The 144,179-nt window shown below is 38.9% G+C and overlaps 1 protein-coding gene and 1 long non-coding RNA gene across 16 annotated transcripts; one reads left to right on the top strand and one right to left on the bottom strand.

The window, feature by feature from the left end:
- Positions 1-49,362: 49,362 nt before the first annotated feature.
- Positions 49,363-57,159, bottom strand: LOC148133018 (uncharacterized). The gene is made up of 5 exons (XR_015745920.1): positions 57,010-57,159; positions 56,230-56,318; positions 55,951-56,117; positions 55,802-55,862; positions 49,363-50,389 (listed from the first exon to the last, which is right to left on the bottom strand). It is a non-coding gene; the product is annotated as an uncharacterized LOC148133018 (long non-coding RNA).
- Positions 57,160-57,172: 13 nt separating this feature from the next.
- CYRIA (CYFIP related Rac1 interactor A) lies at positions 57,173-139,494 on the top strand. 15 transcript variants are annotated; one of them, XM_087946892.1, is made up of 15 exons: positions 57,278-57,516; positions 81,464-81,551; positions 101,564-101,596; positions 104,188-104,223; positions 119,594-119,674; positions 119,850-119,929; positions 125,925-126,046; positions 127,034-127,139; positions 128,934-129,070; positions 129,164-129,241; positions 130,168-130,284; positions 130,383-130,462; positions 134,421-134,547; positions 136,200-136,270; positions 139,161-139,494. In XM_087946892.1, the coding sequence occupies exons 6-15, from the start codon at positions 119,857-119,859 to the stop codon at positions 139,222-139,224; spliced, it is 975 nt and encodes a 324-aa protein (XP_087803018.1). In that variant the 5' UTR covers positions 57,278-57,516; positions 81,464-81,551; positions 101,564-101,596; positions 104,188-104,223; positions 119,594-119,674; positions 119,850-119,856; the 3' UTR covers positions 139,225-139,494. The 15 variants fall into 15 exon arrangements, with proteins under 15 accessions (XP_026530077.1, XP_087803018.1, XP_087803006.1 ...); XM_087946880.1 differs by having other exon boundaries at positions 101,546-101,596; XM_087946888.1 differs by lacking the exon at positions 57,278-57,516 and adding an exon at positions 59,192-59,306 and having other exon boundaries at positions 101,546-101,596.
- Positions 139,495-144,179: the final 4,685 nt, after the last annotated feature.

Genomic DNA, 144,179 nt, shown 5'->3' with positions numbered 1-144,179 from the left:
CTTGAAAGTCTCAAGTGATGGCGCTCTCACAACTTTCAAGGGCAAGCTGTTCCATTGGTTGATTGTTCTCACGGACAGAAAGTTTCTCCTTATTTCCAGGTTAAATCTCAGTTCAGTTTCCATCCATTATTCCTTGTCTGGCCCACAGGCACTTTAGAAAATAGCTTGACCCCTTCCTCCCTGTGGCAGCTCCTCCTATATTGAAAGACCGGTATCATGTCTCCCCTGGTCCTTCTCTTTACTAGACTAGCCAAGCCCAGTTCCTGCAACCGTTCTTCATATGTCTTAGTCTCCAGTCTCCTAATCATCCTGGTTGCTCTTCTCTGTACTTTTTCTAGAGTCTCAACATCTTTTTTATAATGTGGTAAACAAAACTGGATGCAGTATTCTAGGTGTGGTCTTACTAAGGCTTTATAGAATGGTATTAGTACTTCCCTTGATCTTGATTGTATCCCTCTGTTAATACAATTTAGGATTGCATTAGCTTTTTTGGCTGCTGCTGCACACTGCTGGCTCATGTTTAGCTGGTTGTACACTAAGACTCCAAGATCCCTCTCACAGTTGAGCCTGGTTTCACCCAGTCTATATGTGTACTTTTGGTTTTTCTTGCCTAAGTGTAAGACTTTACTTTTCTCTACATTGAATTTCATTTTGTTAGATATGGCCCAGTGTTCTAGTCTGTCAAGATCCATCTGGATCTTGAGCCTATTTTCTTGGGTGTTAGCTATTCCTGCCAGCTTAGTATCATCTGCAAATTTGGTAAGTTCCCCTTCTATTCCCTCATCTAAGTCGTTAATGAAGATATTGAAGAGTACTGGGCCTAAGACGGAACCTTGTGGCACCCCACTGTTTACTTCCCTCCATGTAGACTTAGACCCATTAAGGACTACTCATTGAGTACGGTTTGTCAGCCATTTGTGAGTCCATCTAGTGGTGGTGCTATCCCACTTTTTTCTAGCTTACTAAGAAGTAGGTTGTAGTCTACTTAGTCAAATGCCTTGCTGAAATCTAAATGTATTATGTCCACAGTATTTTGCTGGTCTACTAATTTAGTCACTGTGTTGAAGAATGAAATAAGATTGGTTTGGCATGATCTGTTTTTAACAAACCCATGCTGACTGCTAGTTATTACTTTACTTGTTTCTAGATGTTGGCAGAACTGTTTTTTTATTATCTTTTCCAGTATCTTCCCAGGTATTGATGTTAGGCTGATTGGTCTATAGTTTCCTGGGTCTGTTTTTTTCCCTTTTTTGAAGATGGGAACCACATCAGCTCTTTTCCAGTCTTCTGGTAGTTCCCCAGTGCTGCAGGATTTTTTAAAGATATGGTGCAGTGGTTCTGAGATGACCTCTGCCAGGTCCTTTAAAACTCTGGGATGTAATCCATCAGGCCCTGGTGATTTGTTTTCATCAAGATCAGACAGGTGTTGTCTCAGTATTTTTTTTGCTTATTTTAACTTTTATTTCTGGTCTGTCTTTTACAGTTATGTTTTTGGTGGGTTGAGCTATAGTTTCTTTTTGCGTGAAGACGGATGCAAAGAATGAGTTAAGCAGTTCTGCTTTCTCTCTGTTGCCTGTTACTTCCTTGCCATCTTCTCTCTTTAGTGGACCGACTGTTTCCTTGATTTTTTTCTTGTTATTTATATGTTGGAAGAAACTTTTTTATTATCTTTGATTTTTGTTGCAAGTCTTTGTTCTGAGTCTTTGCTATCCTGACTTCATCTTTGCAGATTCTGGCTATCTGCTGATATTCTGCCTTAGTTGTATGTCCTTCTTTCCATTTTTGTACTTGTCCTTTTTTCTTTCAATTTGCCAGAGAGATCTTTGTGCAGCTATGCTGGTTTCTTCTTGGATTTCTTGTTTTTCTTTCTCAGTGGTATTGTGCTGGTCTGGGCTTCTATGATCATACTTTTTAGAGTTTCCCAAGATTCTTGAGTTGTTTTCCCCTTTAGGATTTTCATCCATGGAATATTTCCCAAGTTCTCTCTGAGTTTATTGAAATCAGCTCTTTTAAAATCCAAGACTCTGGTGTCATTATGTTCTGTTGCTTGTGTTTGTGTTATGTTGAATTCTAGTATGACATGGTCACTCACCCAAGGTTCTGGCAGTTTCAACTCCTCTATCACTTCTTCTCTCTTTGTAAGAATTAAGTCCAGTATGGCTGTCCCTCTAGTTTCACCCTCTACCTTTTGGACAACAAAGTTGTCAGCTAGGTTGGTTAGGAACTTATTTGATTTCTCACTTGGTGCAGAATTAGTTTTCCAATTGATATTAGGATAATTGAAGTCTCCCATTACTATTGTTGCGTGTTTCTGCATATGTTTGTTAGTTAGCTGGCAAAAAGGACATCTATATTTTCTGCTTGATTGGGTGGCCTATAATATACACCTATGGCCATGTCATTCATTTTTTTCTTTTATATTGACCCTTATATGCATTCTAGGAGGTTTTCATCTTTGGTTTCATGCATTTCTGTAGCAATATAGTGGTCTTTTACATACAGTGCAACTCCACCTCATCTTTTATGGGGTCTGGTTTTTTTGCATAGTTTGTATCCTTCTACCAGTATGTTCCAGTCATGGGTTTCATCCCACCAAGTTTCTGTTATTCCAATTATATCATATTTACCTTCATGTATTAGTAGTTCAAGGTCACCCTGTTTGTTCCCCAGACTTTGTGCATTTGTATATAAGCACTTGAAATCTTTATGTCTGACACTGTGTTTACTGTCTGCATAACCTGTGTTGTAGCTGCCTGTCCCTACTTTCTTGCTACCTGTTTGATTAGTGCACATGGTATGGCACTCACTATTAAATGCTTGGTTTTGGTTGGCATCAAGGTTGATAATCTTACCTGCACAAACATCTATTTTGCACACACTGGTATCCTTATTAGTTTTAGGTTGCTGGGGACAGAAATATTCTGAATCCATTAATTCTCTGTCGCTGCTGTTCAGTTTAAATATTTATCCAGGAAATCTGTAAATTTAATGCCAAGTAACTCAGTCCCTTTCTTTGATGGATGCAAACCATCTCTTTTGTACAGTTTTTCATTGGACCAGCTGCAGACATCATGACTAATAAAACCAAAGCCTTCCCTTTTATACCACTCCTTTAGCCACACATTAAACTCTGCTACATGCTGCCCTTTCCCTTTTTGTTCCTTGTATACTGGTGGAACCTCTGAAAAGATAAGCCTACAGCCCATATTACTAAGTTCATACCCCAAGCTCTGGAAGTCTTTCTGAACAGAAAGTACATCCTTCTGGGATAGATCATTTGTACCAAGATGTATAATAGCATCAACATCACAGTCCTTGCTGGCATTCTTGACTATCTTAAGAATACACTTCTTGTCTCTGCTGGCAGTAGCACCTGGTAGACACCTGACCTCTTTCAAAACCTCAGTATCCTTTCCTAAATTTACATCCCTTACAATTGAGTCCCCAACCAGAAGGTGGCTTCTCTTTTTGGATGTCTTGCTCTTCTTGTGTGACTGGTGTGTAATACCTGATTCACACTCCTCCTTTCCAAAGTAAGTTCTTCTTCTAGGACCATGATCCCCAGCTTACTTGAGTTATCCTTATCACAACTACCTTGACCTGTCACTTTAGTGTCCCTATTAAGGTCAGCAAAGGCACTGTATCTGTTATGCTGGGACACAGCAAAAGCTTTGCGTTTATGGTCCACAGGTCTCACCCTGCCAGATCCCACAATTGTCCAAACTGCCCTTTTCCTGTAGGATCTTTGTGGTAGTGGGGGCTGGTAGCATGGCAGCTCAATAGATGGCTGGATTGGGCACCTAATTTCTGCTTGGAGAGCACAGATTAGACATTCTAGATAGGTAATCTGTCCATGTAGCCTGGTAATTTTTTTACAAAGAGGACAGTATCCAAGTTTGAAAAGAGTACTGCAAAAGACAGCTGTAAAACAAGTATTACACTGAACTAAGCCAGTCATTTTGAAATAAAATAAAATCACAATCTCAAGCGCACTTACCCTAAATGTCTTATTGGTATTCTTGGTTTATAATTATATAAACAGCGTGCGGGCCACTATCTTTCTCTTCTACTCACCCTCTGCTTCCTTCACAAGCAGCCAGCAGCTCCTCCCACAACCTCTGGGAATTTGAAATGCAATGGAAGCAATTCAAACTGCCTCTCTCTTTCCTACTCATCCTCTGCTTCCTTCACAAGCAGCCGGCAGCTCCTCCCATAACCTCTGGGAATTTGAAATGCAATCCTGGGTAAAAAGGGAAGAGATGCTGAGAGTGCTTGGGTTTTGTGCCTTCTGTTGGGCTTTGAATTTGAGCTTGTGTTCTGATTGGTTGTCAGACTCCCATGGGGCCATACAGGGGTAATTCTATAGGTTGTCTGTTTTTTTTTTTTTAATTTTAATTGGTTTTTAAAACAAACAATAACAAACAAAACATAAAAACATCAGGCCATCTTCCATATATGTACATACAGCGTGCTGGTTGGTTTACAAATTGTTTTGTGCTTCCATTTCATAGTCTTCAATTACAATTACATAGTATATGATCTCGTATTTTCAATCCAATATTAAATACATTGGTATCATTATTAATCAATCATTTGACTATACTTTTATTCATTCATGCTTTAGGAAATAATCATATTTTACTTAATTTGTTTTGTGACAATTCATATTATCATCCCAAATCTATCCTAAAATCATTTTGTAGATATAATAAGGAAAGAATACATCTTTATATATTTAGTATTTTCTAAAAGTCTACATATTTCATTACTATACTTTATTGTCTAACCATTGATAGAATAGATCCCAAACTTTATAAAATTGTTTATCATCCTGTTCTCTAATTTCAAATGTCAATCTGCTCATTTCAGCACATTCCAATATTTTCTTAATGATTTCCTCCTGTGATGGTGTTTTCTCATTTTTCCAGTTTTTAGCAAATACGATCCTAGCCGCTGTTAATACATTTACAATCAGGTATTTCAAGTCTTTACTATATATTTCAGGTAAAATTCCCAATAAAAATATCTCTGGTTTCAAATCTATATGTTTTTTTGTCATTTTTCCAACCATGTGTGGATTTTAGTCCAGTATTTTTTAGCATCCGCACAAGTCCACCACATATAGTAATAAGAGCCAGGTGTCTGATGACATTTCCAACATTTTTCGGATTTATTCTTGAACATTCTTGCTATTCTTGTTGGGGGGAAATGCCACCTGTAAAACATCTTAGACAAATTTTCTTTATATGCTGTTGACATTGTCATTTTATAATTTTGAGACCACAATTTTTGCCATTTCTCTAGATCAATCCCATATCCAAAATTCTTCCCCCCCAAGCAATCATAGTTTCTTTAACTTGTTCTTCTTCTAGTTTAATTTCTAATAAATATCCATACAATTTTTTAATCACCTTTTCATCAGTACCTGTCAAAATCTTATCTAAATCAGTCAGTTTATCATAGAAAACTTCTGTTTTAGAATCTTTATCATACCTTGAATGTATTTGCGCATATGAAAACCAATCCATCTTTATACCTTGTTCGTCTAGTTTTTGTATAGATTTAAGTTCACCCTTTTCATTCAATATTTCACCATATCTAACTGTTTGTTCCTTTTTGTATATTATAGGATAAGAAAATGCTTCAATAGTCGATAACCAGACTGGAATTTTCAAATAACATTGTCTTTTAATCTTCTCTCAGTTTAACCACAGAGACTCCCGTATATGATGTCTTCTAAAATACCCCTGTGTTTTAGTTGCTTTATACCATAAAAAAGCATGCCACCCCAACAACAGATCATGTCCTTCTAATGTCAACAATCTAGTATTTCTTAATGTTATCCATTCCTTAACCCACATCAAATTTGTAGCTTGGTAATACAACTCCCAATTAGGCAAACCAAATCCTCCTCTTATTCTAGCATCTTGCAAAAGTTTTAACTTTATTCTCGCTTTCTTACCTTGCCATATATATTTCAACACAATACTTAATTCTTCAAAATAGTCTTTTCCAAGCCTAATTGGAATTGTTTGAAACAAATATAAAATTCTGGGTAATACATTCATCTTGATTGTTGATATTCTCCCTATTAATGACAGTTGTAAATTTTCCCATTTCGCCAAATCTAGCGCTATCTGCTGTTTAAGTTTGATATAATTATTCTCTTTTAGTGTACTACATCTTGCTGTCAAGTATGTCCCCAAGTACTTGATCTTATTCATGACCTGAATTTTCAATAGGTCTGCCAGTTCTTCCTTTTATCTTGATAGCATATTAAAAAGAAAAGGAAGGGAATCATTAATCCTAAAACTTTTCTTTTAAAATAAAAAGCAAACGTAAAAATTTAACTTCCAAAGACAAGCAAAAAAAAAAAAAAAGCAAAGACAAGTTCCAAAGAACTAAAAATCCAAATAGCTATTTCAAAAAATAAACTGTTGAGGAGGGGTAGTACAGCTTAGGAAAAATCAAGAGAACACACTTGTTTAGTTATCCAAGGCTCTTGTTATAACACTCTTCTCCAGAAACTTATCACCTTTTCTTTTCCTATAAACTTCAACACCAGACTCCAGCTGTTGATAGAAACCCAGAAGAGCACCTGCAATAATATTCTCCCGTGCTCTTCCCTCTATCTTATCAAATAGCAATGTCCTTGAAAGAAAGTCTCAGTTCTTTCTTTCTCAGCTTTGTCTAGTCACAAGAGAAATAGAATATTTCCAAGCCTCTAGTTGGCAGTGTTACAAAGTTTCTTTGCTTTCACTTTCCCCCCCCTTTTCCAAGCAAAATATAATAAGAATTAATAAAAAAAGATATTTAAAAAAAAAGAAATAACTAAAAGGGAGTCTCTAGCCTAAAATGTTACAAAATCAAAAAGGAGAAAAAAAAATAGATGGAAAAGAAAAAACCAGTCCAGTTTCAAAATATAAGATCATGTATAGAAAATCCAGCAATGAGAAAAAAAAACATTACTTTGACATTCTTGTTTAAAATCGCTGCTTAATCACTTCTGTCAAAACTTTTACAGATTCTTTCTTTTCCTTAGGGTGTCATTTCAGGTCTTAGAATAAAGAAAAAGTTCTCACCAAACCGGCACACTCTCTCTTTCTGTTCTCTTTCATTTCGGAACTGTCCCAAGTTCAGCAGCTTTAATGGCTGCCTCTTTGCCGCTGGCAAGAAAAGCTTCTCCTGGATCTACCAGGGACTTTGCGGTATCCCTGGGATCGACAGGATGCGCTCTTCACTTTCACTGTCTCTTTGGGACGGTTTAGATCCGATAGGACCGTCCAGGAGCAAATATATCGGCAGTGATCTCAGACCTCCAAGATCGCATGCCGTATCGTTGCGACGCCAGCTCCGCCCCAGACATAGGTTGTCTGTTGAGTTCCAGGCTAGGTTGACTCTTGCTGGGTGATGATGTAATGAAAGGGTTTTGGGCAATTCCTATTATGGCTCTCTGCCTGAAGGATCTTTGTTATGTAGAATAGACTGGCCCAGGCCTTAATGGCTCATTAACAAAGGTGGAGAGGGCTGAGTTTCTGCCTCTCTGAGTTTCTATTTCTCTTTTAGGGGAAATATTCTGCCTTTTTAGTAAATTCTAAAATATTTCATTTTCCTAGGAGCGGGGTGAGTTTTAACTTCCAACACCATTAAACTGGCTGTATCAGTTTGGACTTCACCTTGATCCTCCAAAGACTATGCTCGTTAGGCTTTACAGAATTGAAATCCAACAGGACTTTAAGGGCCCAGAGCTAAGCCACAATTATCCAGCTGACTACCTGTATTCACACATAAACATAAATTGTACATGCATTTGGAGAGGCCTCAAATTTGCAATCACTTTAGCCCCCCCCCCCTCAAATGTCTTCAAAAGGCCCTGCTAGATGTTGCAGAAAACTCTTGAACCCAATGCTGCCATCTAGTGGTTGTCTGGCATTCAGCAGCCCAGATAGCATCAAACTTGCCAAAATGTGCTTAACCCTAACCCTGTGAACAAATACTGTATAATCAGCAGAGTCAGACATTCACAAAGGCTAAATTTGCTAGAACGCTGCCTCCTGGGTTTTCTTGTTTTTTGTTTTTGCTAAGTTCTTTAAAAAATATGAGACTATGTTTCATGAGCTGTTTTAAGGTGTTCCTTGGGAAAGTTAATAAAGCTGTCAAAATAACTTCTAGAAATGCTGAAACAAAGCAGAATACCAACGTTAACACTTTGAAGTCCTTTGCACCAAATGAATCTTGTAACGTTTCATAGGATTTATGTCCCAAATCTGCAGGGGGAAAATGCTTCTAATGCTTGGTCCTGTTAAGTGTTGGGAAGTTTAAAGTGAGTGGCTTGCCTTGTGCAGGGTGTAATATTCAAGGACAAAGGAAACCAATAGTTCTGGTATTTAATTGTCTAAAAGTTTCACTATGGTTCACTGACTCTACAGGGTTGCTTTATTGTTTTTTTCATTGTTGGGATAGGGATGGTGGAAAGCCAGATTTCCCAGCATACATTTGAATCCCTGCCACTTTTATCATTGGCATTCATCACATTCTCTGTTGGGGGGAAATCCCAGAATCCCAGCTCTAATTGAGAAATTTATTGCAAATTGATTGCTCTCTTTATAAAGCTATAAATGCCAGTGTAATATTGTGGATTTAAAACCTGGCCTCTGAAGCTCCTTCAGTTGACAGATTTTCCCCCCTCCCCCCCCCCTTTCTTGATAGAGCCCTATTCATTGTATTCCAAAGCAATAGAAATGGGATTAGATTTCTTAGTATTTCTGATTACCTAATCCTCAGACTAACAACCTTTTCTCTGACTTTGAGGTACGATGTGATTATATAACAAAGCCCAGTCTGTCCTTTGCAAGGATTTGACTCCTACTTAGTGTAACTTTTTTTTTAATATTAAATGACCTATTAAACAAGCTGGGAATTTAGAGTTTGCTGCAGATTGTATATAAATTATAAAGCTCTTGGATATAAATTGTGTAAATATTTATGTAGGCTCCTCAAATTCTGATCTATCAAAAAAAAAAAAAAAGATAGTAGAAGAGTGAGAGATTAGATTCTCTTCATATGAGAATGATGAAGAGAAAGATGAAGAAGAATTACATATTTTGTGATTAACCGTCCAGTCATTTACAGGTAATCCTCACTGAACTACGTCAGTTGGGACTGGCAACTCCATTGCTAAGCAATATGGCTCTTAAGCAAAGATTAAAACAAGGATTTAAGCAAAATATTCCATGACTGTGCCAGACAGATGACATCAGTTCCAGTGCTGATGTTGAGCAAATCACCCACAATTGTTAAATGAGCTCGCAAATGGCAATCATGTGACAGTGATAAATGCTAGTTGGCTGTAAAACACCCAAATGGCAATCCTGTGACCTCAGGGAGCTGTGACAATTGTAAATTTGAGGACTGGCAACAAAGTTACTTTTTAGCATTGTTGTTAGCATCAAACTAAACAGGACAGCTGTCAATCAAACATTTGTTCAGCACATGAGCTTGCATCTGCACGTGGAGAAACTCCTAAAATGGAGTTCATCTCTCCTAAAATGGAGAGATGAAGCAGGAATCTTCATGATCCCCATCTCATCTTCCCAGTTCAGGGCACAATTTCTCATCCATGCATGGAGGGGAGCTGCCTGCCTTCCTTTGGCAGGAATCACTTTTGGTCTGTCCACTTAACGACCACAACTGGGAGATAGATTGCAGTTATTGAGGCAGTCACATGGTCGTCTTGTTTAATGACCCTTTTGCTCAACCACCAAGATTCTGGCTCCAATTGTGGTCATAAGCCAAAGTTTACCTGCATAGATAATCAAAGATAATTATTAGAATTATATAATTTGTCCAGAAATTAATTGGCAGTCACTGCAATTCATAAGAGCAATATGAATCTTGGAATTTTTGCCTTGTGTCGTTGCATCCACTTCCAAATGGGGCATCCTTTATGGACCTGCTGAATTCTGTACCAATTGAAGCCTCCAGGCTAATTTATTTATTTATCATATTTATATGGCTTTCCATCTCACAAAATGTGACCCTCGATGGTGTATAATAAAACTATATACAAAAGCAGCCCTTAATAGAGTGGCTTGCCATAATCAAGTTGGAAAGTGACCAAATGTTTAGGTCATTTTCTTTTCAAGGCCTACGTTAATTTATGAGGTAGAACAGTGTTTTTCAACTTGGCAACTTTATATTATGTGGATTTCAACTCCCAGAATTCCTTTGCCAGCTGATGTTGACATTAGAAGGAATAAAAACCTTATGATAACATATTATGATTCAGGTCATACCAGTGGTATGGCAGGCAAAAATTAGGTCAGGAAAGGTCCCAAGTATTAATCCATACAGCCATTTTATAAATCTCATGTAAGATTAAAAACTATGTCCATAGCAGTGATTGAGTATATATTTCAGCAAATCCCTGTTGAATAAAAACTCTTGTGGTTATTCTCAGATTGAGGATTTACTGCTTTATTTTTATGTTGCCCATTATATCTGTAGTCTATGAGAAACATATGGAAAAAAGCAGAACAATCTCAGTTCAGTTGAAGAAAATATACCTTTAACTGACTATAATGAAGTCATGCCTGTTGGTACTTGCTGCATAAAATATTAAATATTAAAGAGAGAACCACTTTGACATAGTGATGAAAGTACTGGCCCAGAGACCAGGGGACTGGGAGTTCTAGTTCCAGTCATGAAAGCCAGCTGGATTACTTTGGGCCAGTTTCTCCCTCTCTCAACCTAACCCACGTCACAGGGTGATTGTTGGAAGGGAAATAGGAGGAAGAAGGAATATTACGTATGCTTTCTGCTTGAATTATATCTAAAACAGGACCCAAATGTAATAATAAAAAGAGTAATGTAGAAATGGGAGAAGATGTGGGTCCACTGTTGAATTAAGGCCTCTATATTTATTGTATTCTGATTTAGGTTATTTTTTAAAAAATGTGAATTATTTTATTTTTTGTAATGTTTTGGCAGCCAATGATAGACATTTTTAATAAATAACTTTGGTAACCTAGCTTCACTCTCTAATTACATGTAAAAGTGCTACACAGAAAGAAGCTCTTGGAAATTACTCTATATTGACTCCCAAAGACACAGTGTATTCTATTCAGGATTCATTTGAGCAAAGAAATGCTATGTGAGGATAAAACAAAGAAACTTTCTTTTCAAATGCTAGTTTTATGGAGGCATTTCAGGGCCTGAGATAATTCTCTGAAGCTGATTGCTGTGTCACTGTGTCCACTTCCAAATGGGTCATCCTTTATAGGCTATTATAAAGGATGAATAGAAAATAGTACGGCCAATCTTCTTCCTTGGTTTTTAAATTTCTTCCTAATTTTGGTTTATGCATTGTAAAATGTCAGAATGTCTCCTCTTTGCTACCCTGATATAACAAAAAGAAAAAAGCATTCAAAATTGTTGTTCTGATGTATAAAGTAAACAATTTCTCCTCCTCCTCCTCCTCCCTTCTTCTTCTTCTTCTTCTTCTTCTTCTTCTTCTTCTTCTTCTTCTTCTTCTTCTTCTTCTTCTTCTTCTTCTTCTTCTTCTTCTTCTTCTTCTTCTTCTTCTTCTTCTTCTTCTTCTTCTTGTTTTATCTCTCCCCCTCTCCCTCCCCCCCCACTCTCTCTCTCAGAGAGAGAAAGACAGAGAGTCACAAACAAAGACACAGAGAGTTTGGAATTATACACTAAGTTATCTTTCCATTTGTATTGACTTTAATCTGCTCCTAATCCACAAGATGATTCTGGAAAACTACAAGAGAAGGAAGACTAACTTGAATGCAGCTTGGATTGACTACAAGATGGTGTTCGACTCCCTGCAACACGATTGGATAATCAAGTGCCCAGAAATAACAGGAGTCAGTAGAAACATCAGAAGATGCAAAAATCAATGGCAAAATGGAAGATACGATTGCTGGGTCAGAGGTTAATAACAAGAGAAAACTCTTTCCAGGACACTCACTATCACTACTACTGTTTATCATTGTACTGATTCCTCCACTTTCACCATCACCATATTTTTCCAAGGGGAAAAAATAGTGAAAACTGAAGAAATCAAGATGCTTTATGGAAATAATATCTGAAGTCTGGAAGAAGAGATTGCCACAAATGCCTGGGCATCCTTCAGTCTGATAACATCAAGCACCCTGAAATAAAAAAGGTTAGAAGTAAATTCATCATGAAAGTGAAGATTTAAAAGTCCAAACAGTGGAGGAAATACCACCAAGGCAATGAACACTTGGGCAATTCCAGTCATTAAATACACAGCTTGAAAAGTGCAATGGACTCAAGCAGAACTACAGTAAAAACCCTGGATGGGAAGACCAGAAAATCAGAAGACATTTTCTTCACTGTCCTTTGATATCCATCCAATGTTCTTTTTACTTCCTCAACTGTCTGGTGTACTTGCAAGATTCCATACTCACCTATTTTCCTTCGTAAGTAGAGTCTGTCAACATTGCTGCACTGATGAAGGACATGATTCATTGCAGCGTACCTCATTAAATCCAGCTCACAAAAGCTTAATAACATTTGTTAGGCAGAAAAAGTGCTACCAGACCCCCTCTCCCGCCTTTTTTTTGCTACTATAGACGGACACACAGCTCTCCTCTTATAAACACTTACCCTGAAGGTGCTTTTTCTAAAGGCAACTGGACTTTGCTTTTCCTCAAAGACGTTTCGCTTCTCATCCAATAAGCTTTTTCAGAACTGAAGAAGCTTCTTGGATGAGAAGTGAAATTTCTTCAAGGAAAAAAAAAAGTCCAGTTGCCTTTAGAAAATGCACTTTTGGGACAACAATGACCTGGACTGAGAATCTCCACAGATATATAAACACTTACCTTCCCTGGCTTTTCATCCTCAGGGAAAAGTTGTTTTGCACTGCACTTCAATGAATGGGAAAATTTTCTCCAATCACATAAATAGGAGGGAGAGGGAGAGGGAGAGGGAGAGGGAGGGGGGCTTTTTTTTTCTTTCCTATGTTCTATGTGTTCTTTTTCCTCAAAGGAATCAGGGGAGGAGGGAGGCATGCCATAATTTTTGACTTGGGACCAATAATATCAATAATGCCCCTCTCCTTTAGAAAAATCTACCCTTGGGTCTCTGAGACCTTTTCCCTCTTACATTTGAGAACAACCCTAAAGACTTGGTTCTCCAGAAAAATATTTGGGGACAATTGAAGCTTTGGCCCACTGATCAACTGATTATTTGTTTATTGGCATTTGGCTAAGAGCCTCTTGTAAACCACTGAGAGTCCCCAGAATAGAGTGGCATTTAAGTTTAAATAATGACATTAATGAAACACTCTCTTGAGTTGAATAGGACTCCTGGTGACAAAGCTAATGTAGTTTGCTATTGCCCCTTTCCAAGAGGCTTTTTAAACTTTCCAATCTTGTCTGTATCTTATCTGGAAACTATCCAGGTCTACCTCTGCTTAGCTTGTCAAGATTAGCTTGATGCTGCAACGTTTTGTGGCTATGCCCCCTCTGTAGCCAGCATACAACCAGATCAAGCTACTTCAATTTTACATTTCACTGCTTCTCTCACTGTGTTCTTTGTATTGGGTGTAACATGGAACAAGTCTTTCATTTTTGTTGTTGACTATGCTGACATACTGTATGTGTGGTTCTCTGAAATTTTACACATCTACTCCCCTGAGTGAGTCTGTATCTCTTCCTGCTAATAACATAATTCTAGCATATTGTTTCTCAATGAATATAAAAACAGTTGTAGTTGTTGCCTTCCCAGAAGAGGTAGAGTTAAAAAAAAAAAAAAAGCAGAGTGGTGGCTGGCAGTTGTTTATACTGCCTATGTGCACTTGTGAGTCCTTTTGACACAAATCAACCGTGTGCACTCATAGTTTGCAAACAGGAACATTTGGAGAATCTGTATCCAATTCTAATTTTTATTCAAGGCTGTGCTATATAACAATACTAACACACCTCTGTTTTTGCATCACTTCGGAATCTGCTATGATTGAACCTGTTTGACGTCTCAATGTATTCTGCTTTGCAGAGCTGAGTCAATTTGCTCCTGATTATGTTGTAGTTTACTGGAAACAACAAAACTTGTGGGTGATCTGCTTTTCCATTGACAGGATGCTGCCTTGCCTTCCAGCCTGACTCAGGCCAACCCACCCCTCTTTCTCTAAACCCTAGTGAACATGGAGAGGAAATGGAAAACCAAGATTAAAAGCTGATCAGTGAAGCCAGACAGCTGAGGACTAAGGATATTTTCTCCCTCCTCTTCTAGAAGTCTATTCCTGAAGGTTTTCTCTTCCTATACACTTTGTTTACCATGTATTACCCTTCCCCAATCCAGCTGCCATGGCAACCTATAACCATGGTCACAGCAGAGCTCTTGGGGTATTTGAGTGATTTTGCTTATTTCTGTATTAGAATCAGGTTTCCTGTGCATTACTTTCCATCGCAGCAGCTTTGCAGAATTTTGGTTTTGCAAACCACCAGCAAAGGCACGCCGGCATAATATTTTGGACATAGGTTAGCAATTTCTGTGTGAATTGAGGTGAGGGGGGATTTTTGACATGTGTTAACCTAAAGTACAAGATGCTGATTGGCTGACATTCTGCTGCTGGTCAGCTGGAAGGAAAGAAGCGAGCACTGGGGAGCTCTATGTCCTTACTACATGTTGAGATCAGGTCAAATGAAGAGACTCAACACCAGATTCTAAAGAGCCATGCAAGAGGTTTTTAGAAAAGACTTGTTTTGTGTGTGCCTTCCAATCAGTCTTGACTCCTGGCAACTTTTACATACAGGTAATATTTTATTTTACATACAGGTAATGTATGTTCGAATGTACTTCAAATGTTCGAAGTCTACTGTTTATTTCAAATGTTTACTTCAAATGTTCGATGTCTACTGTTGATCTCACCTCATTGCAAAGAAGTCTGTAAGGGTTGTGCATAAGAGCACCAATGTGCCTACCATCCCTGTCCTAATGTCCCCTTTTTGTACCCATTTCATGTACTCATAATCAGGTTCCTAATTATATCTGTTATCTAAAACATGCTTGACAAAACAAACAAATAAATAAAGTTATGCAATAAGCGCCCCCTAGCATTTACGAACAAGTCCCAAAACTATGAATCTTGCATCACCACGGCAGTTTTTTGCCCTTACGAACAACCACATAGGCTCTGCAACATTTGTCCTGAACGTTGCCAGCCAATATGGAGCTTCTGAGGGGTGCCCCTCAAAAGCTTAATTTTTGCCTGCAACAGGCCTGAGAGAGGCCTGCAGAGGTCTGAACAGAGCATCGGGTGGGGAGGGGGATTCGCCCCTCAGAAGCTCCCTTTTGGCTGGCAACATGCTTGCAAGGCCTGTGGAGGCCTAAATGGAACTGCAGAGGAGCGCATGCGGCTGAGAGGCTGGACAGGAGACAGCTTGCTAGATCTTCACAAGGTAAGTGACTCAGCACAGCAGGTTGGGTAGAGGGGAAAGCAATTGTGAGGAGCATAAGGCATTTCAGTGGGTCAGGGAGGCCTTGAGTGGTCTTAGGCAGGTGGCTTGTTCCATCACTGGGTCCCCCATAGCCTTCCCCACCCTGAAATACCTTGTGCATTTAATGAGCTTTGCATTCAATTAGCAAATGTGTGGGCAAAAGAAGGGAGTGATCCTGTTCAAGGTATGAGATTCACTCCCACAAATCCTCAGGTTACGAATGAAATGGGCAGGCTCCATTCCATTCATAACCCGAGGACTACCTGTATAAATATAAATAGCAATAGCATTAGCAATAGCACTTAGACTTGAAATCTGTGATATTTGCCCAGGTTACATGCAGAGCATTTCACTGCTACTAATTCAGCTGAAGGGCTTTACTAAATTTTGAATCTGCTGTCACTGTCATTCTTCCTCCTTGAGCAGTTAATAATTACTAATAAAGATAACACACTTGTATATTTATGAAACTGAGTGCTTAACATTTAAGGTAGGACCTTATTTTTAAAATGTGATAGGATCTTTGCCACTTAAAAGAAAATAGTGATGAGAAAAATTCAAATCAAGATTGGCTAAACGTTCAGGGCTCCATAAATTAGACTGTAGAAAAACCAAGCTATACACAAACACTGGCTTGGAGTTACCAAGACAGCTTGAAAACACAAACCAGGCTTCTTAAAGCTACAAAGCAAATGAAACGCATCCGTCTTCTATGCCAGTATCCACTAGCAATAGCAATAGCACTTAGACTTATATACCGCTTTACAGTGCTTTTACAGCCTTCTCTAAGCAGTTTACAGAGTCAGCCTATTGTCCCCAATAATCTCGGTCCTCATTTTACCCACCTCAGAAGGATGGAAGGCTGAGACAATCTTGAATCGGTCAGGATCAAACTCCTCGCAGTGGGCAGAGTTAGCCAGCAATACTGCACTCTAACCACTGTGCCACCATGACTCTATATTATTCTAGTATAAGCATAAAAATATTTGGCTCAAATGAAAAGCCATGGTATGCTTCCTCTTAAAATATACACCCAAAGGGACATTACAGCAAGTCCTCAATTTACAACCGGTCACTTAGCAACCATTTGAAATGACAAAGGATCCCCAAAAGCTGCTTAGGATCTGGATTCAAAATTCCAACATTCCTCCATGATCACAGGGATGCATTTGAGATGCTCAACAACTGCTCCACCTTTACAGCTCTTTGCAGCATCCCACGGTCATTGGCCACGATTTAAAACAATTTTGCTGGAAGCTGACATTTACTTCTGGTTTCTAGCAAAAACTTGCCCCATGGTGAACGGTGGGGTTCTTTAATGACTGCTGAATTCATTTAATGACCAATGGAAAAAAGGACATAAAAGCCAGGTCTGATCATATGGTGACCCACTTTATAACTTATTACAGGTAGTTCTCAACTTACAACTATAAATGAGCCCAAAATTTATGTTGCTCAGGAGCCAGTTGAGTGAGTTTTGCCTTATTTTACAACCTTTCTTGCCCACAGTGTATTACTACCGTTGTTAAGTTAATAACATGGTTGTTAAACAAATCTGTCTTCCCCAGTGGCATTGGTTGCCAGAAGGCTGCAAAAAGTAATCACATGATCCTGAAACTGGCATAAATATGAACCAGCTGTCAAGCATCTGAATTTTGATCACATGACTGTGGGGATACTATAATGGCCATAAGTGGAAGAAACAGTCATAAGTCCTTTTTTTCAGTGCCATTGCAACTTCGAACGACCACTAAACGGATGATTGTAAGTCAAGGACTATTTGTACTGTAATGTGGGGCTCAATTACAGTCATAATTTGAGGACCATTTGTATGGATTTTCATATAGACCGGGGTATCAAACTCGATTACATTGAGGGCCACATCAGAGTTGTATTTGACCTCAGAGAGCCAGGGGGACAAGGATGGGGGCATGGCCATGGTGGGCATGATAGAGGACTCATGTTGGGGTCACCTGTGGTGGCCAACTGCTAATGCAGAACTTCACTGAGACCCTCCCTCACTCTCGTTATAATCTCCTTCCTTCCTTCCTTCCTTCCTTCCTTCCTTCCTTCCTTCCTTCCTTCCTCCCTCCCTCCCTCTCCTCTCCTCTTCTCTTTTTTCATTCCCTCTTCATTCTCCTTTCTTCTTCCTTCCCGTCTTTCCTTATTTTTCCTTCCTTGCTCTCTTCCCATCTTCCCATCTTTTTCTTTGTCTTTCCTCTTTCCCTTTCTTCTTTCCTGCCCCTTCTTGCATGCTCAAATGCAAAAACGGAAACATTTCTCCTTTTTTGTTTTGTTTTGAGTTTGTTTTGATAGCTCTCTGCCAGTGAAAACGGAGCCCGGGGAGGCGGGTTTTCGCAGTCAAAGGCACCGTCGGCTAGTCCTTTGCTGTTTCCAGGCTGACTCAGCGGGGTGGATCTAAGTACCCCACAGGCCGGAACCAGCCTGCAGGCCTTGAGTTTGATACCCCTGATTTAGACCATCCTTCAGGTAAAAGTAAAGCCTCTCTTCTTTGATTTGCTTGCCTTCTGTCCTCTGCCCACTGAGCCGTTCTAAAAATACAGCAACTTCATCCTCCACCTTCAAACACTTCACTGCTCCAGCATGGCGTCTTTATGTAAGCCTTTCATACAAAGCTACCTTGGTTCTCCCTCACTGAGTTGCTTGAATGTTGTTATTCAAAACAAGATTCGTTGTCTTGATGGATTGCAGAACCAGCATTCTCCTTTGGGACTCAGAAAATGGAGTTAAAGGCATAGCCTTCTTTTGAGTTGGTGAGCATCAGCTGCATCAATCATGGTTAGCTTCTTTCATGCAGGGGTGGGCCGAGTTCCCTGTGGTGGCAAGGGATGTATCCATTTTGGCATGAGATAAATAGGAGAGCGTTCTACATTCAACATCATATCTGATTTTGTGCATGATGAGCTGGATATCTCTAACTATCAGTAAACACATTATTGATTGATTGGGCAGTCAAATGTATATGATAGCACTGAATGCATAACCATTGATGCTGAAATGAAAATCTCCTACTTAATCATCTATATTCTAGCTCACTAAATTCTGTATGTGTGGTTTTAGAAATGAAGTATGTTTTCCCAAGTAGTTTTATTTTTTACAAATTGGCAGCCAACTTAACATAGCTGCTTAATCTAGAGAAGTTTGATCTGTAAATAACGATTGTCACAAAAGCTTGTTTTAATTTCTAATATAGACACACACAAACACACACACATACACAAAACTTAGTTTTCCTAGGATAAATGCACTAGAGCAGGGCTGTCAAACTTGCAGCCCATGGACCAGATATGTCACGTGCTGGCCATGCTCACACCCAGTTTAGCAAAGGGAGGAAAAGCCCCAATACATCACATGGTGACACCATGATGCCGTGAGTTTGACACCCCTGCACTGTAGTGTGTTTTGTTTTTATTAAAATAAATAAACTGTAGGTGGGTAAAAATTAAGTAAAAGGCAATGTATATGTCATGCAGAAATATAAGCATGCAGAATTAAGGAATATTGAAAATATGAAGAAATTATTTAAAATCCTTGATGGATATTTTAATTTTGAATGACTGCCATTTATCTACCCACACACATACACAAAATTTATTGGGCAAATAAATGGGTAGATTATTTTACAAATGATGGCCTCTTAAATCTTCTTATTCCAAATTATCCTTTTTGCAAAATATTTAATAATCTATGTTCAAATTGAATGAATGCAAATATGCATGTTTGGTCTTTGAATAGTATTCCTGTTGGAGCGAAAATAAATAAGGATCTTTTGTTGCTTATGGTGTGTTTGATTTGGGTTTTATTTCAAGTTGGGAAAAATTAGTGCATAAATTTGTTTCCTAAAATAGTTTTCTATGTATGGTGGATTGACATTTGAAATGAGACACAGGGAACTGTCTCTGAGAAAATGCCAACCCTGAGAGAACTCAGGTAGCAGTATTTATTGAGAAAAAACACAAGCAAAATACAGTCTGCATATTCAGAAAACAATGACCTCAACAGGAGATTACTTCAACAGCATGAGAACACACAATCTTGGAAAGTCCCAGATGTTACCTTGCTAGGATGAGATCATACAGCCACAGAAAGTCTCATGGGAAAGTTTGGAAAGTCCCATGAGAAAGCACAACTGTGTACCTTGAACTTTCACCCATTTTCCTGTTCCTTCTAAACTGGCAGAATCAAAACAGGATGAGGCACTCTGAGCAAAGATACTCCTACCCCCACCAAGAATGCCCACATCTCCCTAGACTTACTGCTAGTATTCAAAGGCCTTACAGAAAATGATAAAATGATTAATAAAATATATTACCACATTCCCTCCTTTTTTATTTATTCAAAGATAGGGGGTGTTTTAGTGGCATAGTACACAGTTCCCTCATGACCTGATCCCACACGCCGGAAGACTGAGGTACACATTTGTAATAGATTAGGAATACATTGAATAAAACAACATAATAAGATACATATAGCAATAATAATAACAACCCCTTGCAATAAGGAGCGAAACCATGATCCATCAGGAAGCCAGGACCACAGACTGTCCCAGAATGATGCATTAAATCCATCGGCTCCAGATTGATGCTGAGCAATACGATCTTCCATGTCCTGAACAGTCTTTGTAATGTTTGGCTCATAATTATGTATAAAAACACAGCAATGCGAATGAATTAAAGCACAAACTCCTCCTTGGGCAGCTAACATAATATCTAAAGCATATCGATTTTGCAAAGTAACTGTACGAATTTCAGACATTTCTACATTAATCATCTTAATATTCTTTATAGTATCATTAAACATAGCAACAGTAAAATTATTTAAAATATGAATATCCCTATAATTCATAGCAATTCCCAAAGGCGGGATAAGACCTCGAGAAATTTGTGTCCATAGATTACCTCCCATGGTTAGACCCGAATCCAATTCCCGACGATTTCGGATCCGAACATCAGGAGGTAATGTATCTAACTTATAGATAACCGGAATGACAAACCCCAAAGTACATGTCCCTGACCAATTTGCAGGGATTTGTCGATATGCCCACAGTCCGCATAAAACCAAAACCCTTCCAGCTGTACATAACCTTGTTGACTTGCCGCTTGCATCAGCTGTTTCATGTCTAGATATTGATACTGGCCAAATGCGTCAGACTCATTTTTCCCATTTATCCAAGTTATGTTGTTCTCTGAACCATTTGTCCACTTAATAGTGTAATTGCAGACACTATGATTCCCAAGAATTGTGAGTTTGTAATGTTTTGGAAACATAAATGTGCTGGAGACTGCAGTGCAGTCTTCACCTTGACCGTGAAGTTCATGGCATATGAAATGTTATGCTTTCCGGTCTGCAAAGTAGACCGATTAAATGGAACTCCATGTAGAGTCAGTCCTTCTCCCACTCTCCCAGGAAGGTGCATACACAACCAACAATTGGTGATGTTCAAGTTTTTGGCAGTTGTGCGCAAATCTTTAATGTAATTATTATCTGTCCACAAATCATCGCCCAAATCTCCGCACGCTGAACATGCTGTCGCTGCTCTCTCCGCACCCGAGCAGCCCAGGACAGATTAGGCAGAATCAGCAGGATCAGGAACCACAGATGCACCATCCTGCTCCTCCGAAACTTCCTTCACAGGTGCCTGCGAATGATCAGGCCGAACACACCGACCAGGAACCCAACGAATTTGACCAAGATGTTCAACTGCTGCATAACCACGTCCCCACGTTATCAGCTCAGCAGGAACCCATGCCGGATCCGGAAGGAACCGCACCAACACCGAGGTCTCACTGCATCTGTAGAAGGAGAAGAAAAATGCCTGCTGGCGCGCCGCAGGGGGTTACCAGACAAATTTAAAAATTTAAAGTATACAAAGCTAGATTTAATTGATCTTGAATCGCCGGAAGCCCCAGGAGCTTCCCTCCTTTTTATTTAATTTAGTCAACATGGTCTTGAGCGTGGCATGTGAGCAACAAAACACACATTCACACGCTGCTCCAAACATCCTTGTAACAGCAAAAGCAATCTTAAAATATCAGGTGATATTCCAGGAGACAAATAAGAACCTGCTACAAAGGGTAACAAATTATACACATACAATGAATCCACTATTAAATTAAAATCCTGATTGTGAAAATTTTGAAAAGCCAAAACTACAGCAGCAAGTTCTGCCTGCTGGGCAGACTTCTGCTCTGAAGTCACTTTTGTATGCCAAATTCCAGATTTATCTTTCCAAACACAAGCACCAAAAACTTTCCCTCCATCAGTAAAAACTGTAGGAGCATCTGATATAGGCTGAGTTACAAAAAGACTTACTAAATTAATTCTGACTGATTTATACAAAGATAGCCTAGGATCAGCTGGAGGATGACAAGAAAACTTCCCTGGCCAAGAATGTACCAAAACCTGCAAAAACTCACTATTACAAATCATCTGTTCCCAGGTAGCTAAAGCAAAAGGAACATAACATGTTACTGGTTCCATACCAGCAATAGCCTTGCAGCGCTGACGAGCACGATTAAAAATATCAGCAAGCTGTTCTGTGATACAATTTATGGATTTCGATGGTGTATGAGACAAATGAATCCATTCCAGAATCCTTAAAGCAGTTTTTTCTTTTACCTGAACTATCAATGCAGTAGCCCTTCGTTCTGAGATTAAAATTACTGATAATGGACAATCTAACAAACATCTATCTGTCCATCTATGGCTTAAAACTTGTTCAATCAATGACAAAATCCCTTTTTGTTCTTCATTTAAGGTTATTATGTCAGATGCTTGTTTAGCACTAGCCAAAGCTTGAAACAAAGGACTTAATTGAAGAGTAGTTAAACCCAAATACGGCCTGATCCAATTTATATGACCCAAAAATTGTTGTAAACCCACTAAGGTTAAAGGATTAGGAAGAACAAATTCCAATTTCAGGGGTGTAATGTGACTCAGGAATAATTTATGACCTAAATAGGCAAAAGGATATTCTTTTTGCAATTTTTCAGGACTAACTATTAGGCCTTTCTCCTTTAGTATAGCAGTTAAAAGAATGACAGCAGAATTCATGGCATCATCAGAAATATTAGCAGCTATCAAAATATCATCCATATAATGATAAACCTTCCAATCCGGGAATTTACTCCGAAAAGGTTGTAAAGCCCAATCCACAAACATTTGACACATTGTAGGACTATTTAACATTCCCTGCGGAAGGACAGTCCATGCGTATCGCTTAGCGGGCTGCCCCTGATTTATACTCAAAATAGTAAAAGCAAACAAATCTACATCTTCAGGGTGCAAAGGAATGGAGAAGAAAGCATCTTGCAAATCTAACACTCTTATATTCCATCCATCAGGTATTAAATTAGGATTAGGCGTTCCACACTGAAGTGGACCCATTGGCTTTAATATAGAATTTATACTCCTCAGATCATGTAAAAATCTGTATTTTCCAGATTTCTTTTTGATAACAAAAACTGGAGAATTATAAGGACTAGTGGTAGGCACTATATGTCCTTTTTCTAATTGTTGTTGAACCAATTCATGTAAATGAACTAATTTCTCACTAGTCAAAGGCCATTGGTCTATCCACACTGGCTCCTGTTGGAGTAATTGTAATTTTAATAACTCCACAGGTGGGTGTTCAGTCATCATGAATGACAACCCTTGTATCAAACTGTTGCATCAAATCTCTGCCCCACAAGTTAACGTGAAGGCGCAGAACAATCGGTTGGACAAATGCAACAGCCCCTCCCTGCTGTGTTTTAACTCTAAGAATCTTCCTACTAACCCGTGCGTCTTGAAGTCCTCCGACTCCTCGAACAGACGGTGTAGGATCTGTCGGCCACTCCCTAGGCCACTCACTTTCGCTGATCACAGAGACATCTGCTCCAGTGTCCAGCACTCCAGTAAACTTTCTGCCTTCAACCAAAAGAGTTAATTTTGGTTTGTCATTTTGCCTAATACCTTGCATAATAGAAAACACACTAGACTCCCTATCCATAGATCCAAATCCACCCTGACAAATTCCATCTGACTCTCCCAAAGACATAGATGGCAAAACTATAAGCTGTGCAAAACAATCCCCTTTTTTCAAAGATTGAGGGACAGGTGAGTGAACCTGAATTTTGATCTGACCCTCATAATTCGAATCAATAACCCCAGGAACCACAAACAATTGACGCCTATGAGCCGATGATCTAGGAAGAAGAAGACCCACAGAAGCCGGAGGCAACGGTCCATAGAAATCCGTTGACCCCAAACAAACTACATGCGGAAACCCCAATTCCAAATCCTCGGCTAATGGAAGATCAATTCCTGCTGAACCTTTAGTAGCTATACCTCTCTCTGGTGGTTCCAACCCTTCGGACATTACTTCACTCTTTAGAGTAGGGAGAATGCCCTGATCCCTGCTTCCTAGTTTTTCCCTCAGAATAAAGTCTGCACTGATTTGCCCAATGGTATCCTTTCTTACATTTTGGGCACACTGATTTAGGACGAACACCCTGTCCCATTGATCTCTTATACTGCTGGCTTTGACCTCCTCCAGGAGCCCGACATTGCGCTTTAAAATGTCCAGGCTTCCCACAATTGAAACAATTCCCCTTTTGAGCATGTCCTGTTTGTAAAGCCAGAGCTAAAGTCTCCATGTTAAAAGACTGACTCCCTACCTTTCTACATGCATTAATCAAATCCGCGATTTCTCGCTCTCCACTTGCTATAAGTGGATTTAAAATCTTTTGCAATCTGTGTTAGCTTGTTCTACTGCTAACTTAAAAAGCAACTCTTTCTGGGCGAATTGATTATCAATTTGTCTTTCTATAGCCAATTTCAGTCTGCTAATGAAATTTTCATAGGGTTCATTGTTCCCTTGTTTGATGTTAGTAAAGGTCTTCTCACCACCTTCGCCGTCAGGGAGAGACCCTATGGCTTGAAAAATTATTTGTGGGAGAAGAATGAACCCTTCCTCAGGCATACCATCTCTCTGTTGTTCCACTGTTGTAAAATTACCAGCTCCGTAAAGCTGATCTGGGGTAACATTTGCTGTTCCCCTCTGGACTGCCAGCTGTCTCCATTTCTGATCTAACACCAAATATTGAGCTGGAGTTAAAATCATATTCAACAGAGCTTTCCAGTCAGCCGGAATCATTTTATTTCCATAACCAACTGCTTCTAACAATGCCTGAGTATATGGCGTTCTAACACCATATTCTTTTGCTGCTTGCTTAACTTCCCTCAAAATTCTGAGCTGTAAAGGCTTCCACTCCCGCTGCGGATTTAATGCAGCATCCATGACAATTTCCACTGGATTAAGTTGAACTTCTACTCCAAACTCCACCAAATCATCTCCTGATAATTCCCCTCTATTCTTTGCTTCTTGAATAGCTGCAGTAACTGCATCCACCTGAACCCTTAAAGGTAAACTCTTATCCTCTGACAAAGTATTTCTAGCGCCGGACAGTCCCCCAGATTTATCTGGAGGTGCCGTCGGTGGCAACAAACGTACCGCATGGTAAAGCGGCAAACCTTCTTCGGGGGTGCTAGGAGCGGTTGTTCATAAGTAGCTAACGCATCCATAATCACCCTCCAGGTTAACAAAATTGAAGAAGGGGCACGAGGTTCCTCGTGCAAAAATTTCCCTATCTTTTTCCAGGACTCTACTTTAATACTACCTCCCTCTGGATATGACTTAATATTTTTCCAAACATACTGTAGTAAGTCCTCAATTTCTTTCTTTCCTACAGCACAACCCCTACTGCCAATTCCAAATCCAAAACTATTCCCAATGATCCCTCTCAATTCCCTGATGTGCTCTTTCTGAGCCTTCGAGAGATCTCCCCCATACTCACGAAAGAATCTATCTTCGTCCAGCGAAGAAGATGAGGGCCAGTCGACGTCCATGACGATGAGTATAGGATGCGGGAACGATAGCTTTCCAAGCTATCACGTCGGGGTCACCATTTATGGTGGATTGACATTTGAAATGAGACACAGGGAACTGTCTCTGAGAAAATGCCAACCCTGAGAGAACTCAGGTAGCAGTATTTATTGAGAAAAACACAAGCAAAATACAGTCTGCATATTCAGAAAACAATGACCTCAACAGGAGATTACTTCAACAGCATGAGAACACACAATCTTGGAAAGTCCCAGATGTTACCTTGCTAGGATGAGATCATACAGCCACAGAAAGTCTCATGGGAAAGTTTGGAAAGTCCCATGAGAAAGCACAACTGTGTACCTTGAACTTTCACCCATTTTCCTGTTCCTTCTAAACTGGCAGAATCAAAACAGGATGAGGCACTCTGAGCAAAGATACTCCTACCCCCATCCCTAGACTTACTGCTAGTATTCAAAGGCCTTACAGAAAATGATAAAATGATTAATAAAATATATTACCACACTATGTGTTCTTTATTTTCAGCTAGCAATGTGGCATCATCTGCACATTAGTGTTATTGTTTTGACCTCCACATTTCATTCAGAAGTTATCTTTTCAATTCTGCCATAAATTAAATAGGGATGGTTATAATCTCCACCTTCATCTTACATCTTTTTCTATGCTGAACCATGCTGTCTCTCTGAATTCAGTTCTTACAATAGGTTCTAGTCCAGAGGTCCCCAAACTTGGCAACTTTAAGACTTGTGGACTTCAACTCCTAGAATTCTATGCTGGCTGGAGAATTCTAGGAGTTGAAGTCCACAAGTCTTAAAGTTGCCAAGTTTGGGGACCCCTGTTCTAGTCCATTCTAAAGCGTCCTTAGAAGAATAGTTATTGTGGCACTTCCATTCTCCTTAAACCATTCTGGCATGATCTGTATAATCCAAGACCTTGCTATAGTTTGGGATGTAAAGGGAAATCAGATCATACAATTTAGATATTTTCCTTTCATATCTTTTAATCATCCAGTATTTTCGGTTGCTTTTCTATCTGTTCATTTGACATTTATCTCATCATGCATGGTGCTAATCCCTTTGCACAATCTTAAGCAATTGAAATGCACAGCAAAATTTAATGTATTTTAGGATTCCACTCATAATCAAAAAGGGTTGCAAAATGTATTAAAATATATATACTGGCCAAGGCTGTAAGTATATTACATCCTTCCCTGATCTCATTTTCTTCACATAGCTTGGGCTGCAAATCCCATCATCCTCTGGCCAGCAGATAAGGAAATTATAGTTCAACATACATTGACTACACCAAATTAGAACCAGCTGTATATAGACTACTTCCTCCCTTACATAAATTGGTTTACTTGTTTGAGATGAAGTGATTGTTGAGATTACTCAAGCAAACAGCATGAACTATTGGTTTTCTCAGTTAATGAATAATTCAGAAGCTAGATTTTCATGAAGAGCAGGAATTACTTATGTAGGCATCTTATGACATTACTTAATATATTCCGATTAGAATGGTGTCAACCACTGAAATTTATAAGAATTATTCAGTAGTGAGAAACAATAAACATGTTTATCATTAGAATGAATGCAAAATAAGAAAAGCCAGATAAATGACATTATATCCTGGAGAGGTTTGTAGAGATTACTAATAACATTTCATATCCTACTTCTTCAAATAAGCTACAGAATAAATTATATGTGGAGTAATATTAATGATGGCACTGCCCTAGTTTCTTGACAAGGAAAAGCTATATTCTCAGAGCGTACACAATCTGCAAAAAAAAAACAAAGTTCTTAAGAAAGGGAAACAACTCTGAATAATATAGTAATTTCCATTGGTTTAAGCACTTTTGTAATCCATGGATCTGTTTGCTTTAAAAAGGAACAAGACCAGAGGTGGTATTCAGCAGGTTCTGACCAATTCTGGAGAACCGGTAGCGGAAATTTTGAGTAGTTCGGAGAACCAGCCAATACTACCTCTGACTGGTCCCGCCTCCATCAATTCTCCGCCTCCCAAGTTCCAGCTGATCGGCTGGGTCTTCTTTTGTTGCCCTGCACAGGAGAATGGAGCTGGAAAGCAGGTTAGTGGAGTGGGGAGGAAATGGGATTTTGCAGTAACCTTCCTCCAGGAGTGGGGAGGGAATGGAGATTTTGCAGTATCTGCCATGCCCACCAAGCCACGCCCACCAAGCCACACCCATAGAACCGGTAGTAAAAAAAATTGAATCCCACCACTGTGGGAGATATAAGGGTAAGCTTTTCTTCTTGATTGTGCAGGTTGGTCTTCTGGACCATGTTTATAAATATGAGAGAGAATGAAAGTCAACTCCTTCAACTTTTGTTAGAACTGTTGAAGCCCTGGCATGGGAATCATTCAGTTAAACCAGAAGAGAATCAGGGTTTTGGATTTCATTGGAGATTTCCAGTTTTCCCTCCCATGAGTGAAGAAGAGGGGGTTAACCTATTTTTCCAAAGTCCCAGAAGGCAAGACAAGAAACAAGGGATGGAAACTAACCAAGGAGAGAAAACACCCTGGAAGCAGAAACTTGCTAACAGTGAGAAAAATTCACCAATGGAATGGCTTTGCCTCCCGAGGTTGTAGGCGCTTCATCACTGGAGTTTTTTAAGAAGAGACAGAACAGCCACTTGTCTGAAATTATACAGGGTCTCCTGCTTGAACAGGAGATCTCCAAGGTCTCTTCCAGCTCTATTCTGATTGATTGAAACAATGATGGGAAGTGAATGCTGCAGCTGATATTCAGGAGTGCTCCTTCACCAATTGTTCCCATCAAATCATGTCTAAGGCAATTGCCTCTGTCTGCAAGTACCAATCACTTCTAAGCCACTGATTGATTCTGCATTTTATTCTGCCAGTAGAAACTCAGGACCAGAGGTGGTATTCAGCAGGTTCTGACCAGATCTGGAGAACTGGTAGCAGAAATTTTGAGTAGTTCAGAGGACCGGCAAATACCACCTCTGACTGCAGATTTTACAGTATCCATTCCCCTGTCATGCACACCAAGCCACGCCCACAGAACTGGTAGTAAAAAAAATGGAATCCCACCACTGCTCAGGACCAATTCTATTTTATGGGATGGCAATAAGAGCAATTCTCTAGCATGTGTGAAACTTGCCTTATTCAAGAACTGTAGGGGGGATTTTTACCGGAGACCTACTGTCTGGTTTTTTTTAGCCAACTCTGCTCTATAAGATGAGGAGTGATGCATAATATGCAAATCCTTAGAAAAGGGTGCTTCATAATTCATGGGAGGTGAACGGAGAACCACTTTTTATTGTTAAAATAACAATTTTCTGCAGTTCTCTCTCATGAGCTGCTTCAGAAGCTATATGAATAGGTCAGGTTAACTTTTTGTTGTTGTCATCTGTTGCCTTAGCCAATCAGCAACCCTACTGATGTTAAATGGCAATTTGTAATCAGCTAATGTCCCACATTCTTTCTAATTGTGCTGCAGTTTTTACTATTTAAATTGAGGGCAAGCAAGTCACCATGGTTCTCAAAGGCCACATTCATTTTGAAAGACAGGATCCTTCCCGCGAAGAGTGTCTCCACTCTCAATTATTGAATTTATGTCAACATACTAAAAGGAGCTGATTGCTTATTTAACAATCACAGCAAAATGACTATAATAAACTCAGATTACGTTTTCTTCAGGGGTGGTATTCTAACGGTTTGGCCCGGTTCTGCCGAGCCAGTAGCAGCGAAGAGCAGCTGAGACTGAACCGGTTCTCTCTGCCGCTCTGCTTTTGGTCCCACCCACTCGCCCAGGCTCCCATACTCACCTTTATACTCTGCTTTTGAAGTGCAACGGCAGCTGCTGAAGCGACCAGGAGAGTGAAGGCTTGCAGGAGGTGAGTTGGAACGCCTCTGTGCCTGCGCAAAGTACCTGTTTGGTGCATGAGCATATACAAAGTGTGTGCACGTGCGCAATGCGTGTCCACCGAGCCACGCTCACTGAACCGGTGGTAAAACTTTTTGAACCCCACCACTGATTTTATTGTAATTAATATTTAAATGCGAGGGCCAGATTGCTAAACAGTTACAGCGACGGGTGACAAAAATGCAAAAGCCAAAAAGTGCACTAGTATATCATGTTTTAGTATTATTTAGTTTATTTCATTTAAAAAAATAAGGAAACATCAAATTTTACACTTCTACTATGTGTGTTCAGAGCGAAGATATTCATGAAGTAAAACTAGGTCCACTAATCAGTCCTCTAAAATACTACCAATATTTTTACATTTGATCTTCAGAGTTAACCTTTTAATTCTGATGCTATGTAAATCATATTTCTAAGATATTAACAAATATTTTCTACGCATAGTTGCTCAATCTGATTTCTGGATCTGATTTTAAAAATATATATATTAAAAATCTAGCTAGAATTTTTTTAGATTAGATCCCAGGGCGGGATGGAGGTTGATTCTTTCTAACAAATGAAACAAGTTGGCATATTTAAAGCAGCAGTTTCCTCTTTTCTTAGTTTCCCTGTATCTCATAATCCTAATTTATTTGAATGCTGTCCCTTCTGTTGCTATCCCAGAAGCCAGGAGTTAGGTGCTATAGAAGCATTCCCCACCATCTCTCAACATCAGGTCATAAGAAAAACTCATCTTTTTTGCAAGGAAAATTAAAGTCTTTAGTGAGTGGGAAACACCATAACGAAGGAAACAATTATCCTTCACCATGGTAGAGCATGGGTCCCCAACCTCCGGTCCGTGGACTGGCACCAGTCTGAAGCATGCCAGAAACTGGGCCACACAAACAAGCGGAGCAGGGATGCAGGCAGCATGTTAAACCATGCCCCCTCTGGTCCGCAGAAAAACCTCTCCCCACAGAACCAGTCCGTGGTGCCCAAAAGGTTGGGGCAGCCATGGGAGAGAGTGGGAAAGGGACAGGAATTTTCCAGACATGCAGACCCTCTCCCAAACTATAGCGATATGGATGGTTACAGGCCTTTCCACGAATTCATTTCTGTTTATTTCTATTACAGGTAGTCCTTGACTTACAACCATTTAGTTAGGCACCATTGGCTACAATGGCACTGAAAAAAGTGACGTATGATCAGTCCCCATATCTACAACAGTTGCAGCATTCCCACACTTGCATGATCAAAATTCAGGCACTTGGCAACTGGCATGTATTTTATGATGATTGCGGTGTCCTGGGGTCATGTGATTGCCAACCAGCTTCTGACATACAAAGTCAGTGAGAGAAACTGGATTTCACTTAACTGTACTGATTGGCTTAACAACCATGCTAAAAAAACAGAGATCCTAAAAATGTAAGGGACTTACTTAACAATCACCACGCCTAGCAATGGAAATTCCAGTTGAGGTCTTATGTCAAGGACACCTGTATGTGCAGCGATCTTGCATCTAGCTACCTGGAGCATTTAACCGTTTCTTAATTGTCTCCCTCTCTGCCTTATTCCCACAAATGTTTCTTACCATTTACTCTGGGATGCTTGCTTTGTTGGGGAGCTTACTATATTAGCACCGTTTTCACCTCTGGGATTGTTCTTGGTTTAGAGAAGGAAAGGGAAAGAGGCCAAAGTCATTCTTTCTTGTGCTTATTGGAATTCTACCACTTTAGTTGAGCCCTCTTTATTTGCCCCTGGCCTGTTCTTTCCATATATCAATGCTGCTCTGATTTTGTTCACTTCTATCATTGCCCTGCCTAGGGTGTCCTTTGCTTCTCCTCCCCAAATCTGATATTGTCCCAGTGGCTAAAAGGTTCCCCCACCACTGGAATTCAATGCCCACTTTTTTGCCCTGAGCAAAACATGCCCTGTCAACTAGGAAAAGAAACTGGGAGTTGTGATGGATGGGTGAAAAATGGTAACCTGGTGTGGCTGCAGCTATAATGAAATTAAATTGGGAGACTGACAGTAGAGCTGCCAAAATAGCAATGTCCATAAATCTATTGTGCAATTGTACCTGTTATACAATGCCCCTGGTACGCTGGCTAATATATCCCAAAATGGTAAGTGTAGAGTCTAAAAAGTGCATAAGAGGATAATAAATAGAGCAGCTCCTCTCGGAGAAAAAGAACAGCATATTTAGAGGTCTTAAAACTTAGCATGAAAGACAGCATGGAAGATATAATAGATATAAAGCCTCATGATATAAAAAAATACCAAGTAACATATACAGGCAATCCCAATGTATGCTGGGAAATCTTGGCCCAATCAAAAGAACAGAGCACTTCAGTTTTTCACTTTCATCAGAGTGAAAGTTTAAAAGAGTCACCCCTATGCTTTTTATTCAGCTAGTTGTTGCCGACTATGCGGACCAGTGCTCAGCTTTGTTTCAAGGCCATTGAGCCAGCATTTTTCCAAACATATTTCCCCAATTATGTATCCAATAGGACATCATGGAGCACTGTTACCTTCCCACCGGAGTGATACCTATTGCATTTCTATTTGCATTTGGATGCTTTCAAACTGCTAGGTTGGCAGGAGCTGTTAATGGGAGCTCAGGCCTCAAACCTGGATTGCTGGCTTTCCAGCTGACAAGCCCAGCATCTTAACTGCTAAGCCACCATATGGCCTGATAAGATTTTAAAGGGACACATAGATAAATCCATGGATAATAGCCCCATCAATGCTATCATCTTACTTTTTTCAGTTACTCTGTAGCTCCTTCAGGATTAAAAGGAGTCAGCCTCAAAGGCCAGTCTCCAATGTCCACCTTTCTCTGTGAGCTTCTTAAGTGCTCCTGGTGGGCTACTCTGTAGCATAAAATACTTGATTCACTGGAGTTCTTCTTACGTTTTCCTGATTTTAATGCTCACTCTTTCCTCCTGGTCCACCTTTTTCAGGAAAACCCAAATGCCACATGATGCACATAGTCCAGTCCAACCCCATCATTTGTTTCACATTTTGTAAACAACGATGAAAAACAGTATTCTGTTGAGATAGACATATTGCCTGATGGTTTATTATAATCCTTTTTTTTTTCTATCCCTGAATATTTGGGCAACTTTCAAAGAGGAGACATAAATGAAACATAATTAATCTTTGTTTAAAATGGTTGATATCCCCCCCGTCTGCTGTAAATTCTTTGCTGTTTAACCTAAGAAGACTCGAGCTGAACAAGATCAGCAAAGCAACATATGCTTTCTCATCTGCCATTTAGGTACCTGAAATTATGAACTTAATTTTCACAGTGCTGTTGTGGCTTCATTGATAGTTAAACATTGTTCTTCCACAGCTTTTATTCATTTCTGTTTGCACAGGAGGTTATGCAGTTAGCTGATATTTTGTTTAATTGTGCATTGAAAAGTCAACAGGGGAACATGAATTTGCCTGAGATGAGAAAGTTGTTACTTTCAAGTACTACCCTCCGGTGACAGCTTATTTTGATATTTTGCTAGGAATGAGCACCATCTTCTGGATCTAAACTGAGAGGAAAAACTGAAAAGATTTTAAGTGTGTATACCTACAACTACTATACCTACTACGTTAATCCAAACTGATGATTCCATCAATCAATTATTGTAAATTGGAGAAGAGGGAAGCCAAAAATTAGATATCCATTTTATTGTTTTTAGGGCTGTTTCATTCTCTTTTTTTCTTTTTCTACTATTTTTTCCAATAATTATGAATAATGGTATAGTAGAGATTTTACAATTAAACTCAACACTTTATGTATTTTTTTGAAAAAATCATGAAAACAACAATGCATTCTGCTTGTTATCTTATTAATGAAACATTGAGCATTAATTGTCTAACCTCAGGAACCATCTGTAGCTATTTCCTTTTTTGGAAATATTTCTCAGTGTTAAATAAAGGAAAACGAAAGACCCAATAACATTGCATTCTTATAAATGCCCACATTGTTTCCATAGTGAATCTTCTCTTGGCAGACTGTCCCTTTTTTTCTCTCTTTTGACTTCTGACCTTCTAGTGAGGTAAATATACATTGTTTTATCACATACACTGTTGTAATGACGAGGCAGTTGAGTTGTTTGATCATGAACAACTGAATCATGATGATCTTTATTGGAGTATAGTCTTGTATTTATATACATTTTTAGTTATCCTCCATCATTGGTTAACTTTGGTTACTGCTTAACTTTTGTTACTGTTTAGTACAGTAATCCATACAATTAATTATCTCTAGTTAAAGTCTAACATATGTTTACTTCCCCCTCTAATCCTCCTTTATCCATAGATTAGTGACTTTGTTTGCCTGAGTTGTATTTGCTTGGAAACATTCTTCATCTGAGGTTTGCCATCCGAGATTGGAATATTCCTGCAATTACAACTCTACAATACACTTTTAAAAATCTACCTTAATTTAATGTCATAGCATTTGTAATGGTGAGATAATTACCGGTAATACTTATGCTGAAGAGATATAGAATATATGGTGACTCTGATTGGATTTCAACAGTAGCATAAAATCTGAATAGCTGAATTGTTTTCTTTCCCATTAAGGAAAATGGGGATGCCCAGACTAAATGCTGCTCTCAATTAATATCAGTTTCTGATGTTCTTGGATAGTTTCCAGGGTTCCTGTATTTGATTGATTGACCTTCCAATGTCCCTAGCTGATGGTACCCACAATATATCTCCTCTGTGAGATCTCATGTAACCAGGAAGACGCGGTCCCTTATAATCAGGGGTGGGATTCAAATTTTGTAACAACTGGTTCTGTGGGTGTGGCTAGGTGGGTGTGGCCATGTGACTGGGTGAGTATGGCTTCTTTTGGGGGGGCAGCACCCCCCTCCACTTTTGGGCCTTCTGAGCAGAGGTGGGATTCTACTAGTTCGCACCTATTCGCTAGAACCAGTTGTTAACATTCTAAGCAGTTCAGAGAACCGGTTGTTAGAAGAAATTACTGGCCTAATCCTGTAAGTAAGGCAGGAAGGAAACATTCTGGTGTTGCTTACAGAAATTGCCTCTCTGTTAACCCTTATTACATTCTTGGCAGGACTAGACTTCCTGTCTCAGGAACTTCTCTAGAGTTTTTTCCCCCTCCTTTGCTGGTACTTTGCTTGTGTGGAGTGACCATTCAAAGTTACAATGGCACTGAAAAAAGTGACTTATGACCATTTTTCACACTTACGACTGTTGCAGCATTCCCACAGTCATTAGAGGCCAGGTAAGGAGATGTGTGCCTTGATGTGAGTGATATTGAGTTGGCCACACCTAGCCTATAACATGGTCACCAAGCCACTCCCACCAACTAAGCCATGCCCACAGAACCAGTTGTTAAAAAATTTGAATCCCACCCTTGCTTCTGGGCCTCAGGGAAGCCTCCTGGGGGGCGTTTTTGCTCCCAGAAGGTTTCCCTGGGGCCCAGGAAGGAAAAAATGGAGCATGGGGGGCACGTAGCAACCCCCCACTCCATTTTGGGGCCTTCTGGGCCTCAGGGAAGCCTCCTGGGGGCATTTTTGCTCCCAGAAGGATTCCTGGGGGCCCAGGAAGGCAAAAAATGGAGGGGGTTGCTGTGCCCCCTCCATTTTTTGCCTTCCTGGGCCTCAGGGAAGCCTCCTGGGTGAAGTAGTAAGTAAGCAAGGGGAATCCCAGCACAGCTGATCTTAGGAACAGCTGATCGTTGGGGGGGTGGGATAAATACCTTAAGGAGTGACTGGGTGGGGAAGAATGCAGTCAGTTATGTCAGGCATGTGCGCAATGCTGCGCATGTGTGATAAGGACTGACTGGATGGAGAGGGGAGGGATGGGTGGAGGGAGCGGGGCCATGGGTTGTGGCACAATTTGCCGGTTCTCCGAACTGCACAGAATCATAACAACTGGTTCTATAGAACCGGTCCAAACCAGTAGAATCCCACTCCTGCTTATAATCCGTTCCTATAGCATGAAGAGCTTTAAGGTTTCGTTGGATGGCAAAGCAGAGAACCACATCAGAACTTAGCTGGATAACAGCATTACAAAACTTAGAGTAACAACAAATAGGAGGAGACAAGGGAGGAGGATTGATGAAAGCATTCTGCTGTTGTGATGCACGACCCATCACTTCTGTACACACAACACGATGTGCACCTATGTACAATAGGGTTAGGACTTGCAGTGCAATGGTGTTACTGTGGTTTTATCACATGATTCTCTTCTGCCTCATAAACTCACCTTCTGATTCCAGGACAGGGAGGATTATGTCCCATCATTAGTGTGGAACAAAACTTCTGTTTCTCATTGGTTACCTTTTAGACATAGAATACTGTAGATTCCATTATTGCTTCAAATAATGACCTTTTGCAGTCTGGCTCTGCCTAAGAGCTAAGTGTGCATTTTACTTAATTTTTATGCCTCTAAAGTGTATATTTTTCCTTGAGCCTCCACATCTCTCCCCTCTCCTTTAGTCACGATTCAGAGTAATAGTAACAAACAGATTCACTTACAGCAGGGGTGTCAAACTGGATTTCTTTGAGAGCCGGATCAGCATTGTAGTTCTCCTCCATGGGCTGGCAGGGGGAAGGAGCGGGGGGAGAGATGGGACAGGCGGCTTTCTTAGCACCCTGCCAGGCAAAATGGAACGTGAGGGGGCATGTGTGGGCCCCCCACACCCCATTTTAGCTGCCAGAGGTACCGGGCCAGTCCTTTGCTATTTCCAGGCTGGCCCTGCAGGGCAGATTTCAGCATCCCGTGGGCTGTATCTGGCTCGTGGGCCTTGAGTTTGACACCCCTGACTTACAGTAAAGAGTTTTAATAATTATAATTATACAATATATCGGTTAAAAATAAGATTGTTCTTCTGGTCATAACCACTTTATTTGAAATAAAGCTGCATTTATGTATGTAAAGTTTCGAAGGAAATGATTTTAGAACCAATTCTTTAAATAAATAAATTCATAATGCTAATCTGTTAAGTCACATTTTAAAATCAAGAACAAAAGCTAAAATTATTCTCAGTGTCTGTATGATAAGGAAGAACATTGTGAAAAGACATTCTCCCCATGCCAGATTTAAACAACTGACTATGTATTTATTCATCACACTTGTCATCTTTTATTTTTATGTTTTATTCATTTTATTGAAATTTCTTTCTTTGCTTGTTGTTAGCCACCCAAAGCTGTTGGGAGGTGGATGGCATATAGGTTTAACCATGGGAAGGACTTGATAGATGGATAAAAATGTCAAACCATCTGGCTGACTATGCAAGCAACCATAATAACACCTTTTATTTCATTTTCCTTCCCCTGAAAGTATGGAATTCTTTTGTCAATGAAACATCTTAACATGAAGCAAAGCCATTTACCAATCTCATACTTTCCACTAGATGGCACCATTTTCCAGTTATCTATACTGAATCCCAATTTTAGATCTAAAAAAAAAAAAGCAGTAGTACATTATTTCCTGTTGATGGTAGATAATATGAACAATTTGCCCATATATGGAAATGAGAACACAGCAACGATAACAGGCTAAATTAAATGAAAAAGACATCAGACAGTCCAACAGCTATCAAGGAAGACGTACGATACTATTTCAAAGCTGGGATGAGCTTTTACAAAGCATCCAGATTTGCAATTTCCATGATGAAGGGTGCTTCAGAGTTCCATACTGGAACTCTGCCTAAACTATCATCAGCGACATCTCTTCGACAGCAATTCTTCCCAGAGTGGCAGTCTGAAATAGGAGAACTTGAAATCCTGGGGTCAGAAGCTGAAGGCCAGATGCTACGAGATATTGGTTGTTGTTGTTTTTTAAAAAAAAAAACGTATACTCCCAAATAGATCTTATCTGCTCACTGCAAAATCAGCCATGTAAAAATGGGGTCAGGGAGCAACTCTTCTAATTTACAGTACAACAAAACGCAAAGCTGAAGATATGGGCTCGTTTCTAGATACAATTTGAAATCCTGACCAGATCAGGTTTGGGATTGGGATGGTGCAGAGCTCATGAATTCAGATTAAGTCAGTTTTGCCTTCTTCCTCTCCTCCCCCATTCCTACTGTTGTCAAAATTACTGTCTTAAGTGATATGTAGGTCTTATTATGTTTGTCTTATAAGCTTGCAGCTTTTTGAGTGATGTCTGAGCCCGTCCAATAAACATATTGCTCTAATGCAGATTTTGAAATAATGGAATGGTCATTAAAAGAGGGATCCACAAAAACAGTAAAAATTACATGACATATTTGAATGCCTTGTTTAAAATAAAGGACTTTGGTAAGCTTCTCTTGGATTTCCAGAGTTCTGGAGCTTCAGCATAACTGCTTGGCAGTCCTATTTATTGCTACAGAGACCATGGCTGATCTCAAAAAGCTACGTAGAGTTAGATCTGATTAATAATTGGGTGTGAAACTTTCAGAAGAATGACTGCAATATATATTATTAAGTAATCTATATTACGATTGCCTTCCTTTTGGATGCTTTCTGACGTGTGTATGTGTGTGTGTTTGCCAAACAAGCTACACGGATGTGTCTTTGCAGTCACTAGGAATAACATTTCACTTGAAGGAGATCTCACATATATAACCACTCTCATGGCAATACTTCATTCCCTCTAACCCGCTAGCTTCCCACTTATGAGGGTGTACACTGGCAGTCTCTTTTTTCTTCCTTTTTCTTCCACTTCACCTTTTTAATATAAAGTTGCCCAGCAGTGAGTGCTATTTTAAGATGCATACTTAATTTATTTTTATCATAAAAAATGTTAACAATTTTTTTTAAAAAGATACAGCCTATCAATGAAAAATCTGCCTGAATCCAATGTTTATGCTAGATTTGAATATGCACATCAAGGAAATTTAAACCTAACACCAACTGCAGATTTTTGCTCATAATGTGTTTAAGTTTTTCCTCAGAAGGAAAACTTACCCAAAAAATGGAAATGTAAAATTTAACACAAATTTTAACCTTAATCTTAATCTGAACCTTGTCTAAATCTGACCCATAGTGCTAAACCTAAAGCTAAGGCCAATCTTACCCATAGACCAACTCTAACTTAAAGTTAATCCTAATCAGAAATCTAACTCTAAGATAAATCTAACCATTAACCTATCCCTTACCTGACTATGGATATAAATTTGGTCCTTATTTTACCACTACACTGAACACAGAATTAAATAATAATAATATCCTTACTGCAGATTTTAATTATAATATTTTCCATAAGTTTTCCTAACTCCAAAAATAATATTTAACAAAAATGGAAATGTAAGGATTAACTCTAACCTCAACCCTAACCTTAACCCTTAATGTTCACACCTATTCACTGCCCATTGGCTCCTTATGGCCCAATGGTGGCACAGGGGTTCTTTCTCCTACTATCTCACCATCTGGGAGTGGGCTACAATCCCATCCCTTTTCTATGACTTGTCAGCCTACCTCCATAGCTCCCCCCCCTCAAAATACATTTGGGGGTGAAGACATTGAGGGGATTGGAGATCTCTTGATGAAGCAACAGGCACCCCACTATGACATATACAAGGAGACCTTGTTCAAGACTATAATTGGCCTGTAGTCAGCCTCCATTTGGTGACAAGCTGAGCTGATGCTTCCTTTTTGTGGGAATGATTCCTCCACCCACCCATTCGCAAGTCTGGTTCAAGAAGTTTTTTGGCAGATTCTGGGACAAACAGGTGCCTTACATCCTCTGAGATGTCCAGTGGCATTCCTTCCTCCTGATTTTACACATGGTCATGTCTCAATTAACCCTAACTTTACCCAAGCTATTTGCTTAGCCCTTACCCCAACAGGGCAGCAAAGGAGAAAGATATTGTTGCAGCACTGCTCCGACTTTAAAACCTCTTTCTTTCTTTTGGAGAAAAAGCTGGGAAAACTTGGTGGAAGAAGACAGCTTTTCCCCAGCTAAAAGCAGAATGAAAGAGGCTAGAGTCAAGATTTAACCCTAGCCCTAAGTGTGGATCTTGTGTCATAATACATTTTCCTGTAATTTTTCCCTAAGACTACAATAAACCAAAAATGGAAACAGATGATTTCCACTATCCGTAGTATATACCGTGTTTTCCCAAAAATAAGACCCTGTCTTATATTTTTTTGCCACAAAAAGGCACCAAGTCTCATTTTCGGGAGATGTCATCCATTGACTAACCTCACTTGAATGTGTCGGCCTCGGCCTCCTTTTCGCTATCAGAGGCCTTCAGGAACCTCTTCTTCTGCAGCTGGCAAAGCTTTCCTGAAGGAAAACCTGGAGATTTGTTATCAACTACAGAGGCCTTCAGGATAGCCTTGCCAGCCTTGCCAGCTGCAGAAGAAGAAGAAATGGGCTGGCAAGGCAGGTGTCGGGGTCTGTGAGGCCTGGCTACAACTGTCCAAAGGTAAGTAGTAGGGCAGCTCCACACACACACACACACACACAGAGCTTAATTTTTACTCGTGCACTGTTGAGTGGGTAGGATCTTATTTAGGGATTATTTTTGGGGGTAGGGCTTATATTAGGCACACATGTAAAAATCAAGCTAGACTTACTTTCAGGGTAGGTCATATTTTCAGGGAAACAGGGTAGTATATCACTCTGGAAACAGCTTGGTGGCCTAGAAGTGAAGATGCTCACCTCCTCTTGGAAGGTTGAGAGTTCAACCACAGGCAGTGACAGATATTTCTCTATCAGGGCGCAAAGAGAAAATATCTGCTGCAAACTTGTGTAAGCATCAGGAAGGGTATCTGACCAGTAAATGATCAGTTCATTTCAGTAGCCCCAAGTCCACCCCAAATCAAGGGATTACAGGGGCATAAAAAGAAAAAAAAAGTATATTATTCTGATTCTAAATGAGATGCATTTTTTTTGCCTTATACTTCAAAGAAACTTAATTCTAACTGTAAGTGAATACATTTGCATATGATATATTTCTGTTGCCCCCTTAAATGTTTCTTCAGGACTAAAAGTTACAAGAACTGGAAATGTATTCCTCTGTTCTTCCCCAAACATCCCATTCTAATCTCCATGGTAAATTTGTTGCATAGATTACAAGGACCCAACTGCAGATTTATTTATTTATCAACTTTCTATACCGCTCATCACACATATTCTCTCTTAATGCATTTTCTAAATTTTTGCTAACCAGAATTAAAAATTGCAAACCTCCAGAAACGTTAGACCACCCCCCCCACTATCCATTAAAAATAATCTCCAAATCTAACAGTTATGCCCAGTTCCCACAAAGACATCAAGAACCCTTATGCTAGATCTGGCTGCTAATGATATATTTTTTCCATCTATCTATGGTGGTGCAGGAAGATCACTTGAATTTTCCAATAATTATAAACATAATATAAGTCATCTCCTATTCTTTCATCTTCTATAACTAACCTCCAGTCTCAAAGGACAGCAATCTTACAATTATTGAAGGACCAAAACTATATTTCTAAATTGGGATTGCTGAAAGGTTAATTTTCTTGTAAGAGGCAGGAAGTGGAGAGAAAAAAATAGGCTGTGGCTCCTTTTGCACAATTGGTGGGTAAACTTGCCTTGACATTTCAGAAAATCCTAGAATTCAGTGACAAAGAGGCCAGAGTTTACTGCAACATTCTCATAGGCTCCGGTGTAGGCTTTAGGAGAGAATAATCTTCACTGTGCAAATAGATTTATAAGTACAAGGCAGGTTTTTATCAAAAGAATAGATAATATCACAAGTATCTCATGAAGACAGACTATCCATTCAAATTAACATTTGAACTGATGCATATTGCAAGAAAGCGATCAGTAAAAATAATCATTACCAGCTTTCTTAAGAGATAATATATCTGAAACAGCAGTGAAGCCAGCTGAAACCATCCTAGCATAAGCGGTTCCTGAACCCATCTTTCCCACACCAGGATCCAGTGATTCCCAGAGCACAAAAATAAATAAATTGAATACAAAATAAACAAACTTTAAAATGTTTTGAAGAAGAATGGTGACTTTGATGGCCATATGAATTGAATTAACCATCTCTGTAATGCTGCCCAGGCTAATAGAAACCATACAGTAACAATGCAAGACCTTCTGTCCTGGTTTCATAAGATCTGCCCAAAAAACCCTGCATTTTCCAAACATGACCAGTTCAGCCCTCTGGCAAACATCAGACACAGTAGAACTTACAATTTTATATTGTGTCTTAAAACTTTTTAAAGCCAGAAAGAATTGTAAGTTAACAGAATAAAAGTTGACTTCTCTCCTACTATGTCAAGAAATATTCCTGTTCATCATGTTCCTGGTTATAAGTAGAGAAAGAATATTTTTTCAGTGACAATAGAATAATAATATAATACTTTGGAAATATATTTTAGGAAAAAATATGTGGATTTGGAAGTTATATTTTTGTAGGTGAATAAGGAGGGAAATATATATTTTAATGATTAAATTGTACTAAGAAAGGGTGGCCAACTTTTGATCTCCAACTTGTGTTCCCTTGAGCCTAATCTTTGGGTTTCTCTCCTAATGTAAACGATAACATCTGACCACCAAAAGTTGCTCATGTCATGTAGTGAAATCCTAAAATATTCTGTAAGAAATGTAATATATTATTTTAGCTCCTGTCATTTTCACAAAATACCAAATATGTATGTCTCATTTTTCATTTCACATAAAATCTTCAAGTAAAATAGTTTAGAGGGAAAGAAAAAAGTATTCCTTCGTGGTAGTATCATTACTATCAGTATTAACTTCTTACTAAACAATTACCTCCAGGTATTAACTTACCAGAATTGACAGCTAATACTAGCAGGACAAAGTCATATAATAATCTGTTTTCTAGTAATACAGTAGTCTTCTTTCTAACAAGAAAGTCAGCAAGCAAGGGTGGCAAAGGAACTCTGACTCAGAAATAGCCTTATCAGAGGGGCTGAAAGTTACTCCAGCAGTTGCCCCAAGCAACAGTGCTACCATCCTACTACAACAACGTACTTTGTCCTAGTTTTGGCACCACTTTGGAGCAGCTTAAAGAGAGCTTTTACTTTAGTGAGTGCATATTAATAACTCTTGTATTTAGCAGAGCTGAAATAAGCCACCGAGTGTTAACAGTGTCAGAAATAGTGAGTCCTCCCACACTATTCTCTATTGGATTTTAAACCGTTTCAAGCCCTTATAAGGGATGGTTAACACAACACAGCCTGCGTCACTCTCCTCTAAAGTCATTTTCTATCTGTTTTCTGGTGGTTGCTGGGAAGCAGGGGATGTGGTGGGAAGTCAGTCTTTCTAACAGAGAGACTAAGGACAGGTGCAATGCACTTGAAAAAAGCACTTTACTTCAACTGTGGAAGCACCCTGGCTGAGCAGCCATTGTTGGCTGCCTGTGGTATCGGAGGGCAGGCAATTGTGAGTGACAGGAGTGCCTTTTGGTTCAAATCAAGTCTTGTTTTATTTCTGAACAACAATAGCAAGCTCTTCCTTTTAGTGGGCACCACGGCAATGATTTGGAAGACTGAGACAAATCTCTGCTAGATTGGAAAGCTACTGGGTCAGATCTGCAGAATAGAACCCATAGATCACTGCAAAAGACCTGATTTAAAAAAAACTTAGCTGGCACTAGAGTAGCATGTAGCTACAGTTTACCTACAGTGCTGCATTACAATTGAGCATTGCTTATCCAAACATGATCTGCAAATGAGGGAGTTGTCTGACTTCATCAGACAAGAAGGTTAGGGAGTTCTCGACTTACATCAGTTCGTTTAGTGACCGTTCAAAGTTACAACGGCAATGAAAAAAGTGACTCATGGCCATTTTTCACAGTTACGATCTTTGCAATATCTCCATGGTCATGTGATCAAATTTCAGATGCTTGGCAACCGGTTCACACTTAGGAACGTTGCAGGGTCCCATGGTCATGGTGATCACCCTTTGGTGATCTTCGGTTGAGCAAAGTCAATAATGGGGAAGCCAGATTCACTTAACAACCAGGTTACCAGCTTATCAACTGCTGTGATTCACTGAACAGCTGTGTCAAGAAAGGGGGAAAATGGGGGCTTAACATATCTCTCATTTAACAACAGAAATTTTGGGCGCAATTGTGGTTGAAAGTAGAGGACTACCTGTATGCAGAAGGAAACCTTGATAAGATTTGAAATAAAGTGCCAATGAAACAAAAATTCAACTCAACAGCCCAGCCAGAGCCACACAAGATACTTCTGGAGAAAATAACACTTGAAGAAAAGAACTTTGCTAATCATTAGGCATGGGTGGTTCTTTTGGGGTAGTATGGCAGCCAATGTTACAGGAAATATTATACAAGAGGAAGGAAGAATAAATGGAATTAAATATGGGTAGTCCTTGCAATGTGACTGTAACAGTGGTTCAAAATTATTTGACTACCAGTTCTGTGGGCATTGCTTGGTGGGCATGGCAGGAGAAGGGTACTGTAAAATCTCCAGTCAGAGGTGGTATTTGCTGGTTCTCCGAACTACTCAAAATTTCCACTACCGGTTCTCCAGAACTGGTCAGAACTTGCTGAATACCACCTCTGCACTGTAATAAAGCCTGCCTGTTATGCTTGTATGTCATAATGGTTGTAAAACAAATCAGTCGCATGACCACCCCAATTTTATAATTTTTGTGGTAGTCATTAAGAAAATGAGCTGGATGTTCAACAAACCAATGTTTCACTATGGTTGCGGTTTTGCTGAAAACTGGAAGTAAGTATCAGGTTTTAGTTAAACCATCATAAAACACAGTCAAGTCACTGTGGAATGGGAGGTTGCAAATGACCATAAATGTGGCTGTGTCACCAAGCACCCAATATTTGGTGACAATAGAGGGGTCCCAACTATCAGAATTTCAGATTGGGGTCATAAATACTTTTTTCGGGGTCAGTTGTAACTTCAAACAGTCGCCAGGTGACCGGATGTAAGTCAAGGACTATTTGCACCAACTTCTTCTTGAAGCTCATGTCCCAAAATCAGTAAAGAATGGAAACCTAAAAGATACAGAATATTTTAAATCGGATAAATGTTGGAAATGTCATCAGATACCTGGTTCATATTACCATATGTGGTGGACATGTTTGGATGCAAAAAGATACTGGACTAAAATCCACACATGGTTGGAAAAAATGACAAAACAACACAGACTTTAAATCAGAGACATTTTTATTGGGAATCATACCGGAAATATGCAACAAAGAATTGAAATATTTGATTGTAAATGTAACAGTGGCTAGAATTGTATTTGCTAAGAATTGGAAAAATGAAAAAATACCGATGCAGGAGGAAGTTATTAAGAAAATTATGGACTGTGCTGAAATGTGTAAATTGACATTTGAAATTAGAGAACAAGAAGATAAACAATTTTATATGATATGGGACTTATTTTATCAATGGTTAGATAAAAAGACATGGCAATGAATTAGACTAGGAAGTTTCATAATAGAAGATCAATAGATTGATATAGAATATAATACAAAATATATAACCATTGGATGAATGTATAATATAAATTTTAACAAAATTTAGAATATCTCGTATAAAATGATGGAATAATAGTTTAGTCAAATAAATGAATAACTGATAAATATATAAGCATATGCTAGATTGACAATTTGAGAATCTATACAACCTGTGAGTAAGGATTATGAAAGGATAGCACAAAAGATTTGTAACCAACTGATACACTGTATGTATATAATTGGAAGATGGTGTTATTTTTTTATGTTTTTCTCTGTATATGTTTGTCTTAAAAAATAAAAATCTTTTCTTAAAAAAGACATAGAATATTTCAACAAGACAGTGATCAGAAACGTAAGTATAAAATCAGCCATGAAGTACTTACAGGAAGGAAAGGTAAATACTCTGGAACCATTTTACAGTCCTTAAACATTCTGAAATATCTCTGAGTAAAATCTCAAGCTTGCAGGGCTTTGTATATATACAAAGATCTAAGGATATTTCACAGCTCAAAGACATCTTCAGGAAAAAGGTGGTAAAAATTCCAAAAGCAGGAACAGAAGAAGATGCTTAGCTGGCTCAGGAAGCATTTGGAAGCTTTTATTTTTGCCAAAGGAAGAGTTACAAAATCCTGATCAAAAAAAGCATCCAAATCTCTGCACCTGCCAAAATCACTTTTTTTTTTTTTTTTTTTTTGCTGAATCGGAAAGCAGCTGTGCCATAAATAGTAAGCAGGCATTCAAATTTGCAAAGCTGTCATGTTTAGCATTGTTATTATATAGAGGATGTGACTTGTTATGGAGAAAATCTATGTGGTGGCTAAGAGTTTAAAACCACTATGTGGTCCCTAAGAGATTGATCAAGGTTAATCAATCGATCAATCAATCAATCAAACAAGTTGTGTCAGCTTTTGTTCAACTTCAGGATTCATCAAAGCATACAAGATGATCTGAATTTTTGCATGCAATTGTAAAAGAGATATATAAATACTACAATTCTGATCCTGGCTGCATTGCTGGTTTAAAGTCCAAAAGGTGTGACTGAGTTCTTTTATTATTGTGTTGTGAAGCCGGACTGAATTTTGGTCAGCAATATTGTACTTTGAGACCTTTTACAACCCTGAGATTGAAAAAAATTACATTAGGAATATGAAGGAGTGATTAGATAAATGTAATGCTTATCGAGTTATTTATAGGCTATGAAGCACAGTTAATTTCAAAATTAATTCTGATTCATAAAATATGCCTGAAAACAAGTGTGCGTATGAAAACAATTATGGGATGGGGATAAAAACAACATTTTTAAAAGCTGGTTCTTTTCTTCTCCTTTTTCGACTGGTAGTCATCTTCTCTTTGTCCTGATACTCAGCTTTTTCTCTCTCTGGATTCTGTCCTTCTCTAGTCCTGCTCAGCCTCTTTGCCACCCAGATCTACCTCCATCTCCAACATATTTTCTTGTTCTTATGCTTAAATGAGTAAGTGACAAAAGCAGGCTGCTGCTTGAAGGAAAAGGAATGCAGAACTGCTTTGTCCTTTTGCTACTGGCCTCAAAAGAAAAACAGAAGCAATGAAGAATCGTCCCGTGCAAACTGTACCGTTCTTCAAAAATTAATTGATCAGGACATTGATCATTTCTTTAGAGCTGAGGGAGAAAGTCTGCCAAATTTCCCACTAAAAATCTCAGGTAAGAAATATAACTTAAGAAATATCCTTGGCTTTGGCACTTTGGACACTGAAAATTCGGAGTTTTTGCAGGGAGGAAAAATATTTTTTCCCTTTTATTTTTATTTGTTTGCAGGGGGGGAAAAAACAAACCTGTCCTTTAAATAGACTTTCCAGCCACTGTGAATGTAGCCTAGCTTTAGTTTTGATCTATGACTTTAGAAGTATAGTTGATCTTATAAGCATCTATAGTAAGCCACAATGAAGCGGCACATACTTCATGTTGTGCAAGGAGCACAATGATGTAAAGACATCAGGGCATCTGATGCAAGTATGTAAGTTAGGTCATTTGAGTCATGATCCATATATTGTAATTTCTTCTCTTTTTTTCATGCCCATTCACAGTTGATTCATATCTATCTATCTATCTATCTATCTATCTATCTATCTATCTATCTATCTATCTATCTATCTATCTATCTATCTATCTATCTATCTAATCTATCTATCTATCTATCTATCTATCTATCTATCTATCTATCTATCTATCTATCTATCTATCTATCTATCTATGGTGTGTGTGTGTGTGTGTGTGTGTACAAAACAATGGAGCTGCACCATCTTACAACAGCAAGTTTTGTATTACCAAACTTCTGTTGCACCAGACCAGATAACCAATCAATGGCAGAAAAGAGCTGAGAAATTTCTAACTTTTTGTTTCCATCTAATGGAGTAGTAGAGGAAATTCAAATGGAAGTCAGCTCTCTTCATGGAAGGCAAAATATTCAGCCTGACCTATCTTGGAGGAGAATATACTGTCTGTGATGCCTTCAACTCCTGGAGGAAAAGCAGAATATAAATGAAATACTAATACTAATAATTGAATGAATGAATAGACTAATGAATGAAGAGATAACAAGGAGGTGGAATGCTGATGCTATGGATGAATCAAAGCCTAGAAGCAGACTTCCTCAAATATCCAGTTGAGCTCAGGTGACTAGCTTGAGGATTGGAGCTTATTGAACACTGTAGTGTATCTTCTCCTACCTTCATCTTTGATCTAAGAATTAACAGCACCTGTCCACTGCTGTTGGCCCAGAGCATATTTTTGGGTGATGTTAGTTGCACTGACCACCAGGAGGCAGGAACTGTGTGATTGGCTTTGTCTTTATTGGGATTCTTCAGATGCAAGTAACCAGTTGTTATGAGTTCTAACCTTCTACCTAGCATTGAACTTGGTGACCTTCACAGTCTGGATTATTATAAACAGTGCATTATCTTTAGAATCTATTTAGCTCCTGGCAATCAAATATTGCAGGGATATCTAGAAGCATTATCAGAATGGTATATCTCATCCTTGAGGGCATGACATAATGTAATGCCTATGTCTTTTTTTCCCCCTGAGAGCGTGAGGGAAAGTGGATATTTGGTACCCTTAGACACAAGCTCCATTTTAAACCATCATGGATTTTGAAGAAGGCATGACTTCATTTTGACATTCCATTTATTTGTATTTACACTTGTCTAACCAGATCCCCTCACACATGGATTGTGACTTTTCAAATAGACAGATAGGAACTATTTGTTTCTGTTTGTTTTAATCAGTTCCCGATCCCAAAGCTTTTGCCCAGTGTAATTTACAATAAATTCAGTTGGCATATAGTCATTCCTTGAAGCTCTGGGGATGAAGGTGGTTCTCTGCAAGCAGCCACATAACACTGTAAAGTATACTGCAGTAGTAATTTCTACCTGTGTGGAAATTAAATGAAGATGGAAGAACCTCTATGCCCATTTTAGAAAACAGGAAGACCCTCCCTTAATTGGAAATATTTCCCCCCTGAGGTGAAAAAATGTTGCATTTGTCTTACCATGAATCCATTGAGAAGAGGGAGACCCAAATTTGCTCTCAGCAGCCACTGTGGCAGAATCATTTTTGATATATACTGTACTTGGGATTACAACTCCTAGAAGTTATTTTCGCAGGGCCAGTTGCTGAAGTGCAGGACATGCTATGCCAGCTTATCCTGAGGATGCAGAGATGCACAAAGCTCATCTACATTGCTACAAAAATAAGAAAAGTGCTTAATTTACAAGAGAATGAATTAGTGCCTCGAAAGCAATGCTCTTAAGAGAATTCTAGAGGTTGCAGAATTTTTCTGTCAAAACATTTCTAGTTCTTTATTGTTTACAAACTGTTTCAAAGCCAATGCTAATGACAATTTTCTGGAAAGGTACCCTCTCAATGTTTCACTGATTTTGTATTATGAACAACTCTGCACCAAGCAATTTTTTGCAATGACTGAGAATGCAAAGACTAAAAAGTGAGTGTTCCTGCAGTATACAATTTATTCAAAGAACTTTTCATACCATCAATCTGCAAATGCAAGTCAGCACCACAAACGCACCATACCTAAGTGATAATTATAAAACCTGTGGTGCTTAACATACCATATCCTATTTCTGATCATTTTAATCTTCTGAAATAACAGGAAAGAAAGTACAGTAGGTTGTGTGTTTTTTTTTGTAATAGTGGTAGCAGTCTCTGGGAGTGGAAGTTTATTCTTTCCTTCCTGTTTTGCATCTTTGTATGTTTATAGATACTGGGCTAAACTGTAATTAAAGCTTTTCCACCCAGAACTTACATAGGCATTTGTTGTCATCTGTATAAATTCTCTGATCCCGGCAAAGTTTCAGAAACAGATCACTTAAGATGGAAAAAGAAACTGCCTTCTGAGTTGATTGTATGCCATTTTGTTGTAAAATGAGCATTGTCATTTTATACAATAATCATCTCTATGCAGTTCTTTTTCCCCAAACTCTTCAGCAAAATCCATGGCAGAGAAATGAATTCAGGCATTGCAGTGTGAGGATTTGCAACAATTACAAAAGGAAAGACTTGCAGGCCAGGTAGAAATTCTGGATTTCCATCTTAAATTGAATTCTAGATCCAACTTAAGTTGAATGCTGGATCCGACTTAAATTGAATTCTGGACCCAACCATGCACTGCAATATACGCAGGCAGTCTAATCTGCACTGAAATGCGTATTCAGCCAGTTATCTTGAATATACTTTAAAATGCAGTTTAAAATAAGTCTGCATTAGTTGGATGGTTAGAAACTTCCATCTCTGTGTTCCTTTTACCAGAGGATTTTCCCCCCAGGGGAGCAGTGTTTTGTCATTACTGTAATGGGTTCTGGGATTTTGGGATATCAACGAGGAAAACATGATATCAACAGAAACAGAGTAGCAATCATTTTCACACAACAAGGGTCAAGATACACCCCTTCTGCTTGTCAGGAACACCAAAGATGATGGCATCATGTGTGATATAGCTCCTTCTCAGAATGCAGGTCTTTTCTGAGATTTATCAGTATCATGATGTCCCACTAACATATGCTTTTGAATGCTCATTCATTATACCTGTGGATGAACTGGTGGTATACTCTTTTATATCAATATATAGTCATGTATGTCCTGTCCATTGAATGTACTGTATGTACATATTGTATGTCTTAATTTCTTGAGCAGCAGCCAGTAGCATTCCAAAGATACCATCCTTGGCTTACATTCCTTTCCTCCATGGAATTATCCTTGAGATATACCTCAGAAGTATGCTTTAATTAAATATCCCTGCCTTGCATAGTTCTAGGTTGTACATAAATTCCAAATATGAACGTGAAGAATGATTACCAAGTTCCTAGTGAAACCTACAGAACCTATAATTTATCCTTTCTATACAGAGAAATTTACAAAACCCCTATACACCCCAGGAAAGAAGAATTACATACTATTAAATTTCCTCATTATTCGTCTTCTGTGCCACCACAGACACAGACGTGTATCAAGTCCTTGTACAGTTTTTTAAAAATTTGATAAGAATCACAAAATTATTATCCTTCTTGGTTGCTGTTCCCCTTTGTGAAACAGTGTTCCTCTGGATATTCAAATAGCCCTCTCTTCCTTGGTTTTCAAGAAGTCCATTAAAATGTTATTATTTCATCAGGTTCGAAAGCTGAAACGGTATGGTATGTTCCCTCTAGAAACAGAAAATATTTTTTGCTTCAAGAATATATTTGCTGGTTGGGTTCAGAACTCTGCATGGATTAACTTTTCACATATTGCTGCAGAATTTTTAAAAGCAAAATATATTCTCCAGAACAATTTTAACCTTTTATCCTGGAACTGAAAACATTGTCATTTTTTAAAAAAAAATACAAATAAAACTAAACAGGGACTTTAAAAAAAAATGCATAAAGCTTGCATAACTCATTTCTATTTCAAAAAGTAGTAAAAGTATATCAAATTAGACACAGATCCATTTGATTTCATGGACTTTTACTATTTTACTTTGAATGGAACATTTGATATTTGATATTTGAACTTTGCTTTTTAGTCTACAACCATAGAGCTACTAATTTTAAAAAGAATCAGATCATTTTTGACAGCTATTTTTAATGGGTTTTTTCAGAAAATATTGCTTTTCACCCTCACATTATTTATTGTACCAGAGTCTGGATCGATATTGCTCTAACTCTAGTCCAAGGGAGTAACAATGCAATCTAGTTGTGGCTGTGTACCATTGGCTGCCAAGTCAAAAAATACACTAGAAATGTTGTTGGGGTAATAAGAATGGCATCTACAATTTTCTTTCTTATGAGGTTTGTTTGAACTTTCTTTATTCGTGTCAGAATACAAACTATCCAAACTATACAAGCAGAATACAAACTATAGACATAACATTCAACACTGAGCAAGTAATATAGGCATAAAATAGGTCATAAAAATATAGCATTTTAAAAATTATGTAAAAATAAATAGGATTAAATGTTCTTTTGTTGAAGGCATTAAAGTGTTTTTCTATCCACAAATTTATTTTCCATCAGACCAAAACCTACAAATATGTGTTGCTTTAATATATAATCTTGGGGAAAAGTGTGGATAAACAGTAAATGTTTAATTTATTTAATTATTTAATTTATATCTCATTGTCAAGTGATTCCAAATGTTCATTTTTTTGCTGCACAACTGAAAAACCTATCAATATAATTTTAATTTTTAATGGATCAAATATATTATGAAAAATTAATAGCATTATCTTGGTCTTTTATTTTTTTTCTTTTCTTTTCTTTTGCTGGGTACTTAAAGCTTTGATTTTGAGGTCCCTGAATTAGCATCTTGCAGTGAGTTGAACACAATAAACAGAAATATAGTCAAAGATCCAAAAATATAATGCTGTTGCCAAGGTTACATTTTCTAAATGCAACTCAAAATGTGTTTTACCAAAGTAAATGAAATCAGTTGATAACATGGTAATATTAACATGATTTAAGTAAATACAACAGTTCTTTTGAATAGCATCTGGCAATATTATTACCAATAATCTTTAATTTATTAGCCAGTTCAAAGGAATTTTCTTTTCTCTGTGACAAAATATAATTTATGCTATTTATAGTCTGGCCAGATCAGCTGTTGCTATGGCACAACCATCATGCTGTATATTTTGCATGCATTTTTCTTATCCAATGAAATATTTACGCATCTTTGGTGATTAATTATTGCTTAATTTGCTCAATTTTTATTCCTATGGGAGGGCAACTATATAAATCTGTCTGTGTACACAGACATTTTGCTTTGTATTGTTCTTTTGCAACTGTGGAGCTTGATATTAAATTTTTGCAAATATTTGCAGTGATGTAATATCTTTTGCGTATGTATGGGACAGGCTAATGGTTCGGTGTGTAGAAGATGAGTTGTTTTTGAAAAAGATGCTGTTGCTGACAGCACAGTGCTATTTCTGACTAGCCTGCAGTTGAGCAGCTTTCTTTAAATTGGCAACCTCCAGTTACAACTGCAACTCTCACAACACTCAGCCACTGCAACTTTCGGACTGATGATAGCTTCTAAGTTCATAGACAATGTAGGCTTTTTATCGGTGTGAACTTATATGAGGATTCTGCAGTTTCAAGGGGAAATAAGACTAGCAAAGCATAGAAGGGGAAGCATTGTGTGTCTGCAAGATGGCAGATTGAGAAACCTGGGGAAACCCAAGTATGGGAAGAAGGAAAAATTGGGCAGACATGTGACAAAATGAGAACATCCTTTCAGTGTGGTTAGGGCACTTGTCAAGAGCAGGAAACTACCTTTCACTTGCTTTGCCTTCCCTTAGGCTCCTGGCTGCTTATGTGCTGACTGTCAATTGTTGCTGTTGCTGAATGCACATTTCCTTCCCTCTAAATAATATTGCTCCTGATCCTATGATCCTGTCTTCTTCTGATTTTGGCCACGTGGAGACAACACTGCATAACTGAGATATATATTCAGCCCAGTTATCTTCCTTGTACCAAACCTAATGATTTCCATTGAGATTGATAATCATCTGTCATTCTTGTTTCAGTAATTGTATAGCCAGAACTGTAACAAAACCTAAGTCTGCCAAAATTGACAATAAATATATTTTCATAAGTTTCCTATATTCAGAGATTTTCATTGAGATTTTGATTTCTGAGGATTCTTATTCAGGAGCATTTGTTAAGTTCAAAGCATAGAAGAGTTTATTATTGCTACCTATATACAAGAATCTAGTCAACTAAAGGTCAAAGCTAAACTGATACTAGATAAAGGGCATTGGAATTCACAGAGCGGGGGAGCAGACTTGGATCTCTTGTGCATCGTACCAGTACTGTTTAACCGCCTCCAGCAGCCCCCTTCCTTTTTCCTAACAACCCTTTTTTATAAAAAGAAAATAAAAGGATGTGACACTAGCCCCTCAGCCCCAGAGTGCAATGCAGTGACTCCAAACTAGATGACATGGTTTAACTACTGCCTTCCAGCGCAGTCATTCCCATCGGTTGAAGTCCTATAACCTTACCTAGCTTACCTTGTGTATTTATAACATACTGACTGTAGTGACTGAACTGATTGTGAATATCCAGCGTTGGTTTCTCGGGAGGTGAAACCGGGGGGGAGAAACGGCTGAGTTTGCAAGGCCCCTTAACTTGGACTATATAGTGAGCTTACTGATAAAACTGGGAATGACTTAATGGACGAATGACAATGCTTAAACTCTAACTGTTAAAACTAAAACACAAACGGTGTGTGTCCGCCTTCTCCTTACACTCTGCAATACTTTTTAGGGTTAATCCCCAACAACCCATCTCTCAAAAGAAGATGCTTTTGGGCCTAATCCTTCACATGGAACAGAAAACCTGATGTTCTCAGACCAACAGGAAATACTCACTGCTAATTTACAGGAACTCTGTTCTTGTAGACGGAAGAGATTATGTTTAATTAGATTTTAGTAGCCTGATTTTAGAACAAATCTATGCCATAAAGAATAAAGTCTGTAATAGACATGTGTTTCTGAGAAATCTTATAATAACAAACCAACCAGTGTTATCTAGATGCTTGATATAGTGAATTGTAAATTGTGATTTATGAAATTGTAACATAGCTTAAATGATTTAAACAAGAACAGATATTCAGTGATATTAATTTGATATTCCAACAACTTAGTAGGATTTCTATTTTTGTGACAGAACTTGGCTCAGGCAGCTGGAATTTAGTATATGAAGTTCTTATTTGGGAAAAAACCTTTATCTATTTTCTTTATTTTTTATTTACGTTTTTAATTTCCATAATGATATATTTTTTAATGTTCAGATTAGAAGATGGTTTAGAACTTTAGACCATATGTGGAAAGATAGATTAGAAATATATAAAAACATATTTTTCTTTCCCTTAGCTTTGTAAGAACAGGAAGCCTACAGCATTTAGCCACATTATATGGTGACTATGAGGAACATGAAAGTCATTCTTTATGCTAGAACCAGAGACTTAATTCTTGATGGGGATAGAGAAGTGCATTTTTCTTCACTAATATTATTGTTTGCAATATATAAACTTCCTTTGAATACAGAAATAATATTTAAATAATCCGGATAACAATTCAAAATCATATCTCTAACATAGAGAAAAGAAATCGATGTTAAGCTGAAATTTAACATTCTGAAAGTTTATGATGACAAATTTTGATTGAATGTCATTTGCGTGAATTATATTGGCAAAGTATGTTAATTTTATAAGCATATACGTATGAAATTCCAATATTTCCTCTACTAGTCTGTAAGTATAGGGGTTTCAATCAGGTGTGTGTGTGCTTATGTGCATGTTATTATCTTAGGTGAAAAATGTAATAATAAAATACAGGATTGGAAATCCAACTCATTTTTTCTCCTATATAACTTATTAACTTATAGAACTTATTACCAAGGTTGCCTTAAGGCTGCAGTGATTTAAAATAACTATGTCATGGCTGTGTTCATCTGAGAAAATTTAATGCGAACAATATATCAAGTCTGGATAATCCTAGAACTGGAGCTGAGCTAACTCTTTTCAACCATTTTAGCACTCTTTCACTTCCTTTGTTCACTGTAGGCCTTTTAAATCCCATCTTCCCATTAGGTTAATGTGACTATTAAAAGGATATATCTTATGCTTACGTTGAGTTGCTTTGCATGATTCATGCTTAGTTGGAAGAAAGAATTACTGAATTCAGTTGGACCTATTACTGAAAAAAGAGAGATACTGTAGATTCTTAGTTTATTATGGTAATGGTCAATTATATGTGTACAGTATATAATCTTTGCTTATGCTTTCAAAATGCAGAAAACAAATTATGTGTTCAGAAATCATATTTAATAAATCCCAAATGTGTTATGGCTTTAACCGCAAAGGAAATATATTCTCTCGCATAGTGTGGTTATTCTTTTTCATTTTTGGGGGAGATAAGGAAATCTTATCTCTAAATAATATTTCGTAGTGTCTGTGATAATTCATGTCTCACCTTTATTTTTATTTTTTTTAAAAACCTTTAAAAAAGGAAACCGCAAAGGAAACCACCAGTCTCCAACACGTATGCGGTTCTAAATTGCTCTCTATAATTGGACAGTATCTCTAGTAGATTCTTTTGTAGGCCAGAAGAGACCCAGGAATAGGTTTAACACAATAACTTTGATTTGTGGGGAGGGGGCCAGTAATTAACCAAGCAAGGATTGTTATTCAGGGAAGCTGGAGAAAAAGTGAACAACAACAAAAAAGTGTTATGGGGGGTGGGGGAAATCAATCAACAAGGAACGAATTTTTGGAATATATGGACTGGTAGGGTAAAGGGGGGAAAAAAAACCTTAAAAAATAATATACATGGGTCATACCCATGGGAATATACCCAGAGAAAGTTTCTCACATATCTTAGTCAGGATTCTATAACTGTTTCTGAAGGTGTAAGTCAGATAGTTGAGGTTATTCAGTGGCCTCAAAGAATGTTAGTGTAGGGGAGAAATACACCCTTCCTTAATAGGAATGGAGACCACAAATGGAAAAGTCACAGAAAGCTTTGGTGTGTCAGAGAAAGAATAACATACAACATAAAGTATGGAAAAGTAACACCTACCAGATCTGGTGTGACATTATGGTGATAGTTCCTCTTGAATCATAGAAACCACATAAGCATCCTTAATTAAAAATAAAATAAAAAGGATGGCTGCTATGTCTATGTGACAAAGAGCTGTGGTAGGAAGTAGCGCTATGCAAAGCACTCACAAAGCTTGTTGTTGCAATGAAAACCCTCAATCTGTTGAGGCAATCTCTGTGATGCTGCTTTGAGGATTTTCTACGGTAGGTTGTTACCACTACGAGTACGAACAGCTGCTTTGTTTTGCTGGCAGTCCGAGGGGAAATGCTGTCTGTGCATCAGATGTGCAGAGATCCTAGGAAAGACCATGAAGCAACTATGCTGAATCTGCCAGAGGAAATGGCTGCCTCAACCCTTTGAGGAAGGGCATTTTACAGAGCCTTGCTTTGAATACTTTGCATACTCACAACAGGGAGCAATCTGAGGGATGGGTGGGAGAGACTTTCTATGACTTGCTTTCTCCTCTCCGGTTGCCTCCATGAAGTGTCCAAAGATGCTAAAAGGTAGCAAGAAACGATCTTATAATTCTATTTAGACAAATGGGTATTTTGCAATCCTCCACAGCTTCTATGGCAGGTGTTTAATAGAAACTCTACAGTGACAGCCACTGTTGACTACCTTCAACACATTCTCAGCATTTCACACAACCCCCTCAAGGCTTCTAACCTTCTTTTCACTTTTCCTCTCCATAGTCACAGATTTCCAGACCTCAAAACCCTTTCTGCTATAAATGTCACCTGTTTTAGGGTTACCTGGCCTATGTAAGTTAGATTTAAGCTTAAGTTTAATAGGAACCCATGGTATTAAAAATCATACTTTTTAAAAATCAAGTTGGAATATCCCAAACCACTCTTAAAAGCTGAAAGATATTTTAGACTAGGAATGGCCTTAAATTTCTCCACGTTGTTTATCTAGAAGTGACATAGGCGATACCACGTTAATAAGTATATCAAGAAGGAACCAAAGAATTTGAACAGTGGGAAGTTTCACATCCCCCCCCCCATGCTATTCCACCATTAATACATTAAGTATGCATGCATAGCACATCAATATGCTTCTCTCTCTCTCTTGCACACCCCCACAGGCTGGCAGGGAACCTGTTACACCAATATCCCGTCAAAGCTAGCTTGGCACCAGCTTGCAGCATTTGTGTTGTGTCCCCACATTCATTTCTTTTTCCACATTACGAGCGAGCCTTCTCACAACTTCTCTTGGAGCGGGGTGGCGTTTCGTTTTCTTGCGCGACACGTTTCACGTGGCAACCGAGGGTGGGTGGGGGACTGAGCCGCGAGGACCACCCCGCGAGTGGCGGGGGGGCGGGCAGGCGAGCGCGCGCCTCAGCTCCAAACGAAGGAGGTGGGTGGGTTTGTTGCCTCGGTGCCCCCCGCATGGCAAGCGAGGGAGGCGGCGTCTGTCTGTGGCGGTGGCCACTCGGGAAGGAAAGAGGGCCGAGCGCGCCCTGACTGACAGCGGCACGGAGCGCCTCCCCGACGCTCAATATCAAGAGAAGGAAAAGAAGAAGCTGCTGCCGGGGAGTGTCTCCCTTGCCCGCCTGTGCCTCCTCCCTCATCATCACCTCCCTTCCCCCTCCTTCGCCCGCGCTTGCTGAGCGAAGTCGGGTCACTCTGGCGAACGTCGCCTGGGCATGGCTCAGCGTTGCCTGGTCTGCTGCGGGGCCGAGGCAAGACGAGCAGGTAAGGGCAGCGGGCGCCGGAGCCAAGCCAAGCGGGCAGTGGGCGAGCAAGGAGACAGACGCGGCTCTTTGCCGGGATGAGGAAGGCGGGAGCGAGAAGGGAAGTAAGGGAGAAAGCAAGCAAGCGAGGAAGGAAGGAAGGGCCTGGCCCTGCGATGCGCAGCTTTGGTCGGAAGACCTCGCTGCAAGCGGACGGCCAGAGAAGAGCGCGCGTCCCGGGGCGCCTGGCAAAGGGGCGCAATGGTGCGGGAGCGGATCGACATCTTGGCGGCTTTGTAAATACTGCGCCGCTTCGTATTTAATTCAGGGTCGCTTTTTTTGCGGGGGGAGCGGGAAGGGGAGGGAGAGTTGCGGATTGCCCTCCTGATCACCATCTTTGATGAGACCCCACCTTCCCCGGGCAGCTTTGGATGCAGTGTTTGGCCATCCTTTCTCGACGTTGGGCAGTCCCGTCCCGTTGCATGTTTTATTCGCGGTGGTGGTGGTGGAGGGAATGTAACCACCTCTCCTCTTTCTCCCTCCGGAGCCTATTTCTAAATAAAGGAGAACGGGCTGAGAGTTGGACACACGTGTGTGTTTGTGTGTGTGTGTGTGTGTGTAAAGGACACCTGTTGCTGATTTGCCTGCTTTCCCTTCCTCCCTGGCTGTGACCTCTGCTTCAACTATGGTTTGGAGGGAAAGGATTCTAGAGATTGCGGTTGCTTTTGTGTTTCCCTCCGCCTCTTTCACAATGAAGGGGTGTGTGTGTGTGTGTGTGTGATGATGATCTTCGGTTGTGTTAGTTACAGGCCTTGGAGGAAGTGCTGGGCTGCCTTCTCTGTTCTCTTCGTCCACCCTCTTGCAGGTGGCACGAATGACGTAGTTCGCGTTTAAAATCCATTTGGGTTGGATCCTGCTTCTTCCTCCTGTCATGTGCGGAGCCGGAAACCTCTTAATGGAAAGCAGCGTTAATTGTTGGTGTTCGTGTGAGCTCCCCCCACCCCCTTCTCATTCTCAAGAAGTCAGGTAGATCTAAGGCTGTGTATAGGGATTTGCTTCGACAGTGTGAGTTAAATGGACTGCATCCAGTTTGTCATGTGAGGGAGCTTGAGAGAGAGAGAGAGAGAGATTGTGTGAGATTCATATGTTTTCATGCTATAGGTACAGCTGACTTGAGATGATTGGAAGGGAGGACTGCGGCTGTCAAAAGCTCTTGTTGCTGTGTGATTTAAAAAAAAAATGTTCCTCGCCATATTTGGATGTGGCAGCTGGACGGACTTTGTTTTGAATGCCCAACTATAATGAAGCTATTGATGCTTTGGGGGAAAGGCAGCCTATCATGGAAAATAGATTTTTGTGTGTTATGGCAAAATTCATGGGGCTTGCAGATGGTTTGAGTTAGCAAATAGTCATTTCAGATGTCCAGAAGGGATTAAGAAGGCAATTCCCCGCCCTCCAAAAGTATCCCATATGGATTTTGATTTTTTTGTACATGTCTGCATTAGGGTTCAACCCCAAAGAAGTATATTTTAAATGTATTAAGGATTAAACTGACATAAATGTCTTGGTTAGCATGCACTGTAAATCCAATTGCATGAAACTATGGTTCCCCCTTTTTAATAAATAGTTTTATGGTTGGGTTTCCTGATCTTTCTGCTTTTACTGCAGACTTCAGATTTGATGGAAGTGGTAATGTAAGAAAGACAACATCAGTGTTGCTGTTTTATTCAGTTTTCTGAGTCCAGATGTTCTGGGTCAAGAGCTGATGTTTGCTATCTCCTTCTCTTCCACCCCAGAAAGCTTTTGTTGGAGGTGAGATTTTAATCAAGGAAAATAACTCTTAAATATTGTTTCACCGACCTCAGTTAAATTCCATATTTTTTTAACAGCAAAAATGTTAAGTTACTAGTTACAGTTATAATTTAGCCTGTTTCTGTTGCTTGGCTGTTGTTGTTTATACCATGTTTATTTTCCCATGTGTATTAAGCGATAGCTGGCCATTGGTGTACAATTTATCCCTTCATTGTATCTTAAGTGGTCTTGCTAATTAGGATTATTTTGGACTTGAAATTTCAATTCAGATAGCTCTTGACTTACAATCATTTGTTTAGTGACAATTTGAAGTTACATCAGCACTGAAAAAAAGTGACTTATGACCATTTTTTACACACATGTTCATTGCAGTGTCCCCATGATCATTTGATCACTTTTTGCGACTTTCTGACAAGCAAACTCAATGGGGAAGCCAGATTCATGCATTACAACCGTGCTCGTAACTTAACAACTGCAGTGATTCACTGAACAACTGTGGCGAGAGGTGTTGTAAAATGGGACAAAATTCATTTAAGCATCTTGCTTAGTAAAGGAAATTTTGGGTTCAATTATGGTTATGAGGACTAGCTGTAATAGTGTTGTGCAGTTTTCTCACCAGTTAATGTTTTGTGCGAGCAAACTACCTAGTACCTTTCTTTCATCTCATGGAATTAAAATAATTGTTGTAGCATCTCAATAATTACATGAATGCCAAATTCATTACTCCTTTTGCTCTTTACATGAAGCAAATAGCTATTAAGAATTATTTTAAGTTATTGTTCTATTTTGGCTCCTTTGATCTGAAATGTTTTTGACAAAGCAGGAGTTGGTACACTTCGTTCTGCCTCCATACAACCTGCATTCCACTCACAGTCATGAATGTTAAAATCTTCTTAAAACTGAAGTTTGGATTCAGGAGTTAAGACTTTTAAGTTACTTATAAATACAATAAAAGTTTTCTTTTGGGAGACATCATGAGTTGATAATGTTGCTGAGATTCTTTCTAGTGGTTATGGTTTATTTGGGTCATAGTAATGCCTCATAGTGGCAACAAGGGTTTCTGTGTTCTCACTTTGTTATTAATACATTAGCCAAGAGATGGAAAAATCCATTTTCCAGACAGTTTGCTATCTTGTGCCAGGCCATTCTGGAGGAACAAGGCCAATAGAAAATGGTACAGGGACGTTAATTGATGAAGAAAGCAAGCAAATGCTGTTCAATTAGTATTATGTTTTATGCTTTAGCATTTGGGTTTTCTCTTTTCTATATCTGCAATGAGCAAATGGGGACCCAATTCTGAGTGAAAGCAGTATTTATGTTTTTTATTATTATTTCATAATAAAATAATTTTAGCATTTCATGTATTTATTAGATTTTTACTTAACCTTTATATAAAAGAGCTATAATAACAAAAACAATAGTTGAATTACATTATTTTTCCAACTTGAAATGCAAAATCTGCCACTTATTTTTTATTGATTGATTTTACTCCTAAAAATGAGCCAAATCTTGATCAATTTGTTCAGCCTGTTTACTTTTTGCTTATTATTAAAAGTGCTTGTAGCACAACTAGATTTTCTCCTTGTCTAAAATAATGGAATTTTGCATCATATACATGGGAGGGAAACATAGATAAGAAAAGCTTCTTTGTAATAGCAACTATGTATCTGAGTGAAATCCCTTTTTTTTTCTGTTTATACACTAATATATTTCTTGGGAATTGTCTTTGGCCTTGTTTTTATTTTTTTTCTCTGCCAAATTTAATTGTACAGATTTCTGTGTGTTTAGGGTACTGTTTTCCCATCATTACTGCTTTACAATATAATATATAGGAATACTCATGTATATAATGGTGAGGAGAACTTTTTAAAAAGTGCTTTCTACTTTCATGTTCTCTTAGTATTTTATCTCCACTTCACACACCCCTTCTTCACTCGGTTCTTTTCATTCTCCTATCTTTGGAAATAAATAAATGATGGTGATGGTGAGAAAATATAAGAGAAAGACAAAGAGAGTGCAATTATGTCTTGAAGCAAGCAACATTTTACTAACACAAGGGCAAGCTTATTTTTCTCCTCTGTTGTGTTAGTGCATCATATCTTTAAGTGGTATGATTCAAATTTCAGTATTAGTACATAAATTTGGTTCATGCTTCCTTTGTAAATGGCAAGAAAGTAAAAATAAAATTTCTGTAACTGTGGGTATTCACATATAAACCCATCTGCAGCTAAGCCAACCCTCAAATTTTTGACCAAAAGACCATGGAAAATGTGCAGTCTGAGTAACTTGACCCCTCAAAATGTTTGCATGTTTTATTTTTCAGTTTATCCACAGGTGACACATTTTTCATGCTATTTTTGTTAAAAATGGGAGGGTCAGCTTATACACAATTATATATGGGTATTTTAAACTATTGTATATACTCACAAAGAAACCCCTCTGTGGACAAGCTGAACCCAATTTTGGGGGTATATTTTGGAAGTTAAAATACTTGGCTTATTCATGAGGATATATTGTATTTGCGTGGTAACACAGTATTGCAGGCTGACTCTGCCTTCCATTGCCAGGAGTTCGATCCTGACCAGCTCAAGATTGACTCAGCCCTCCATCCTTCCAGAGTATGTAAAATGAGGACCCAGGTTGTTGAGGGCAATATGCTGACTCTGTAAACTGCTTAGAGGGGGCTGTAAAGCACTATGAAGAAAAATATTACTGTTCTATAATTTGGTACTTTTTTGCATTTAGGCCATTTTAAATTTGAACATGATCTAAATAGGAAAAGAAAGGAATATTGGGTATGTTCGCTGCCTTGAATTATGTATAAAAACAGTAAAGCGAAATATTGAATGAATGAATGTTCAGTATCAGTACTGCAGGTACTGATAGCCTGTATTACAAGTTGCTTGGAATTAAACCAAACATTTGGCATTCAGAATAATACTCTGCATGGACTTATGCTGCCCTAAATGGGCAAGATGAAGCTCCTCTTGAATTTTCAGCTTGTGCTTAAAAATAGGTAGAGGATGTAGGTAGCCGGAAGAGATTTTGTACAATTCAGTTGTGGCTGTTTCTGAAACGGGAGGTTACTCATGTTTCTGAAATGGGAGGTTCACTCATGTTCTTGACTCACATCGACATCACTGCATTTCACTGTAGTTGTTTATATCCTTGAAGATCATTTGAAAACTGATACAGAAAGTAGTAGCCTGTGTAGTAATGTGTTCAGCTAGTTTGGCCATGTAATACAAGTAGTCCTCAACTTACAACGGCTTGTTTAGTGACCATTCAAAGTTACAACATCACTGAAAAAGTGACATATGACTGTTTTTCACATTTACAATCGTTACAGCATCCCAATGGTTATGGGATCAAAATTCAAACGATTGGAAACTGACTCATATTTATGATGGTTACAGTGTCCCAGGGTCATGTGATCCCCTTTTGGAACTTTCTGACAATCTTAAGTCCATGGGGAAGCCAGATTCCCTTAACAACCATGTTACCAATTTAACAAGTACAGTGATTCACTTAACAACTGTGACAAAGGTTGTAAAATGGGGCAAAACTCACTTAACAAATGTCTCACTTATCAACATACATTTTGGGCTCAATGAGTGGAGGACTACTGTATCTCTACTGTGCCAGCTGGTCTGGTTACCAATAGGCTTATTGATGCAATTCACGGTGCTTGTTATTGTCTATAAAGCTCTGCAGCTTAAGGTGTGGTTGCCTTGGGGACTACCTATTTTGCATGCCCATTCATTGAAGAACCTTGAAGAAGGAATGGAATGTTAGTTCTTGCTTCCAAGGATATGTGGTATCAAGTGATGGAATGAGAAAGTAGTTCCAATATGATTGATGTTCTGGTTTGTTATATTTGTATATTTCAAAGGTGAATTACAGAATTGATGAATTTCCTGAGTTCATTGCTTTATCAATACATCTCAGGATTATATTATTTCATTTCCTATAGTACTGCTCCACATGGTAACCGTACCAATGTGACACAACACAGGAATTATCGTGTTTATTATTTTTAATTCAGAGAATAACAGATTGCCTAAGGGCATATTTGTTGCATGTGAGAAAATGAGGGTCCTGAAATACACAAATGCATGTATAAGCAACTAACTATCAGGGAACACTGCTGGTGTTTTACTGGTCTAGTGTTTATATTTTAGTATGACATATTTTATGTTTGGGATTGCATTTTGGTTTGGATAGTAGTAATTTATACTTGCTCAATAGGTACTGCTTATAGGTAATGCTGGTGTGTGTGTGTGTGTGTGTGTGTGTGAGAGAGAGAGAGAGAGAGAGAGAGAGAGAGGACATGAAAAATGTTCTATTATAAGCTCCACTACATACAGTATACTTTTATTACCTGTGTTTCCCTGAAAATAAGACCCTTGGCCTCCAAAAGAGGCATTAGGTCTTATTTTCAGGGGATGTCTTTCACTGTCTTACTTCATGGTGGTGGCACTGACAGCCCCGCCCAGCAGGAGCTCGTATGGCCACAGCCGGCCCACTTCTTCTCCGGATTGACATGTGGCCACAGCCGGCCCACTTCTTCTCCGGATTGACATGTGGCCACAGCCGGCCCACTTCTTCTCTGGATTGACACCCCCTGACCTCCGTTTCTCTTTCAGAGGCCTTCAGGAAAGGCCTCTGCAGCTAAGAAACAAGCTTCGGATTGACTTGCACAGCACCTATTTCACCCATCAGAAGCCTTTTGCCATCAATCCGGAGCTCGTTTCTCGGCTGCAGAGGCTTTTCCTGAAGGCCTTCAGGAGGCCTCTAACAGTGAAATGGAGGCCAGGGGTGACATGCACAAACGGCAGCAAGTGGCCACAGAAGAAGTGGGCCAGCAAGGCGAGGCAGATATCAGGGCAGGTATCAGAGGCAGGCCAGGCTGCAACTGTCCTAAAGTAAGTGGGTTCAGGGCACATGTGCAGCTGCACCCCCCATGTCCACCCTAGCTAGATTTTTACCCATGTGCCTCACCCCATGTTGTGCAAACAGGTGAAACAGAATGGGCAGGGTCTTAAATAGGGCTTATTTTGGGGGGTTAGGGCTTATATTGGGTACACATGTAAAAGTCAAGCTAGGGCTTATTTTCAAGGTCTCATTTTCAGGAAAACACGATACTTAAGTATATTTTTTCCTTGGACTCAATGGGAATTGGTGCTGAACAATATTGATGGACCATAACTTGTTATTTCTAGTATAATGGCAATACTTGCTCCAAAGTTAAGCAGAGTTTGTATATAATTTTTACTCCCAAATGTAGAGAATATATAAATTCTTTGCAAATAGGCATGCTTCCAGAATCACATTTTTATTAGCCAAAGATTGTTACAAAACATATCAAGTGACTTCACTAATGCCTTTTTATATAGAATGAGATAACCTTAAAAATAATGATGCTATCATTTTCAACTTCAATTCATTACAAAATATTCAATTAGCAGAATTACTGTACTATATACAGGAAATATTGGTTTGTTATAGAGAAAGTAACACAGAATTTTGGTTATATGTTTGCGGTTATATTTTTCTATTTCAGTGTTTTACATATTTCTTTGGTTTCTGTCTTCCAGACACTTGTTTTCTTAACTTCCTGTTGACCCAGTTTAAAAAGGGTAGTTTCTTTTAATTTGACCGAACAGCATCCATGCATTTTCTACCCTGTAGTAAATTATATTGTATTACTCATGCTGGGTATACTATTAAATAATGTAATACCTTAATTTCAAATTCATGGAAAAAAACCATGTACTCTATAGAAACTGAAAATGACTTGATGGCACATATTAAAATGGGGGTAATCAGTGTATTTGAACTTGTTCTTTATTGCAGTTCTGATTTCCAAATCTTAGAGACTTAGATTATTATGAACAATTAAATATTTTGAATGAAATAGTATTTCTTTGGATTTTTCTCAGTTGTTTTAAACATATGAAATGCTGGTGGTTTAAAACTGCTATATATTTCTTTTACACACAAACATAAAGTAACTGTTGCAAAATGAAGTATTTGTAAGACTATTTAAGTACTATATTAATATCTACTGATTCAAAGCTTTAACAAACCCCAAAAACTTTAACCTTAGACTGTCTACTATTGACCTCACCCCTTTCCTAAGAGGTCTGTAGGGGCGTGCATAAGCGCACCAACGTGCCTACCGTCCCTGTCCTATTGTTTCTCTTATTCTTTTATTTTTCTTATATGTACCCATTTCATGTATTCACAACTATGTATACATTTATACTTATTATCTTGTAAACAATTGGCAAATCAAATAAATAAATAAAATAAATAAATAAAAATTCATCTGTGTGTGTATGTGATTTTTTTTGTTCAGCATAAAAACCTTTCTCTAAACTAGCGGACTTCTGGTTTGTCGGCTTCATGAGCGGCAGGATTTAAGCGCGCAATCCCTGCCGCGCTAGCCGCTTTTGGGGCTCCGGGAGCGGAGCTAGGGCTGCCTGCAGGGCAGCTGAAGGTGGGGGATCCGGAGAAGGGTTTGGGGTTTGCAGACCCTCCCCGGCTGGCAGAACCCCTTTTCCCAGGACGGTGCAGCGGCGTCCGTAATGGTCGCCACAAAGAAGCTGGCAGCCGGGTAAGAATGCGCAGGAGGAAGTGGAGAAAGTGCTTGAAAGGAGAAAGTTTTTCTTGGCTCCTAGGACTCTAAGACATATTTAACAAAATTCCTGAAAAGTATGACTTTCTGAATGATACCTTCGAGAAGAGGAAAAAGCGGCAGTTTAATGGTGCTGAAAGGATAGCTTACCCTCTTTTTCACGGAATAAAAAGTGAATATTAAGAAATCTATTTTTTTAGGTGAAAACTGGCTTTAAGCGATGAGTGGGAAAAGAGAGGACTAAAAAAAAAATTTGTATGCTAAGACTTTGTTGGAGGAGATGCCTTAAGGATTGAAAGACTAAAATATATTGCAATAAGATTTTAAGAAACAGATTTGGACTTTCTTTTTCTCTGATTGATACTACCCTAGGAGGAGAGAGGAACTCTGTCTTGGTTTGGACTGACTGATAACTTTGGGATTGTCTTATTTTTCCTTTGGAATATTCTGACTGTTGTAAGAGAAAAGAAAAGAAAAGATTTATAATGGCTCCTTCTATTGAGGAACTGAGAAAAGATTATGAGCAAGCAAAAAAAAATGGTAAAGCTGGTTTGAAAGAAGCCTTCCTTTTTTAGAAATGGCGCTTATTAACTATCAACAAACATTGCAGCAGATGAAGACAGCAGAAGAAGAAGAAGAAGGAGAGGAAACCATCTTTAATAAATCTCAGAACTCGACCAAGAGGGAAGGAAGAGGAAAGAGAAGAGAAATAAAGGACTTAAGATTTAAAAAAACATTTAAGAAAGGGAAAAACAAGGTGCAAAATCAATATAAGGATGGTAAACAAAAGGGAAGAGGAATACGACAGAGAAGGGAAGCCAGTAAGGCAGAGGCTAGAAGAAGGAGGGGTAGAAAGGTTTGTTGGGAGAAGAAAGAAAGGGAAAAGGTGGAGAAAAGCTACAAAGTTTTGAAATTAAATGGGAAAAAAGGAATTTTTTTAGGGATAAAGGATAAGTATAATTTCTTCAAAGAGATTTTGCAAGGTACATAAGATGATATGGTAGTATTGTATTAGAAATAGAAAACTTAAATGGCTTAAGAGTTGATAAGAGATTAAAATGTTGAAATGTTAATAATGATTGGTTTTAAAATATAATATGAGGGGAGATTTAGAATATTGAGCTTTAATTAAAGAGTTTAATAAGATTATGGGATTGATGTTATTATAAAATTTTCATTATAGTATTTGTTTTTAATATTTAGATCTATTGTTTAACTATGTATTTAATTATTTTGGATGTATTATTCAGTTAGAATGTACCAAGCAAAATCGGATTGGGTATTCTAAAGATTAATTTGATTAATTTAGTCGGGAGATAGAAAGGCATCATACTCTGATTAGTGATTTCAGGAGAAATTTCTTTTTTTTTTTTTATAAGGAATGAGACAAAGGTACAATAAAGAATGGACAAAAGATACAAATATAATGACTCAAATTAAGATGATTAATTAAGATAGAATTAAAAAGAGTGAAATATGGGAGAAGTTAATATAGAAGATTTAGAATGGTAAATAAAATAAGTAATGATATGTAAGATGAGTATGAATACAGTTGAAGTCCATGAAGAAAGAAATACCTGGGTCCAAGTTACTTTCCAAAAAGATCTTTTTATGTTTTGTGTGTTGTGTATATATGTTTTTTTGGGGGGAGAATTAATGAAACCTTGCAGAAATATAGAATGAGAATAATGGTAACTAAGTCAGAAAGAAATAGATGAAATAATAATAATAAAATGGAATAAGAGTAAAGAGAAAGAAAGAGAAAATGGATAAGAGGTTTTTGTATGTTTATATGGAAATGGTTTAAAACAGAATTATAGTTTATCTGACTTGTTAAATTTATAATGGAAAAAGGTTTAAATGGATAATGACGACTTGTGTGTTTTGAAAAAAATTAATAAAACTTGTTTAAAAAAAATAAATAAACTAGCATGGGTGCATTCCATCAGTATTTTGAAATCACTGATGGAAATGATGCTTTAAAGCAGGGGTGTCAAACTCAATTTCTTTTTTTCTTTTTTTTTTGAAACAAATTTTATTGATTTTAAAGACAAACAAACCACCATTAACCATTAAATACATAAAACCTCTTTCCATTATTAATTTTACAAGTCAAGTAAAATATTATTTTATACAACATAATTCTGTTTTACACCATTTCAATATGGACATATAGATATCTCTTAACAAATTTCTCATTATTTCTCTTTTCGTATTCAATTTCATTATTATTATTATTTTCTATATTTATCCAGTTTATAATCATCATCTACATTTCTCTCTGACTTGATTACCATTATTCTCATCCAACATTCCTCCGAGGTTTTATTAATTCTCAAACAAAACATGAACACACAAAACACAAAAAATATAAAACTTCTTTTAAGAAAGTAGTTTGGCCCCAGATTACCTCTCTTTGTATGGACTTCAATTAAATTCGTGCTCATCTTATATACCATTACCTATCTTATTTACCATTCTATATCTTCTATATAACTTCTCCCGCTTTTCACGCTTCTTATTTCTATTTTATTTAATTCATTTTAATTTAAATCATTGTATTTGTATTTTTTGTCCATTCTTTCCAAATTATCCATTTATCTCATTCCCTACAGTAAGAAAAAAAAGGATTTCTCCTGAAATCACTGATCAGAGTGTGATGCCTTTCTATCCTCCCCTAAATTAATATTTAAAATAACGCCTAATACCCAATCAGATTCTGCTTAGTACATTCTACCTGCTAACCTTTAAAAGAGAAAAAAATAATAATAAGTCCATAATAATTAATATAATTAAATAATAAATCTAAATGTTAAATCTTATAACATTCCAATTGTCTATTTCAAAGGACAAGTGCTACAATAATGAGTTTATAATAAAATCAAAACAATAGTCAATTAAACTTTTTAATTGAACTCAGTATTTTAAACATTCCTTTTAATATTTTGTTAAATTTTAAAATCTGTCATTACTAAACATTTCAATATTTTGGTGTTTTATTAATTCTTATAACATTCTAGTTTTCTATTTCTAATACAAGTACTACAATACCATCTTATGTACCTTGCAGAATCTTCTTTTTTAAAGAAATTATACATTACCCTTTATCCCTAAAAAAATTTCCTTTTTTCCCATCTTGTTTCATACCTTTGTGGCTTTTTCCTCTCTTTTCCCTTCCTTTCTTATCCCACCTGGCCTTTTTACCCTCCCTCTACTAACCTCCGCCTTTTTAGCTTCCCTCTCTGTTGTATTCCTTTTTCCTTTTGCTTAGTAACATTGAGTTGATTTTGCATCTTATTTTTCTCTTTCTTAAGTGTTTTTTAAGTCTTAAGTCCTTCATTTTCCTTCCTTTCTTTCTCTTTTCTCTCTTAATTAAATTTTTAGATTCATTGAAGATGGCTTCTTCTTCTTCTTCTTCTTCTTCTTCTTCTTCTTCTTCTTCTTCTTCTTCTTCTTCTTCTTCTTCTTCTTCTTCTTCTTCTTCTTCTTCTTCTTCTTCTTCTTCTTCTTCTTCTTCTTCTATTTCCTCCATCTGTTGTTGTGTTCGCTGATAAATAGCAAGCGCCATTTCTAAAAAAAGGAAGGCTTCCTTCACAGCGTCCTTGCTTTCTTTCTTTATTTCTCCATATTCCTTTCTAAGTTCATCAACAGGTAAAGCCATTGTGAATCTTTTCTTTGTTCTTCTTAAAGCAACCAAGATGTTTCAAAAGTTAAAACAATTCCCCAAAGTCCCAGAGACATCAATCAGTCCAGACAAAGCACAAAGTTCTCACTTTCTCTTTGGGGTGGTATCAGTAAAAAGGAAAAGAAAAAAAAGCCCAATCTGTATTTTAGAGCCTTGTTGCAATTAATTCTTAGTCTCAAAATCTTCAAGACATCTCCTCCAGCAAAATCTTAATATTTTTTTGTCCTCTCACTTCCCACTTATAACAAGAAGCCAAGTTTTTACCTTTTATAAAAAACAACAGGTTTCTCAATGGCCATTTGTTGATTCCATAGGGAAGGAGAGTAAACTTTCCATTTCAGCACCTCAATTTTGCCGCTTGAAATTCTCCTCTGGAAACAAAGTATCGTTCAAGAAGTCATATTTTTCAGGATTAGACACCTCTTAAAATCCTGGGTCAGCCAAAAAACTTTCTCTGAAACTTTCTCCTCTCTTCCTCCTGCTCAGTCTTACCCAGCTGCCGGCTTCTTTGTGGCGGCCATTACAGACCGCCGCTCGACCGCCTTGAGAAAAGGGGTTTTGCCGGCTGGAGAGGGGGTCTGCAACACCCCCAAACCCCTCACCAGCTCCCCCTATCTTCGGCTGCCTCTACGGGGCAGCCTTAGCCTCCAGATCTGTCAGGATTGGAGGCACCAAGACGGCTAGCGCCGCAGGGATTGCGCAGGATCGCGAATCCCTGCCGCTGGCGAAGCCGACAAACCGGAAGTTCAGGGGTTTCAAACTCAATTTCATTGAGGGCCGCCTCAGGGTTGTGTTTGACCTTGGTGGGCCAGGGTGGGGGTGGCCAACTCGATGTCACTCGTGTCAGGGGTGCCTGTGGTGGCCCGCAGTGCTTCTGCCAGCGAAAATGGGCTCCCAAGCTTCATTTTCAGCTGCTACGGCCTCCTGCAACCCTCTGCCAGTGAAAATGGAGCTCGGCAGCCCTCCCAAGCTCTGTTTTCACTGGCAGAGGGTTGCAGGAGGCCATGGAAGCCGAAAACAGAGGTTGAGAGCCTGTTTTCACTGCCAGAAGCACCACAGGCCAGTCCTTCACTATTTCTAGGGCGGCCTCGCGGGCCAGATCTAAGTATCCCGCAGGCCGTATCCGGCCCCCAGGCCTTGAGTTTGACACCCCTGCTTTAAAGCCTTATCAATATGAAACAAGCCATTCACCTTTGTTACATAAGTTCAAATTCATTCACTATCTTTCATATCAATGTGACCACCAATGAGGATAGATAGCTGATAGATAGATAGATAGATAGATAGATAGATAGATAGATAGATAGATAGATAGATGATAGAATACTTTACTTTATTGCCCAAATGTGATTGGACACACAAGGAATTTGTCGGTATAAATACTCTTAGTATACATAAAGAAAAGGTACATTAGTTAAGAATTAAGAATCATAATGTACAACACTTCATGATAGTCATAGGGTACAATCAACAATCAAATCATACTAGGAAAAAGTCAAGTGGGAGGGGATGGGTGATAAGGAGTGATGAGAAGATTAACAGTAATAGTAGTGTACACTTTGTAAATAGTTGAACAATGTTGAGGGAATTATTTGTTTAGCAGAATGATGGCTTTCGGGAAAAACTGTTTTTGTGTCTAGTTGTTCTGGTGTGCAGTGCTCTATAGCATCGTTTTGAGGGAAGGAGTTGAAACGGTTTATGTCCGGGATGTGAGAGGTCTGTAAATATTTTCACAGCCCTCTTTTTGATTTGTGCAGTATACAGGTCCTCGATTGAAGGCAGGTGGGTAGTAATTGTTTTTTCTGCAGTCCTAATTATCCTCTGAAGTCTGTGTCTGTCCTGTTGGGTTGCAGAACCAAACCAAGCAGTTATAGAGGTGCAGATGATAGACTCAGTAATTCCTCTGTAGAACTGCATCAGCAGCTCCTTGGGCAGTTTGAGCTTTCTGAGTTGGCGTAGAAAGAACATTCTTTGTTGTGCTTTTTTGATGATGTTTTTGATGTTAGGTGTCCACCATTCTCCTCCATGCTGCATTGAGACCAGGATGGGTTGACTTCTTCCTATGATGTCATTTAGCTGAGTCTATACTAAGATATAAAAGCCAGCCCCCAGAAGAGACCCCAGCTTTTGACTCAGCTCCTTTCAGTCAGTAGCTGTGTCTCTGAAAGCTTCCGTTAGATAACACTCACCAGCGATCTTCAGTGCTGTTTTTCCTAGTATCAAGCAAGGTTGGGAGCAGCGTTGCCAGAGCGCTGTTCAGGCAAGTTGGGCAGCGTCTGTAGACCTCCCCCACGCCTGCGGTTTGAGCGGTCGTAAAAAGTGATCGGCAAACCGATACAGCTTCAGCCAGCTGAGGTTCTGTAGATAGCACTCACCAGCGATCTTTAGTACCTTTTTTCCTCGCTTCAGCAACTCCCAGGATCTGGGCAGCTGCTCTTCCAGGAGAGCAGGGCTCTCTCTCCTGCAGCGTTGGGAGCAGCGTTGCCAGAGTGCTGTTCAGGCAAGTTGGGCAGCATCTGTAGACCTCCCCATGCCTGCGGTTTGGGCGGTCATAAAAAGCAATCGGCAAACCGATACCAGCATCAGCCAGCTGATTGTGTGGCCAGAGGCTGCCCTTTCCTTTGCTGACTTCACTCGGGGCTCTTTATAGCCTAAGGAGAAATTCTTCGATCTCGGAGCCTGTTTCCCATAGTCAGCGGCCATCTTGGATTGAAGCCTTCCACCACGAGGTGAGCACCCATTTTGTAAGCCCGGGGGCCAATTTATACCCTAAGGGGCTTAATACAAAAAAATTACAGTTTCTTTCCATCGTAACAGTCTTTATTCTTCAAATGGAGCAAGATAAGGGTCAGGTAGAGTCCCCCCCCCCCAGTGGAACAGTCTCTTAAGCCAATAAGAGAAAAAGTTGTAGGCAACGCACCCAATCAGTCCAGAGGGAGGTGGCTGCTAAAATCAGAGCTAAGGCTCTAGCCCCTAAGAAGGCAACTCAGGCTGAGTTGAGGGCAGAAAAGCGCAGACATGCAGCCCTAGAGAGGCAGTTCAACAGAACTATTCAACAGAAGGGAGTGCAACTACAGCATGTTTCAGGTGATACCTGTGGGCCCCAGCCAAGCCCTCCCAGGGGAGGAGAAGTTATCTATGAGCCTGTCTCCTGAGGCTTTTGCAGTGCAATGATCCTCAGGATCTAAGCAGATCTGGGCCTTATTTCCAACAGGCTTCTGGGCCCTATGCTCCTCCCCCTCCCTCCAGGCCTCGAACCTCTTCTCAATCTAGGCCTGAAGCCACCTTCACTCCCTCAGCAGCAGGCCTTCGGCCTTCTGCCCCTACCTTTGAGCATAGACCAGGGGATATCCAAGATGTTGTCTCTTTGGCCATTAGGCAGGGATTGGCTGAAGGCTTCAAGCAAATCCTTCAACCTCCGGAAAGGATTCAGGCCCTTCTCCCTTCTCAATCTATAAGTTGTCTCATCACCCTGATTTACAGAGGCCCCAGGACCTCAGGGTCCATTCTTCTCTACCAGAATGGGAGGAGGTTGATGAGGAGGGAAGGGCTTCACCATCTGAACACAGTTACTCCTCTCGTTCAGAACGTGAAGAGGGCAAGACTTTGACCAAAATCTTTCAGAGGAAGAGGACTCTCGCCCAGAGCAGACATCCTCTGCATTGGTCTTTAAACCTACTCTCTTCAGGCCATTACTCAGCAAGGCTTTGGTCACTGCCAAGCTGTCGCTGGATGAAGTGGCTCCTGAGCCACAAGGAATTCCCTCTAGCCAGGGAGACTCATTCTTCTCCAAGCCTGTAGTGCATGCAGGGGTTTTGCCTTCTCCCACTTTGTTCCTGGACATGGTCAAGGAACAGTGCTCTTCCCCTTCGGCAGGTCCTTGCCCATCTTCTCTGGATAAGCGTTTCTACAATGTCAGCGCAGCCCTGGACAATTCCCTGGCAGTGCCTTCTGTTGACATTCCGGTTCTGGCCTCGTTCCCATTTTCTGGCACTCTCACGTGGGCATCCATACGGTGGCTGCACCAACTCCAGATTAGATTGCCTACATCTCACCTTTGGTCTCACCAAGGCCTTAATAAGATTATCGCAGTGGCGGAATTCACTGTAGATGCCACTCTCAAGTCCGCCAAATTTGCATCTAGGCCCATGGCACCTTCAGTAGCAGCAAGAAGACTGTTATGGCTCAGAAATTGGCAGGCGGAGTCACGCTGTAAATGGAAGCTAGTTTCAGTTCCATTCGCGGGCGATAAGCTTTTTGACGATGCTCTGGAACCTTATCTCATCGAAACCAGAGATAAACGTAAAATTCTCTCTTCCTCTGGGAAGAGAGCCGACTATCGCCCAGCTCCTTATACTGGTAAACAGCCCTTTCAGGAGGGTGGGGGTCATTCCTGCCGTCGCTCTAAGTAATCCCTCGTTCTCCCCACCCATCGGAGGTCACCTAGCCTTCTTTGCCTCCAAATGGGAGGAGTCAACAGCGGATGCCTGCGTGCTCAGCACTATTAGGTCAGGATTACAATTGGACTTCCTAATGCACCTCCCCCCCAATTTTTTTTTGATCTGTCCTGTCTCTCGGGACATTTCAAAGCAAGACCTTATGAATCAGGCCATTCAACTCCTTCTTGAAATCCAAGCTATTCAAACCTGTTCCCCCCTCTCAATGGGGCTTTATTCTCGCCTTTCATCGTTCCCAAAACTTCGGGGGGGGGGGGGGTAGCGAACCATCCTGGATCTAAAATTTCTCAACCAATTTGTAAAATACAGGCTATTAAAATGCAGACTTTGCATTCTATTTTAGAGAGTGTTTGGGAGGGCGATCTCCTCTCTTCCACTGATCTCACGGAGGCTTACCTCCACATCCCCATTTGGCCTCATCATCGCTAGTTTTCCATTTTTGTTATCAGAATACCCATTACCAGTATCGAACACTTCCCTTCGGCCTCTCATCGGCTTCAAGGGTCTTCACGAAGGTTCTGGCAGCATTGATGGCATCTCTGCTTTCTGTTCCAGTGAGGATCCAATGCTACTTGGACAACATTTTGATTCTGTCCTCCTTCATCCATGCAGCCCATCGGGATCTGCAAATTACCCTGTCAAATCTCCAGAGCCACGGATTTTTCCACTCCTGTCCATTCTAATGGTTCCTGCTTCCCTACCAACGAGCAGGAACCAGCCACTCATCCATCAAGGTCCCGCTCTCGCCACAAACCTGGAGATCTCTCAATTGGTGGTGTTCCCCATTAATCTGGAAGGGACTCCTTTTCAGGGTCCCAGACAGGCTAGTGATAACCACCGATGCCAGCCTCCTGGGTTGGGGTTCCCATATGCAGGGCCAGATAACTCAGGACCTTGGTCCAGGTCAGAGCATAAATTGGCTAGAGCTCAGAGCCATCTTTCTAGCTCTCAAGCATTTCAGGCACTCAGTGACCGGCTCTCATGTTCTAGTCCTTATGGACAACATGGCTGCCATGGCTCATGTCAACTGGCGGGGGGGATGAGGTCCAGAGCCCTCATGGGAGAGGCTCTACGGTTGGGGTTAGGGGCAGAACAACACCTGTTGTCGATCTCGGCGGACCACTTTTCCGGGATCAACAACTCCCAGGCCGACTGGCTCAGCAGGAGCCTAGTCGACCAGGCAGAATGGTCTATTCCTCCTTCTCTATTCAGGGACCTTTCCTTCAGATTTGGAACGCCGGATGTGGATCTTCTCCACTCCTCAAATTGCCCAGGCCACCAGATTCTTCACCAGGTTTCCTTGCCAGGGAGCAGAGGGGACCAATGCTCTTCGGTGCAGATGGCCCAAAAGTCTCCTCTATGCCTTTCCCCCTGCTCCCATCATTCCGGCAGTAATTCGGAAGATATTGGAGGAATGAGCAGAGCTCCTCCTCCTGGCACCCTATTGGCCAAGGACGTCCTGGTTTGTGGACCTGGTCAACCTGTCGGTGGCTTCTCCTTGGAGGATCCCAGCCCATCTAATCTCCCTTCATCAGGGGATTCTGCTCCACCCAGAGCCCCAGTGGCTCAAGCTGACCATGTGGCACTTGAGTGGCAGCGGCTAACCTCCTGTCTGTACGCAGATTCATTGTTGTCTCGAATGAGACCAATCCCTGTTGTGTCATAAGCAACTTCAGTATTTTAACAGATGGATCATTTGAGATGCAGTCATTAGTATATAGGGAGAAGTGGAGATAGCACACAGCCTTGGGGGGCCCCTATGCTGATTGTACAGGTATTAGATGTGATTCCGCCTAGCTTCACCTGCTGCTTCCTGTCTGTTAGGAAGCTTATGATCCACTTACAAGTGTGTTCAGGTACCGCTAGTTGGTTTAATTTACTTAGAAGAGTGTCTGGAATGATGGTATTGAATGCTGAACTGAAGTCTACAAAGAGGACCCTTGCGTAGGTATTTGGAGATTCAAGGTGTTGTTGGATGTAATGCAGAGCCATGTTAACAGCATCTGTTGATCTATTTGCTCAGTATGCAAACTGCATGGGATCTAACAGCGGATCCATGATAGTTTTCAGGTAGGACAGCACAAGCCTTTCACAGATTTTCATAACTACAGATGTTAGAGCAACTGGTCTGTAGTCATTCAGTTCCTTGATGGAGGGCTTCTTTATTTATTCTTTATCTATTTAGTCCAAATTATACAATTACAGGTAGTCTTATGACCATTTGATAATAATTCAAAATTATAGCGGTGCTGGAAAAAGTTATCTACAACCTATCTTGAAAGTTACAACCATTATACCACACCTATGGTCATGTGATTGTAATTCAGATGCTTGGCTACCAATGCACATATGATTGCAGCATGATCACAATTTGCAATTGTCTTCTGACAAGCAAAGTTCAGTGGGAAAAATCAGTCATTTTAATGACACTTAGCACATGATTTGCAAAATGACCGTGAAATTGGTGTAATGACTCACTTAACAACCTCATCGCTTAGTGACCTAAATTCCAGGTAAATTTTGGATGAGTCTTAAGATTCTTCTTGTAACTTTGAACTGCAGTTTTTATTCTTGCATGATCTTACATTTATAGGAATTATCAGGATGACATGAGAGTTAGGGAGAAAGAATTAAAGTGGTAGCTAACATCAGACAAAATATATGAAGCATGAGAAGCTTAGAAATTCACCCAGTAGTAGAAATGCTTCAACTGTTGTGAATATTATATGTAGCAGTGGCCTATATGTGCAGTACTGTATGCTTACATTCACCTATATATTGCTCATTTTCCTGATAGATATACATAATGAATGAAAGTACTCCTAGTAGTTATCCCTTTCATTTTCATGTACTTCTATAATAGTTATGTAGATCTATAAACCATCAAGCTATGACAAACTAATTTAGCAAATACAGCACTTAAGGCAAATGGAGACAGTGTTTCCACTGAAAAATTATTGATTATGATGTAAATAGAACAGCAACAGTGACATCTTCATCATTTATTACAATATTGGCATTTCCAGTTTGCTCTAGAAATATATAATTTAATTATACTTCAAATATTAATGTTTATACTGTGGAAGATAGATGGTGATATTGCTGACAATGTTTCTAGTACTATAGTACAATTTCCCTCTTTTTCTTTGGATACTGCATTTTTGTACAGATATACAAGTGTCTGGTTGTTGGTAAGACTCATGGGTAGAATCTATACATTGCCTGAAATGGAGACATGGCAATAAAGGGGTGTGCAGCATTGTTGTTAGCAATTTCAAGAGGAGGTATGAGATGCGTTCAGTTGAGTTACTGGTAAGAAATATAGCATCTTAAATACTGCTCCAGTATCTGGTTAACCTTCTCAGTTTCTCAGTTTGAAGTGAGATGATAGCCAGACAACATATGAATGTTAATATTTAATAATTGCAAGAAGGCCTTCCAAAATTTGGAAGTAAAATGACCTGCTTTATTTATTAGGAAATGATTGACAAATCCCCTATATTTAAAGACATTGAGCTGTTTCTTGGGCTTTTGGAGGACTCGTGCAGGGAATGAAATGGGCCAATTGGGCAAATAAATCCAGTATTACCAGTATGATAGTGTATCACTGCACTGAAGGAAGATCGGTAATGAAATCTAAATAAACTATGTCCCAGGATATGGCGGGTGTTTAATGGCTCCAATCCAGTTGGCTTGTTGGACAAGGCAAGAGAATACATAATCCCTAATTCCTCCTTGGATGCAGGGCCACCAAAATTCTCTGAGTGCTCTTTGTTGGGTTCTGAATATCTCCCTGTGTCCGGCTGTCTTGTTGTCGTGGCACAGTTGTAGTACTTCCTCCCTCAGGGGAAGAGGCACATATAAACATTCATTGTGCAATAGCTGCCCTCCCGCCATTGTGAAAGGCGAAAGAGTATTTTGTTGGTCTTTCTTAAGTTCATCCTTCCAGGCCCTGGTGTATGGATCCTGCTGCTGCTTTGCTTTAATCCAATCAGAGACGAACAACTTGCCTTCTTCCAGCCTTTTGTGTTGATCTACCTTGTGGATGGAACTCAAAGTTATTTGGTTGCAGCTGGGGGTGGTGATGACTGAGGAACCTGATACTTCAGCTTGTATGTGAGGGTGTCTGGAAGGTTCTTCTGAGAGCCTGGGATATATGAGACGTAAAAGCCAAACTGAGAGAAAAATTGTGTCCACCTGATCTGTTGGAGCACGAAAGTTTTGGTGTTTTGCAGCACCTTTAAATTTTTAGAAGTAAATGGACAAGTGGGCTGCTCCTTCCCAGCAGGTGTCTCCATTGTTCAAAGGGATTTTTTATTTTTTTTTACTGCCAGCAGCTCTTTATTGAAAATGTAATAATTCCTTTCTGTTGGGTTGATTGCTCTCAAGTAAAATGCACATGGAAATAAATCCCCCCCCCCTCCTTCTCTGCTTGGAGTAGAACTGCGCCCGTTTCCAAGATGTAGCTGGTCTAATAGGTCTGACATAAGCAGGAGTAGGTAAAGGTTTCTAATTGTTACTTCAGTTTTTTGTAGTGATGCATTTGGGGTCCTTCCTTTCCCTTCAGACTGGCTGCTCTTCTTTTGGGGAAGACAAAAAATGTGAGCTCCAATGCTGGTGAATTGGAAGGGTGGCTGAATTCCATTTTGAGGTGGGCATCCAGATAATTAACTCCAGAGCAGGCACAGGGTACTGTTTCTTCGCTGGGGTTTGGACTCCAGGCTTCAAATGGATAGTACAGTCACCTGGGGAGTAATGGGGATGGGGGAGGGTTAATGGGGATGGGGTAAGAAAGCTCCTGCTTTCTCCCCAAACACATCTACGAGGTCTGCATTCTTTTCTGGCAGCACTGACCTGATTCCTTCCTTGTCCTGCAAGTGTTTGTGTGGAGGGCAGGTCAGTTTTCACTGCTAATAAACAATGTTGTTGGTATTTAAGTCTGGGAAATGGGGCAAAAATCACTTATCAACTGTCTCAACTTAGCAGTACAAATTTTGGACTCAATTGTAGTTGTAAGTCGAGGATCATCTGTACTACATTGATAGAGCTCTTCCATGGTATTTGAGGTGCCTTTCCTCACAGATCATCTCTTAAGTCATCAGCTAGGCTTTTCGTGAACTGGTCAATTAGAGCAATTAGGTCATTCTATCCTACTGAAAGATATTCCCTTAATCTCCTATGTCCCTTCTTGAGCTTCCAAAATCTTGACTAGGTACGATTCCAAAATCTTGACTAGCTGTGGGATCTCCAAAGCATCCTTTTGAGTTTATGCATTACATTGTCCAGCACTGGATCATTCCCCTTCGTGAACAATATTGCCCACTTAACTGTTGATACTTTCAGCAGGCTCAGCACAAAAGTCACTCATCCAGTCTGCTGACCATAAATATTTCATTCTAAGAGGTGAATGTCTGGAATTGATCTTGGTCCTCCTGCCCAAATATCTCTGGCGAGCTGTCATGGAAATACAGAAGCATTGGTTGAGCTGCTGTCTGTTGCACTGCTGAGGATTGAGACACATTTTGCCCCAGTCGCTGTGTTTGTTGTGTTGTGGCATTCTGCAAGTTGTCATCTGGGCATCTATTTGCTGTTGGTATTGTAACAACACAGCTGCCGGATGCCCAATGCTTAACAGGATTCCTTGAGGATCAGAGGCCATTCTAGAAATTCTTCTCTTTGGAAGAGAGTAAGGAACAGATACGACTGATATCAGCCCTCCCAGGTAAACCAGACAAAAAATATGATTAGATAAACTAAATCTACTTTATTGTAAGGCTACTCTAACAGAATCTTGCAAGTCTGAAAGTATAACATTTCCCATTGCCACCTTTATCTCCTTGATCCATTAGGGTCCTTCTTAAATTTCTTTTCTCTGACTGTTAAACCACTGGGGGGCCTCTCTTGTCTGACTGTTTCCTTGGCAGCACCTCTTCCCCTCTTTCCCCAATATAATTTCCACATTCCATTATTTAAAAAAATCATCTTTTCTAGAACACCTCACAATTGTTCTTGTGGGAAAAATAGGAGGAGAAGGAGGGGGAGGAAGGAGTTCTAGGTATGTTCGCTGCCTTCAGTTATTTATAAACAATAATAAAGATGGGAAGAAAAACAAATATATAGTACTTAATCTGATGCAATGTAATAACTAAGAAACTAATTGCACAACGTCAACTCAAAAACAAATCTTGAGTACAATTTTGTTTATTTCTAGGTATGTTTCTTTACAATAGCTGCCTCAGATTTTGAGAAGTACCTGTTTCATTTCACTTGTGTTTGGATTGCACAATGGAGAACCACTTTTTTTACATGGTTTGCTAAACAAGCCATAGTGAACTGATCTGTATATACTGTTTAAACTATAGTAGTGAGTTGACATATTGTGTAAGCCCAGAACAAATCACTTGGCTTAGTATAATATGTACACAAAGCCACCAACTCATTCAGGATCCATATAGGAACCTCTGTGAGGTCTATTAGTAGCACTCACTGTTTGGGGTTGTGGAGCGAGTTTAATAAAGAAAAATATTAAATGTCTTTTAATGGTAAAAATGGTAAATCCCCAATAGATGTATAGGAATGAATGTGCTATGAACAACATCCCCGATTCTATGTGATATATTATGCAATCACATTTGTGATATAATGCGAAAATTATATTGTCAAACTGGAAATCAAGCAGCAGATAGCTTTTAACATCATCAAGTGCTTGGAATGCCCATAAGAAAAGACATGTTGCCTTTGTTTGTTTTTGTTGGGTGTTTTTTAAAGCCATTTTATAAAATAGGACTGCAGCTCCTTTGAAATAGAAGCCCTGCAACATGCAGGGACATGTTTGAAGCTACCCTCTTTGAACAAATGAAACAGTCGTGTCTTTTTCCACGCCAGTGCAGCTATTTTTGTAAGCTGCTCCCAGCTGACTCTCCATGCACCTGCATCCGAAGCAAAGTGGCTGTGCGTGCACATTCATGCAAATACAGCTAGAAAGAGTGTTTGACATCACCACGAAGCCTGGAAAAACATATAGGTCTTTTATTGATTCAAAGAGAGCTGCTTTGTACACAGTTTCTTTAGAAGGATTTGTACTGCCCTGTTGTAAATTAGCAGTAACCAAGGATATGCGACTTCTAGATGTTTTAGACCACTGTTTCCGTAACTCTTTGTGTGGGACTGGCTGGTTGGACTTGATTAGATTTAACATCCAAAATATTTGGAAAATATCAGCTTGTCTACTTTTGAGGCAAGCAGAAAAGATGTAGAAAAGATTCTGAGTTATTTTATTCATGAGTTTATTAGTTTAGTTTAGAAAATTATGTACTGTGATTAAAATAGTAAATGATTACAGCAATAATGTGGATTTAATATTTTCTGCCTTTAGGTGTGTGACCTTAATTCTCTGTCAGAATGGTCGTCCTTGAAAATTCTGGGAGCTGAAGTCCACTCATCTAGCGTGTCCTCAGATAAGGGTACAATTTCATTATACTATTTAATACATGTAAACATTAAGCTTGTATTACTGCTATAATTAATGGAAATTGTCATAATTGTACTGTATGCTGCGCTGTTGATCCACAGGGTACTGTGGCTTCAAATCATTTTCAAATACAGGTAGTTATTATACTTGTTTAATGACTCTCATTGGGACCTAGATTTCTACTATGAAGTGAAACAGTCTTTAGGCAAAGCATCACATGAGCACACTACTTAGTGAAGTCAGTTCTGCTATTTCTGGTTGCAGTCATTAGTTACTCCATTGTTAGGCAAAGACCTCATGATTCTGTCCTGGACACACTCATGCCCGCTTCAACTTCACTTATTATCCTTCCGCCTACAATTTCTCATTTCCACTATCTATCTTTGCTGCCCCCTGCCATCCTAGTTGATCTTCACCATCTTCCACTGTTGAGGAAGAAGGCCTGGCCGAGGCATCTGCTGGCTCTTTGTGAGGCCTTTGCCGTATCCATCTATCCTTCCCCCCACATTCCACAACCTGCCTTTGTTGCCCCCAGTTAAACATCTACACACACACACACACACACACACACACCAACTCCCCACTGCTGGCAAAGTGCACCTGGCCAAGGCAGCTGCTGGCTTTGAGTGAAGTTCATCTGGGAAAGCAGGGGTACATGGCAGAGTGCAGGGCATCCAAACAGGTAGAGATGGGAAGGTGGCAGTTAGTTGGGAAATTGAACCACATGCTGTGGTCATAAAAGCAAGTGGTCTGCCAAGCACCCAAATTTTGATCACTTGACCATGGAGCTGCTGCTGCTGAAACAGCTGTAATTTTGAAGGCTGGTTGTAAGTACTGTGAGAAGTTTCATATCATATATATTTTATTCGTTATATTATTTCCATCTTCCCCCTAAAATATTAACAGAATTCACAACAGTCTGAGAATTAGTGTGTCTCCACTAGATAATTGACAGTCCAGCTGAAACTAAGTTAATCAACTAAAATTAGCAAACTTTCTTAAATAATTAACCCAGACCTAATCCACATATCAATGGGAAAGGTTACATAGAGTTAATTAAATTAGGTCTCCTAGAGCAGTGGTTGCCAACCGGTGGGCCGGGGACCACTGGTGGTCCGTGAGAAAATTTTGGAGGTCCGCAGAGAAATGTCCCCACCAAAAGCACTCCCCCCAAAGCAATTAATCCAGACTGCGTGGGAACACAAGGCTGTGCCACCCACATGGCCTGCCCACCTGCTGGCCGAACACAAACCTTACCTTGAGTAGAGCCACGCGAGCTGTAACTGGAAGGTAAGACCAACAGGAGGGAAATCTGCCCCGGGCTGGCTTGCTGACGTTGGTGGGAAAGTCAGTCCCATATTCCAGAGCTGCAAGACTGGCCCTTTGATCATCCCAGAGCAGCTCCTCTAGTCCATGGCAGGCCGGTGCACCCGGGCGGAGGAGCAGCTGCTCCAGGATGACCAAAGGGCCAGTCCTGTGACTACTGCAGCTCTGGAATATGGACTGACTTTCCCGCCAGTGTCAGCAAGCCACCGTCAGTCAAAATTCATATTAGTGGTCCACGGGATTTAAAATTATGAGTTTGGTGGTCCCTGAGGTCCAAAAGGTTGGCAACCCCTGTCCTAGAGCAGCGCCCCCCAACCTTTTGGATATCAAGGACTGGTTCCTTAGAGAGGGAGACTTTTCTGAGGAACGGAGGGGGCATGGTTTTGTGTGCTGCCTGCATCCTGTGGATTGTTTGTATGGCCCAATTTCTAGCATATCACGGCCTGGTGCCAGTCCATGGACCGGGGGTTGGGGACCCCTGGCCCAGAAGAAGTGTATAAATATACTTACACATACACACGCACACACATGCCCCTCAAGTGTCACCCTAAAATCAGCAGATAACACCCCGGACAAATTCCCCTTATAAAAATCTGCTGCTGTATCCCTTTTCTGTGCAGCCTGCCCCTAAATGCAAACTGTTTTGCTTTTAGAAATAAATATGTATTCTTTCCTCACAGCTGTCTGGATCTCATTTTTATTTATTCTTGCACAGCTCCTGCTCAAGTTGGAACCCCAAATTATTCTTCTGACAGTACTATTTGCTCAATGCTGTTGTAACTTTGAATAGTCATTGAATGAATGTTGGTTAAGTGAGGACTACCTGTAAGGAATTAGTGGTTATTTTTGAACAGAGGCGGTTGGAATCATTCTGCCAGAGCAAGAGGAATCTTTGTGCTTTCAACAGTCATTTTGTAGCTTACTATAAAGGGCTTATTTCAGTTTTGTATACCTTAAAATGTGTTTTACAACTGTTACCAGTTATAGATATGAATGATTCTTGAAAACAAGGCAGAAGAATCAACCATTATGCTTTTCACTGCCGCAGTAGAAAAAGAGGATATAGTGGAATACTGCAGAATCAGTGATATACTGTATAGGGATATAGTGGAATACTGCAGAATCTGTACATCAGTGACATACAGTAAGCAAGGACACTGTTGCTTTAAAATCTATTTAATCTCAAAGCCAGAATTTAGTTAGAATTTAAATATACACAATACGAATCTTTATCAGCATAGATCTGTTGAATGACTTCCTGATTTTCTTTTCTAACTTATTTTGTTCAAACTCCTAGCTATTTTTGGCAACCTCTAAAACTGTCTTCATCCTACATTGTAAATCCTAATAGTACTTCATTTTGTAGTGTAAATCTTTCATAGATCATTGTGTTCCTGCTGAAGAGCCAGAGAGCTGCTTCCTCTCTTGACATAATAACATTTTGTTTCTTATTTTGAAAGTTCTTTTCTGAGCACTTAGATTTTGTTTCATTCTTGAGCCCTGTTTGAATCTCTCTCAGATTCTTTGCTACCCATAATCCCCAATAGCAATACAGTCTGTCCTCCACCTATGACCTCAATTGAGCCCAAAATTTCTGTTGCAAAGCAAGACATTTGTTAAGTGAATTTTGCCTTATTTTATGACCTTTCTTACTGCAGTTAAGTTAATCACTGTAGTTGTTAACTTAATAACATGGTTGTTAAGTGAATCTGGCTTCCCCATTGACTTTGATTGTCAGAAGGTCACAAAAAGTGATCCCATGACCCAGAGGTGGTATTCAGCATGTTCTGACCAGTTCTGGAGGAGGACAGAAATTTTGAGTAGTTCGGAGAACTGGTAAATACCACCTCTGACTTGGACATTTTACAGTATCCTTCCCCTGCCAGGCCCACCAAGCCGCGCCCACAGAACCGGTAGTAAAAACAATTGCATCCCACCACTGCCATGACTCCAGGATACTGCAACCATCATAAATACGAATCAGTTGCCAAGCATCCAAATTTTAATCACATGGCCATGGGGATGCTGTAATGGTTGTAAGTATGAAAAATGGTCATAAGTCACTTTTTTTCAGTACCATTGCAACTTCGAATGGTAACTAAATGGTGTAAATCAAGAATTACCTGTATTGGATTAGTGTTGTCTTAATTTCTGAGGACATTCATTTTTCTGAAATTCTGTAGAGTATATGTTCCTTTTGGCCTTACAGTTGTGGTTTTGGTTGCAAGAAAGAATACTTTCCAGCATTCGTGCATGTATGAAAGGAAATGAAGAAGTGAAACCTGTGGGATAGGCTGACTGTGAGAGCTAAGATTTGGCCGTTTGGGCAGGCCACGTGGCTACCCACAAGCAGAGAGGGAGCTATCTTAAGCTTAGGAATTTATTTTTTCTTCCCTTCAATTGTGTCTGATTCTTAGAGATTTCCTGAACAAATCCCTGCAAAGTTTTTCAGAAGTGGTTTGCCATTGCCTCCTTCCTAGGGCTGAGGCACTGGCCCAAGATCACTCAGCTCGCTTTGTGCCCAAGTTGGGACTAGAACTCGCTCACATTCTGCTACCGTGTTTCTCCAACAATACGGCCTCCACCAATAGGAAGGCCCAGCATGTGTTTTGGGCATAAAATCAAATTAAGCCCCTCCCCCAAATTTAGGCCTATTTTAAAATATGCAAAATAAGGGGAAGGGCGGGAGACTTGCCGTTAGGTGCGCCCGGCGGGCCGGAATTCCTCGCCACCAGCCGCTCCTAACGGGCGATCATGGCCAAGCACAAAGAGCTCCCTACTCCCACCTTTGCTGCAGACACCTTTGGCACCCGCCGCTGTTGCTTTCCCTTCTGCCCATTACGCCGCCACGTTTGGAGATGCCGCCCGTGATTGGAGCGCAGTCGCCATTTGGAGCTCCAAACTCGGAAGTGGCAGCTCCAAACATGACGCGGGCGATCTTTTATTTTGGTCCGAGTTCAGAGCAAGCAAGAGAGGGAGACCGCGATGCCTTGCTAAAGAGCTTTCGCCTTCCCTCCTTGCAGCGCGCATGCGTCCCAAGCAACACTCCGCCCAAGAGTCGTCCTACTGCCTTCACTCTGCATCAATTACACGACTCCGCCCCCCTCCGTCTCACCCTCCTGCGCTTTGGGCATCTCAGTGTGATCGCGACCCTGTCCTTTCCACCTGGCGCCCTTGCTGCTTTCTGGCTCTTTAGCACCGGCTTCATGTTTGGAGCACTGCCGCTGTTTGGAGCTCCAAACGGCGGCGGAAGCTCCAAATGCGGAACCTCCAAACATGACGGTGGGCGATCTTTTTATTTTGGTCAGCTCGCTCTGAACTTCGCGCTAAAAGGAGATAAAAGGAGAACTAATCAAATTTGTAGACCACACCTGCAGGAATAGCCAACACTCCAGAAGATAGGCTCAAGATGCAGAAGGATCTCGACAGACTTGAACATTGGGCTTCATCTAACAAAATGAAAGTACGGTTCTGCATTTAGGCAAGAAAACCAAATGGATGGGTAGAGAATAGGTGATACTTGGCTCAATAGCAGTAACTGAGAAAGAGATCTTGGAGTCCTAGTGGACAATTGCTTAAATATGAGCCAGCAGTGTGCTGCAGCTACCAAAAAAGCCACTGTAGTCCTAAGCTGCATTAACAGACGGGTAGAATCAAGATCACATGAAGTGTTAGTACCACTTTATAATGCCTTGGTAAGACTAAAATGAAAATGTTGAATCCAGCTTTGGTATGATATAAAAAAATGTAGACTCTGAAAAGATTGCAAAAAAAGAGCAACAGAGATGATTAGGGAATCTGGACACTAAAAACGTATGAAGAACAGTTACAGAAATTGGGTATGTCTAGTCTAATGAGAAGAAGGACTAGGGGAGACAGTGTTCCAATATCTAAGGGGATGCCACAAAGAAGAGGGTAGAGTCAACCTATTCTCCAAAGCACCTGAAGGCAGGACAAGAAGCAATGGATGAAAACTAATCAAGGAGAGAAGCAAACTAGAACTGAGGAGAAATTTCCTGACAATTTGAACAATTAATCTGTGGAACAACTTGCCTCCAGAAGTTGTGGGTGCTCCAGTTCAAGATTGGATGACCATTTGTTTGAAATAGTATAGGGTTTCCTGCCTGAACAGGAGGTTGGACTAGAAGACCTCCAAGGTCCCTTTCAACTCTGTTATTGGCTTGGTGGTTAAAGACGTTGTCAGCTGAAAAGCTGGCAGCCCGGGTTCGAGACCCAAGCACCATGCAACAGGGTGAGCTCATGTTACTAATCCCAGCTCCTGCCCACCCAGCAGTTCGAAAGCATGCAAATGCAAGTAGATAAATAGGTATTACTTCAGTGAGAAGATAACAGTGTTCCATGCTCCTTGGTGTATAGACATGCTGGCCACATGACCATGGAAATATCTGGTCAATTCTGGCTCCATCCGCTAAGAAACAGAGATGAGCACCATCCCCTAGAACCAGACCCAACTGCAAAGAGGAAATCTTTAATGTTAGGAATGATAGTCACCTAACAGTTGGGTTGGCAATATATTAACCAGAATAGTAATTTAAGACTGTTGTATCTTTAAGAGAATGCTGTAATTGTGATTGGCTGAGGTTCCTCCAATGGCCATAAGATGGAGCCAGAAACCTGGTTTCTCTCTTCTTGCATTTCCTGTATTGCCTTTTTGCCTGATCGTTGTTCTGCGTGGATTGCTGTGAGTCTTGCAACTGTTAGCAAACTTCGTTTACTGAACTTTGTTTATGATACTGGACTTTGCTTTTGGATTATCCCTGGACTGATTATTTAGAATACTAACTGCTTTAACCGTGTATGATTTGGACTGTTTGTTAGACTTTGTTTACCCATTTACTGGAAGTAAAACTTACATTTTACTATTCAGTGTATCTGTATGCTGGTTGTGCGTTATTCAACATCACTCTCACTACGTTTCCCTCAGTGCACTCATTCTTTTTTTTTTTTAAAGCAAGTTTTATTAATTTCAAAAAACAAACAGATCATCATCAACCATTACATATTTGAACCTTTTTCCATTATAGATTTAACAAGTCAGATAAAACCTTATCTTATACAATACATTTCTATATTATTTCATCTATTTCTTTCTGACTTGATTATCATCACTCTCTTTCTATGTTTCTACAAGGTTTCACCAATACTCTCAAAGACATAAACAAACACAAACATACATATAAAAAATCTTTTAGTAAAGTAACTTGGCCCCAGGTACCTCTCTTTATATGGGCTTTAATTATATTCATGCTCATCTTACAGATCATTACTTATTTTATTTACCATTCTGTATCTTCCATATAAACTTCTCCATACATTTCACTCTTCATAATTCACTCTTATTCAATCCATCTTAATTTAAATCATTATATTTGTATCTTTTGCCCATCCTTTATTATCCCTCTATCTCATTCCTTATAATAATAATAAAAAAAAAGAATTTCTCCTGAAATCTCTAATCAGAGTATGATGCCTTTCTATCCTCTCCCTAAATTAATTAAATTAACATTTAAAATAACACCTAATACCCAATTTGATTCTGCTTGGTACATTCTATCTACTAATTTTTACTTTTAGTAACAATAAAAACAGAGTAAAAAATCAAAAATGTTTAAATACATAATATCCTCCTAAATACGTAGTTAAATAATAAATCTAAATAATAAATCTTATAGCATTCTCATTGCCTTTCCCTTCAATATTTTATTACATTTTAAAAATCAATCATTATTAAACATTTCAACATTTTAATTTCTTATTAACTCTTAAGCCATTCTAATTTTCTATTTCTAATACGGATGTTACAGTACCATCTTGTGTACCTTGCAGAATCTTTTTTTAAAAAAATTTATGCTTTACCCATTATCCCTAAAAAGGATTCCTCTTTTCCCATCTAATTTTAAAACTTTGTGGCTTTTCTCCGTCTTTCCCCTTTCTTTCTTCCCCCACCAAATCTTCCTACCCCCCTTCTTCTAACCTCTGTCTTGCCGGCATCCCTTCTCTGTTGTATTCCCTTTTTCTCTTGTTTGCTATCATTGTATTTATTTTGCATCATATTTTTCTCTTTCTTAAATGTTTTTTTAGATCTTAAGTCCTTCATTTTCCTCGCTTCCTTCCTTCCTTCTTTCTTAGATGAATTTTGGGATTCATTGAAGATGGCGCCTTCATCTTCTTTCTTGTTGTTCTTCAGCTTCCATCTGTATTGTCTGTTCATAGTTAACCAACGCCATTTTAAAAAAGAAAAGCTTTTTCCATACCATCTTTACAGGCTGCTTTTGTTTGCTCATATTCATCCCTCAGTTCCTCCAAAGAAAAAGCCATTATAGATCTTTTCTTTCTTTTTCCCTCTTTCTTCTCACACCAACCAAAATATTCCAAAAGAAAAACAAGACAACCCCAAAGTCCACAATCCTCAATCAATCCAATCCAAGCCAAAATTCCCCCTTTCTCTTCCAGGGGTAGTATCAGACAAAGGAAAAAGAAAGTTCAAATCTGTGTTTTGAAGCCTTATTAAGATTTTATTTCTGTTTTCAAATCCTTAAGGCATCTCCTCCAACAAAATCCAACCAGATAAATATATTTTTTGTCCTCTCCCTTCCGACTTATCCCAAAAAGCTAGTTTTACCTGAAAAAAAACAGGTTTCTCAATATCCATTTATTAATTCCGTCGGGGGAGAGTAAACTTTCCTTTCAGCACCTCAGAATTGCCGCTTATTTCCTCTTGTGGAAAGAATCATCCAAAAAGCCATCATTTTCAGGAATTAAATTAAATATATCTTAGAGTCCCTGGGTCAACCAAGAAAACTTTCACTTTTAAAAACTTTCTCCTCTTCCTCCAGCGCATACTTGCCCAGCTGCCGGCTTCTTTGTGGCGGCATTACGGACCGCCGCTGCACCGTCTTGGTAAAAGGAGGTTCTGCCGGCTAGGGAGGGGGTCTGCAGCACCCCAAACCCTTTCCCGGATCCCCTACCTTCAGCTGCCCTGCAGGGCAGCCTTGCTCGCACCCTTCGGTCGGAGCCCCAAAAACGCTAGCGCGGCAGGGATCGCGCAGCTTCGCGAATCCCTACCGCCGCAAAGCCGACAAACCGGAAATCCCCTCAGTGCACTCATTCTAATGGGGAATACCTCAACATTTACCTTTACCTTAATTTAGTTTTGGGCATGTTGATTAGGAATCTGTGATAACTAGCTGCTAATCCTGCTAGGAAAAGCCTTCTAACGGTTTGAGACTTCCATGTTAGCTCTCTTTTATCTATTTATCTAGTGTGTAGGTTGGATTAACTTCCTCTTTATTGTCCAGTTTCCAGAAAAACTTCAGTACTCTAACAGATGAACCTTCTTTGGGTGATTCTGTTGAAACATTCTGTCTTGAGGAATGTATAAATCCTCTGTCTCACTGCTTTATGCTTTTATTTTGGAAAGCTTTTAATTAATGCATTAGTTCTGTGACTTTGTTCTATGCTGCTAGTTACTCTGTTTTTTACATTTTATAAGAATAACTAAAATAATAAAACTGCATTAACCTTTGTATTATTTTTGTTACTTTTTATTTAAAAATGGTTTTATCATAGTGTATATGATTCTTGCATCTAGTCTCTATTTTATCTTATTAAAAAGCATTAGGTGAAAGTTGCAGTTGATTAAAACCATGTTGTATGGTGGGTGAAGTTCAATCTTTATGGCCTATTTCGTGATGACTGCAGCTATAGATGTTTGCAATTCAGAATGTAAGAACAATTTAATGATTATGGATTACTAAATGAAAGAAAATTTGATTTCTTGGTGCCTGTGAAACTAAGAAAAAGGGGAAATGCGTAATGAAATTGAAGAAAGATGATCTGATTTTGTGAGATAGAATTGATGAATGCATGCCTAGAAGTGGAAATGTAATTTTAATTATGAATGATTGATCTGAAATACCATGTTTCTGCAACAGTACGGCCTCCACCAATAGGAAGGCCCAGCATGATTTCTAGGCATGAGGTGAAATTAAGCCCTGCCCCCAAAATTTAGACCTATTTAAACCATGCGTTTCCCCGCCATTTCTCACATCGTTCGTTAGAACTACACGAGGTGAAGAGAAATGGGGGGGAAGGGTGGGGGGGATGGGGAGAAAACTTGCCTTTAGGAGTGCCCTGCAGGTAGCCTATGCTAGAACACCCCTGTTAGGAATATAAGTCACCTAACAGGTATTTGGGTTAGAAATATATAAACCAGGATAGACATTTTAAAACTGTATCTTTAAGAAAATGCAAAACTGTAGTTGGGTGTGGTTTCTCAAATGGCCATAAGATGGAGCCAGAAACCTGGGTTGTTTAGTCTTAATCTCGGAAGAGAGTGTGTCTCCATCTCTGTTTCCTTCTGTTGGAAAGTATTGCTGTTCCTCCATTTCTTCTAATTGACTGGTATTACTGGATTTAATGTAAGTCTGTTACTGAACTGTTTTTGACACTGGACTTTGTTATTGAATTATCCCTGGATTGAAAACTGACTGATTTAACTTGTGAATGACTTTGGATTGCTTATTTTGGACTTTGCTTAAACCTTTCTGGAAGTAAAAACCTACATTTACCGTACAGTGTATCTGTGTGCTCTGTGTGTATTATTCCAACACTACTCTCTATACGTCTCCCTGTATGCGCTCATTCTCCTAACGGGGAATTACCTCAACAACCCTGATAGCTGATAGAAGCTCCCTGAAGGCAGAGTCCCCAGCCGCTTCAGGGCATGGCGTGGCTACCCGTGTCCCCTCGCCTTTAGGGCAGTCTCTTTCGGGTGATGGAAGCTCCCCAATGCAGTCACCAGCCACTTCGATCGTTTTTCAGGGGTCAAAAAAAAAATAAGGCCCGGCCTAATTTTGTGAGGAACATGGTATACATCAGCAAATGAACTGGAGTAGCCTAGGCTATAATGCTGTGACTGAAAGCAGGAATCAATAGCAAGAACAATTGGACTTATATAGCACTTCGTAGTGTTTTACAGGCCTCTCTAAACAGTTTACAACATCTGTATAATGCCCCCTACAATCTGGGTCCTCATTTTACTGACCTTGGAAAGATGGAAGCTTCAGTCAATCTTGAGCTGATCAGAATCGAACTCTAAGCTGTGGATAGAGTTAGCCTGCAATACTGCACTCTAACCACTGCACCTCATTTCAAGGCTGATTATGGAATAACTAGATATGACTGGGGATATATTTTACAAGGGTTTGACTTAATAATATCTGGGAAAATTATTCTGCTAAATGACATGAATAGATGACTAGGACTGAGACAAAAGAGTACAGAAAAAGTGATTGTGTTGAAAATGGTAATTAGTAACTGCATTGAAAAAGATCTACTTTGAACGTGGTTTAAGTGTAAACCCATTCACACGTGGCAAAGACTATAAACTTGATAGATTTGATTTTTATGACTGATTAAGAGAATTTGAGAAGGGTACAAGCGAGATCAGAGATTCTGAATGTGGGAATGGCCATTTTGTGGATGATCTCAATAATAAAATTTGGAAAAAAACTGGAGGTGGAAGAAAAGAAATCAGAATGAAAAAGAATTACTATAAATCTATGCTTGGCAGTTGGAAGATTTTTGTATTATTCCTTTATATAAGGGGAAAGGTAGCACAAGTGAATCCACAAACTACTGGATGTGTTTGTTATGGATATCTTAAGTTTGCTGTATTCTGCAAGTAATAACAGGAAGAAAATCTGAAAAATGTTGTTATGGCATTATGCCAGTCATGGAAAGTACAGTTTCATAAAAGTTAGTAGACAATTCCAGATGGGGTGAAAACTTATAGTAGACGTGGAAATTAGATAAAATAAGATTTCTAAATTATATAGCATAATTCAAACAAATACAAAATAGCAGTTAAATGAGCAGTTTCTTATTTTTTTCATACACTAGCAAGTTTAGGTAGATTAAGATTTGTTTTGGGTAACTATAAGTTCTTCATCTGCATCTTTATCCAGTACTAAAGCCACTTCTACAGAGAGATTCTGTGCCACTTCAAAAGCAACTCTGTATTCCCATGGTGTCGGTAATTTTGAAAAACTGAGCTGGTTTATTTCTAGATCAGCTTATTTTTGCTGAGGGGTGATGCTTTGGTTTGTTTGTTTGTATTATTTTTGAGATATTTCTTCATACAAGGAGTCTTGCTTTACCCCTCCTGCTGGTTCCTGAGCTTCTACCACCTTTGCTCTTTGTTCTTAAAATTTCAAGGCAGCAAAAGTGAAGATGATCATAGATCATCATCAAATTGCTCTGAGTAGTTGGAGAATGACAATGATGGGTGTTTGAAAACTATCTCACAACTAACTGAATCAAACAGAACTTATTCTCTGTGTTTATACGCCTACCTATAGTTATTCATTTTATGCACAGAAATATATAATTATTGTAAAAAGTCCATAAAGTCCATAAAGATAAAAACAATAGTAGTAATACAATCAGAGGGAAAATTATACTTGATAATGAGTCCCTGCAGTTTTTTGGCAACATTTTGGATATGGATTGCTATTTCCTTTTCCCCAAGGCTAAGAGAGAGTGATTGGTTCAAAGTCACCCAGCTGGCCTTGTGCTTAAGACAGGACTAAAGTTCAACATCTCTGCCTTAACATCCAACTGGTTCTTATAATATTAATATAGAATTAGCTTGATTCTGTTATCATTTTATTAAATCTAAGCCACATAGAAACATCCTGTTTCATCATCTCATTTTATAATATTAAGAAATGTTAAAGTTCAAGAGGGAACACACATTTTGAATCCGTTCTTTAATATGTCAACAAGTGTTGATTCATTTTGACTTATGTAGGATAATTCTCTGTGCCAACTTTCGGACTCAATACAGCCAGTTCTTCATAAAATTGCATATTTTGGAGTATAATTGAGCATCTCATTTACTAACTGCTGTGGCTTTTCTCAGAGTTATGTTACCAGATGTAATCACTTGAAAACAAAAAAGAGCCACACAGAAACCTGACTTAATAATATAAGTCAGAGAAATCTCAAATTACAATGCCAATGCCAAAAAAATTGATATCCATCTTTTTAAAATCATTGTTGAGTCCATAATACATAGAACAAGATTGTCTGATGATTTAACTTTAGACTTCAGTCATAAGTACAATTTTTTTCTTAAAAATTTGGTCTCTTAATATTCCAAACTTGGATATTTCAATACTTTTTCCTGTGTACGTATGTATCTGTTTTATGTACGTATTCAATATTGGATATGTAATTTATCTTTGGAGATTAGAATGGCCCCAGACCGTTTGCTTTTCATAAGGCCTTCAGCAACCTGGAGTGCTGAATAGGTCAAGGGCCCCATTTCCTGGCTGTATTGCTTACTGGCCAATATCTTGCTCCTATGAATGTTTGGATGTTTTTAGTGTTTTTACCGTTTTAAAATGTTTTTAGTATTTTTAGTATTGCAACATCTCTTTGAGAGAAATGGGCAGTTTAGGAATGCAAAATATAAATAAATAATTTTTTTGAATTGTAAGCTGCCCAGAGTCATTGACCGAAATGGGTGCTTATAGAAATTGAATGAATGGATATCAACCTGAAGCTAATAGTTTTGCATTTGGTTATAATTTCAATCTAAACACACAATAATACCATGTCTAACTGGTGACAGTAAGTTTTAGCATTTGAGTTAAGTTTACACATTAGTGTCCCGCTAAACTGACCTCTTCTCAAGAGCCACATAGTTTTGTTTTTCAATCTCATCAATGTCCAAAGCAAACTGGAGAACTGAAGTGTTGACTTTGGTTTAGAAACTCTCATTTGAATCTGTGCTGGCTGTGAAACTGAGTGATGGGCAGCTCATAAACCGTACATGATCTTTCCAACTACCCTATTTGTGGACCACAAACACTCTGAAATTGTGGCAAAATTCAGTGGCAAGATGGTTGACATTTAGTAGTGGGAAATTTGGGATTTAAGAGTGAGAAAGGAGCACTTCATCCCTGAGAAACCACCATTCCCATGTACACAATTAAAATGTGACCCAAAGGGGACAGTTTTTGGCTACAGTATCACTGAATTGCTTTCCACAGTCATTTAGAAAGTTATGATTCCTCAGAAGTAGCCAACCGTGGACCAAAGGACCTTAATTGTGTCTCTCATAAGCAGAGAGAACACAATTATTTCTTCTTTGATCTGCTAGAAGTAAAGAATACAGTTCAATAATAATATGTACATTTTTCAACATTATATGAAAACACTGCATTTTTTTAAACCTAAACTTCATATAGATGTCATTTCCAATTTATTGCCCTCCAGATGTGTTGGACTATATTATTTATTACCAAGACATCCAAGGTGATGGATGTTTTAATTCTCTTATATTTTGATATATCTGACATTTCTATAAAATTTTGAATTTCTTCTCCATCATCTGTTTTGTGTAGGACTAGTTTATCCAGCCACAATAGTGCTGGTGTGATACGGAGACTAAAGATACGGATTAGTTGCAGTGCACAATTTTCCCTTCTTTATTTGTTAACAGGCTTTATGGGCCTTGTTTCTTCTTCAAGTGCTTAGGTGATGGCCTGTTGTTCCACCCTGACTTTTTAACTCTGATAGCAATAGACTTATATACCGCTTCACAGTGCTTTACAGCCCTCTCTAAGTGGTCTTACAGAGTCAGCCAATTGACCCCAGCAATCTGGGTCCTCATTTTACCGACCTGACCTCGGAAGGGTGAAAGTTAGAGTCAATCTTGAGGTGATGAGACTCAAACTGCCGAACTGCTGGCAGCTGGTGGTCAGCAGTATTAAATGGATGTAGTTCTTTTTTTTTTTTTAATCAAGTAAAATAATTAGAAAAATATTTTCTTCTCCAGAGGAAAAAACCCTCTCTGGTGCCATATGAATACTGTCACATTCAATTTCATATGATCTAAATTAGGCCATCTAACCAGGACATAACAAGATCCTTCAAGCCACTGAGGAAATTGCCTGTATAATATTCCTGATACTTGCATAAGATGACTAATAATGGGTTTTTAATTAGCTTTTCAGCTTTTTTCCCCCAGTTGTGTTAAGATGCTTTTTAAAAATCAAAGGCAGCATTTAGCATGTTGACAGAGGGAGACATTATATGTAGGACATCTGTAAAAATTGTAACTAGCAACTAATGCATATGTGCATTTTTGGTACTCTTCTGTTCAGCTTAATCTGTTTTAAAAATGAGTCAAATACTACTGATAAAACCATGAGCCACACTTAAACCATTATGAAAACTAATGTATTGAATGCATTTATGCCCTCAGGAACAACATCTAACTCACCAAATATTTAAGACATAAGTGGTGTTTGTTTGCTTGCTTATTTATTTAGTTATTTATTTATTTAGGCTGTGTCCATTTTCATCAAGGGAGAAAGGGACACTTGCATTACAGCTTGCACATTTTTAAGTGAATGCCTGAAATGAGCATTTTACTGAACTGAATTGCTTTTCTTCCGCTTTTTGTCCATAAAAGGAAAAGAACACTGCAGTGTGATTTGTGATCCCCCCCACATACACATAAGATCAAAACACTGTTTATCTTGAGAAGATGAGGTGCTGAGGTTTTGAGCAGAGATGTTAAGAGTCAAAGTCTGCACAATTAATTTTAGGAGTTCCTAAAATACAGGATCTGTTTCACTGAGGTTTGTCTTCAGTTTTTTTTTTTTAATTATAATCTATAGTTTTAAACGTATCTTTTACAGTTTTTATTTCATAATGAAATCATTAGTTTTAACTGTTTTCAGCTTAATGCTGCTTATATGAGAACTATGCATACTGTACTAGATTCAGATTTTATTATTGTGGTAGGCCAAGAAAAATGCAATTATTTCAGCATTTCTTCAATCTTAGGCGTCTTGATTTTTTAAAAGCTGCTATTTACAACAATAAACATTCAGTTTGCTTGTCTAGGTGTTTTCCTGGACTTCAAAATATTATTTTCTGCTGTGTATTTGATGATCAACAGTGGATTAATAATTCTGACTAGCCTTTAGTTCTTGGAAGAACATAGAGCTGTAGGTGCTCCATCAATGTAGATTTTTAAAGAAAAGATTGGATAATCATTATCTATGATGGAATAAGAAACTACTATTTTGGATAGGAAGTTGGCCTATAAGACCCCCAAGCCCTCTTCTAGCCCATGATTATGTTCCTATTTCTAACCATATGATGAAGTATCATAATTTAGTAGTTCTCCAATTTCATTCTTATATGAAATTATGCTAAGACTTACAAAGATTACGTTGCCTTCCAGCTTGTACATCTTAGTCATAGGGGCAACCTGTCCTGATTCTCTCAGAGCGCTAATTTCCAGGAAATGTTATTAATTATCCTGACAAGAGATTAACTGCATGGCTGTCAGTTCTAGTCATACATCAGGTATATCTGAAATGTAATTTTCTACTAGCTATGCTGTTTGAGTTATTCTATAGTGAAAGTAGAAGGGAAGATAAATATAAAAATATATAAAAACTAGGGTCCTTCCTTAAAAAAAAAAACCTGGAAAAGTTTTATCCTGAAATTTTAACTGAATTGAGAAATAAGATGACTGCCAAGGTTGTTTAGCCCAGCAGCACAATAGTATTGACCACTAATATGTTTTTATTGTCTTGCTGTTATGTTTGATTGCATCTGGTGGTGAGTACACAGCCAGAGGGCTTGAATGGAATCCATTCTGCACTTCACATTAACACAGAGTCAAAGAAACACTTTGTTGTTTTTAACACATTTTTATGCAATTGCCAAGATACCTACATCCTGTGATCCCATGTGAATTCCAAAGAATTCTCATTTAAAATTGAGAGGCAGACAACTTGCTAATTTTTACGTTAACATATCTGTAATCCATCCTATAGGAGTTGCTGTTTGGCCAGAGAAAAACCTTCATCACAATAAACAAATTGAAGCCAAACTTAACTTTTCAGTCTCCCTTAGGTCAAACATGGTGATTCTGTGGCATGGTTTGTCATTGCTTTCTTCCAAGATGGTGTCTTAAACTTCTCTGTGTAGTCTACAAGCCAAATATTTTTGGAAGACTGCCATTCAAATACTAAGCAGGCCCATCCTTGGCTTCTGAGCCATAAAAAATCAGCAGGTGATTAAAAAAAAAACAACTTTTACTTAATATGAAAAAAGAATTAAGATAGGGAATTTATTGTGCATTCTTAGGTGATCCCATTTGCATCTGGAGATATTCAGAAAGGTTAAGGGAGAACATTTAAGTACATTATATCTTCGCCTAGCTTCTATATATAAGAAGTGTTTATTCATCTGCAGAGTAAAGAGAATGTTAAGACAAGCTTAAAATTCTATGTCTTACTCATCATCAGATATTGAATGAACTAGGATTGCTAGAGCAGTGATAGCTAACCTTTTCCACGTTGTGTGCCAAAAATGTGCTCGTGTGCACGCACTCGTGTGCCTGCACTCATGATGCAATGCGTGCGTGAATCCCCCGCCCCCGCACATGTGCATGCAACCCCCCTGCACCGCATTCCTCTGTGCATGCACACACGACCACCTGCGCTTGCACTGCGCACCTCTGCACATGCGTGCACAATTCCCCTGCACCGCACGCCTCTGTACATGCATGCGCAACCCCCGCACATCGCATGCCTCTGTGCATACACGCACAGAGCCCACGCACGCGTCTCCCCCCATGCATGCGCAGCAGATACCCAACAATTGGCTGGCGGGGGGCACGGTGCTAGAGTATCCAGGCTCCATCTTGAAAACAACAATTTGCAATATTGGAGTTAATGTTATAATATTCCTACAGCAAGTTAAGATCAGTAAGAGAAGGGCAGAAAGGCTAGCTGACCCATATTTCCTGATGGACATCATTTGTTTCTATTTAATGCGCCATTTTGAAAAGAAGAGAGAGAATAACAATTGAGGACAAACAAAATATTATTGGAAATTTGTTTGGGGCCTAGTCATTTTATTTTGGAATATTTCATCTTAGTCATATTGTAAATTGTTTTTGACTGTGCTGTTAAGACTCCCCTCCCTCCGTTTTGGTTGGCAGGGGCAGTAATGACTTCGTTTTCTTTCACAGCAGGAAACTTCCAGAGCAGCAGTTGTGTATTGCCTTGAGTTAAATTGTAAAGTATGATTGCTCAAACTTGGCATGTACATTAAGCTTTTTCCTCAGAAAACATAGTTGACTGCTGTGGTACAGGTTCTGAATTGTCCATTTAGAAAATACAGTTAAGTGGATTTGTTCATTACCTCACTGTCACTTAAGTATTACATGGTTGCAATTTATCATTTTTGTAAGCCAAGAACTAAAAACTTATCATATACATCTTGAATTTTGAAGTACCTGAACAAATTTGAAATTTGCATCTTCTTTCTTTTGTGATTGACCTTAATACTATACTCTGTCAATTGCCTCTGAAACAAGGACTTTGAATTTTGTTATAACATAAGGAATTGCTGTTTATATAAAAACAGTTTTTGAAAGTAGCTCAAGTAATTCTTGGGCAACAATCACAATAGTTTATATTTGGCTTGGGAGAAAAACTTGTTGGAAGACTTTTGCTGGTTGAAAGTGGGCATTTAATAAAAATAATGTCAGTTTAAGAAAGGTATTAGGAATTATAGTGAATATAGATATTAACTGGGATAGGTCAGTGTAATAATTCTGCCAAATTATATAATGCAAAACATTAGGTGCATGGAGTTTATTCATCAGGGTTATATCTCCTCACAGGTACCTAATAGAAGACAGTTGTGAAGTAGCTCCATGTTTGTTCTAAGCTCAAAGAAGGGTCGTGGAATTAACCTGTCTAGATCCAGAGCGTTCTAGGAATGCCAAGCAAAATACTACTTCTACACAAGGTGGAGACTCAGTATACCTTTTGTCTAATTGATATTCACTAGCATGAACAACTTTGCATGCTGTCAGAAATTAAATCACATAAGATGCAGATTTGGATCATCTAGAAGAACAAGTAATTGCCACTGTATTTAAATGATTAAAATATTCTTGAGGAAGTCCACAAAAGTAATGGGTTGACTTAATTGGAGGTTGACCCTGAATTTGAGACATTTCTCTACTACCTTAGGAAGGTCAGTATAATGGAATATAGAGGTGGATTTCCAGGAGGGAAAGATGTATTCCAGAGGAGTGAGAAGCAACTCAGTCTGTATCTTACCAGTGAGAGGAAGGATGAAGATGACCCCTCCCTCCCTAATATTTACAGAGTATATGCAGATAGTGGAATAGAGGACTTAGTCTGGCAAACATTTGAGAAGCTGATCCTGGAAGACTCACATGTTATTCTTGGTTTTGGACCTGTTTCAACTGTCTTATTCTCACTGTATGTAAAATAACTTTGCATTTTAAAACTACTTATTGGATAAGAGGCAAAAATACGTTTATTCCTAGATAAATAAGTCATGGCTTGACTGCTGCAATGCACTGTAAAGAGACTGCCCTGGAAGACTACTCTGGTACAGAATGCAGCAGGGAAGGCAGTGATGAGCATGTCTCATAGCCATGTAAGACTCCTGCCTATTAGCTGCACTCACTGCCATTTTACTTCTGAGTGTGATTCAGGATGGTGCTTATCCCCCATCATATCTGCCCAGCTGGTTCAATCCGGGGTGGGTTTGACCCATTCTAGATGCCTTCGATTAAACAATGCCATTTGTTGGGGCCGTGGAAGCAGCCCTCTGTCACAATGCCTGCCTTCTCTGAATGAGGCTTCCCATGAGAGCCTAGTGGTCCCCCATCCTGCTGGTTTTTTGAAGAGCATTGAAGAACCAGTTCTTGCCTGGGCCTTTGGTGAGGGTAACTGAAAGCCCCTTTAAAAGTTGTGTGGTTTTGTTTTTGTTCCTGTCGGATTTGTCATCTTGTTTATTATTATATGGTTTATTCCTTTTAATGTTGTCTATCTGTGAAGCACCCTGAGTCATTTGTAGCTGGGTGGAATAAGGAGGGGCAGGAAGAGGAGGAGGAGGAGGAGGAGGAGGAGGAGGAAGGTGGCAATATGATGCTAATGTACCCCTGCTGGGATGTTTTAAACATTGGAGTTCAGTTTTACCTGGAAAGTGCCCTGGTTTGTTGTTCTTATAGTTATAATGATCTGAAAGGCCCTTGTTTTTCTTTATTTGGGTTAAGCTTTACTCAACAAGACATCAAATAAATCTGGTCTTTCTACCTTGTCTGTGTGATTCTGAGAACAGCCAGCAATACTGTAGCTGAATCACGGGTGATGAGCAAGAAATGACCAAGTTATCGGAACATGTTTGAGCTTAGTGGTTGAGGCTTTGACTGGAAATAACCCATCTATAATCCTTGTTCTGTATTTCAAAAAATACTTTCTTAGTGTATATTTAATATGGGAAAAGAGAAGGAAGTTCGCTAGAAAGTTTTAAGAATGACACAGGAAGAATGTTTTAAATGTAATACCAAACTACAAGAACACTAAATGAGATAATTTGTATAGAAGGGAATGTTCCCAGTGTCTTAATCAGCTTATACATCGATGGAAGACTTCCAAATACTAAACACTTGCTGATATTTATCAGCATGTATATTATGTAGTCTACCTTTTTTCTAGTGCATTTCCTTAAACCAATTAATTACAATAAATTAACATTCTGAATTTAAATTTGCAGGTTTCATTTTCTTCTCAGATCTCCAGGAAGAATTGGAGAATTTTTAAACAGGTGAGTTTACAAAGTTTAATATATTCTTTGGGAGGGAGGTACTTTTTTATTAAACTATTTTTCCTGAAAAAATACCAGTAGTGTAGCTATAACTGTTTTGGTTTAATATGAGTACTCACACAAATAGCTGCTTTGGTAAATTTATCCAAACATTAAATACTCCTTTATCAAAAGGCAAATTAGTAAAAATGCTTCTCAGATTTACCGACTTCAAGTATTCATTTTACCTTTTTTTAAATTTTTGAGGCATGTGTTATAGATAGATAGATAGATAGATAGATAGATAGATAGATAGATAGATTGATTATAGAGTTTTTTCTTCTTCCATTTAATTATATCCCATTCTCAGAAATTGCCTGGAAAAGTTCCTGCTAGATAGCTATCAAGTGCAAGAAACCTAGTAGGTACTAACATACCAGTGAACAGATCTCCACTGGGATAGAGGGTGAAATAATTGGAGATCAGCAACCACCTAGATGTCTGTAATTTTCAGTTTCTCATCAGCTCCAGATAAAAATACCTGAGATAGTGTGACTTCGGTATCTGGAGATACAGAAGTCTAAAAATCTGGAGGCCATAGGGTTCCTTCCTGCCCCAGTTTAACTGATGTATTTTTTAAACCTTCCTAATTTTATCATTTGAATCATTAAGGAAAGGTTATTAAGGTAACTGATCTTTAAATTCCCTTTTGATTCGATCATTCATTCATATAGTCCTAAATAATTGCTGAAACCTGATCATTCATTCAGTTATTCATTCTGCAGTCAGGCCCATTAGATATACTGAAGACCCTTTTTTTGCATTCCTTTTTTATTGTTAAAGAGTATGTTATAAATGTTTGTGACAGATGGTCTCTTTTAAAATGGATGTAGGAAACCAAATACGAAAACATTACACTACCCATCATTAACAATCTGGATGCATTATACATTTTATTTTTAACTAATTTGTTTGATTTACACCATATCTTTAGTGTGACATACTTTATTTAATATAATGTATCTGTAGAAACTTTGATTCAGGATCAACAGATGTATGTGATGCTAAGATATTGCTGGTTCCTTGTTTTTAAATTTAAATATTAGTAGTTGAAATGTTTTTAAAAATGCATATAATGATTTTTAAAAATGCATATAATGATTTGAAAACATGGAGTTTTTAATGCTACATCAATTTCCTCATTGGTGTACTTCTAGAGTTCCCCTATTTTCTAACTAGTCTTACTGAATGTGTATACTTCCTCTGTAGTAAATGCTGACCTACAGGATATAATTAGGGTAGTATCAATACAGAAATTTGCCCTTCCTCTTTTGGAACTATTTATATTTTGGGAAGTGATAGTGATGCTGGTATAAAAACATCATGACACTTATTGAGTTAAAGATGAAGAATTATGAGAAGTGCCAGGGTTTGAATTTGTTAGTTTTACAATCCATCCTATTAAACCCAGTAGGCTTATTTCTTAAGCGTAATGTGCCATTCTGTCTTGATTATTTCTTTTAATTTTTGTTGTAGCAATGGATTTTTAAAGTGACATACTGTGATCTGGCTCATGCCTTGCACTGAGCCCTAATCGGTTTAGTTGACTTGAGCTTTAGTTCACTGGGTGCATTCTGGTGACTGTGGTTTATTGTTGTCTGGTTTACTGTGGTGTTTGTATCCAACCAGTTGTGGCTTATTCAGGCGCTCAATTATGACTTGTGCTAGTAACTTTTAACTGGGTGAAACAGTGCATCATAAGGCAACATTTTTTTCGAATCAAGATACCTCAAATGGGCTAACTTATGGAATGGGTTCAAAATCCAGGACACATGGCTCCTGTGGGATTGAAATGTGGCAAATTTGTGGTCACTTCAATGCTGCTGTTCTGTCGCCTGGAGAACCAGTAGACCAGTCCTGCTCTGGACCTCCAGAGGAAGAGGTAGACCTCTTCCACTGGCTGATGCAGGGTGATCAGCCATGGTCAAGCCCGCAAGAAATTGGAAGTTGATCCCACTCTCACTGCTTCTTTGTTCTTGGTCATTCTGTTTCTCTATTTAAACAAAGAAATATCTCTAAATGATGACCCTTTATTGTCTTAGTTTTAACCATTCAGTGGTGTCCCAGTCTTGGCGACTTTATAGGCAAGTGTTCTCCATGCTACCCTGTGAAGCCCAGCTTCTTTCAGTTGTTGGATGTTCATCTTAGTATCAGTTTTGAAGGTATCAAGCCAGCGAGTTCCTTGCTTGGCCCCTTCTTCTTGATCCACGAACCATTCCTAACATCATTGACTTCTCCAATGCATTTGCATGCATGGCTTGGCCAAAGCAAATCCTTTATTGTCTAGTTTCTTCTAAATGTAGACACATCCATGTAATATTTTGGGTCTGTTGGTAAATGCTTCTTTCTCTGTTATGCATATCTTCATGCAATCTAAAAAAAGATTATGAATGTTGAACTATATTGATAGTAAACAAGACTTTTGATGGCCCAATAAAAACACATACAAAATGTGAAGGCAAAGAAAATGTTTGAACAAGGTTTGTCTATGTCCGTGTACATATTACCATTACTTATGAGGTGTAATTGATTATACAATTCTGTTTTTACAGATTGGAGAACTTGATTTAAAAGAAATACATTATCAGGTAAGAAAATAGTCATTGTATCAAGTACATCAGTGTAAACTGCATATTATTTTTATTTTTTTTAAATCTAGTCTGTTTTATTTATGTACACCCCAATTCAAAAAATTTAGGTCCTGTCCCTATGTGGTTCTCTCTGAAATTAATGGAATCTTCATATATACATATTAATGAATATGTCTTTAGCTGTGATCCCTGATCTCTTCAAATTTTCTTAATGTATTAGCACTTTAGTTATACACCTGCTGAAACATATAATATCAAAACTGCTTATTTTAGATCATTAGCTAATTAAATAATGGAAAGTGTATATTTTAACAAAATATGCAACTTCAGTGTTCTTAAATTACTGCTGACACATTCAAAACTTCCAGAGCTAATGTGAAACATGTTGGTTTCTAGTATTAGTTGTTTATACCTGACATTTTTGTACAAGATACATTTTCAAAATGAATTCCTAAATTGTGCTATCTGAAATATATACATTTCTTGGATTATTGATAGTTCTCAGTTAGTGACTGTCTCATTTAGCAACTATTTGCAGTTACTACAGTAATGAAAAAATAACTTTATGATCAATCCCCAAACAACCTTCATAAAGCAAAGGAAACATGGAAGTAAAGATCATAAGCACAGTTGTGGTTTCAGTTAGTGACTACTTCACTTAACAACTGTCCCAATTGTGGTTGCTAAACGAGGATTACCTGCATTGATTTTTCCAAAATAGGCTAAAATGTATCAAAAATAATAGTTTAACATGATATAACCTTCACACAATAAAGCATTTCTAAATCAAGATTTCTAAAGTAAATTATTGACGTATCCATGTGAACCAGATGCCTAAAAAGGAACTGACTGAATTATCAATTTCAGGTAATTGAATTGACTTCAGCATGACTTTATTTAATTATCCTAATCCAATATTTACTTAATAATTTATATGTTGTGTTAGATAGGTTTTATCTCAAATTATTTGCTCATAAATATCTTATTGGAAAGCTAGATTGTGTTATTAACAAAAGTCTGTACCTGACATTATTGAAATCCTGTATAGTTAGCATGCTATGAAAGAAATAAACCTATTGATAAAGATAATAAAACTCTTCGGTTTCCCAGAGAGGAAAAAAAACCACATGAATATAAAATAAACAGAAAAATGGGTAGCATTAATACTTTCCCAATCGTGTATTATTCTTTCTTGTGTCAATATCCTGTTTTCTCTTCCTAACCAATGCAAACATAAGGTTTCAGGGTTCATTTACATAAATTATACTTACACTGATTTGATAGGAAATAGACACTCAACTGCAGGTCAGTATATGCATTAAAACATAAATATTGAAGCAAGGCATCTTAGACGCTGTTATTATCAATCAAGAAAACCATCTTAAGGCTTTATGCTCATCCCCCAATAAATGTCAATTTATGTCAAGAAAAAAAGCAATTAACACATTCATATTGAAGATTAGGGAAGACATCGGAAATGTATAGTATCCTAATTATTCTGCATAAATCAGAAGTGTGACCAGATTTGAACTAATACGATAGAGTATTACAAGGATATTGTAAATAAGTGCAAGGCAAATGATCCAGGGATTAGATTACTTTCCCCTTAAAGAAATAAGGTAACTTTTCTGTTTGGTCAATAATCAAGTGAGTTGGGGGTATAGAGTGATTTGCATTACTTAGATTTGATTGCTTAATAGTCCTTAATTATAGTTTTTAATCTAGGTTAGTGCAACATATTTCTTTTGGAAGTATAATACAAAATGAAAAGCAAGAATGTGTGTCCCTGTCAATTTGGTTAGAGAGAAAAGTGGAAACAGTTATCAGCTATTCTGTGAATTTAAGGAAGTGGTTATCCTGCCATTATTATTGAAGTATCTAATCAAGGTTCTAAATTCTACAAACTGCATTTATTAAGGGATTGTTTTATTGTTATGATATTGCAGGCTGGGAAAAGAGAGTTCAGAATTTGAGTTTTTAGGGAGGACAGATACATTTTTTGAATCATTGGATTATCTTCTTCTTGTGCCATATCCATAATCGGACGTTGGTGATCATGTTGGCGATCCAATTTTTATTAACAGCCACACGAAAAAGTGCTGTTGAGTTTTGTCCAAACCAGTCCCTTAGATTTTGGAGCCATGATACTGTTCTTATGCCTGGACCTTGTTTGCCTTAAATCTTTCTTTGGAGGATTAAGTGAAGTATGACGTATTTTTCTGGGTGTCGCATCACATGTCCGAAATATTCTAACTTTTGCTTTGTTATGGTTTTGATGATTTCCCTTGGGTTTTCCAGGTGGCTTATAACCTCCTCATTTCTGATTTTGTCAACCCAACTTGTATGTAACAGCTGCCAATGTTCTATACCACCCACTTGCAAAATTGGCAGGACATAGTAAAGCACAATAAAATACTTAGGGAAACATGTTGCTAAAATAAATCAGTTTATATGAAACAATCATTAAACCATAAAGTCATGTGAAGCTTATATGTTTTGATGTACTCTTTTTTCCTTAATCGTAGAATAATACTACTTTTAATCGTAGAAAGATATATTTATGCATGCTCTCTTGTTTTTATAATAGTTTGCACTGCAATAAATACATTTTTATGGAATATTTAAATTCATGCATGGTGCAGAAAATGTGGAGAAAGGGAATCTCTCTTACATAATAACTAGAGTCTGAGTCACTGATTAAAGATGAACGATTGAAGCTCCATAACCAATAAAAGAAGATGGGATTTTATAATTTACTCTAAAATATAATAGTTATCAAGTTGGGTGGCTTTAAACAAAGTTTGATTTTCATAAATTAATTGTGGCTACTACAAATGATGACTGTGTATTTTTTTCCAGTATCAGAAGAAATATGTCTTACTTTTATTATTTACATCTCATATTTTGCCCATAAGGCACAGTTAATACATTACTAGGGAAATCAGGCAAAAGGGTGCTATTATATCCATGTCTTCTTTGTGTGGATTTACCCAATTCATCTGAATCTTGATGATTTCTGGAACAACGTGCTGGAATAAATATGCATTTGGCTGAACCAACATGGTTCTTATAAGATAGGCCTGAGGCTGGATCTGACCCACGGTGCTTAGATCTGGTCCACAGGGCTACCCTGGAAACAGCGAAGGACTGTCTCTGTCCTCTGTCAGCGAAAACAGAGTTAGGGAGGGTTGTGGGCAGCCCTCCTGAGCTCCATTTTTACTGGCAGAGGATTACAGGATGACAGATAATCAGAGTTGGAAGGGACCTTGTAGGTCATCTAGTCCAACCCCCCGCCCAAGCGGGAGACCCTACACCATTTCTGACAAATGGCAGTCCAATCTCTTCTTGAAAGGAGGCCACTGCAGCCGAAAAAGGAGCATGGGAGGGCTGCAGACAGCTCTCCCGAGTTCCGTTTTCACTGGCAGAGAGTTGCAGGAGGCCTCTGCAGCCAAAAATGGAGCTCAGGAGCTCATTTTCACTGGCAGAGTGCTTGGGCTGCCACAGGCACCTCCAACATGAGTGACCCCATCCCGGCTCCCCAAGATCAAACACAACCCTGACGCGGCCCTCAATGAAATTGAGTTTGACACCCCTGTTCTAAGATATTTATAACAAAATACTGATTATGAATTAACTCAGGATAAGTTTTAGAAAGAATAAGAACCACATTCCTAAACAGCTGATCCTTTGCCTTCAGGGCACATATTGACAAAGACAACACAAAATGGGGTGCAGCAAATACATAAACACACATCCCCACATGCACACAAACGAAAGGAACCCACATTGATTATACTGTTCCAGACAAACATATACAACAGTATGTACAGATGATTAGACACTGATTAGTCCCTTGGAGAAGATGTGAAAGCACACATGCATAACCTCCCCCCATCCCATATTACGACACAAAAGAAAATACAGGGGTTTCCTATGGCCGCTGCTGGTAAAAGGGTTGGGAAGTATTCCTGAAAGCCAGTCTCACCAGGATTTCCTTGCCTTGTTTTTTTCATCCTTTATTCCTATTGACAAGATTTTTTTTTTAAAAAAATCTATTCCTGCTGATCTTTCATTTTTATTATAGCATATCATAAATTCCATCCTTTATCTATGATGATATTGGTGGTCTGAGTTGCCACCTACATTTTTGTTCTAAGATCAGGTATCTGCAATGCGCTGGAGTGGGTGGGGAAGATTTTATATTTGTTTTTACTTTGGCACAAGCTAAGATTGCCACTTAGTGGTCAAATCTTTTAATGACATGCTTTTCCCAGCAACAATAAGGCTTTGAAATTGATTTGGGATTTGGCTTACTTTTATGTCGAGGAAATTGGCCTTTTAAATTTTAATAAATTATTGGTCATCATTATGAAATTTTAATTTAAACACAGTTGTTAATTTAATTAGATTTTTTTGTGAGTTGAACAGATTCAGTAATGAATGGATAATTCTTATGTTTACGTTGTTTCTTAATTACCACTTTTTTTTGCAAGTTGAGTGTAGCACACTTGAGGGTATTTTCTTATTTTATTCTCACCACACCAATCCTTTGAGAAGTGTTACACCGAACAACGCTAACTAGCCCAAAATCAACTACATAACCCTTGTCACCTTGATCCCTCCTATGGTAATCCAAAATCTAGAATATTCTCTTTTTTAAAAAAGTACACGTGGAGATGTATTGATCAGTCTTTTACCTGTTTCTCTTCCTAACCATATCAAAAAAATTGTCTGGAATTAAGGAGAATTTGAAGAATTACTTACTGTTACAAACTTACTAAGAAACACAATTGATTATATTATATGTAACCCCTCACTTAGCTTTCCATCTTAAATTACACAAATTAACAAGGACATTATATCATTGTATTTATAAGCTTTACCCAAAATAAGTTGTATTGTACTTGATGACTTGTTCATCCGGTGTACTTTACAATGTTTTAACCATGGAATGTTGAGTAAGATACAGCAGCCTGATATACATACAAGATTTAAGACATCATAAGACATAGTTGTAAATCATAGTGGCTTGGTTGACAAGTGGCACTTAACAAAAATGCATTCATAGTTAACTAGTTAGCTCCATTTGTGGACCTGGAGTAGGATTTGGACATGCCTTATGTCACTTAAATCTATTCCATCCTACATTGAAAATGGAAAGATAATAATCTGTAACAATGTCCCTCCAAATTCCTTCACTATGTATGGAGCTTAATTTTCATTATTTTGATGATCTGCCATTTTTTAAATCTCATCCAGTTTTTTTGGAAGATTTTGTCATATAGAAACCCTGTAAAATACTTCATATATTGAAACTTACAAAAAGTCAGGGCAGAGGAAACAAAGTAGGTGATTAAACTACCTGATTTTGGTTTAGTCTGTTGCAGGGGTGTCAAATTCACGTCATCACTATGGCGTCATATGATGTATCGGGACTTCCCCTCCTTTTCCCTCCCCCCCCCCCGCTAAACCAGGCAAGGGAGTGGCCAGCACGTGACACATCTGGCTTGTGGGCTGGGAGTTTGACAGCCCTGGTCTGTTGGGTGAACCTTGGCTTACAGGTGCTTTTCATAAGGTGCAGTTAAAAATCCATGACTTAGTATGATGCGTGAGTGAGAAATACATGAGGACCAAAGGAATTGTTTTGGCAGCCCATAGTTCCTACAAATAATAATAAATCCTGGGATTTACTTTTGAGTAAAATTCATGTAGAACTGTATGATAGATATCTACCCTATAATCACTATCATGTGAGCATAGTCTGATGTTTTAAAATGTACTCTGATGTTTGAAACTGATGTTACTCACCAATTTTTAAATTTAAATTTGTATTTATGTACCTGGTGAATGTACAGAGGAATTAAATGTTTAATTGGACCAAATCAGAGTAACAGCCATAGAAAAACAGACGAAGGGAGAAAGAAATTTTCCTTTTATTCCTAAAGTCCAACAGCAGAGGGCACTCTGTCACTAACAAAATCCATTCTGATTTTCTGTTAGTCGCTTTTTAAAAATTCTTCCTTCCTGTGAAGCCATGTTGAATGAGCAAATGTCTATAGACTGGTCTGTGAGTTTTAAATGTCTCCTTCACAGGAAATCCACTGTGTAGCACTGCAGGGTTGTCCAAACATCGGCACAATGTCCACTTCTGTGCATATGTTTAACTTTGCTCATATCATTGACCAATGTCTGTTTTCTTTGAATAATAGATCACTTTAATCACATGCTACTTTAATATTATGAAAGGAGCAAGTGATATTTACTATGAAGGTTGTCTCTGTGTGATTAATCACCATGCAGATTTGTTATGGCTTAAAACTAACCACTTTAGAACAAACTTTGTACAACATAATTGTCTTAATAAGATCTTAATGTAAAGCTTTTTACTACTGGACTATTTTTAGTTTCTAGTTGCTTCCTATTAAATAAGCCATCTTTAAGAATACTGTTCTGCATACTGTATAGGTTGGAATATTTCCTTATCGTATTTGACGGTATTTTTAATCAGCTGCTGGAATTTGATTTTGCTTTTCTAATTGCTGAGGTAGCAATTACTTGCTTTTTAGGGGATTGATTCCTGTTTCAAGTTACAATAAGAAATTTTGTCCTAAATTGATTAACGGGACTAGTTAATTTTAAGTCTTTGTTTAGATGACTTACTCAGGAATTTCTATTGGTTTAGCCAGAATAAATATTTGCTTATTAATTCCATCATCTGTTTGCTATTAATTATAAAAAGAATCATGCATTGGACAATACTATATTTTCCTGCTTAATGTAGATATCTATTGCTTTCCTCTAGCTGTCTGTGAGAAACAAGTCGGTGTTTTCTCTATTTTAAAAAAGAAGCTGACACAGACAAATATACTCACAAACTAAATTTGCTAAATCAACTAAATTTCTATGTAGTTGATGTTGGTTTCCAAGTACCATTTTGGAATCAAGATGTATATTTAAAGCTGCAATTCTGTACACCTTTACTTGGGAAAAGGCCCCATTAAACTCCGAGTGATAAGCAAATGTGATAAGGTGTGAACTATAGAGAGTAAGGAAGATTACCTTGGTTGAAATATTCAAGAGGCATTATCTAAGCAAAAGTGACTGAAACATATTTTAAATCCAGAGAAATGAGATAACATTCAGCAATAACTCAGGCAGATAGAGTTACCGGACAATCAGATTTGCAAGAGTCTACTATTATAGCTAATCTCCCTCCCCCCCCCAAAAAAAAAAACAAAAAACACAGTTTTAGATTTTTTTGTTGAATTGATTTTTTTTTTTGGTCTGATTCAGCTCGCAGGGCTGACACAAACTGCATGAAGTAGCAGTTAAAGCTACTTGTTTCCATTTATTTCACTTTTATTCACTCAATTTTTCTTTAAATATTTTGCTGAGTGTGGGGACTGTGCTTCCATTTTCTCTTGTGCTATGTTAATTCATTAAAAACCTTATTTGAGGTAGAGAACATGCTTTGTTGGCCTTGTAAATAATTTCTTAATGAGCTTGCTAGCATATACTTTTCTGTTATGGTTCCCCTGATGGATTCCTGCCACAAAGGGGGGAAAAAAGAAACAGAGACTCAGGAGGCATCACAGATTGGAACAAGGTGCTGACTCAAGCACAATTATAGATAATTTAACAGTTCATCTTGATGAAGAGAATATATTCTTCTCCCTCCCACGCCCGAAAGAAAGAAGGTTCTTGAAATGATCATGAGGCTGCTCAAGACCATATGTTCTCCTAAAGGTTCATTTACTACCAAGAACTGCATCAACCTGCTTTAAGGTTTTGTATATGTAGGGATTGAGAGCCAGTTTTGTATAGTGGTTAAAGGTATCAGGCTAGAAACCATAGAGACCATAGCTTCTAGTCAGGCCTAGAGAAGCCAGCTGGATTGGGCCAGTCACTCTATCTCAGCCCTAGTAAGAAATCAGATAGACAATGCATTCCAGAGGTGGTATTCAGCAGGTTCTGACCAGTTCTAGAGAACAGGTAGCGGAAACTTTGAGTAGTTTGGAGAACCGGCAAATACCACCTCTGACTGACCCCGCCCCCATCTATTCTCTGCCTCCCAAGTCCCAGATGACCGGCTGGGTCTTCTTTTGTTGCCCTGCACAGGAAAACAGAGCTGGAAAGCAGGTTAGTGGGGTGGAGAGGGAATGGGATTTTGCAGTAACCTTCCCCAAGGAGTGGGGTGGGAATGGAGATTTTGCAGTATCCTTCCTCTGCCACGCCCACCAAGCCATGCCCACCAAGCCATGCCCACTAAGCCATGCCACATCCACCAAACCACGTCCACAGAACCTGTAGTAACATTTTTTTGAATCCCACCACTGATGCATTGATAATGCTATACCCAATAAACACCTTGGTTCTATTGTTCAGTCCCCCTGCCTTGTCATGAACCTGGGTTTCTGGATTCTCTGAACTTTCCTGCCTCTGTTGTAAAGATCTGTTCATGTTGTCTATTTTAGTTTGTAAACTATATTTATTTTGCTTTCCTGGCTTCTCTGACTTTGAAAACAGCCTTCTTCCTATTCTTATTACTTCTTAGTTGAACATCTCCTTGAAAGTGTTTTATTGCTGACTTCAGGCCATAAAAGAGGACAGATTGAAGCCATAAAACACCTCAACTAGCTAGAAGGAGGTTTTCAAATAACAGAATAAACTTCATCAAATGTAGCTGGCTCAATTATCTGTTGCTATAGACGCTTCACATCTGTGCAGCACAGTCCATGGCCTTTACCATGGCTCACCCAAATGATGGCCTCAGAAACTTGAGGTCACTCCTAGTTGCTACCCTTTATTTTTAGTGGAATGCACATTGCACATATCTCTGTAAGGTTTTTTTCTAGACGATCAAATTAAAGTGGAGTTTTTATCATCTTGTTGCCCTCTAAATGGGCCATTTCCTTATCCATTTTGCCAGATAAGGAACCTGAATGAGTTTGTGGACTTCAGTGCTCAATTGCACTTGATTTACAGAAGTCTTTGAAGGTCGTGCCATCAAAAATAAAACAACCCCCCTCCCCAGTATCTAGTGGGTTCAACTGGGGAATGCTTATATTGAGGAATGAATGGGTAGGAATAAAATGTCCTCTCATTTTGCAAAATTTATTTTATAGGAGTCTGGGTAGGTGGAAGGATGAAGAAGGACATCCTGTCAGATGACAAGGCATAGGATTTCTGATCATTACCCTAAGGAAGTAGCCCACTCTGTATTTACTTTGAGAAGAACCGAAGCAATTTCAAGGGCCAGCTTTGTCCTGAGGGAAAGAGATCAGCAGCATAGGGAACAGCCTCCATTTAGAATAACTAATCAGTGGAACAACTTGCCTCTAGAAGTTGTGGGTGCTCCAACACTGGAAGTTTTTAAGAAGAAACTGGAAAACCATTTGTCTGAAATGGTATAGGGCAGGGGTGTCAAACTCAAGGCCCGGGGGCTGGATCCTGCCTGCAAGATGCTTAGATCTGGCCTGCGGGGCCACCCTGTAAACAGTGAAGGACCAGCCCACGGTGCCTCTACCAGTGAAAACGGAGCTTGGGAGGGCTGTTTTCGCTGACAGAGGGTTGCAGGAGGCTGTCGCAGCTGAAAACGGAGCTTGGGATCCCGTTTTTGTTGGCAGAGCACTTGGCTCACCCCAACATGAGTGACGTCAAGCTGGCCATGCCCATCCCTGCCCCCTGAGGTCAAACTCAACCCTGATGCGGCCCTCAATGAAATCAAGTTTGACACCCCTGGTATAGGGTTTCCTGACTGAGCAGGGGATTGGACTAGAAGACCTCCAAGGTCCCTTCCAACTCTGTTATTCTGTTATACTGTGGCAAAGTTTTCTAAGGTTAGGAAACTAATCTCAAACTCTTGTGGAATACAGATTCTGGGGGGCCCAAGCCTTTATTCAAGGAAAATCCCCCCCCCATTTTAAACATGCCAGCTTTAGTTACTACCCATATATACTTCAGTGTTTTTTGTTGTTTTTTTGCAGTGTGGTTTTCAATGTACATCTGATCGGTCCAGAAAAATGACACATCTCTTCCCAAATAAAGCAGACTCATAAACTGACTGAAATATTTTAAATAGCAGTTAGATTATAAAAGGTTGAATGCTTTTTGCTTATGAAGGAAAGTAAGTTAAAATGGTTATCCATGAATCTTCAGGCAATAATATTTATTACTTTGTAAGCCATATTTCTTTCTGAACTATTTGTAAATATATTCAAATGTGCATTTGTTCTCATATTAACAAATGTATGGGTCTATAAATACATCACAGTGTGCTTTTGGTGTTCATGATCAAATTGCTTTGCAGTATAATGTAATTTCCATCAAAAAGACTCAGAAGAAATGCTGTGTATGCTTTGCAAGCCTTTAATGAATATGGCTATACTAGCAGAATTACAGGATAGTGCAAAATATATCTCCTAATATTCTCAGTTACCATTAAATATTTGGAAGGTCTTCTGTATAAACAAGAGTATTGATTAACAGGAGGCTATTAGTAACTTTAGATTACAATATAAATCCTTTGGTTCAGAAAATCAGTCTTCAGCTACTAGAATTTTGCAAAATATACTGTTTTTCTACCAGGAAGAGGTATATGACAGTGGCACCTCACTTACCAGTGAGTCTAGGAATGATCTGGCTATAAAGGTTCATGATCCCTGAAATTATTTGGTCCGCCAGTCAGGTTCTCTGCAAGTCTTCCTGTTGTCAGGATCACTTCTGCCCCAAGAGGGAAGTGTTCGCTTCCTGGACATGGGAATCAAAACGATGAGGCTTGCTAAAAGAAATTTAAGTAGTTTCAAGATGTGTTTGGAAACTTATACCAAAAGGTACAAGTACAGATTAGGCAAAAGCTGGCTCAAAAGCAGTAAGTGTGAGAGGGACCTTGGAGTCCTAGTGGATGGTCACTTAAATATGAGCCAGTAGTGTGCGGCAGCAGCCAAAAAAAACAAAAACTAACACAGTCCTTGGTTGTATAACTAGAGGCATAGAATCAAAATCATGTGAAGCATTATTACTGCTTTACAAAGCCTTAGTAAGGCCACCCTGGAATATCACATCCAGTTTTGGTCACCACATTACAAAAAAAAAAAAAAGATGTTGAGACTTTGGAAAAAGTACAAAACTAAGGTAAATTAATCCCTTGCTCAGGATTCCCCCTTGTTTGTCTTATTTAATTCCGCATTCCATTTGCTCACAGACCACTTTATCTAAGGTGAATTCCAAAACTTCACCACCTGTTCCTAGTAAATAGCAGTCAGACACCAGGGCTGTTTGTTGTTCTGTTGTCACTTGTCACTCACAGGCAGATATCCAGATGGAGCGTGACAGTGTCATTCTGAAATAATATCTTCATAATGTGTCATACTTGCAGGGCAATTGGATTAGATTCTTAGCTCTTCCAGAGTTCACAGATAATAATGTTTTTCATTTGTCTATGCAACAAGCACTATGTTTGCATACAATGGATAGAATTCTTGCTTTTTTGTTCTCTTTAACCTTGCATTTGCCTAAAGTTCATCTGGCCTTGTAACTACACATTCTTCATCAAGTTCTCAAAGATCTCAGCAGGTCAAAGAAACATGCCCTTAGAGGGGAGAAAAATATTACACCTTTTCTGGAAAATTCTTCCTACAAACAAAAAAAAGCAAAGGTCTGGGCCTAGGATGTGTCTGCAAATTTACATTTTACAGTAAACATGGTGTCAGCTCAAGCAGTGCTATCTCACATACAATAGTCAGTCTAAGGTTGTCAAGATGAGATTCCCCTCTAAACCTGTTTAAAGAGCCTCTTAAAAGCTTTAGGCCAAGGGTCTTCAAACTTGGTAAGTTTGAGACTTGTGGACTTCAACTCCCAGAATTCCTGAGCTAACATGACTGGAGGAGGAATTCTGGGAGTTGAAGTCCACAAGTCTTGAAGCTGTCAAGTTTGAAGACTACTGCTTTTAGGCCATAACATGGAATAGAAACATTGACTTCTATCTCTTTGGGCATTACGGATATGATACCATATATTAAATGAATGTATGAATATGTTCTTTATCTCCAAATGTTTTTCAAAATTTGTTCCATAAATTATATTTTAGGAACTGAGAATTAGTTTCATTAGATAGGATGAGGAATTGTGCATGGGATGGGAGTAATGATCGATTTGTAAAGGAAAGGCAAAATGGTTTTAGAAGTCATTTATTTTCAGGTACACGTACAGGTAGTCCTCGGCTTACTATAGTTGGTATACTGACCATTCAAAATTACAATGGCACTGGGAAAAAATGACTTATGACTGTTTTTCACACTTACAATTGTTGTAGTATCCCCATGTTTCACATAATCAAAATTTGGATGCATGGCAACTGGTTTCATATTTAAGATGTTTGCCGTGTCCCAGGGTTATGTGGTCACTTTTTGCAACCTTCTGACAAGCAAAGTCAATGGGGAAGCCAGATCCAGTCAACAACCAGGTTACTAATTTAATAACTACAATGATTCACTTAATAACTGTGGCAAGAAAAGTCATAAAATGGGGCAAAACTCATTTTTAAAAAACTGCCCCACTTAAACAGCATAAACTTTAGGCTCCATTGCAGTCATAAGCCAGGTCCCGCTGCCAAAGCAGAATCAAGGCCATCATAGAAGACCCCTCACACCCTGGCAATTATCTTTTTAACCTGCTGCCGTCTGGACGGCGCTTTGGGTCAATAAAATCCCACACCACTAGACTAACAAATAGTTTCTTTCCCTGGGCCATCCGAACCGCAAATAAATACAAAGTCACTTACAATTAAGATGTGAAAAGATGTGAAATCGCAATATCTCATTCAGATGTATAATAACATATTACAGTACAATCCATCTCTTGTGTATTACACTCGGCAAAGCATCACAGTCAGTGTTGGAGGTATATTTTGTGTATATTTGTAGATATTGTACTCTCTAATTGCAACTGGAGATGCGGGTACTCTATTTTTCTTATCTTCATCTTTAAGTGCTCTGGTTTTATTGTATTACGAACAGTTGCTGGGGTACATCCACAGTTTCGTTGTACTTGTACAATGACAATAAAGTTCTTCTTATCTTATCTTGTAAGTTGAGGACTACCTGTAGTAAATTTGTATTCTGCTTTTTCTTAATAAGGAAAGAATGATGTCATTTTTTCCCCACTAACATGTTAAGGAACAACTATTTTTTTCAATGGCATATATAACTTTCAGTGTAAGAGCCACACAGACTTTAGTTGGCAGGCAAATTTTCTCTAGTAGTAAGGCAGGCAGGGCAGACAAAAACTGGGCTTAGGGCAAGTACAAATATTAAATTCAATCTAAATGTAAGATTACATGAAAATAATTTAATCAATTTAAGGTTAAGCATTTATTTTTTCTTTTTGCTACCTTAAAAACTATAATTTTGGGATGGAGGTTCGTCATAGAGTTCTATATTTGTACAGCCCAGTTTCTTTTTTCCTTTTATATAGGTAAGGTTCCTATCATGAGGTTAGCCTTATGATATTTCTTACTCCCATTGTAAAATATTTAAAACTTATTTATTCATTTTCCCTCTTGGTACTTAATTCTCAATTGTAATTTTTTCATGGAACTGAGTCATTTGAAAGCTCTCAATGATCTCCACTAGGAATTGTTTATATTTAATGAGATGGAGAATATTTTTCTTGGAACCACCATAGCGTGAGAGTTCAACTTACAAAAATTAGCATAGACTTATTCAATGCTTAATATAATACCTGTTATTCAGTGTATCGCCTGTGAAAAATTAAGTATGCAAATTTTACTTACAATAGGAATGAAACTCCAGGTGGCAGGCCTGGAAAATTTAATTTAAAATAATTTACCCTTTTCAATTCTTAATTAATAATTTAAATATTTCAAAGTGTCCCTGACTCAATAGTCATGTTTTAATTTCCATCCCTGTGTTTCTTGTTACTGTGCTTGTATAGAAGGCAGCTTAAATTACAAAGCATGTAGTTCTGAATACCAGTTATTGTAAAACATTTTTTTCCTCTCCTACTTACGAGCTTTCCTGAGGATCATGACTAACCATTTTAAGAGGTAGGGTGGATTTTTGGAGTTACATTCTTGTGAATAAATTTTTTTTTGTCTGTTAATAATAGTTGAGGATAACTAGGATTTTCCTCAATCCATCCCTGGTTTTGCAAAAAGAATCCAGGACTTGTATTCAGAGAAAACTCAGGCTTAATAGTAGTGAAAGAAAGAACATGGAATATTCAATTTTTTAACAGTGAAGTAAAAAAACAACCACATTATTATTAATGCAGTGATAATTCAATAAGAACAAAATGCACACAGGTAATCCTCGATTTACGACAACAATTGTTTACTTAGCGTGATATTCTCTTTCAAGGATTAGCCAGCCAGCATTTGAGAACCCACTTTTGCTCATGTTCCTCAGCAGCTGGCATTCAAAGACATAGTATCTCTGATATTAGAGGTAATATAGTCAATATGACTAGTAATCTTGGATAGCTTGTTTTTAATAAGGTTGCTTTGAGATGTAGTGTTTCTGGAGAATGACGCTAATGGTTTAGGACAAAAATACACTAGGTTTATACAGTGACTTCATTTTTTCAATGAGGTAAGTTGTACTTTTAAATTCAAGTTGGAAATGTGTGGTTCTTAATTGTACTATATTTAAAATCCATTTTAAGCATGATTCTTGTGTTTTGTACAGTGCATGATATAAGTGATGTTGGATTCAAAGTTAAGTTTATATAATCATATAGTTGTATTTTAAAACTGTACTGCACCATGTTGCTAACTTTGACATAAAAATAGCCTTCCTTCCTTCCTTCCTTCCTTCCTTCCTTCCTTCCTTCCTTCCTTCCTTCCTTCCTTCCTTCCTTCCTTCCTTCCTTCCTTCCTTCCTTCCTTTCTTCCAGGGGTGGGTTTCTACTGGTTCTGTCCACCTCTGTAGAACCGGTATCTCTGAAGAGCAGCAGACATAGAACCGGTTCTATGTCTGCTGATGTTTTTGCCAACCTGCCCACCCGGGCTCTTAGCTGATCTTTATTTCGTGATTTTTCAACTTCAGCTGCTGAACAAGGCACAGCTGCAGTTAAAAAAGCAGGAAAAGAGGGCTGTTTCAAAGGCTGCGTCTCTGCACACAGCATGCTGATGACAATTTACAGGCCTGAACCTCGTAAATCCCGAACCAGTAGTTAACCCTGTCGTATCCCACCCCTGCTTCCTTGCTTCCTTCCTTCCCTCCCTCCCTCCCTCCCTCCCAATGCTCCTGTTTCAGTTTGAACTAGCAGTGCATGCCAAGCCCTTATTATTTTTTTCACCTTCTGCTTTTGCATATATAACTCTTTATGATTTTATTGCATTCACCAGGTTTTGCTGGTATGGGTAATCTTCTTAAAGTCCTTACCAGAGAAATTGAAAACTACCCACATTTTTTCCTGGATTTTGAAAGTAAGTTCAAAGCTCGGAACGTTGTTTTCCCTGACTTAGGGGACTAGTTGAGAAGGAATATTTAAGCTTGATTTGCCTTGACAGATAAAACTTGTTCAAGCAGTACAATAGACATAACAGTGTTTTCAAGATTTGTTCCTGAGTATCTTTATTCTCTTCCTTTTCTATTTTTCAGAAACCAAATGGGAAATCTTTTAAAAGTTCTCACTTGTACAGACTTTGATCAAGGCCCCCTTTTTTTCCTAGACTTTGAAAGTGAGCAGAATTTGGCCTGCATTTTTTTTGGGGAGGAGGTTTTTTTTAACATTAAAAAGTCTAATAAATACCATAGATTAATCTAACATGCAAGTACTCTAGCTCATGCCACTTGGAGTTCTCCTCTTTCATTCTGAAAAGTCACTGTTCAGTTCATCCAAAATCCCAATAATAATTGCTTGTGATCATGAGCATTAGCTCAAAGAACTTGGCTCATGGGCTTCTTTTGGGACAAATTCTGATTAGTTCAGCAGCCTCCATGATGAAAAGGGTTCTGAACATGGATGAAGCCCACAGCCTGTGGAGAGAAGATTAAGTGCTTCTTGGTTCACAGATCCAAATTTTGACCCTGTGTTGCATCATGTTGCCAATGGGCCTCAAAATCATCACAATCTGTTATAAAGTGATCCTTATAAGTGGCTTGTGCTATATTCAAAATAAACTTGCAAGTAAATTATTTTGTTTCTTGCGTTATTGGTGTGTCTAAAAGCACATTACTAAACTTCTGTGGTATATTATTTCAAAACTTGAATAGTATATGAAAGGGCAAATCCAAAGGGTCTGATATAACTAAATGTAAGCAACCAAAATCCTGTTTAATGCTTCTCTGTTTTGTCAACTTAATGTTGCCGATCCAGAGAATTGGCATAGGCCAGAATAGAATAGAATAGAATAGAATAGAATAGAATAGAATAGAATAGAATAGAATAGAATAGAATAATAGATAGAATTGATTAAAGCTAATTAAATTAATTGTCTATAAAATAAGCTATTCATTTACACAATTAATGGAGACCCATCTGCATGTAGAATTTTTCTCTCACGTACACATAAGTCTTGCTTATCCCCGTATACACGCATGTGCATATACATGCACGCATATACACCCCCTTTCCCCTTTCAGCAGAAACAGCAATGAAAAAAAGTAGGGAAGACGGGATTCCAATTGCACTGGGAAGAAAAGAGAAGGGGAGGAAAACTAAATGACTAAAGAGAGATAAAAGAGGTAACTACATAGAAGCAAAAGAGAGCCTTATTAAGTACAGGTAGTTCTTGAGTTACGACCACAATTGAGCCCAAAATTTATGTTGCTAAGTGAAACATTTGTTAAGTGAGTTTGCCCTCTTTTACTACCTTTCGTGCCACAGTTAAGTAAATCATTGCACTTGTTAGTAACATGGTTGTTAAGTAAATCTGGATATTCCCCATTGACTTTGCTTGTCAGAAGGTCGCAAAAGCGGATTACATGACCCCAGGATACTGCAAGCGTCATAAATGTAAACAAGTTGCCAAGCATTTGATTTTTGATCATGTGACCATAAGGATGCTGCAATGGTCGTGTGAAAAATGGTTATGTGAAAAACGGTCATAAGTCACCTTTTTCAGTGCCATTGTAACTTTGAACAGTCACTAAATGAATAGTTGTAGGCCGAGGACTATTTGTATTATAAGTTGCCTCTGCTAGGCAACAGCTTAACTTCAGGCAAATCTTCATGGGTATCATGTTTTTTGCTTATTCTTCTGTTTCCAGTAGCTCTTTTCTGTTCTTATCAGTGAATATAAGACAATCATTTCCCATTTACTTGTGATCATAATTTATTAATTATTTAAATTTATTAATTTGTTAAACCTGTACAGATAGTCCTTGACTTACAACCATTACTTTAGTGACTAGTCAAAGTTAGAACAGCACTGAAAAAAGTGACGTACAATTGGTCCTTACACTTATGATCATTGCAACACCTTCATGGTCACATGATCAAAATTTGGACAGTTGACAACCAGCATGCATTTCTGATGGTTAGAGGATCCCAGGGTCCTGTGATAATGGCAAACTTACAAAATTGCAAGACTTGCAATCTTCCCAAGCAAAGTCAATAGGGAAAGATGGATTCATTTAAGAACTGCCATGACTTGTGGCAAAAAAGATGCAAAATCAGGCATGACCCACTTAACAGCCATCTTGCATAGCAACGAAAAATTTCCTGTAGCTTTTTGTATTAAAGCAGGTGAAATAATATACTTTTACACATTAATTTTTTTGCTACATTTTGCAGTGTACTACAGCTTGCAGTGTGCATGTGGCTTGAGTTTTCTCATAAAGTGTCAACTACTACATTAAATAGATCCCCTTTATCCACTCAGTTGCGATCTATCCCTATGTGCTATTTAATACCTTATTTTTAAAACAATAAGGTAAGTGAATGTTGCAGCTCAGTACAAGGAGTTAATAATATAATAAGAATTTGATTGGAAATTCTGCTAAGGCAGGGGTGTCAAACTCAAGGCCTGTGGGCCAGATCCAGCCCATGGGGTGCTTAAATCCAGCCTGTGGGGCCAGTCTGGAAATATCAAGGGACCGGCCTGTGGTGCCTCTAGTGGCTAAAACGGGCCGTATGCGGGGGCTGCACCTCATTTTGGCCTGCAATACTCTGACTGCCGAAACTGGGATGAAAACCGGGACAAAAACAGGCTGAAAAATGGGCCAAAAATGGCCTGAAAATAGGCTGGAAAACGGTAAAATAGAAGGGCCGAAAATGGGCGACGTGACCCGTTTTCAGCCAGCGAAGTGCTATAGGAGCCCATGGAGGACAAAATTGAGGTGCAGGGGGGCCGTGTGCCAACCCCCCATGCCCCATTTTTGGTCAGCAGGGTGCTGCAGGAGGCATCCATCCCGCTTCCCCCGCCACCTCTGCCCCCTCGCCACCACCACCACCACCCAGTGGCCCACAGAGGAGAACTACGCTGCTGATCTGGCTCTTGAAGAAATCCAGTTTGACACCCCTGAGCTAAGGGGTATTTTATTACTTTCAGGCCTCATAGGAACTTTGTTTTCAAGGTATTCAATAATTTATTTAGACTTGAATTTTCTCAAGAGTCCTGAAAATTATTTACACAAGTACTTGTATGGAATGCAGAGATTCTAGGTATTTAGATTCCAGTTCAAAATTAATATCCGTGCTACATTAAACTTTAAAATCTGCTGCTTCATATAATATATTTCTTTTACAAGATAATGTTACAAAATTAAAGAAGCAAATCATGCCAGAATCACAGAATAGTAGATGATATGCAGCCATCTTTTTTAAAAAAATGTAAAGGGAAAGCTCAAATTAACATTTTTTCATGAAACACTGGTATTATATTTAATATGGATTCATCATAGAAAATCTATTTATGTGCAACTAATATAAAGGCTATTATATTCTCTTATCATCGTGGTTTTAAAAGAGATTACACTGATACATTTCCCTAAAGCAGGGGTGTCAAACTCGTGTGACGTATTGTGACTTTTTTCCCTTTTGCTAAACTGGGAGTGGACATGGCCAGCGCATGACACATCTCCCCCGTGCGCTGCATGTTTGACAGCCCTTCCCTAAACCATGACACTTTACCTACAATGTTTATATACTAGTGCAACTCAGAAATGAGAAACTGGTGACTGTCAGATGATGTTGGATTTCTAATTCCATCAGCCGAGCAATCAGGAAAAGAGAGAAGCTATCTACCAACGTATGACTGGCTTCACATTGTACCTTCTTCTGCTATAAAACATTTCAAATGTGATATTACAGCTGAAATGCCAGACAGGAACTATTGTATGTTACTGTTTCCATTTGAAGTTAACAAATTACAACACAGTGCATTGTGTGTTTAGCTGGACCCTATGACTCAGCAGTTAAAGATGCTGAGTTTGTCAGCTGGAGAGCTGAAAGTCCAGGTTTGAGACCCAGGCACCGTGCAATGGGGTAAGCTCCCGTTCCTTGCTCTAGCTCCTACCCATCTAGCAGTTCGAAAGCATGCCAATGCTTCTCTCTTCTGTGGGAAAGTAACAGTGTTCCATGCACCTATAACATCTAGGCCATATGGCTAAGGAAAATATCTTTGGACAACGCTGGCTCCCTTAGCCAAGAAATGGAGATGAGCAGCCGTGCCCGAAAGTCAAACATGACTGGACAGGGAAACCTTTACAGAGTCTTCACTATGAAATTAGGAAGAAAAAGAGCTGTATACAGGTAGTGCTCGACTTACGACCACAATTGAGCCTCAAATTTCTGTTGTTAATTGAAACATTCGTTAAGTGAATCACTGCGGTTGTTAAATCTGGCTTCCCCATTGACTTCGTTTGTCAGAAGGATGCCAAAGGGGATCCCATAACCCCAGGACACTGCAACTGTCATAAGTTCGAGCCAGTTGCCAAGCTTCTAAATTTTGATCATATGACCATGGGGATGCAGCAGTGGTTGTAAGTCTGAAAAATGGTCATAGGTCACTTTTTCCAGTGCCGTTGTAACTTGAACGGTCACTAAACCAACTGATGTAAGTCGAGGACTACATGTATATGTTTTATGACAGAAGTTGACATCTAAAATAGCACAACGCATTATGCAAGAATATAGTACAGTTCTCCAAATTGTATAATATTATATGATTGTAATATAATATTAAGAGATTCACATCACTTACGAATTTGAATTGATTGGTTATGAAAGTGCCTTCCCTACACCAGAATTCCCCAGTCCATAGAAAACTATATGAAAATTACTGAATATATAACCATGATATTTCAGATATGAGGCGTGTGAATTTTACAGTGAAAAGGATTTGAATTTTCCATCAATATATATTGAGCTTATATTAAAGGCTTATCAGGTTTCATGGATAAAAGAGGATTGCTAATAAAAATACAATGAATAGAATAGAATAGAGAATAAAACTGAACTGAACTGAACTGGAAGGGACCTTGGAGGTCTTCTAGTCCAGCCCCCTGCTCAAGCAGGAGAACCTATTAGTTGGATAGATCAAGTAGTTGGGGATAGTGACTTTACTTTCTGTAATGGCTGAGTCAAACCTTTCCAGAGACAATGGAAAGGTTTTACACCCGTTATCTAGCTATTATCCCCAGTGCCTCACTTGACTTGTCATATCGGAATGAGTTTAAGATGTTAAAGTGATAAATGCAAAATCTTAACTCAGTTTAGATTCTCCAGATTTATTTACAACACATATAATCATTAATCTACCCAAAGGAACTGTGCGTGATCAAGAAGTACAAGATTTGACTTCTTTTTTTTCCTCATAAAGTTTTTTTCCTTTGCACCTTGAGTGTATTTAACTGCAGTATTGTTAAAAGTAAAACTTTTTAGATACCGTTCCTACCTAATTAATAACTTGCCCAGTGCATTTTGAACATTTGCAGCAAGTATTTCTCTCATAAGATGTGTAGTGTTAGATTTCACAACTGCACTTTAATTTAACGCTCACGAAGCAGGAGGAAATTGATTCTTTGGAAATGCTTCCAATTCTCCGAGCTGATCTCTAAGACTTGTTAAATAAATACATGTTATTGCTGGATGAGGCAACATTGAGTGAACAGAAAACTAGTTATTAGGCTCAGTCAATAGGCACATGCAGACAGTGTGGTCTCTTCTGTTAGAGAAGATGATTACCTGAAGGATGGGAGGAGAGTTTTTCTTTCCAGATGATCTATGCAGAAGTCAGGATTATTTTTAAAATAGTGGATTTTGCTACTGAAGTAGAAATGAAAAGTAACGGGCAAGACACAACATTGGACTATTATTTAGACTGGAAACAGGGAGAACTCTTACTCATTAAATATCTGTCACATTCCTGGAGATGCATATAAAACTGCATTAAAAAAATAAAATAAAAGTTCATCTTCTTTACCTAGGCTGAATTTAGTCCAGGGGTGTCTTTGATGTCAAGTTTGGTTAATCAATTACAATTTTAAAAATTGCAAATAGTTCTTCCTATTTGTATGTATGAGTGGCAAGAAATCCTAATTTTAATCCTGGTTATGATTTAATAAAATGAATCTGAAAATAGATAAAGTGCCACGAGAACTATATGAAAGTAGTAAAATATGGATCAAATAACCAATGAACTTTAGTTGACAGTAATTATACTTTGTGTGATTGTCCCAATAACAGTCGACTGCTTTTTGCAATAGTTGCTTTTTTTATCTTTTATCTAGATGCTCAGCCTTCTGATGGAGAAAGGGAAATATGGAACCAAGTCAATGCTGTTTTACAGGACTCAGAAAGTATGCTTTCAGACCTGCAGTCTTATAAAGGAGCTGGACAAGAAATTAGAGATGTGCGTTCAATATATATGTTTTCTTAAGTTTTCGCGGGTACTTACATGTGTGGTATTCAGCTTTGTTCGGGTATTTTCCCATGTCATAGTTGTGCTTTTAAAGTTGTCTGGGATGAACACAATACAGAAGCCTGATGATGGCAGATGAGATTCTGCCGAAACGTCGCTGCAACTTTAAAAGCACAACTATAACAAAATTATAACAAAAAATTATAATATGCAAAACTGAACATTCAAAACTAAGAGTTATTCACATTTTAAGAGACATTTACAGAGATCTCCTTTTGGGAAGTTAAAAAAAAAAACCTATTGTGACAGCCAATTATTGTGTGAAATTATCAAAATGATAATCTAAACTTAGAGTGTTACACTTTGCTATTTTTAATTAAAAACTAGTTGTTCAGCCTGTAGTATGTACAGAAGTATACATTTGCATCAGATAAGATTTTCTTCGTAAGGTTATTATTTGTTATTAACCTCAATAATAATGGGACCTGAGCAGTGAATAGTGGCCGAAAAGTTTCTAGCATGCTTACCAGACCAGCAATCGATCTGTGTTTCTTGGATGAGAAAAGATATTTTAAAAAGTAAGAAATCTGCCAGAATAATTAAGATCTTTCAGTAAAATACATCTTAATAAATTTGTACATATGTACGTATGCATATATACATGTTCTGTTGAAGGATACCCCCCACTCTCTCCTCACCCCAACAAATTTCGTCTCATCCATCAATTAATTCCTAAAATAGGAGCTCAACTGCTCTTGCCAAAAGTTGGAAGAGATTTCTTGTCAAAAGCTGCTGGGATTTTTTTTTAAAAAAGGGGGGGTGGGCACCCAAATTCTTTGAGAGAAAGACAAATACCATACTGTATTAGAATTAGCTTTCATTCTGATTGTCCATTCATGTATGTGCATGGGAAGGACAGGATGGGCGTTGTGATATTAAATGAATGAAGTTTTTTTTCAAGTTATTACTGTTTTCCAGGCCATACAAAACCCAAATGATATTCAGCTGCAGGAAAGAGCGTGGAATTCAGTGTGCCCTCTGGTTGTGAGATTAAAGCGGTTCTATGAATTTTCTCTCAGACTAGGTGAGTCTTTTATGCTCTCAAGAACTGGCTAGCTCATGAACTTTTGTAAATATTATTGGTCATTTTCTACTGTCTTGTTACGTTTTTTTCCCCTTGGATATAGGCACCTCTGAATACCATGTGCATGAATTCTTAGAAGAATGTAGTTAGAGCAGCGATACATAACTTGGAGGCTGACAAAAGCTAAGCTTCTTGTTATTTTTTTTTAACTGCTAGAATTGCAAGGGTAGAATGATATCACACAAGGTGATCTGAATTTGTCAACTTTGAAATGTGGCTCTTACTGGGTTTTAGAAAAGGGAAAATTCAGCACTTTTCCCAGGATTTAAATTTGCTTGGTTTTGTTTGCTGTCAAAAACTGGCACAAATTTATTACTTGTCAGTTTGTTACCAGACTTTAGAAGTAGAACTTCTAAGGGCTGTGAAAGCTTTAAAGAGTTTTTTTTTTAAAAAAAGCTTGTCAATTGCTGGCTGCCAATTACTCATGCCTATTAAAAAGTCTAGAAAGATAAAGCATGCAAAAGAAGAACCATGTTGATTTGCTGCAACAAAAACTAAGAGGTAAATTTGTGGTATTTGAATACTAATAAATAGTATAGCATGAACTTTCTAAATTCTACTCCATCAGATTAATTAGTTGCAGACTGGCCATAGTTATCAATTCTATAAGCAGCCATCGACTTAACAGCCATTCATTTAACAATGGTTCAAAGTTACATCAGCCTTGGAAAAAGTGATTTATGATCTGCCCTGTTGCACTTATGACTGTGCCCTATCCCTGTGGTCATGTGATTGCAATTTGGGCATATGGCATCCAGCTCACATTTGTGACTAATTGCAACATTTTGCAGTCACATGATTGCAATTTGCAACAGCCAGGTTTTGACAAAGAATTCAGTTGTGGAAGCTGGATTTGCTTAATGACCACAAGATTCATTTAACAGCCATAGTGATTCGTTTAATAACTGCAGTAAAATGTTTATAAAATTGAGTCTGGTCATGTGGTGACTTGCATTATGACTGTGCTGACTTAACGACAAAAATTCCAGTTCCAATTGCAGTTATTAAGTCGAAGGCTTCCTGTATCAAAGTCAGACAAGAAGAATGCTAATATATACATTTTCCACTTGTTTGAATTGCAGTCCCATGTAATTCTACCAAAGGACTCCCCCCGCTTTCCCTTCCCCTCTCCCAGTCCCTGATACTAGTTGAGTCCACAACAAGCATCGGCTTCCAGATTTGATCTCTCTTAAGTGTTGCGTTGAAATCTTGCACTGTCAGACATGATATTTTTCCGATTAAAATCGGAATTCCGATTTTTTTGGGAATCGCCCGGGCGGTGCGAGCGGCGGGTGGTGCGAGCGGTGGGCGGGGCGGGCGGGGCGGGCGGGGCGAGCGGCGGGCGGGCGGGCGGGCAGTGGGTGGCGCGAGCGGCGGGCGGGCGGGCGATTTCTTGGCGTGCGGTGGGGGGTCTCTTTTGGCCGGCCCCGATTTTTTTTTCAGAGGGGAATATCATGCCTGCACTGTGCTACTACTTAGTGAACAGTAAATGGTGAATAGTGATCCTCTATAAATAAGTGGTGAATAGTGATCCTCTAGCAGTTTTGTCACTTGATTCTGTAAATTGCAAATTATTTCACATGTAAAGTATTTTGCTGTTTTCCTCCAAGTATTCTTCAATTATGCAACTGAACATTTTCAGAATGTTTAAGTGATCGCTTTTCTAAAGCAGTAGGAAGATTCCTTTTTTAAAAAAAATGAAACAAAACTGAATATTTTGGATTTTTTTTCCAGAAAAAGCTTTGCAGAGCTTATTAGAATCCTTGACTTGTCCACCCTACACACCAACTCAACACTTAGAGCGAGAGCAAGCCCTAGCAAAGCAGTTCGCAGAGATCTTGCATTTTACTCTCCGTTTTGATGAACTTAAGGTTAGTAAGGAGAAAGCAATACTCAGGCAATGTAGAATGTTTTGTCGGTTCTGAGTAAGAACACAGAAGTTGATCTTCCTTTTGTTCTTTCAGATGAGAAACCCAGCAATTCAAAACGACTTTAGCTATTATAGAAGGACATTAAGTCGCAACAGAATAAACAACATGCATGTGAGTAAAATGTTTCGTTTCAGAATTGGGGATTTCATTTAGGAGTCAATTAGGAAAAACAATAGAAAACTACTTCATACTAAGTTAGAGAATCAACCAGGCCTATTTCTTTGAGTATTACCTAAACTATCCAGACTCTACTATCTTTCCTCCCTGCCACATTCATTCCAGTGTAATTTTTGTAGTTATGCTAAAGGCAGATTTCATTTACATTTATTTGGGTTAAATTGAAGAGTTTTGTTTTTGCCTGCTTTCCTTAAAAGTGTTGTAGCAGGGGACACTTTTGAAAAAAAATCCACTGCTGTAGAGGCAGGAGATGTTTTTGAATGGCATGCTTATAACTTTATAAATATGTCGTGTTTTTTGAAAATCATGAAATGTTTTCTTTGCATGGTGTCAGTCATTTTTTAAATTTTGAGATTCTGCCTTTAGACTTCTATTGTGCTGCAACTCCTTTGTTGACAAGGATCAAAACACATCCAGAATCCCTCTGTGTATTGATGCAGTGGGGATGAGTGTTTTCTTCTGATTGCTAAACTAGATAATCTGATTAGCAGAGAAAAGCCATATGTTAATGGTAAGAAAAATTATGTAAAAATTATTAACAGATACCATACATGTTCATAATGATGAAAAATAGTAGTGGTATTTTAAACACAACAACTTTCCTCGTACTATACAATGCTTTTGAAAATCCACTTCAAAAGCTGTTTCCATAAAGGAGGAATAGTGTTTAAAAAAACCAAAATTCCAGCTTTCCTTAGGACACAAAGATTGCATAATTTTGCAACTTTGTTTACAAGGCTTGGATCATGGTATGCTTTGAATATGAGCTGGAACTTCTTATATATTTATATATAGCAATAGGGAAAAATTGCTTTTCTAAAAAAGCAAATAACACTAATCTTCTCTCACGTTTTAAACAGCTTGACATTGAAAGTGAAGTGAACAATGAGATGGCTAACAGAATGTCCCTGTTCTACGCAGAAGCTACGCCAGTTCTGAAAACGCTGAGTAATGCTACCACCCATTTTGTTGTAGAAGTGAGCAAAAATTTTAATTCTTTCAGAAAGCTCAAAATCAGATCAGAAGTCTGAACTGACCCTAATTGACTTTTGTTGGCTTGTTTTAACTTTTGTAGAATAAAACGTTGCCAATTGAGAATACAACAGATTGTCTAAGCACGATGGCCAGTGTATGTAAAGTCATGCTGGAAACACCGTAAGTTATGAGCAAATGACTTATGTATCAATGTTGCTGTATAATAAGGAAATGATTTTTTTTTAAAAAGAAAATCAAGTTATCTTTTGCCAAGATTCTGGCTTAACAGTGAATGAGCAGCTTGCTGGTGGGCAGTGCTCCAGTAGCCTCCACTGACTCTTCTGTCATCATCATCAGCAATTAAGCAAGGCAGGGATGAATGCTGCATCACAATCCAGATCTGAAAGGGAAAGGTGATTGGAAGCAGATGGAACACCTTTTGACACTACCTTAAATCCGATGCAGGTAGTCCTTGACTTATGATCATAATGGAGCTTGCCTATTGTGGTTGCAAATCATGAGGGTATGTAAAGCAGGTCATCATGTGATAAACCCAAAGGTGCTTTTTCAAGAGGCAACTGGACTTTCTGGTTTTTCTTTGAAGATGTTTCACTTCTCATCCAAGAAGCTTCTTCAGCTCTGACTGGATGGTGGGGAATGGAATGGTGGTCACCCTGATGACACAGATAAACCTCCTGGTGGCCTCAACAGCTCTCTAAAAGAATGCAAATGACCAGCTGTCTCCAAGGAATATAAATCCTTCCATTCCCCACCAGGAAAAACCAGAAAATCCAGTTGCCTCTTGAAAGAAAGCACTTTTGAAACAGCCATCTCCTGGATGACTGAGAATCTCTATAGATGTGTGACAAACCCAATTTTGTGACATTTTTTGTGGCAGTCATTAAAAGAATCACCATGGTTGTTAAGTGAATCTGAGGTCATCCATTGTTTGCTATGGGGCATTTCGTAAAAACCAGAAGTAAAGTAAACTGGTTATCAGCAAAAATGTCCTAAATTGCAGCCACATGACCAGTCACCAGGGGATGCTGTAAATGGCTTTAAATGTGAGCTGTTGCAGAGTGCCCAAAATTTGGTCACAAAACCATGGAAACTTTGGAATTGGGTCATAAGTATTTTCAGTTGCTCCCTAAACAACCAGTTGTAAGTCAAGGACCACTTGTATCATCATCCATCATCTTTTTTTCTGTCAAATATGAATCACTCCACAGCCCTAATACACACTAGCTGTAGGTGATGTATTCTGCCATCTGAACCACCATGAAATAAGACAAGGGCCCTTGTTCAAGCACACTATATCTAGGAGTGAGAAACTTTTGAGATGCTGGGGCTGGTGTGATCATTTTTGCGGAGCTAAAAGTCAAGGTGGTTTGGGCAGCTTGGCAAAGTGTGTAGGACTGAATCACTCACAGGAGGATGTGATTTTCTGGAGGGCTTGCATGAGTATTTCCGACCTGAAAAGGAAAGGACCTGATGATTTTCAGCAGTTGTGATATAGGAGGCTCTGATGGCTTTAGAAAAGGAGTTTGAGGATGCATGCAGCCCTGATGCCACAGGTTGCCTACTCCTTTCTGCATTAAAAACATCACAGTAGGCGCTGTCCATGGTTTTCTGTCAGAAGATTCAGAAGGAGCCATTGAAGTAAAAATGTAGGCTAATATGCTGATCATTCATTACTGCCCCAGCACCTCTGTGAATACTGGCTTGCTGTGTCACTTAGATGCAGCTTATGCATAAGGAGGCTGCCTCTTGCAGACATGGCCGGTGTTTGAAATCCTCAATGCAGAACTAAACAGAAAATATATGACTTCATTGGCTGTATCTAGAAATAATCTGTATATGTCAGACATGTTTGGCAGTAACTTGAACATTTCTAATGTCTAGTTCTAGTTTGATCTCTTCCGGAGTTAAAGTATAAGTTATGCCAAGGTTTTTTTGTTCTTCTCTGGGGAATTCATAGTCCATTGAACCTATCATCCCTTATCTATATACTTTTTACTTTAAGTTGGTGAAATCAATCCTGCAAAATGTGTTCAATTTTTTGGTGATTTCATGAACACAACAGTGTAGTTTTCCTGGCCATCTTCTAGAACTGGCTTGCTTTTGCCTTCCTCTGAGGTGGTCCTGGCAGTCTCCCATACATGTAGTAAGTAGGCCTCCCCCCTGTTAGTTTCTAGGTCCCAACAAGGTCAGATAAAGACTGTCTGATGCTAAAGCTACCATAACATAAAGGAAGTCCTGCTGAATATAGATTAAAGGGGTTGTGGAAACTTGCATTCTGTTCACACAGGTATATATGGGAAGTCCACTAAATGGAATGTTTTCTTTCTTCTGTTTGCTTCCAATCAAATGATTTCCAAAGAGATTGCTACTGGTGCTGGTTGTAATAGACATGTTTTTATTTTGTATTTTATAAGTCACTTTTCTGAGTATATTCTTTCTTAAAGGAACAGCTAAGGTGTTTTAAAAATATTTTTAAATATTGAAACAGGCAATGCTGTGTTATAAATTAATCCTTAAGTGAATTATACTGGCTTGTTATTCTTATTTTTTTAAAACTTCAATATGTAGTTGGGGAGAGTGGAAAATGATATGGCAGGATGAAAAGGTTAAAGATCTTTAAAACAGGTCACTTTCCACATGACTTATCCTTTTAGCCAATTGTGTATTTTTACAGGCTTTGATGTTTGAAGATTGGTCATTCTATCAGGAAAGCTCAGTGAACCTTGCTCCCATCATCCATGCTGAAATGACTATATATAGGAAATGCCAACAGTTACTTTTCTTCATCATCTAGCAACCGACTTATTCATCCTTCCTTTGCATCTTCTTTTCAAATAGGTTTTAGTACCGTAATAGAATAGTATTTAAAGCCAAAATATTTTTAAACATAGTAGTGTTAAAATATTTTTTCACACATTTTTATCGATCCAGTAATTTTAAAATTGCTGATACATAGCTTTCTCAAAGTCATGATAAAAGAATAATTTTGCAGCCTAAAGAATTCAAGATTAAAATTACATATTGTTACATATTCCTTTCATTTTCCTGAATTATGAACTTCCTATGCCAGGTTTTAATTTAATTTAATCTAATAAGAAAGTTCTGAATACCTAAAATAACTTTAAAAGATTTGTGTAATGTTAAAAGATACAAGTAAACCATCCTGGAGGCCATAACATACCTTTTAGTCTTGCATCGGATGCCAAGAAAAAATAGTTTCTTCCCCCAAAATGTTGCAACAAATGGCCCATTTGCTATCTATTCCTACCTCACTTCAAACAACAAATCTAGTTCATTATGTTCCTCTGCCTCCTCCCACCAGCTGAAGGTATCAGTTTTCTGTGAAGGTGTTACTTTCCCACTGCTGGAAGAACTTCCTGACTTATCAAAGCATATTAATGTTATATTATAATGATTCTGCAACACCAAAGTGACAATGAGAGACTAATCCTCCTCCACAGCTCTCTGTTTTAAATGTATCACGATTTCAAAATGCAGCACAATGCTCTAAAACAGAAGTCTCCAACCTTGGCAACTTTAAGCCTGGAGGACTTCAACTCCCAGAATTGCAAAACTGGCTGGGAAATTCTGGGAGTTGAAGTCCTCCAAGCTTGAAGTTGCCAAGGTTGGAGACCCCTGCTCTAAAAGACAATGTTGTGTGAGGTAACTTTAGCCAAATCAAGGGCAATGACATTTGTGTTTGTGCCTATGTGTGCATCTGTAGAGTATCAACACACTTGTATTTTTATTTGTGTCTTACAGCCATTTTATGACTGAACCAAACACCCCACTTCTCTTTAGCAGTAGAATAGGGATCAACAATGTGAAATAAATGTTCATTGGAAAGGAAACAAACCTTTGTGTTCATCCTCTGTCTTCTTTGCTCTTCTCCCTCATACTTTTTTTTTTACAAGCCTTCTATTTTGGCAGTGACTACTTTTGCTAACCTTTGCAGTCATTGATATTGTTATTCTGTGTTATTCTCCCTTGAATAATCCTTTTCTACAATGAATTGAAGGTAAAGCATTTTTAATTTGAAGGATGAAAATGAATTGAAATAATATTTATTTTAAAAATACTGACATTAATACCATTTTTTAAAAATCTTACGTTTCAGAGAATATAGAAGTAGATTCACCAGCGAAGAAACACTCATGTTCTGCATGAGAGTAATGGTTGGCGTAATTATTCTCTACGACCACGTTCATCCAGTGGGAGCTTTCTCAAAGGCTTCAAAAATAGACGTAAGAATAATGATCGGCAAGGTTTTCTTATTCCTAGCCAAAAACTCACAGGTCTTGTGAAAAAAAGACGATTATGTTGGGTTAAAACATACCATATTTGTCTGGCAAAGAGAAAAATCTTTATTTTGCTCTTTAAAATACTTGATTAAAATCTCTACGCTGACATATAGGGTTGCAAAAATTTCAAAGTAGTTTACAGTACTGAATAAAACGCAATGAAATGTTGCGATGACGCGCAAAGAAAGAGTAGAAAATTGGAACCTCACTATAGTTTCCTGAAGACAACCTGCACCTTATCCAAATGTTAGCATTTTAGATTATTAATTACTGAGTATAAAACTCTGTGCAATAATAAAATTACAATAAAAGCAAATAATAAAATTTAAAGCAGCTGCAAAACCCAGCCAAGCCAAGCTATATACCAGAAACATGTTTAAATGCCTTGGGTTAAAAGGATCACCGAACTAGCGCAGGGACCTTCAATGGCAATCTCTGTTCAAGGATTTACAATTTAAACCCAGACAGCACATTGTTCAACTGAAGATGGAACGATTATATTAAAAATGAAAAATTTATGACCAACCCCCACTCCCAGATTTACAATTTAAAGTGATGCACCTCAGAGAGAAATGGGGATAAAGAGGGAAATGAGTTGCCTCAGTTAAATGTTTTATCCTGCTGATAAAGTGGATTGGAGATGGAGTTGATACCTTCAGAAAACATAGTTCCGCTGCTTTTCCTTGAAGAGCATTTGGCCTCTGTATGCTGTTGGGAGCGGGAGGAAAGTTCTTAGTTCTTTCAGTAACTTCAGCAGCTAATAAAGATAATAGTTTGTCACTTGCTATCTCAGCAGCTGCTGCTGCTTTTTCTCTCCTCATGGTGGAAGATTCCCTCAGGCCAGCCAATAAGAGGAGCTATCCGCTATTGGAGCCCAAGGCTGTACTATAAACGTTATGTTCAGAGTTTACCGTCAGCATTTTGAAAAGAGACATGGGGACAAGGGAGAAAACGAGGAGCATTTCCCAGTGTAACGTTCCCTTTCTCACACTTTTCTTTCTATATTGATAACATTTCAAATGTGCACGCATGCCTCTGTCCCCACACCATTCTAACTCTTCAAAGCAGCATTGAGAGATAAAGTGCTGGGTAAGCCCCCTATTGCAGAAGCTGAAGATAAGAGGCCTGGGAGATAATGGCAGCAGTGCTCCCTAGATAAAAGTATAGTTGAAATCAATTATGGAGTTTCAGCTTTGCCTAATACTGGTAGTTCTAAACAGCATTCAAAACTATGTGAAGACTTTGAGGCATGGATTCAGGGAGATCATGTAATTGTACTTATAAAATTGTTACCATCTTGTTGGAAAATGACTCAGATGCTTGGCATAATTGAAGCATAATTTGCGGAGAGTCCTATTTTACAAAGACTTGATTTGAAGGCAGCAAATCAAGTCTGCGTATGATAGGCAGACCAAATTATTTCCTGTCTATTGCTGTCCCATGAGTCTGGCGGAGGAGGTGTTCTTTTAGTGGGGGGAAAAACCCAAGGGAAATACACCATTCTGACAGAATTCATTGTTTTCATTCCTTACCTTTGGGTATTTTGCATGCACCCAAATTCAGGCTTTTTTTCTTGCACATTTCTTTTTTCACAGATGAAGGGTTGCATCAAGGTTTTAAGAGAACAGCCACCAGACGCAGTTGAAGGGCTTTTGAATGCTCTCAGGTACCTCTTGGACCAAAAATATTTTATTTTTATATGCATAATGCATGATTTTCCCCTTCCCCTCCATGTACTAATTGCAAAACTGTAGCCCACAAAGGAATGAGTTCAGCCACTAGATTATTTTCTTCACTTGAGGAAGCTGCTAGAAAAGAGCTGCTTTTCTTTTTTTTATGGGGAGGGAGAGAGGGGGGAGGAGGAGGAGGAGAGGAGGAAGAAATAGAGAGGATTCTTCTCCATCTTGAATTTTACTCTTACTTCCATGCACAGAAAGAATCGTAAGGATCAAAAATGTCAGGAGTTGCCCAAACATCTGTGGCTTACATCAACCAGGTTGCACAATGTGAAAGGTGTAAATTGGCTGATGCTGAAGCCTACTCTAGATGCATTCAGGTCTCCCTCCGCCCCGCCCCCCTTCAAAGGACAGGCATGAGCAACACAGTGGCTCAGAACAGTTGCTTATTACACAGGATTTCCAGGTTTAAAACATCAGTTGTGGAGGCCTATAGATGATTAGTTCAGTAGATTGCAGATTGCAAGGAAACAGGTCTCCTCAGATAAACATGGAAGTAGGAAAATGAGGACAAGGCTGGAGAAAAATGGGAAAAGTCAATGAGCTTGGATACAATTACCTGCATTAGAGAAGCAATATCACAAGCTCATCTGTAGTATAAGTTTATAGCAAAAGCAGCATAAGCTACATTTCAATCCATGAATTTCGTAAGCTTACTCATTACATATGCGATAGTATAATGTGAGTATAACGATGGCTGATGCTATTATTTTTTTATGTAAGTCTATAGTTGCTGTTTCTACCGTGTTTCTCACAAAATAAGGCCGGGCCTTATTTTTTTTTGACCCCTGAAAAAACGGCTAGGCTGTCTTTTCGGGGGTGACTTAATTCCCCCCCTTGCATCCTCGGACGGGCGGCGACGGCTTGGATGTTGACCTCGGCATTGGTGGGGCACTTCGTATCGGGAGACCTTCCGCCACCGTTGCTTTCCCTTCTCCCCGTGCTGCTGCAGCGCTTACAGCAACGCTGCGGCGTTTGGTGCAGCCACGCGCGTCCAGCCAGGGCTTCTCCCTGCAACTGGAGCCCAGCGGAGACACTTGGCTTCAGGCGCTCCTGTCGCCGCCTTCCCTTCCCCTTCAAAGGCAAAGCCAATTCTTTTGAAAACAATGCCCTACTACCGGTATGAGAAAGCCTCCCCTGCCCGAGAGGGCAACCCAACCCCACATGGGGAGGCAAATCTCCTGGGGCCACAGCACAGGATCGGTCCACCCCGGGAGAAGCACCCAACCTGCCTGGTGCCGGGCAGAGCACAAAGAGCTTCGTCTGGGGCACCCAGCGCAGCTGACAGGTGGGTCCTGCCCAGCAGCGGAGCTCTAGCCAAGGCAGCGAGCACCTCCCCGCCAGGCCCTCTGCTTATCCCGCCAAGGCTGCGCCAGAGCTGTGTGGGCTGGGCAGAGCCGGGAAAGCGAGCCGCGGGTGCACGCCCACCTGCCAAGCGAAAGAGCCAGGCCGACCCGAGCTTGGCTTCCTTCCCAAGTCCCTCCAGCCTGAACCTGAAGGGGCCACTGGGAGAGGCCACCCAAGGCAGTGATAGCGCCCACCCATCCATGAACAGGGAGGCAAGGTGACAGCCTGTGCTGCGTCCACCTCCGAGTTGAGCCCTGCCGAGTGAGCACCTCTGCCTGATGCCCGTGCCGCTGCAGCGTTTGGAGCTGCCGGCGCATTTGGATATGTGTGGGATGGGGACGGGCTGGGCGAGGGGTGGAAAGGACAGGCGGCTTCGGGCTGTCTCCGCCGGACCTGCCGGTCAGAGAAGCAGCGCTACCATTGCCTCGCCTCCCTGTCTGCAGACAGGTGGGTGCTATCACTGCCTCGGGCAGCCTCTCCCGGTGGCCCCTTCGGGTTCAGGCTGGAGGGACTTGGGAAGGAAGCCAAGCTCGTGTCGGCCCAGCTCTTTTGCTTGGCAGGCGGGCACATACCTGCGGCTCGCTTCCCAGCTCTGCCCAGCCCGCACGGCCCTGGCAGGATGAGCGGAGGGCCCGGCGGGGAGTCAGCTGCGCTGGGCGTCCCAGGCGAAGCTCTTCACACTCTGCCCGGCGCCAGGCAGGGATGGCGGCTGGGTGCTTCTCCCGGGGTGGGCCGATCCTGCGCTGCGGCCCTGGGAGATTCGCCTCCCCACGTGGGGTTGGGCTGCCCTCTAAGGCAGAGGAGGCTTTGTCGTACCGGTAGTAGGGCATCGTTTTTAAAAGAATTGGCTTTGCCTTCGAAGGCGAAGGGAAGGCGGCGACAGGAGTGCCTGAAGCCGAGTGTCTCTGCCGGGCCCCAGTTGCAGGGAGGAGCCCTGGCTGGCCACGCATGGCTGCGCCAAACGCCACGGCATTGCTTTAAATGCCACGGCAGCACGGGGAGAAGGGAAAGCAACGGTGGCGGAAGGTCTCCTGATACGAAGTGCCCCACCAATGCCAAAGTCAATGCAGGCAGCACCATATCCGGGTATGCAACAAAAGTACTTCCTAACGGCAAGCCGCCCCCCGCCATTCCCCCCCATTTCGCATGTTTAATATAGGCCTTAATTTGGGGGGAGGGGCTTAATTTGATTTTATGCCTATAAAACATGCTGGGACTTCCTATTGGGGGAGGCCGTATTGTTGGAGAAACACGGTATTATTGACCAATTTTAATCCTATGCCTTTCGGTGTGTTTGGTATCAGTTACCAGTTATTCACAAAATGGTTTTGGAGGAAAATATTATATAATTAAGATTAAGTCTAGGAGTCAGCTCTATTGAACAAAGTAGCACTTCGGTGGAGGGATGTGTAGAATTGCCTTTCCCCATGGAAGTAATACCAGCCTTTTGATTTTTGTCTTTGTCACTTTTAGGTTCACCACAAAACACCTGAATGATGAATCCACTTCGAAGCAAGTTCGAGCGATGCTTCAGTAATGTCTCCCCCCCCCTTTGAGAAATGGACTTTTAAATTATTTAGAGAAGGTGTCTGTTTACATAATTTAATAGCTTGTGGTGGTGTTAGTAAAGATGCATAATTTACATGATATAACAATTTATTTCTTCCTGTTGCTGCAGTGTGTGTGGATCTGTATCAATAACATGACTGACTTCGTAATGCACGACATCCATTTATGTGCTTGTATTACCATTCAAAAAGTTTTAAGAGGTACCTTTTAATTCGAATATATAAATAATGAAAGTGTCTATGTGCCTTTGTGTTTTGTTATGTTAAGAAAGTTGTGTTTTGGGGAGAGGTGGTTGTTTGTTTGGGGTTTTTTTTTGGGTGGCTGTATGCAGAATAACTCTTTGGGATAATCTCTAAACAGTCATAACTCTTGATGGTATGCCTGTGAAGATCTTGGTGCAACCATAACCCCCCTCAGTCTCCACGTGCATTTAACTTTTGCAACACCGAGTGCATGTGTTGTGCGGAGCAAGGAGTGTGTTCCCGTTAGCCAGTTCTTTCTGAGACTGGTAAGACTCCTTTTCTAACAAATTCAGCAGGGTTTTCACCAAGGCCTGCACATGTATATACAATAATTTTGTTAAGTTTTTAAATTTATATGCGTAATGCTTGCCTTGTGCCTTTAGGCAAATAAGTGAGCTATGAATTATGGATGTAAACCAATGCCAGCCGAGTTTTGATGTAGAACTCTCAGCTTATTAAGCCAAGATAGAATATGTGTAAGACTTGCACCCTTGCATTCTCTCATTGTATTATCTTCTCTTTTTTCATTGTGAACCATAAGCAGTGCTTCATGGATTAATTAGCCATAATTTCTTATCACGTCCATACCTGGAAATATTCCTTCCTAGTATCAGAAGAAGCCCCAATCTTAAAACAGACTTCCAACTGGAGGACAGAAGGAGCAGTGCAAGGACATATATGCAGCACAAGGCCTATGTACCTCTTGACTCAGTAATTCAAGATATATGTACATTCAAACCAAACCAGAATGCAGGACTGCGCAGTAACCTAATGGGAGACAATGCTGTTGTGTATAGTATTGCCTGTGTCTATGTATGCTTGTGACCATACCAACAGCAGCACTGAGTCATTTTGTGGTATAAGGCCCTTTTTTGCTGTCTTCTTCATACTTCTATCTTGGAAGATTCAACCATGACCTATCACACCGATTCCTTAACCAGGCACAGCACCTTGGCATTAATATGTGTGCCATTTTTGATTTAGACCTTCCTTAAGGCCTAATTTTTTTTTGTATAACATCCAGTAAATTCACTAGGAAAATAGGGGTGGGGGGCAGACTTTAAGAAGCTTTTATTCTTGACATCGTTTTTAAAGATGTATTTAATAGGTGTTTCACAATTCAAACAACTTGAAATTGTAACTCAGCTATCTCTGTTAATTGTGTGTGCATTCTACTGCTGAAAGTAAAGTGGCTCTACTCCACTCTACTTAATATGAGCCACATAGTAAGATTTTTAATATAAAAAATAAATAGTTTTATTTGTGGCATTGGAAGAGAACTTGGGTAGAAAGAGATTCTCTCATCAAACCTGGTTTGGTTGACTGCATGGCATGATTAACTCTTAATATATCTATTCCTAGGAATACAACTTGTAAATTTTTTTTTTTGCCTTTTCTGAGCAACATCATATCTGTTATTATGCTAATATTGCTGGAGTTGTTCTGATTGTTTCCTTTCACAGATTCCACCTATGTATAATAGAAAGAAATATTTCTGAACAAATGTGAGTTTACCTTCCAGGGGCCCCAAGTCATGCTTTCTAAACAGCAGTCAATAGTTTTTAATGACACTGCAGTTGCTGCCAATTTCCTTAAGATGGTTTTATGTTACCCAACAATATTGATTTGAGAATGCAGCTCTTGGTACCCACAGATCTCCTTAAGTTCAGAAATATGGTTAATGTATAACTCAAAATACTTGGCATAGCATTGTGTTGATTTTTGCATATTAATCAGTTTGAACTAGCTAGTATCTTTAAGTTGGGTGCTAGAATCTTCCTGGAGCTGCATTTGTTTTAATTCATATTGCAGTCCTTAGACAAGGAATTTTTTGTCTGTTTCTCTTTTGAATGTTTCTTCTAAATGATGAGCTGCAGCTGTGAAATGCTCAACTTGTAAGATTTCTCAGAAAACATGCTCACTTTGTACAGTATATGGAATATGGTATTCTTATATGGAATATGGTATTCTTAAATCAACTCAGTTGATTTAAATGTATGTCTAACTTTGATTAAGTTTGTGCAGATTAGCTAAAATAAATATTTGTATGTTTGTAGAAACTTGGATCCCTCAAAAAAATTAGGAGATAAAAGGGCCTAAATTGGAAATATCACTTTCTTGGAAACTTAGAAATTTAGAAACCAGGGACTTAAGAGCAGTCCTGGCAATGTTGATTTGAACTCATAAGGTTGTGCTATTTGGGGTGCCAGTCTTCTAAGCCTTGTTGAAAGTTGTTTAAGACAGGTGGAAACTCTCTATTTTTATATATCTTGTTGAATTTATAAGTTTATTGTGTAGATTTGAAATCCTCACCACTGCCATTTTGTGATGCTAATGTCAGGCGCAAATACCCAAGAGCATTTGTTGAGTTCAAAGCACAGAAAAGTTTATTACTGCTACCCATATACAAGAATCTAATCAACTAATGGTCAAAGCTAAATTGGAACTAGATAAAGGATCAGTGTAATTCATGGTGGGAAGATGGTTGGAATTGGTTGGGGCAACATAATGACTCCAAACTGATGACACATTTAACTCCGCCTTCCAGCTCAACTAGCTGTTCTCCAACATTTAGGCGGGCAATTCGTGAATGAAGAATCTCAAAAGTGTTGACTTCAGGTATTGTTAAACTACATCTTGCAGTAGGTTCAGCTACCTTGACCAAAGTAATGTCTAGAGATTTTATCTCATCATCACGAAGCTAGCTCTGAATGCACCCCATTTTCCATCTACTTAATGCTAGGAGGAAAATAGACAATTGTAGCAGTCAGTTTCTCAGTGAGCACATATAGTTTTTCTCCCCTCTCTCTTTGTGGGTGTTTGGATTTGACAATTTTATCACAAAATAATTTCATTAGATTTCAAAATTCTAGTAAACATTGCACATTTTATCACAGTACATAGCTTGATGAAATATTCCTATTGTGCAATCAAGCTAATATATTGAAATATTCATACAGAAATCAACTAAATCAGTATGATTAAAATAAATTCAGTTATAGCCTGATGCATTATACAGAGGTGTCCAAGCTTGGCAACTTTAAGACTTGTGGATTTCAACTCCTGCATTAAATCAAACTATTGCTTCTCACTACCCTTCTTTCTGATAATTATTCATATACACAAATATACACATGTGCTGTGTAAGGAACTTTTATCCCTTTTCAGCCAGACTAGAACCAACTAGGAAATGAACTGGATACAGCTGTCCTGGCTGTTTATTAGATAGCAATAAAAAAATACCTTGCCAAGTCACTGCAGAATTGCCTCTAAAGAAATATTAACAGAAGAGCTGGTGATTTCAGCTCATGAAAACCCACTAGCAATCTCTATTTGGTGGCAGTAAAAGGTGCTGAGACTAAATCTCAGCCACATGTAGAGAGCCAAGAGTTTAGCCACCTCTGTTTTAGAAGACCATATCCTCTGGATGGTTATTTTTGTACATAGACATAGTCCAGATAATACTGAGAAAAGGGCAATGTTGCAATACAGGATTCTCCATGAAGTGACCCTTGCTTCTTAGGGAAAATGTCTTGATCTACTTCATAATGTATCAGAGACCGAGTTCTTCGTTTCTTGCCACTGTCCCCATTTTTAAGTGGACAATCCCTTTTTCTATTTTCCTTGTATTGCATGTATGGGTAAAGGAGGATCATGATTGCACCATCTAAATGATTGTGGAACTGGTTACCCCAGGGCTTGATCAAGAAGAGAAGATGGTAACCTCTATAAAAAAAAACCAAACCAGGATCCATTTGTAGCAGATTCACCGTTCAAGTGAGGAACACCTATCCTAGCTTCCGAGTAAAATACTTCCTGCCACTGGAAAAGCAACAGTCCATACAGATCTCTCTACAATAGAGTGATGCACTTCAATACTATTATTCATAATGGAATATTCAGATTTTACTGCACTTGGAATTAATGTTTTAACAATGGAGTTCTGTTTTTAAAAAAAACAAACCAAAAGAATGATTATTTGCCTTTCTGTATAATAAAACAAAAAACAAAAACCAATTGTGTTACTCTTGCAACTTGACCACACATGGATCTGTTCTGTTCGAGTTGACATTGCAGCAGTCTACTTGGGGGGAAAATGCAATTTAAAAAAAACCTGGACAGTAATTTTGTAGTGATTCACCATTGCGGCAAAGCTGAAAGCAATAAAAGACCCAATTGTAGACATATCAAATACAATATAACATAATGGCCGTTGTTTTTAAGAGAGTGGATTGCTCGAAAGGAATGCTTTTCTTCATATAGTGTCAGGCTGGGCCATTCTGCTTGTGCTAACAAAGATTATTGCAAGTAAGCCATGGCCCTGATAAAGTTGAGCTTTGCCAGTGGAGAGGAGGGATTTTCCAGGAGAAGTCAAGCTTGTCATTTGTAATGCCAACCTTCCTGGCACCAGACATCCTAGACTTGCCAATTTGCCATATGCTGTGCCCAACCTGGCATTTCATTAAAGCTAATGTTAAAGGTGTCTTTATATAAGAGACCAATGAGCCATTTTCAGTTTCGTTTGTAGTTTTCTACTTGGTTGGGTAGTGTTCTGTTTGTTTTATAGTTGTTACATGGGTGCATATTCACTGGGATTTTAAGCTCTAAATAAGCTACTGAGGGTTTCTGGATTGCAGCAAGGTAGTAATGTGAAAAGTAAATGACCCCTGCCAACTCTTCT

The sequence above is a fragment of the Notechis scutatus genome, chromosome 1, assembly GCF_049901735.1.
Source record: "Notechis scutatus isolate UNSWTSFEM ecotype Mainland chromosome 1, rNotScu1.2, whole genome shotgun sequence".
NCBI lineage: Eukaryota > Metazoa > Chordata > Lepidosauria > Squamata > Elapidae > Notechis > Notechis scutatus.
This window is presented reverse-complemented; position numbering and strand designations above follow the sequence as displayed.

Coding starts and splice junctions, on each gene's coding strand:
- CYRIA (XM_087946897.1), top strand. CDS start 119,857: ATGGGAAATCTTTTAAAAGTTCTCACTTGTACAGACTTTGATCAAGGC. Junction 127,140..128,933: donor TGAATTTTCTCTCAGACTAG/GTGAGTCTTTTA, acceptor TTTTTTTTCCAG/AAAAAGCTTTGCAGAGCTTA. Junction 130,463..134,420: donor AAAGTCATGCTGGAAACACC/GTAAGTTATGAG, acceptor CTTACGTTTCAG/AGAATATAGAAGTAGATTCA.